The sequence below is a fragment of the Prunus avium genome, chromosome 7 (assembly GCF_965620075.1).
Source record: "Prunus avium chromosome 7, drPruAviu1.hap1.1, whole genome shotgun sequence".
NCBI lineage: Eukaryota > Viridiplantae > Streptophyta > Magnoliopsida > Rosales > Rosaceae > Prunus > Prunus avium.
The window spans coordinates 25,402,054-25,542,863 of record NC_142290.1 but is presented as its reverse complement, the minus strand read 5'-3'; the positions used below and the strand labels follow the sequence as shown (position 1 = coordinate 25,542,863).

General features: G+C 37.5%; 14 protein-coding genes across 18 annotated transcripts; 10 read left to right on the top strand and 4 right to left on the bottom strand.

Moving 5' to 3' along the window:
- Positions 1–11,884: 11,884 nt before the first annotated feature.
- On the top strand, positions 11,885–20,134 carry LOC110771475 (polyadenylate-binding protein-interacting protein 3). The gene is made up of 16 exons (XM_021975777.2): positions 11,885–12,343; positions 12,417–12,524; positions 14,032–14,190; positions 14,264–14,413; positions 14,841–14,977; positions 15,328–15,518; positions 16,386–16,563; positions 16,648–16,884; positions 17,490–17,617; positions 17,744–17,792; positions 17,911–17,944; positions 18,196–18,518; positions 18,752–18,898; positions 19,248–19,337; positions 19,448–19,510; positions 19,748–20,134. Exons 3-16 carry the CDS (start codon positions 14,052–14,054, stop codon positions 19,775–19,777), a joined length of 1,896 nt encoding a protein of 631 aa, XP_021831469.2. The 5' UTR covers positions 11,885–12,343; positions 12,417–12,524; positions 14,032–14,051; the 3' UTR covers positions 19,778–20,134.
- A 2,758-nt stretch (positions 20,135–22,892) lies between these two features.
- On the top strand, positions 22,893–24,162 carry LOC110771471 (olee1-like protein). Its single transcript, XM_088256008.1, has 2 exons — positions 22,893–23,082; positions 23,480–24,162. The coding sequence occupies exons 1-2, from the start codon at positions 22,917–22,919 to the stop codon at positions 23,932–23,934; spliced, it is 621 nt and encodes a 206-aa protein (XP_088112134.1). The 5' UTR covers positions 22,893–22,916; the 3' UTR covers positions 23,935–24,162.
- A 221-nt stretch (positions 24,163–24,383) lies between these two features.
- LOC110771507 (uncharacterized) lies at positions 24,384–25,937 on the top strand. Its single transcript, XM_021975815.2, has 4 exons — positions 24,384–24,789; positions 24,892–24,947; positions 25,060–25,121; positions 25,230–25,937. The coding sequence occupies exons 1-4, from the start codon at positions 24,645–24,647 to the stop codon at positions 25,672–25,674; spliced, it is 708 nt and encodes a 235-aa protein (XP_021831507.1). The 5' UTR covers positions 24,384–24,644; the 3' UTR covers positions 25,675–25,937.
- Positions 25,938–28,929: 2,992 nt separating this feature from the next.
- Positions 28,930–36,850, top strand: LOC110771496 (exostosin family protein). 2 transcript variants are annotated; one of them, XM_021975805.2, is made up of 16 exons: positions 28,930–29,083; positions 29,191–29,232; positions 29,689–30,145; positions 30,482–30,575; positions 31,466–31,652; positions 31,744–32,002; positions 33,102–33,317; positions 33,402–33,488; positions 33,566–33,700; positions 33,820–33,933; positions 34,057–34,304; positions 34,441–34,521; positions 34,795–35,026; positions 35,224–35,322; positions 35,434–35,619; positions 36,172–36,850. In XM_021975805.2, exons 3-16 carry the CDS (start codon positions 29,786–29,788, stop codon positions 36,268–36,270), a joined length of 2,397 nt encoding a protein of 798 aa, XP_021831497.1. In that variant the 5' UTR covers positions 28,930–29,083; positions 29,191–29,232; positions 29,689–29,785; the 3' UTR covers positions 36,271–36,850. The 2 variants fall into 2 exon arrangements, with proteins under 2 accessions (XP_021831497.1, XP_021831498.1); XM_021975806.2 differs by having other exon boundaries at positions 29,191–29,311.
- Positions 36,851–43,962: 7,112 nt separating this feature from the next.
- Positions 43,963–46,412, top strand: LOC110771494 (peroxisomal acyl-coenzyme A oxidase 1). The gene has a single exon (XM_021975801.2). The coding sequence runs from the start codon at positions 44,222–44,224 to the stop codon at positions 46,268–46,270; it is 2,049 nt and encodes a 682-aa protein (XP_021831493.1). The 5' UTR covers positions 43,963–44,221; the 3' UTR covers positions 46,271–46,412.
- A 1,921-nt stretch (positions 46,413–48,333) lies between these two features.
- On the top strand, positions 48,334–53,153 carry LOC110771481 (chaperone protein dnaJ 10). The gene is made up of 10 exons (XM_021975786.2): positions 48,334–48,601; positions 48,849–48,908; positions 49,126–49,208; positions 49,372–49,531; positions 49,818–49,947; positions 50,601–50,759; positions 51,072–51,250; positions 51,341–51,421; positions 51,526–51,684; positions 52,539–53,153. Exons 1-10 carry the CDS (start codon positions 48,515–48,517, stop codon positions 52,656–52,658), a joined length of 1,218 nt encoding a protein of 405 aa, XP_021831478.1. The 5' UTR covers positions 48,334–48,514; the 3' UTR covers positions 52,659–53,153.
- A 3,059-nt stretch (positions 53,154–56,212) lies between these two features.
- On the top strand, positions 56,213–63,309 carry LOC110771490 (DNA-binding protein). The gene is made up of 15 exons (XM_021975798.2): positions 56,213–56,484; positions 56,600–56,704; positions 57,249–57,317; positions 57,529–57,618; positions 57,728–57,811; positions 58,004–58,168; positions 58,991–59,178; positions 59,400–59,472; positions 60,456–60,509; positions 60,840–61,097; positions 61,253–61,459; positions 61,584–61,687; positions 62,348–62,492; positions 62,680–62,814; positions 62,935–63,309. Exons 1-15 carry the CDS (start codon positions 56,413–56,415, stop codon positions 63,109–63,111), a joined length of 1,926 nt encoding a protein of 641 aa, XP_021831490.2. The 5' UTR covers positions 56,213–56,412; the 3' UTR covers positions 63,112–63,309.
- A 162-nt stretch (positions 63,310–63,471) lies between these two features.
- Positions 63,472–64,689, bottom strand: LOC110771491 (Integrase-type DNA-binding superfamily protein). The gene has a single exon (XM_021975799.2). It carries the CDS (start codon positions 64,630–64,632, stop codon positions 63,775–63,777), a length of 858 nt encoding a protein of 285 aa, XP_021831491.1. The 5' UTR covers positions 64,633–64,689; the 3' UTR covers positions 63,472–63,774.
- Positions 64,690–70,998: 6,309 nt separating this feature from the next.
- Positions 70,999–73,737, top strand: LOC148293221 (uncharacterized). The gene is made up of 4 exons (XM_088244629.1): positions 70,999–71,236; positions 71,549–72,261; positions 72,343–72,675; positions 73,069–73,737. The coding sequence occupies exons 1-4, from the start codon at positions 70,999–71,001 to the stop codon at positions 73,735–73,737; spliced, it is 1,953 nt and encodes a 650-aa protein (XP_088100755.1).
- An 8,483-nt stretch (positions 73,738–82,220) lies between these two features.
- Positions 82,221–84,946, bottom strand: LOC110771467 (uncharacterized). Of its 3 annotated transcripts, XM_088255862.1 has the most exons (4): positions 84,042–84,943; positions 83,418–83,574; positions 82,369–82,535; positions 82,221–82,337 (listed from the first exon to the last, which is right to left on the bottom strand). In XM_088255862.1, coding segments are annotated over exons 2-4 (321 nt in total). In that variant the 5' UTR covers positions 83,570–83,574; positions 84,042–84,943; the 3' UTR covers positions 82,221–82,335. The 3 variants fall into 3 exon arrangements, with proteins under 3 accessions (XP_088111988.1, XP_088111989.1, XP_088111987.1); XM_088255863.1 differs by having other exon boundaries at positions 82,221–82,535; positions 83,418–83,571; positions 84,042–84,946; XM_088255861.1 differs by having other exon boundaries at positions 82,221–82,535; positions 84,042–84,942.
- Positions 84,947–87,417: 2,471 nt separating this feature from the next.
- On the bottom strand, positions 87,418–93,586 carry LOC110771508 (uncharacterized). 2 transcript variants are annotated; one of them, XM_021975817.2, is made up of 8 exons: positions 93,392–93,586; positions 93,077–93,273; positions 92,788–92,895; positions 91,238–92,690; positions 90,220–91,132; positions 89,889–89,961; positions 89,539–89,698; positions 87,418–87,761 (listed from the first exon to the last, which is right to left on the bottom strand). In XM_021975817.2, the coding sequence occupies exons 1-7, from the start codon at positions 93,486–93,488 to the stop codon at positions 89,543–89,545; spliced, it is 2,997 nt and encodes a 998-aa protein (XP_021831509.1). In that variant the 5' UTR covers positions 93,489–93,586; the 3' UTR covers positions 87,418–87,761; positions 89,539–89,542. The 2 variants fall into 2 exon arrangements, with proteins under 2 accessions (XP_021831509.1, XP_021831508.1); XM_021975816.2 differs by having other exon boundaries at positions 90,220–92,690.
- Positions 93,587–110,595: 17,009 nt separating this feature from the next.
- On the top strand, positions 110,596–113,015 carry MEF1 (mitochondrial RNAediting factor 1). The gene has a single exon (XM_021975781.2). The coding sequence runs from the start codon at positions 110,861–110,863 to the stop codon at positions 112,688–112,690; it is 1,830 nt and encodes a 609-aa protein (XP_021831473.2). The 5' UTR covers positions 110,596–110,860; the 3' UTR covers positions 112,691–113,015.
- Positions 113,016–113,732: 717 nt separating this feature from the next.
- On the top strand, positions 113,733–120,742 carry LOC110771479 (protein DETOXIFICATION 42-like). Its single transcript, XM_021975784.2, has 13 exons — positions 113,733–114,194; positions 114,435–114,556; positions 115,129–115,344; positions 115,506–115,666; positions 116,586–116,721; positions 117,688–117,784; positions 117,954–118,054; positions 118,968–119,131; positions 119,467–119,538; positions 119,616–119,732; positions 119,849–119,944; positions 120,080–120,198; positions 120,439–120,742. Exons 1-13 carry the CDS (start codon positions 114,154–114,156, stop codon positions 120,479–120,481), a joined length of 1,485 nt encoding a protein of 494 aa, XP_021831476.1. The 5' UTR covers positions 113,733–114,153; the 3' UTR covers positions 120,482–120,742.
- Positions 120,743–120,948: 206 nt separating this feature from the next.
- LOC110771478 (melianol synthase CYP71BQ5-like) lies at positions 120,949–124,896 on the bottom strand. Its single transcript, XM_021975782.2, has 2 exons — positions 123,804–124,896; positions 120,949–122,268 (listed from the first exon to the last, which is right to left on the bottom strand). The coding sequence occupies exons 1-2, from the start codon at positions 124,782–124,784 to the stop codon at positions 121,558–121,560; spliced, it is 1,692 nt and encodes a 563-aa protein (XP_021831474.2). The 5' UTR covers positions 124,785–124,896; the 3' UTR covers positions 120,949–121,557.
- Between the last annotated feature and the right edge of the window lie 15,914 nt (positions 124,897–140,810).

Below are 140,810 nucleotides of genomic sequence, written 5' to 3'. Positions count from 1 at the left end.
CTTTCCGAACACATATGATGAGATTGTGATAAATGTTTGGATGACTTGAATGAAATTGGATTTTAAAAAAAAATCACTTAATGACATCGTTCTAACATGATATGCTTCAAACCTTCTATGCACTTGCCATGTGTTTCATAATTCTCCACTTGAAGGATTTGCATGATCCAAAGAATTGTATCAAGCATAAATTAAACTTGTATAACCATATAATATGAGCTTTTGAGCCTTGTGCTTCATTTCATGAGTGTTATACACATATTCTTATTTTCTTGTCATCAAAGTTGTTGTTTGATCTCATTATTCAATAACACAATTGAGTGGTCAAACGATATCGAATTCAAGTAATTTTTTATAGAGATGATCTTTGAATGATTATCTAAAACATAGATGGTTGGATTAGTGAAATACAATGCAGAGTGAGTCCTACAAAGGTGTTTCTCAAATAAGCTAATTTGAGGAATCCCTCAATGGAAGCTCTTTATATATATATATATATATATATATATATATATATATATATTCTAAATTTGCTACTCATATCGCCCAAGTGGCTGATTTAAGTCTTCTGAGTTAGCAAGGTTCCCAAATTTCTTCAAAGTTAGTAAGCCTCCCAAGTTTCTTCAAAGTCTTCTCCTAGTTATCTAGTTCCTTAGGTTCATCTCTCTCAAAAGTCCGTAAGGTGAGACCTTTTTACCAAACAGTAAGTCCCAAGTAGAGGCATGAGCGGTTAGGCACGAGAAGGTGAGAGAGAGAGAAAACCCATAGGTTCTTAGGTACCTTAGAGTCAGTCTTAGGAGTTACCCAAGAGTCTTTCTAATCTAGAAGTCATGTAAGAATCTTTCTAATTAAGTTGATTTAAATTAAACACGTAAGCAAAATGAGTCATTTATTTAGAACCAATTCAATTAATTCTTCTAGTTCAAGTACCAGTCTAAGCCAAGTACCATATATAATTAATGAAGAACAATTAGAATTTGAGTCTTCTAGTTCAGAATTACATTGTAATGATTGGAATATACCCAAAGTCTCTAGTAAAGAAATTTATAAGCAAAAATGGTCAATCAATGCATTCAAGACTACTACGCATGTTAAAACAATAGAACAAGTCTATGCCTTAGGAAAAGAACATGAAACATGTCAGTTACTTAATTTAGATGCAATTAAAAATCATAGAAAAGAAGGTAATAATTTTTTACATATAGGTCTAGTTCAAGATGCAGTTAAGCCCTTAACTAAATTAGGTTTAAAAGCCGCAATTTTATTAAGTTTAAGAGATGCCAGATTTAATGATTACCAGGAAGGAGTCTTAGGAATTATTGAGTCAAGTCTATGCCATGGTCCAGTTTATTTTGATTGTTATCCAGATTTTACAGTAAGCCTTAGTGATCCTCATATTTTAAAAGTTAGCCTTAGTGATCCTCATATTTTAAAAGTTTTAACTTTAAATATTAAAACTCATGGTTATAATGTTTTACCAGGTACCCAGCCTTTAGCTTTAATTTATAGAATTTATTATAAAGTCACAGGTACTAATATGAATTTCCAAGCCTTAAGCAAAAGCCCGAAGAACCAAACGCTTTTAATTCAGAGTCATACATCTTGTGCAAATATCAAAGTTCCTCAAATGATTAGATGGTCAGATGTTAGTTTACCTAAAGATTGGTTTTTAACCACGGAATGCCCCCCTAAGCCAATTCAACGAAGCCTTAATGATTTAGATTACATTCAACCATATTTAGACGGTACGGTTAAAATTAGTTTTGATAGGCCAGTCAAGACCACAGTCCAATTAGAACAGTTACCTACGCCTAGTCAATCTTTTAAGCCTCCAGCAAGACATTCGTCTGCATAGTCATCTTCAATTACAGAAAGAGATTTAGAAGCCGATAAAGCCCTAATTGATTTTGAAATTAATGAATTAAGAAAACAAAAGCAAATAGTTCAACCAAGATACGGAAAAGCCCCTACTGCCCCTCCTGAGCCAATTCAACCAGAGTCACCTACTCGCACAGATTTTGAAGGTTCCACCTTAGATGTTTGTGATGCCCAGTTAAGAGTTCTTAGTAAACCATTTAAAATCCATTGGTCAAAATTAGAGGCCCATTATTGTGCTCCTGAAAATAAGTCAAGGAAAGAAAATTATCATGTAACTTTCCCCAAAGACCAAAGAAAAATAATTTTTAATGGTTGGAAAGATTTCATGAAATCCACTAAGTCAGAAACCTATTACCTAGACTATATAGAAAGTCATCATACAAGTCAAAAAATAAAGACTTTAACCCAAGAAAAATGGGAAAAAGAAGACAACACCAAAGTCATCTCCACACATCCTCCCGTAGAAACAATAGTCATTAATCACAAGAATGCTAAAGTCATTGCTAGTCCTTACAAAATCCCAGATTCAAAAGATGCCAATAAAATGGTAATAGAACAAAATAATTACACCAACACAAGGCTAATAGTCATAGGAAAACAATTAGATAAAATAGAAACCAAAGTCGATAAGTTCATTCCCCAGGAAATTACTCTAAAGCCTAAGAAAGAAAAACCTTTAGTTAAATTTCAAGAGTTAAAACCAGAGTCTTCCCTTAAAGTTAACCCAACAATGAGAAAAATTGAAGAAATGTTCAAAGAATTAACCCCGGTTAAGCCAAAGCCAAATAAAGATAAAGATAAAGGAAAAGAAGAAGAAACCTCAGTTAGAGTTTTACAATTTGAAATCAATTCTGATAGTGAGTCAACTATGTCTTTAGAATCAGTTTCTAGTCAAGAGTCAGAAACTAGTAATATCTCTAAAATTGAACAATCCTTTAGTAATCTCCAAGTTAACCAGGATTCTCAAAGTCTTAAAGTTAGCAGGTTAACAGGAAAAGTCAACCCCACAAGCCTTACCAAAAATTGGTACCCTAAGCCTACACCCCCAGATGTCCAGTTTGAAGAAAGAACCCAGAGCCAGTTCTCAGTGTCTTCTGATAAGCTATATGAATGGAATATCGATGGCTTGTCCGAACAGGAGATACTTAATAAATTACAGCATATGTCTATGATAGCCAATACTTATGCCACTAATCACCAGTTAAGATAGTCAGAAATAGTTTCCCTTCTAGAAACAGGTTTTACAGGAACACTTCGTTTCTGGTGGGATAAGCATCTCACAGAAGACGCTAAGCTTAGAATAATCCATGCCTTCAAAACAAATGAAGATGGTTATCCAATTTTAGATGAAAGAATAGGAACAAGTATAGACGATGGAGTCAATGTCCTTTTATATACAATTATTGAACATTTCATAGGTACACCCAGTAGCACAACAGCCAGAATTCATGATCAGTTAAGTAATTTACGATGCCCTAAGCTAAGTGATTTTAGATGGTATAAAGATATTTTCATTTCCAGAGTCATGTTAAGAGATGATAGTAATCAAGCCTTTTGGAAAGAAAAGTTCATAAATGGTCTCCCTAATTTATTTGCCCATAAGATTAGAACAGTCTTAAGCAATGAGTCAGGTCAAATTAATTACGATGAGTTAACCTATGGTAATATAATTAGTACCATTAACCAAGTTGGTATGAAAATGTGTGTAGATTTAAAAATAGGAAAATCAATCCAAGCGAATAGAAAAAATGCTAAGTATGAGTTAGGTAATTTCTGTGAACAGTATGGTCTAGCACCAGTCCCGCCATCCAGACAAGTCAAAAGAAGCCATGATAAACGCTTTAGTAAAAGTTGCCATTATTCCCGTAGGAGAGATTCCTTCAAAGATGATAATGAATTCTATAGTAGAAGAAAATTCACCCCTAGGAAAAACAAACGGTCAAAAGGTTATTCAAAAGGTTTTAAGAAAAGCCCCCGACAAGGTAAAAAGAGTTACTTTAAGAAAAGCACATATAAGAGCAAAGTCAGGTGTTACAAATGCAAAAAGCAAGGTCATTATGCTAATGAATGCAAAGTTAAAGATACAGTTAAACAGTTAAAGTTAGCATCAGAGGATGAAGCCAAATTAATTAAAATTCTTGAGTTAGCCAATACTGAGTCAGAACCTATGCCCTCAGATAGTTCAGCCAACTATAGTTCAGACAATTCCCAGTCTAGTTCACCAAAAATCCAGTTTGGTTGTAGAGATAAATGTTGCAAAGTCCTGAATAATGCAATTTGCGTTCTTACTAAGCAAGAAGAACAAGAAGAGTTACTAATTGAGTTAATAAGTAAAGTCCAGGATCCCGAGTTAAAAGCCGAATACCTTAGAAAGCTTAGAAAAGTCATAAGCCAAGAAGAATCCAGTTCTAGTAGTCAGCCTAAGATAAGCCTTAATACTACCCTAGAAAGGTTTAATAAAAAGAAAGAAGTCACACTTCAGGATCTCCAGTTAGAAGTTAAAACAGTTAAGAAAGAAATTTTAGAATTAAAACAAATAAGCCAAAAGTTACAAACTGAGAATTATGGAATTAAGCAGGATCTAGTTAAATTACTAGAGTCTAGAGCAGAGTCTAGTAATCCCTTTGGAAGGTCTAGTTCTGAGTCGGAACCTGAGTCATCCGATAAAGAAGACAAAGTAATCAAATTAATTAAGCAAATTAATTTTAGAAAATGGTACTCTAAAGTTAGCATTTTTATTGGTGAATTTGAGTTAAACACAGTTGCCTTATTTGATTCAGGAGCAGATTTAAATTGTATTCAAGAAGGTCTAGTTCCAACCCAATTTTACAAAAAGTCAAAAGAAGTCTTGGGTACAGCGTCCGGTAAAGCCCTGAAGTTAAAATACGAGTTACCTAACGCCCATGTATGCCAAAATAAAATATGCTTTAAAACGTCTTTTGTGTTAATCCAGGATATTACTGATGAAGTAATTTTAGGTTTACCCTTTATCTCATTACTTTACCCCTTTCAGGTAGAATACGACGGAGTTACCTCAAGCCAATTAGGAGAAAAGGTTAAATTTGAGTTTTTAACTAAGCCAGAGTTACATAGTCTTAAGTTACTACAAAAGTCAGCAGTTTCTAAGTCAGTCAAGTTAATCCAGAGTAAAACAAAACAAGTTAATTTTCTTAAAAAATAAATTAAGTTTAAAAGAGTAGAACAACAGTTAGCCGACAGGTCACTACAGTTACAAATTAGTAAATTTGAAGAAAAGTTAAAAAATGAAGTTTGTTCTGATTTACCCAATGCCTTTTGGCACCGAAAGCAACATGTAGTTACTTTACCTTATGTCAAGTCATTTAGTGAAAAGAATATTCCAACCAAAGCCCGTCCAATTCAAATGAGCCAAGAATTAATGGAATTATGCAAAGCCGAAGTCACGGATCTAGTCAACAAAGGAATAGTTAGAAAAAGTAAGTCACCCTGGTCTTGTCCAGCTTTTTATGTCCAGAAAAATGCTGAGCTAGAAAGAGGAGCCCCACGCTTAGTTATCAATTATAAGCCCCTTAATTCAGTTTTAGAATGGATTAGATACCCAATTCCTACCAAAAGAGATTTAGTTAATAGGTTAGAAAAGGCAGTAATCTTTAGTAAATTTTATATGAAAAGTGGTTTTTGGCAAATCCAAATTAAAGAATCAGATAGATACAAGACTGCATTCGTAACCCCTTTCGGTCATTACGAATGGAATGTTATGCCTTTTGGTTTAAAAAATGCGCCTAGTGATTACAGTCATTTTTCCACAGTTTATATAGATGATGTGCTAATCTTCTCTGAGTCAATTGAGCAACACTGGAAGCATTTACATAAGTTTTTACAGATAGTTAAAACTAATGGTTTAGTTATTTCAGCTAAGAAGATCAAGTTATTCCAGATCAATGTCAGGCTTTTAGGTTTCAACATAAGTCAAAGTCAAATAAGCCCAATCAATCGAGTTATCCAATTTGCAGATAAGTTTCCTGATCAAATTCTAGAGAAAAGCCAGCTTCAAAGATTTTTAGGATCTTTGAATTATGTTTCTGATTTCTATCAAAATCTGAGAAAATTATGCAAGCCCCTGTTTGATCGCCTCCAGAGCAATCCTCCTGCCTGGACTCCGAGTCATACAGAAATAGTTAAACAAATCAAAGTACATGTCAAGTCACTTCCATGCCTAGGTATTCCTTCAGCTAATGCTTTTAAAATTGTTGGAACAGATGCCTCTGAAACAGGTTATGGTTGTATTCTAAAGCAGAAAATTAAGCCCGATTCCCCTGAGCAAATTGTTCGTTTTCATTCCGGAGTTTGGAGCCAATCTCAAATTAATTATAGTACTATTAAAAAAGAAATTTTATCTATTGTATTATGCATAAGCAAATTTCAAGATGATTTATTAAATCAAAAGTTTTTAGTTAGAGTTGATTGCAAGTCAGCAAAACATGTTTTAGAAAAAGATGTTAAAAATATAGCTAGTAAACAGATTTTTGCACGTTGGCAGGCCATTCTGAGTGTTTTTGATTTTGAGATAGAATATTTGAGAGGTAGTGAAAACAGTATTCCTGATTTTCTTACAAGAGAGTTCCTGCAGGACAAACAAGCAGAGCCATGTCAAGCAAAGAAAAAGATAAAGATAAGCAAAAAATGCAGTATGCTCATCCAAGCCAACCAAGTCCAAGTCAAGCCAGAGTCCTCCCAGCTACCTTGATGCCTATGCCAATTAAGCAAGAGTCATCTTCCCAACTTGTGCCCTTCCCAGGTTATTCTCCAATTCCAGTTAATACTAGGTTTAATCCCTTAAGCCAGTCTTTTTTACGCCCTAATTATCAGTCAATTTTAGTTTCTCAGTATGATCCTTTCACAGTTAACCCCTCTGTTTCAGCTCCTTCCCAGAATCCAAGCCCAATTAAAAGGACAAATTATGCCGCCAGAAGCCATAGTCATCTTTTTGTTGTAGAGTCTTACCTTGAAGAATTAGTTGACCCAGTTAGAATTGCCAGAAAGTTCTTTCCTCCAAATCTTCATTATTTTCCAAGCCATCCTTCAAAGTCAATTAAGTTTTACCGAGATATCCTCTATGAAACCCAGTCAATAGAAATTAGGCCAATCAAGGATAAGGAAACAGATGCCACTATTTATCATTCTCTCTACATACGCAATATTCTTACGCCTGAGCAGTGGAGCAAAAACCCTTATGACCAGTTACCCCTTCAGACAGATCCCCAATTAGGCCTTACTTACAATTATGGTGATTATATTGATGCCTGGTATACTATTTTTTATCATCAGCACCCAGATTTAAGTCATTCATGGTTCCTCAATTTTGATGCCAAATTTAAGCCTCAGTTCCCTTACTGGTTTCTCCAATGGTGGAATATTCATGGCCCTATTTGGGAAATCTTCTCAGTTGAGCTCCAACAGTCATTCAATTATTTTAGTCAAAAGTACAAATTAACAAAGTCAGAAAAGTTCTTCCCTATGCTCCTTCATTTTGTTGCCAAGTACAAAGTTCCTTGGATCATGAGGTGGAATTACCAAGTTAATTGGGAAACAAGAGTTCTAAGCCGCCATTTTGCAGTTAAATGGTGGGGAAAAGTCAGGACTGATAACATAATATGCCAAGTTAATGCACAGTTCCCTCCTCTCCATGTGCCAACTAAGCCAGTCAATGATGCCTCCCCAAGCAGTTCTAATGCCTCTCTCAAAGGAAAGTCTAAAAAAGAGTTAACAGAGTTAGCAGAGCAGCTCCTTGCCCAAGTTTCTCAAATGCAGGATGAAGATGATGAAGATGCCAGTCCAAAGTCTGAGTCTTCTTCAAGCCAGATTCCTAGTCAACCCTTCAGTCAAAAGCCGAAGCCTAGATGGACAGACTATGTGCCTGACAGCCAAGACCCTTATGATCTGAACGAAGACTAAGCCTTTTAGTCAAAATAGCCGAAAGCAAAGTTGCAGAGTCAAAAAGCAAAAGTTAAAGCAATTCCATCAGAGTTAAAGTAGCCGAAAGCAAGATTTAAAGCAAAAGTTGCTTCAAGAGTCAAAAGATGCCCCGACATCTGAAAGCTAAAGTCTCTTCACCCAAAGACAAAACAAGTTTCACCTAAGTTAAAGTAGAAGTTAATTCAAAAGTCATTTTGTCCTCTTTTGTATGCCAAGTCTTTAAATAGAAGCCCCGAGTCATTTGTATCTTCAAGCTTTGTTCAATAAGCATTGTATTTTCTTTCAGTTTTCAAAGTTCTCTCAGAGTTAGTAGACCTGAGGCAACAGCAATAGTTGTGAGTGAGAGTGGAGTGTGAGTGTCCTGCGTGGCATTGCTTGCCTTCACTGAACTAAGATTTCTGTAAGTTCATACTTTGTTTTCAAAGCTTCCACAGTCAATAATATTTCCAATTAATATTATTTTCTGTGTTCATTTCATAGTCCTTCAAATTCTAATTTATGTTAGTCCAATTATTTTCATTAATCTATATTCTTTATTTAATTAAACTTAGTGCCCTCATAGTTTTTTATTTATACAATTTATTCTCATACGTCCATTTTCTTTTAAACTTATGATTAATCTTTTAATTTCAATTTATGTTTATTCAATAATTTATTTTATTCATTATTTCTCTATTTTTTACTTTTTAGTTGCTCAAGTCATCTTCCAAGTCTTCAAGTCATACTCTTTATCCTCTTTTGTAGTTAACTAGTCCCTTTCCTCTTCCAAGTCTTCAAGCCATTAAATACATAAGCCAACAAAAGTCAAGTTTTCCACTTATTTCCACCTATAACTAGTTAAAAATCCTTTTTAATCTAGTTCTTCTAGATTATAGGTCCTAGTATATATGTTTGTGCTAGTAGTGGGGATCTACTCGTTGGAACCGACTAAATTGGCTTATCTAAATTATAATGGTTAGTTTGATTTGGTTTGGTTCTAACAAAAAAAGAATTGAATTGATTCAGGATGGTTTAGAAAATAAAATTGTTGCAATTTGGCTTTAAAAAGTTGAAAAATACAAAAGAAATGGAATTGGGTTTAGGCCCAAATCGGATGGCCAAATTGAACAAGCATAAATTAGTTTGGTTTTATTTCATATGCAATTTTTGTCAAAATCAAACCGAAATAATTGTTTTATTATAATTGGTTTGGTGAAAAAATTATAACACACAATTAGAACCAATTAACATGACATTTAATACAAAACTCCTTACATAGTATATTTGAACTAGTCATTTGTCATTTTCTAATTAGTTTTTAGTGTGTTACAATTTTTTCACTTAAAAGTATATGGAATTTTTCTAAAATATTTTACTTGACGGGCTTTTTAATAAAATGTCATATTAGAATGGACCTATTTATGAATGCCATATTTTTCCTCTTAAAATTTTGAAAGAGTGTGTCTATTTCTACCTATTATCCTATTTCCCCCCACCTTATGTTCAAAATTTTAAAGACAAATTTACCGCTTTGTAAAAATGACTTATAAAGGGTATTTTAGGAATAAAAGTTGGTGAAAAGATAAGATTGTATTTTTTTCAAATTTACATGGTAAGTGGAGAAATAGAACATGTGTGGAAATAACAACACCCTTTGGAAAATTGGTCAGTGAACCGGACACAACCGGCCAAGCCCAATTTCCAGTCAGATTCACATCTCAGAATCCATCGGTTTAGCAAACCAAAAAATTAACACTTGGTGTCGGGAGCAGGTACCACAATGGTGGCCTCCCCCTTACTCTGAGAAAAACTTCCTTGTCACAGTGATTCCACCATCATCATCCACATCAGTATCCCAAATCAATCTGTTGAGGCCCAAAAAATTCAAGGTTGGGCCCGAATAAATTCTCGGTCCAGTATGATACCTTATTAAGAAAAGACTTGATTTGGAGTAAGCGAAAGTTCGTCATACACGCTCGCATGGGCCACAGTCCACGTGCCATGCCAAATAAATAATCTGTTATGGTAAGAATTGAGATGAGCCTGGCTCTACGAGCCCATGCTAATTATCCCATCAAGCATCATATCCCTTTCCAAATGCGATAAAATTTGAGCACGCCAATCGACATGCAATACCAAGCAGAAAACCTTTATTCTGCAACCTAGCCACGCTACAAGCTTAAGTGGGCACAAGCCACGCAAATGCCCAGGGCTTGCTGAGTGGGTTGTGGTATGGATGGTTACGACCATTCACGAGGCCCATTGATGAGCCGGGAAATGGAAGTTTCGGGCTGTTTGGGAGCCCCAAACTCGAGCCCATTTCTTGAGCCCAAATATGTGGGTAAGCATAAAGGAGAGAAAATGTTAGCCCACTACTTTATAAAATTGGCCCATCATCTTAATAAAAATAGCTCATCACTTTAGGAAGTTGGCCCATTCCCTTAGTAGGCTTATCTATCACCTTAGGAAGGCCCAAGCAACCAAGAAAAATATCTACAAGTCTCCAGCACATGGCTAGAGACAAAAACAACGACAAAAGCCAAAGTTGCCCATATATGTGGACTGTTGGGAGACTCCAGCACGTGCGCAAAGCAAACCTTAAGGTAGATCGTTCAAAAAACCAGAGGATATTAGAGCGCGCAGGAGAAGAGGTATCCTTCAGACCAACGCTGCTATCTATTTCCTTCCTTTACCAGCTCTTGCCATGAAATAATGGAGGAAGGAAGGAGAAGTGATAACCAGAGATGGGAAATTACTGCTGGAATGGGTACGGGAAGACTTTGAGCTCCAAAAATACCTTGTTTCTGTATATTTAGACAGAGGAGGTTTTCACAAAATAGGATGAATCAAAGGGAGAGAAGAAAAATGAAAGGGAAGACTTGGCAAAATTGGAGAGAACCCATTAGGGTTTCTTGGAAAGAAGGAGCTTCAAGCGGCTATAAAAAGGGGGGTATCCTTCACCCATTAGATCAACCCACATCCAGAGAGCAAGCATTATCTCTCATCCATGAAGCCCAGCAATTTCGTTCTCTATTCCTCCATCTCCTCCCATTTTCTCTTCTGGCAAGCTATTCCAGAGTTTGACACAGCTTTCGTCAGGCTACTGGAAAATCACTCAACACACCCATTGTCCTTCCCCTCTCTCTCTCCCCTCAACTAATTCTCTTAAAATTCCTTCTCCCCTTACTTTAACCCCTATTTCTCATAGGAAATCACATCCCTCTCTCTCTCTTTAATGCTAAACTCATAATTGCTTTGCTTTCATGCCACAAGCCCTTCATGCCAAGCTAAGTATTTATCTGTAAGCAACTGTTAATTTTTGTCGGTGAAGGTAACCAAGGTGCTTTCTAAGGCTCAGCTACCCTTTCGAAGCATTCTTGGGGTCTGATTCTTGAACTCAGACCCAGAGGCAATTTTACACATTTGGCTCTTTACAGCAGCCCAAACTCATCAATAGCGGTCGGAACGAAAAAGCCCATACACAATCCAATTCTGACAGCTGGCCACAGACTTGAAAATATTTTATGCCTATTTTCTTCCTCCTCTTGTCGGCATCTCTCTCTCTCCCTCCCTCCATTCCCAGTTCTCTCTCCATTCACTCCTCCTCTCCATCATCATCAACCACACACCCCTGATTTGTCTTTCCCAGTTCTCTCTCCAAATGGACTTGAGAAAGATTGGGTTGGCCTCAAATCTATGGAAGAACTTAATACAGTTTGGAGGAGAAAAAATTTATCCGGCGTCATCGTCTCTCCTCCAATCTGAGGAATCTTTTTTTTTTTTTTTTCCTTCAAATTTATTATCTATTGGGGAGTTTTGGAAAATTAGACATGGTGGAGTTGAGAGAGACTGTGTCGTTTCGATTTTGGCAGGAAACATTGAAGGTGCAGTTTGGGGAAAAGCTTTTCGGCATGGCTCTCTCCCCTTCATATATGAGGAATCATCTCCTTATTCAGCTTTTTTTAATGAACTGGGGGGCAAATCCCTAAGAACCAGCCATTTCATTATCACTAACCATTATCCTTTTTCATCTCAGTTTAAATATATTAGAGATAAAATGGGGAAATTAATACATGATGTGTGGGTGATGGAGTGACTGAAGAGGGAGAAGAATAAGAAGAACAAAGTTGCAAATTTTTACGGACAGAAAGCGGAAAAGAGGAGGAGAGAGAGAGCGATGCCGACGAGAGGAGGAAGGAAATAGGCATAAAATATTTTTAAGTCTGTGGCCAGCTGTCAGAATTGGATTGGTTTGGGATACTGATGTGGATGCTTGAGGGTTCCTCCCAGTGTAACCAAAAAAAAATTAAAAATTAACACGTGGCAGCTTAGTAGTTGGGGTCGTTCTAAGCTACCGTGTTCCCACCTCATGTAACCACACGAACCCACTCGATGTAATTACCATTGTTGCGCGCCGCCTCACTCTTTCATCTCTGGCTCTCTTTTTTCTCTTCTCAGTCGAACCCACGCGGCCAATCTACAAGCCTACCGGTGAATCTTCGCACGCCGCTGCCGCCGACCGCGTTCTCCGGTAAACTCGTCGACCCATTTTTGGCCTTCGGTTTGTTTGGATCTCTATCTGACTTTTGCTTGGGCGATTTCAGAGATCTGCAGGCGACGCTTATCGGTGGTGGTTGCGAGTTGGATCGTCGTCGTGTGATCACGATTCTGTTAGCCGTCGTGCGTGGGTCAGAGTCCGGCGACGTCTGGTGGTGAGTGTATATGTGCTTCTGTTTTCGTTTTATTTATTTATTTTCCTTATTTTTAATTGTTTTCTGTTTCCTGCCATTTTTGTTTCATAGATCATAGATCTGCATAGGTTATCTGGGTTCTTTGGGGTTTCGGGGTTTCTTGATTGAAGGGGTTTGTTGGATTTCTGGATTTTTGTAATCTGCATACAATCTCGGTGGTCGTAATTTAATAGGGAACTGTGCATGCTTTCTGGAATTGTGTAACCTGCATGCTTGGAAACTCTGTTTCTGTTAAGTTTTGAGGATTCTAATTTGGTGAGAAGCTGATATATGCGTAGATCCCTAATTTGAGTCTGATGCTATGGGTACAATATGCTATAGTGTTCTCATGCCCTAACTCTCACACCTAAGCATTTTACAGCAGTCTCAGTTTTTCTATTTCATCATACACCGAGACCACCGCACTCTCTTTCCCACTCCCTCCTGCTACCTCCCTCTCTCTCTCTCTCTTTCCTGCTTTGGGCTCACATATCATCTTTGGCGTTTTGAAACATGAAAGGAACCCAAGCCCTAACTGGTTAGTTAAAGCAAATTGTGGGTTTTTTCTTTTGAATGATATTGCCTACCATATTATTCTCAATGCTCAGACATATATAAGCTAATGAATCAAGATTATTGATATGAAGCGTCAAAATCACTTTCTTTTGTTGTGCCAAAACTTGAAAACCATAAAAGACTGCTAGTTCTATTTGTGTTCTTTCCAATGTCATTGCCCCTCTTTCCCTTATTACCCTCTCCAAACCATACTTAATAAATCTAATTTGCATCACTTTTATACTTTCAAGCCTTCAAGTAAAACTCAATTGTAAAAAAGGCTTCATTTTGTCAATATTTTCAGTTACTTTTTTCTTGTTTGCTTTATAAGTTTATCATGTTTAGTGTTACTCTAATGTTGGGGTTGGTTGAAGATGGTTTTGCCTGTGAATTAAGAGATTGTTTAAGTAGTTTGGGGATAGAGATTTTTATTAGAATAGCATGCTGAAGTTGATAATGTTCACCCTTGGCTTGCATCAGTTTAAAGAAAATTTCTGTGTACATTGGTTTATTTGGTTGTTGATGATTGAGTTGATTTTATATCATGCTCGTGATTCTTTGTACAGTGCACATGCACGTATCTCTGTAATTGTATTTTTGTCTTCATGTGCCTTGCATAATTACATGGATTTTGTTTTTCTTTTGCCAGGAAAATCAATGCACATGTTTTTTTTTTCTTTTTCTAATGCTGCATTTTGATAGAATTTCCCTGAAGTTTGTGTTGTCTTCACCATCATGTTATTTGAAGCCATGTAGATCTTTATTTTTGTGGCATTAGAACTTATAGAATCCTGATTCCTGGCTCAAACTTCCTATGTTTCAATATTTATTTTCCTTCTTGTATCACCATCTTTACTTGTTGAGATATACCACTCATCTGATTTGCTTTACTATAATAGTATCAATTAAACAGCTTTCGAGTTCTTTTTAATAGGTCAGAGGTTGCTACTGAGGATGATTACGCAACCAACTGTCAATCCTAAATCTTCTGCTAACGGTTTTGGCCGTCGAAGAGGTGAAAGAGAAGGGGGAGCTAGGGTGGAGAATAAGTCACAGTCTGGAAAAGCAAACCACAGCAGATCAACAAATACTGGTGAACTTCATAGATATAAATTTTTCTGTATATAACATTAACCTGACCTCTAACTATATACCCGTTCAAACAGGCACCAAATCTGGCAACTATGAGAGTCCTTCACGTGATCGATTAGTATATTTAACCACGTGTCTTATTGGGCATCATGTGGAAGTCCAGGTGAAAAATGGATCCATATATTCTGGAATTTTTCATGCAACAAACGCTGAAAAAGACTTTGGTATGTTCTGTTGATTTGTGCTTTTTGTATTTTTTTGTTTGGTTCTCTTTTGTGTTTTTTAATTATGGTGTTACATTAGCATATGTTTCGAATTTTTTAGAGATCAGGAACTTGTCACTAGTGTTGTAAATTGCTATTTTTTATATGCAATTAAGTGCATTCATGAACATGCACTTGTTGTAACTTTCAGGAATTATCTTTAAAATGGCTTTTTTGTTTGTGTCGATTTTGGTGCGCTTAAAGAGAATACGTTTAACACTAGCACATATTTTGGTTTGGTGAGAGTCATGGATTCATTCATTAGTGTTGTATTTATATTTTTTTTTAAGAGCACTTTTTTGCAAATTGATTTGTTTTTTCCTCACATTATTGCTCCATGCAGTTTTTTTTATGTGCTTATCAACATTCTCTTGGTTGTCACTTTCAGGAATCATCTTGAAAATGGCACGCATGATAAAGGATGGTTCCTTACGTGGACAGAAGTCTGTGGTGGAGTCAGTTAGCAAGCCACCTTCAAAGACTTTTATAATACCTGCCAAAGACCTTGTGCAAGTTATCGCAAAGGTATGCTCCATTTCCTATGCAATTCAATTTTCTGACCCAAGTAAAATTATCATTAGTAGTATTCACATTAGCGCCATTCTGTTCTGCTGAGTGAAATCAAGCGATTGTCCCTTTTTTTTAGGGTGAAGGGGTGGGGGGGTGGGGGGGTGGGGGGGTGGGGAGAGGTGGTTCTCTTTTTCTTGTTGTTTTGATATCCTCCCTCCGCTAAGTAGCCTATTAAAATTAATAACTACAAAAATGTGGATGAGGCAGTTATAAAGAGTTTGATGTTTTAGACTAAGCAGCAATTTCTATACTTTGTTTCTCTTGTCACTTGTGATCTAATGGCATTTTTAATTGAATGATGACAGGATGTCTCAATAAGTAGGGATGGATTGTTAAATGAGGTTCAGCCTGAAAAACATCAGGAAATTATGATAGATTCCTTCATATCACAATCCCGCCGTGGTGAGATGGAGAGAGAGCTGGAACCATGGGTCCCTGATGAAGATGATCCACGATGTCCTGAACTGGAAAATACATTTGATGGACATTGGAATAGGTTGTTATAGTAACTTTCTTTCCCCAAATCTCTTGGTAATTGTTCTACTGTTCAAATAACTGCTCTACATGAATAGGTGCCTTCAGGACACTATTGTTTCTACTGGTAACCTGACTTTTATCTCTTTAAGCATGATTATTACATATTTCCCATTAAACTGGTTTATTTGGCTTTAACTTTTTAAAGCTGTTATTAAATATTCCTATCTGGCTTATTCTTGTTTAGTTTGAGTCATAGCATGGTCTATGAATTGTCATTTTTTTGGAGTTATTACTAGTGAGTGAACCCTAAAATGTTAGTAACTTAATCTGAAGGGAGGCGCAATTGTTGAGTGATTAAAAGTGCTGTGGTGGACCATTCTCAATTTGTGATGCCTAGCATTATTTGCAGTCTAGGCGTTTCATTATACGTATCTGAAGATAATTATGTTTTTGTCTGCCCGCATGGTGCTGCAATTTCTTGGTAGTGTGGGTCCTTAAAAGGGGAATGCCCTGTGTTTTGTATGTAACCAGAATTCGTCGTATGATTCAGTTTACTGAGAAAAGTGGATGATGTAGACACAGAAAGGTGAACAAAGTAGATATTCTAATCAATTCACTAGTTAGAGTAAGTGATATGGTTTTAGTAGACGGATTAACGGTATCGAAATATTGCCTCAGCTGATGCAAGTTAGACATGAATGTAGGGAATTTAATGGTGTTAAGAGTTAGATGGCACTAGAGGATTTTAAAGCCAATTTCCAATGGTTGCATATTGTATCTTGAATTTAATTGACATCTGCTTAACTTTTAGAGAATTTCTACATATTTTTTTGGTATATAAATATTCCGATTTCTCAATATTTTCCATATATTATTTTCTTTTCAGGAACTGGGATCAATTTGAAACAAATGAAACCTTATTTGGGGTAAAGAGCACATTTGATGAGGATCTTTATACAACGAAACTTGAGAAAGGTCCGCAAATGAGAGAGTTGGAAAGGGAGGCTTTAAGAATAGCAAGAGAAATTGAGGGTGAGGAGACACATGATCTACATTCAGCAGAGGTGAGGCTTGGTTGATATATTTTATGTTTTTTGTACTTTGTTCTCCATGTCCCTTATATTTTGCATGTTGATTTGTTTTTACAGGAAAGAGGCATTCACCTCCATGAAAATTTTGATATTGATGAGGAGACAAGATTCTCCTCTGTTTACCGGGGTGAGGTTGATGATAGCGGATATGATGAGGATGAGGATATTTTGTTGGATGCACGTAATACTGATACCTTTGGAGATTCTTCTGGTTCTTCAAGGAAGGGTTCCCTTGAATGGACTGGTGTAAAAATCAACAATGGAGCTCAAGTGCCATCAAGCTCTTCATCTGTGGTATTTCCTTTGTTAATATACCTTATGTATACTTTAGTTGGTCTAGTTAGCCGAGTATGGTGGGACCAGTTTTTAATCTATTTAGTGATTATTTTTGTGAGTTGGTTTGTTTTGTCTAGTAGGAATTGTAGGTATATGCTATTAATAAAGTGGTTTGTTACTGAAGTGGGGGATCTACTCGTCCGGGGATCTACTCGTCCTAGTGTTTCATGACTTATGTGATGAGTGTGTAGGTATATGTCACCCTTTACCGCTCATAAATGGATATTTTTCCAGAGAGGTTATTGAGTTCTTTGGTTATCCTATATTCTGGTTGAATAAAGTCATTTGTTGAAACACTTCTCCGTGATTGTTCCATTTGCGAGTAATTTAAGTACTGAGAATCTAATACGACAAACGTGGGAAAGCTCTTCCTGGTTATAATGCCATCATCATTGCTTTGATGGTGTTGAAGTCATTGGTATGGTCCAAAGTCTAATATATAATATGGGGGTTTGTCAACCAATTCTCTGTTTTGTGCTTCTATGTGACTTTTATGACGTCCTTTGACAAGTCCTGATTAAATACTAATGGTATAAGTATATCTCTCTTATATTGCTTTGCAGGATTACACACAGTGTACTGAGTTGAATGTTGCCCCAGATTTATGTCGCTCTGGAACTTATGACCATGCTAGACAGCTGGCATCAGAACCACCGTTCAAAAGTTTCCCCAGTACAGCTGATGAAAGCAGGTTTCTGATTTTTTTTTTTTCTTTTCCAACTCTAAATAATTTCTTGTATCCTTGCAAGTAAGATAAGTTTTCATGTCATTACACAAACATTTTTTTGCTGATTAAACAGTGTGCTATATTATTCAGTGAACATGGAGAGAGAGATGGTGCTATTGAGTCTGTAGAAAAGCGGATGGTGAGTGATGGTTCTGTATCTATGATTTGTAAAAATTTTGTGGTGCCTTGTATGATTTTTTCTGTGGTTCACTGGCCTCTGAAATTAGTTTTTCTGTTTTATGTTCTTGTCAATGCAGCTAGCTGAGGACAATCAGAAGTCAAAACCTGATGGTGAGTGCCATTTCATTTTTTCTTCCTGCTATTTTTCTCCTGGAGTTTGAATCTCTTTCTTCCGCAGACACTTAAGTAGGTGGTTAAGTTTAGATGCAGTTTTCTGAAGCTCGACTTTGTTCTATCTTGTGGTTTTTTCCTCTCTTCACCCAAAGCATGGGAAGCTTGCTTCAGTGCCATTTTTAGCATTGTCTTCTAATATTTTTTTATTACTCTGGTAATGAAGTTAATTTGTTGTTTATGGGATGTAGATTCTCAGCCACTGCTGAATGAGAAGAAAGATGCGTTTGATAAAGGGGTATTATCCCCAAATGCCACCTCTTATGCTCCAGCTCCGGCTTCATCAAAAGGTCATGAGAAGATGAGTTCTAGTGAGATGTTAGAGGGTCCAGTGACTGGAAAAGCACATGTTCAAACACACACTGTAAATTCTCATGGACGGCCTGGTAGTTCTGCATCTTCCAATTCAGAACGTGCAGCTGCTGCACCTACTTCTGGTGGCCCTGGTTTGTCACCAAGCTCATCATTGGGTTCATTGTCTTCTGAAAAGTCAACATTGAATCCCCATGCTAAGGTATGATTGATAGACCTTTATGTTTTTCACGACCACAAAGTCAGACATAAATGTAATCTTTTCTAATCATATGCCTGAAGTACCAACAGCTATCATTATCACTATTATTATTAGTATTATACACATGCTCTCTTGCTATGTACCCAGTTCTATTTTATCTCTGTATTCATATGCTAGCAACTAGCTGATGCAACAATTTTTTTTTTCCTTTTTAATTTAAATATTATTATCAGGAATTCAAACTCAATCCAAATGCAAAGAGTTTTGTTCCATCTCAAGCGCCTGTTAGGCCTCCATCCCCAGTGTCTGATGGTTCCTTCTATTATCCATCAAACGCGCCTGCTGTACCACATATGCCGGGCATGCCTGTTGGCGTTGGAGTAAGTACCTAATCATATTCATTTATCCTTTTCTCCGCGTCCTTTTGTTTGTCAGTCTCTTTTACGTATTAGATGCTGTTCTGTATGGAGTTTTATGCTAAACAATCCAAAATTCACTTCAAGGCCTCTCACCTAGACGTAGTTCCATAAGAGTCAACTGCCAATTCCACTGTTCATTTTTTAATTTTGAAGAAAGAGAAATCTTTTCCTTCTGCATCACTACCCCTCCCCCCCTCCACCCCGCCCCACCCACCCAAAAACAATTTTTTAGCATGCATTCTTAAAGTCTTAAGTTTTGGTATACGTTATGGATTGTGATACTTTGAATTGCCTTCCATTTTCTTTGCAGGTTGGACCCTCTTTTACACACCAGCCTGTTATGTTTAGTCAACAGCAAATGCAAGCACCCCAAGCGTATTTTCATCCAAATGGGCCTCAGGTGCGATTCATTTTTTACTTTGCTTTCGAGGTTGTGAAATTTTTTGTACATTATCTAAATAGCACAATTTGAATGCCTGACATTAATTACATTTCTTCATTTAATTGCAGTATGGGCAACAGATGCTTCTTGGCCACCCTAGGCAAGTCCTATACATGCCAAGCTATCAACCTGTAAGCAATTTTTATGTTCTGATGTAATGTAGTTTAATTCATCTAGAATTTTTCTTTTGTAATGTTTATATTAAAAAAATTATTTAGTTATGTGCTTGAAGGCTATTCCTATAACTCATCTTTATGTCCATTGGAGGCATATTCTGTGATAAGATTACTGTTACTTTTCTGGGTCAAAACTCATGTAGAATGGTTTTTTAGTTGTTCATGTATTCTGTATTCGATTTGTCTTTACAGGAGATGCCATACAAAGGACGAGACTATTAACTGACAGTTGGACGAATGCGCTTTGGTTGATCCGGCTGCTGCACCTAAAGAATAACTCCTTGGAGTCTTCTGGGAACAATTTTTCGAGGAGCAGAGCCCTCCTCTCCAAAAAGATCCCTACATTGTTCTTGAATCTTTTGTGTGCCAAGGAAAGCTTACTTCTTCCCGGATATACCTCCATGACCGACCTATGCTTTAACCCGTATGATTGACTCTGGATTTCTCAATTTCATACTGTACATTATTACCCTTGTCTCTTCTTAAAAAAATATAATTTATCCAAACATCTATATTTTATGGAGTTTTTTTTTTTCGTTTGGGATATACTGATTAATTCACAGTTAACAATTTGTCAAATTTATGTTGTCCTGCATGCATGCCATATGCATTCATGTTGGAGTGGGTTGGGTATGTTATTTGATTGATCAAGGGTTTGGTGCCTCTAACGTTTGATGAACACAAGGATTCGGAATAATTGCCATGGATGATAAAGATTTTATTCTGAATAATATTTGCAAATGATTAAGATGTAACTCCAGATTAACGAGTTATAACGTTGGTATGTGATAATTAACTTGGTAAATAAGGAGCGCTGGTTAATTCATTTCTCCAAGTCATCTTTAGTCAAGTACCTTTCTTTTCTTCGGTGAAATGTTTAGATACTTATTTTTGGTCTTTAATGAGATATAAACGGGTTAATTCAATTCTTGAACTGGTCCCTTCTTTACAATGAATCTCGTCATTCCAAGTATTAGCATTCTATATTGGTTGAAATTAAAATGTTTTTATCAAGATGCCTGCAGACTCTCTTTGAAAGCGTATGAGAGAATCATAAATATCATGTATGCAAATGGTGGTTTTTGACAATAATTTTAATTTTAATTTTTTAATGATTTGCTACCTACCCATAGTGGGAAGGGTTCTAGGGTGCCCTTCTAAGCTTCAAGGGACTTGATTTAGAGCATCTATAATCATGCTCTCTATTTTGTAGTTAAAATTTAGCTAAAAACATACAAAAGCTATTTTAGGAGCTCCCTATAAAATTTTAACTCCAATCATACTGTCTAGTTTAGGAACTCATAAATGCTCTAACTCTTTTTTAATTTGTCAATCTCTATAAAACAAAATAATATAAAAAATAGTTAGCATTAATTAAATATTTAAAAATACTCATAAAACAAAGCAGCATTAAATTATAGGGAACCACTATTCTCTCTCCTCATATTTGGGAGCTCCTAGAGGTCTCCTTATTTTATGAGGTAGATAGGGAGCATGGTTGGAGTTCTATTGTTTCAAATCCTCCCTAGAATTTGTCTAAAGGGGTGGTTTAGGAAGCCCATTGTTGATGCTCTTAATCAATCATTTTAATACCTTACTTACAAGCAATTATTTTGATGTCTTCTATCCTTAAAAGCTTATGACTTGACTTAAGCTAGGTGAAAACACCTAGCAAACTCAACTAAGTTTATGAAATTATGAGAGAAAAAACAGAAATCTCAAAGAGTTTCTGGACTTATTGACTAAAAATCTAAAACAAGGCCAACAAAAGGAAGAACAGTCGTTGCTAATCTTCATGCATGACATGACATAGAGAGTGCCACCTAGTCACTCTATGGCCCCAACGCGCCAATCAATAGTAGATCTACCATGACCAAGTAGAACACCTCAAAGAGCAACCCCGCAAAATGTGGCACATCCAAAGCCAACCCAGATTCGTGGTAGAACCAATAGATTTGCCAAAGGATGACCATATCTGCATAGATGCGTCAAAAATCATAGAACATCGAGGATCCGTGAAGCTTTCTCTTTCTCTTAGTCGGCTATTGTAAAGAAACTTAGGGAGAATTTGGGATTGTTGTGCTATGAAAATAATTACTTTCAGATTTGTTGTAAGAGAAATCATATGTCAATGAAACTAGTTTGGCGTTTGGTAAACTTTATATTAAAAGTGATTTTGATACAAAAATCAATTTAAGAGTGTTTGGTAAATATTTGTGTAAAACAACTGTGAGCTGTGTATAATGACTAAAAAGGATATGATGTTGAAATAATTTTTATATAAATGTTTGGTATTATATATATATAAAAAAAAGTCTCACTTCTTTTTTTTGGCCAAAACATTGTCACTGTCAAGTATGCAAATTTTTTATTAAATATTTATGTTGAGAGACACCCTGAAAAAAAAAAAAAAAAAGTACAATACTTCCCTCCTTACCTTCTACTATGGCTCAACCATAAAGTGACATGTGTCATCTTTTTTTTTTTTTAATGTAAAAAAAAAAACTTCTTTTTCACTTTTATTGAACCCCTAGCTTTTTACCAAAAAAAGAAAAAAAAATCCCCATTAATTTTTTTTTTTCACTTTGATTTTTCTCAACCATTTAAAAAATAATAATTTTCCTTCCTCAGTCAAAATTTTAAGTATTTGTGGCCCTTTCCAGCTCTAACTTTAATAATCCCTCTACAAAGCTTTAATTTAATAATCCCTCTACAACCAAAGTTGCCATTGACAACATTTGTAGACATAGTTTCTTCATGGAGGTTCTTTCAATACGTCATCATGTTACCAAGTGGGAAAATAAAAACAATGGGAATTTTTTTTATTTTTTTTATTTTATGTTTTGGTAAAAAGCTGGTGTTCCTCAAACGGGTACTTAAGATGTCTCAGTTCTTCCCCAAACCAGAAGCATTCATCAGCTCCTCCGTGAATCCTAACTAACATGTCATTTGGGCAGTCCTAAATGGCAGACATTATTATTGGCCAAATCTAATCTAATTAGAAACCATGTTGAATATTTGAAGATAGAAAAACAAAATGAATTCACAAAATTTAGGTTTTCCATGATTTCTCGGCAAAAACAAACGCAACCAAAGCATTTGCGTTGCAAAAGGCATAATTTGGATGGCCAGAGCTATCTATTGGTGAAAATCAACCTAGTATTCACCAAATACCAATAGTTTTATTTTGCAAATACAAGACACTATATAGAGGACCAGAAGAGCGGGTCAAAATAATTGTATTAACCACAAGAACCCCATAATGTAGGTCCTCTAATATTCCCTTATAAAAGAGTGCCCTCTCTCCTCTGAATTGATCTCCAGCAAAGAAAGAACTCAATAACCAGGAAATTAATCAACAATGGAAAAGTATTCTAGTACCATTGCCCTTGCCTCTGCCCTTTGCTTCTCGGCCCTCCTCGGTTTTGCTTGCTGTGAAAACCCAGATTCAATCTATGTGCTTGGCCTGGTTTACTGTGACAACTGCCATGTCGGTTTTCCTACCACGTCTAGTAAGGTGATCGAAGGTAAGGATAATGCATGCATATGCGTGCATGTTAATTTATTAACATTTTGTTAGTAAATCACTTATTAGAACCCCGAAGAGAATGTGCATCAGATTGCATTCTCATGTTTCGTAAGCGTAAGCATTACATATGTATTATATCCAAATAGGAGACATGTATAGAGTGTTTTTCCTTAAGCAAGGGCAGATTCATATATTTTTAAGGGGCAGGCTAGGCAATATATATATTTTTCTTCATTTAAGGAGTTGCTGGGGTGCAGTGGACTATGTTTTTTTTCTCTTCATTCTCATCCTTTTGAAACGAGCATGAGACTTGCATACTCATTCCGCAAATCAAACGGGCTTTGGGACGATAAATCTCATGCACGTACGTACGTACACACACATATGCATTTCAGGCGCAGAGGTACACCTGGAATGCAGCGACAAGAAAGGTGGAGCACCAACATACAGGGCATGGAAGAAGACTAATTCTGAAGGAATGTACGAATTCGAAGTGAGCAAGAAAGTAAATGTGAACAGCTACTGTGAAATCATTGCTTTCGAGAGCAACCTTGATGACTGCAGAAACATTGTCCACGACGACTCTAGCCAGGAGCTGAAGCTAAAATTCACCAAGCCTAGCCCGAATGATAAACGGGTCGTCGCCTTCAGGAACAAGCGCTTTGCCGCCCCGATTTCCTTTCAACCCGATCAGCCTCTTCAAAACTGCGCTGAGCACCACAACGAAGAAGAACATGACAAGGAGGAGGAGGGTGCTCCGCAGCACAAACATGAAGAAGAACATAATGAGGAGGGGGATGCTCCTCAGCACCAACATGAAGATGAACATGAACATGAGGAGGCCCATTAATATTATCAATTCACATAAATTGGAACCCTTTTTTCTTTTGTTTCATTTATGGGTTTTGTATTTTGTTTTTGTTTTTTTTGAATTATTTTACCGACAAGAAGATTAGAATATAGGCGCTCATATTTTAAAATTCTATTTGGCTATGAGGATTTTAGTGGAGATTTTGGTGTGTTACCTAATATTTCATCGGTGTCTAATGTTGTGGATTTTATGTTCCTACTTAGGATTCAGATCATGTGCTGATCTTTTTGTGTATCTTTTACCTATGTCTAAAAACTACGTCGTTTCAACTGCCTCACGACTGATTTCAATGGGCCAGGCCAACCCATCCCACAATTGAGAAGGCTGATTGTGGATCAATTGAAGCAAAGGTCCGTGAGGAAATAATAAATTAATAATTAAAGGAAAAAAAGAAAGGCCAGAAGTCGTAGCTCCCAACGGTCGAAATTTTAAAATTCCTACCCACTGTTTTCAGGCGTTACAATTCCCTGTAGCTCCTTCTTAAACCCCACCGCTGCAAAACCAACCTCTGTCTCATTCTGTCAAATTTTCAATATTCCATTCACAATCTCCGCCGAATTTCTCAGAATCCGAGCAAATCTGCCTCAGTTTTCTCTTTCATTCTCCTCACAAACCCAATTCAATTCTTGCTTTGCATAATCCAATTTCTAACTCTGTTTATTTATTCATAAATTTTTCGCAGGTTCCTTATGGACCCAGAAAACATTGATTGGGGCAGCATAGAATCTGTGTTCGTCGAAGATGAGACGTACGAGAACTTCGAAGCGCCTAAATGGGTCGACCTCTCCAGCCCAGATGCGCTCATTGGCGATGAAGCCTGGTTCTGCAGTCCTGGTAGGACCCACTTTTTCATAACTCCATTTTATCTGTTTACAGAATATTCATTTTTTTGGGGTCAAAACTCTGCTTTGTTTATATTCACTTTGTGACTTGCAGATTGCAACCATCCGAAGGCGGCTGAGGATTTCCTCAAATCAGCACGTAATCGGAAGGTGGTAATTGTTTTTCTGATATCACAACAGATAAAGTTTTTTAATTGTTTTTATTATAATAATCAACTTCTGCAAAGTTTGCTGAATGATCCTTTTTTTTTTCTTGTTCCAGGTGAAGCTTCTAAGATCTTTATCCATTTCTGAAATCCTTCCTTTTAGGGAAAGGAATCGGAGGTACAATTACGAAATCCTTTATATGTCTGTTTGGTTTCAAAGAAAGTTTTGGAAAATAAATGAGCTTGATGAGCAAATTCTTGTAAATATCTGTATCTTTCTTATCAGAGATGTGAAGGTAAAAGGGGTAGAAATCAAACCACCTTTAGCTGCAGCAGAGTTTCCCAAGACGAAGACCGAAAATTCGAATTCTTTATGCAATGTGTATGAAGAGAGTGAGAACAAGAATCCCAACTTCCCACCTCCGCTTCCACTTTCGAAAACCAAAACAACGAAGGCTCCAATGAATCCAAGCAATGTGAAGAAGAAAGCAGTGGATGAATCATCTCATGGTTCATCAAATTTTGGTAGGAAACCGCAGCTAAAGAGTACTTTCTCCGCCAGTAATTTACTTGGCGGGCGAGCAATGTTGAATCAAATCACGGAATTTTGTGCGGAATTGAAGAAATTGGCGAGACGGGGTTCGAGAAAAGGTGGATCATCAGAGAGAGTTGGTTTGAAGGAGAGGGTTAGAGAGAGGATCCCTCTGATTGTTAGAGAAGGGAAGGTCTAAGAAATGGAACAGAGTAAACAGAAGGGAAGCCTAAGCAATGGAACAGGGGAAAATAGAGGAAGCTAGAGAAGGCCAAGTCTAACAAATTATTACACTATAGTTATCATCTAATTCAAGATGTAAATTGAAATTGCATTTGGAGTGCAGACATATGATTTTTTTTAATTTTTATTATCGCTATGATAACAGGATATGAAGGTTACAGAATTATTTTTTCCAGCCAAGAAAAAAAAAAAGAGTTTATGAGGTGCTTGTTTATCGTATCCCCCTTTTTCAATATCGTTTGTATAGTCAACGGGATCTAATCTAATAGAAACGGGTATTGACTTGCAGACTAGTGGTCTCAAGTTCAAACTCCAATGGCACCGTGTTGTGTGTGTGTGTGTGAGAATCTCATGGGAAAAGTCTTGAATGGGTTTAGTGCAGTGTGATAGTGTATTAGGGTGTAACAGGGGTATTTTTGGTAGTTAAAAATGGTATATTTAGTTAATTTTATATTTTGAATTAAATATTATAGTGTACTGATATTTTAGGGTGTACTCTGTTAATTTTAAGATTTGTAACAATTTTTTGTAGTTAAATAGGGTATACTTAGTTAATTTTACATTTTGAATTAAATATTATGGTAACTGAGATTTTAGGGTGTACTCAGTTAATTTTAGGATTTGTTTAACAACACCCTTTAGACTATTGCTTGTACTAAAAAAATATCGCTTATATAAAACCCAAAATATATACTGCAAAAAACAGTGTACGTTATTATGACTTGTGAGGCATTGGATACGAACACAATGGGCACAAGTGACAGTGTAAAGAACCAAAACAATGTACACAAGTGACTGGTCTCCAGCCACGGAACAAGGAAATTCTCGTGATAAAAGTGTAAGCATGGCAAAAAACATAACTTGCACACATGGATGGTCCGAGCCAGGTCGAGTTCCAATATGCTTAAGCTTGGCTCGAACAATGATTTGGTGCATGCTTAAGGGTTTAGGTGCAAAGGATCCAACCCAAGTCAAAAATCATGGATCCACAGTGGCGGAGTCCATTGTGATAAGATGTTGTGCCCCCATTCTCATAAATTCATTTGAAGTTTTTATTTAAAACTTGAAAAAATATCGTTTTCAGCTATTGGTCCCAATATATAGACACTAGCTCTGCCACAAGGCTTGTACTCTCAAGAATAATAATGAACGGAAACTTTGGAGGTAGTCATTGATTTGCAATAAAGAATGTAGCGGAATATGTCAAAAGATGTGATCGAAATGTATATATCTTTTTTAGCCAAATTCATAAATAAAATAGATCAGAAATTGCGAAATTGCATTGATGGTTGCTTTTTTTTATTTTGGTCAACATGATGGCTGGTTTGCATGTTGTTGCAGATGAACATGGACTTCGTCACCCAAAAAATAAAGTATGTACTTCTTCTGCTTCAGATCTCATTGGCTCAATAGTCAACAGAGACAAAACCATGAAAATTTATTATTTGTTATATTCCCAGTTTGGAGGCAATGACCTACACCTAAAGAGTTTGAAGTGACATGTGAACTAGAATATCAAGGAGATATTTAGTCATGTCCCCATTCTTAGCATTAAAACTATAAATAAACTCTACACAATTTAATTTCTATAAACAAGCCCAAAAAATACCCAAAAAATGATAGCTGGCCATATTGAATTTAATTTTGATTATTAAATTACTTTGATGCCCTATTTAGTGTTTTGGGCTTTTTAATGAGGTTTGTGGGTTGGATTAGTTTTAAGAAATCAATGGTAGTTTTGTAATTTAAAAGAAGTTAAAAGCTTTTTGTTATGTTGTAAATAAGCTTTGGATGTGTTTCTAAAGTTCATTTTATATAGGGTGTTTTTTTTATAATATGAGCTCCTATATTGGGTATAATAGTGAATCTCCTAATATCAAATCCAAACACCCACTGATTTTGATGTCCTAATTGTTTTTTTTGTGTGTGTAAATTTCAACAGTTTATTTCATGAAAAAAAAAAAGAGGTAATCTATACTTATAAGTAATGGGAATAAGAAAAATATAATAATTTCCATTCTTGACTTTGGTGTGTTTACTTACACATAAAGAATCATTCAATGCACTAATCCCATCTTAAAATCCTCAATTAAATATTCGAAAAATCAAGAATTAGAACAATTAGGAAGGGTTAATTCTTAATTGATCTGATTCCTATTCTTGGTTTATTTTGTTCTCATTCCTCTTGTTCCTATTACTTTGAAGTTAACATGCCAGAGTGGTGGTCATCAAACTCCAAGGACTCATCTAGGTTATGGCTTCAAACTTTGTTGGTTTGGAAATTATTGATATACATTGAAGTCTCATCAACTATCAATTACCTTGATATGAGTTTTGGTTGCATGCGTATGTAAGGATATAAATGCCCTTTCCATGAAATGCCAATCCCTATCTATGCTATGAAGATTTTAAAAGGGTGTCACTAGAGCAAATAGCCATTGCCAAACTTGAAAAGTTTAAAGAGAGGGTTTTAAATAAGATTTGTTAAGAAGTTGACCTAATTTAGACTAATAAATTCATAACACGATCACATTAAATTTTGGGGCCAAATTTCTTGGTGCCACCGCCACCAAAGAATACACTCATTGCCAATAGGGTCTAATCGAGTGAAAAGGGCCTTGACCTGTATATTAGAGGTCTCAAATTCGAATTCGCATAACATCTGATTGTGTGAGTGTGAGAAACTCCCTTCCTTTGTGGGTCCTTTGTGGCTCATGGATGTTGTTTATGACGATTGGCCTAAGTCCAATGTTCTTATTTAAGTTTTAGTTGTAATTTGGCGTGTGTAGTACTCTTTTTCCTTCCATGAAGTTTTATCCCATTGAGTTTTCTTAAGGGAAATTTTAATGAGGTCACTCTTCTCCATGCCGGACCTATTATTCTTGATGATTGATTAATGAATTCCCTTTTTATCTCAAAAAAATAAAAAAAATAAAATTCCAGCGACACCCTTGCCCGTTTTGGCCTTTTCCCTTTTATAAAGTTTTTTATTTTGGTCGGTGCCCTTTTCTAAAGCTTGTAAGTTGTTACTGAACAAAAGATAAAAGACAGACAGAAACGAGTACATTGACAGAAATGTCCATTTTGAACCCAACGGTTTCACTTACGACATGAAAATGAAAAGGGCAATTACAGTCAATTTAACTGAATTGTGCCAAATCGTTCTGTTGCGTTGGGTTCAACCTTTGCAGGCAGAACCTTGGCGGCTTTTGTATTGTCCAAATCAGACCGAGCCCCCCTTATTTCTCTCTCTCTCTACATTATATATATAATTATGTCCGAATCACAAAAATTATTGCTTCAATTTTTATATTCTGGGTTTCGCTGGAATCTCAGAAGAGAAGAACAAGTTGTTGGTCAATTGGGTCTGTTCTCTCTCTCTTTTAAATCTCAACCTTCCATCGAATTATTCTTCTGAGTTCTATCTTTTTGTTTTGCCTTTTAATCCTCTGTTTCATGCTCCATGGTTCAGGTTCTGTTTCTGTAACATTTGCCATTCTGGATCTGAGAAGAGGTCAGTCAATGCTCTATGATTGCTACAACTCACTCGTATTCACTTGCACCCACTTTTATAGCTTCTTGTATTAACTGAGGTATATTATTTTGTGGAAACAGAAAAAGGTTGGTTAATTTAATTTTGAGCTAATATGATTTTGGTCCTTGCATTTTTTGGGGCTGATATTGAGATTTACAACAGCCCATTTGAACCTCAAAATTTTCTCTGAATCATTTGTTTACAAACTTTTGGTGGGTTTGTTATTTATGTGGAGGAGTTTGGAATGGTTTATTGCTGCTTTCTTTGAAGTTCCTTGTTCAATGCCATCTGCCTAGAATTTCTTGTTAAAATTTGGGTTGACGCCATTGATTTAAAAGGTTCAGTTGTCAAGATTTTTTTGGCCAAATAGTGATGATAGAATTTGAAAGAATGGTGTTTGATAATGTTTCTTTTGTGTATCTGTGTTTGTCATAGGGATGAGTTTCAGTTAGTTCATTTAAGGTGCTTGTGAAGGGGTTGGGGGTCAAGAAGATGGAGACATAGTTGTGGGTTTGTCTCAGTAGAGTCTTCTATGATAATGCTTTCTATTCAGAAGTGGAAATGTTCATGGTCTCAGATAGCAACGATTGCTTCTATTGTGGCATTGGCCTCTATAATATTGGGTTCGATAGTTCATCTGTTCTGGTTTCCGTTGGTTCCTTCTTTCAATTACTTCAGTCAAGCTCAGAACTCTTGTGTCCCAATTAATGGATCAGCTGAAGCAGTTATTGATAATGTTAAGGGAAATTTTAAACCACCTATTGACCTAGATCGACAGTTTCCATCTGACTTGCACAAGGCAGTTGTTTTCCGTGGTGCACCATGGAAGGCTGAGATTGGCCGGTGGCTTTCTGGTTGTGATCCAATTTCTGATGAAGTCAACATCAATGAGGTAATAAGAACAATGCTATACATGCATAACATTTCCTTTTCATTCTACATGAGTGAAGATTTCAGTGAGAAATGCCAAGGGAGTTGAATCATGTTCACAAGAACTAAAAATAACTAGAAACATAGGGATCAACACCAGCATAATATACATGTTTGTAAATGGAGAGGGGAAAGAGGGGGGTTGGGGTGTGTTGCACAAGTCATTAAATTGATCAGCAAGCAAATGGATTTTCCTTTGTTAATTAGTCCCCTCAGAAATTAAAGGCTTGTGCCTTGATGTTAGTATCAACTTTATTGGAAGAGTATTTATCTGTATATAACTAATTGTTATTGGCAGGTAATAGGTGGCAGTGGCTGCAAAAATGACTGCAGTGGTGAAGGCGTCTGTAATCGTGAATTGGGACAATGTCGGTGCTTTCATGGATACAGTGGTCAGTATAATTTCTATTTTCTCTCATTTAATTTAATCTAATAGAAAATTGTGAATAAGTAGTTGAAAAGAGAAGTCGGCTTGATGTTCAATTTCATCATCTCTTGAATAAGAATTATGATTCCGTTGACAGTAAGCTTTTTATTCCATGATATGATGTTTATACTGATTGAAGAATATATGAGAAGATTATTGCTCTAGAATTCTGTTATGAACTTTTGTGAATAGCAGACTAATTTTTCGCTACTTGTCAATGTTTCAATCCTCTTATTATTCAAATATAAGAACCACACAACCAGACTAAGATGTAATCATATGGCATTATCTCTTTAATTAAATCTTTATGCTGAGACTGAGAGTTTATGAAGAACAGATCTAGATTAAAGAAATACTAGATCTTAAAGACAAATATTTGGTTAAATATTGCTTAGTGAAATGGCATAGTTTTAATTTTTGACATTCATCGTTCTTTGATATGAAAACACTCATTAAACTAGGTAGGAAAATAAAAAAAAACTTTTAAAATGAGGCATGTGTGGCATGCAGAGGTCAATCTTTTAAAGAAATCCTATGAAGAATACTCACACAGATCTCCTCTAGAGCCAAATTTGGGCGTATTTCAGTCATGTTTTAATCTATTATCATTGTTGGTCAATGGTTGTGTGGTCACTGTTTCTTTTGTTTGGCTCTAATTGTTGTCCCTTACTGCATCACTACTAATGGAAACTTTGTCATTTCATCACTTCCATAGAGTTCTTACATTCTTGTAGCTCCCTAATCTCTCCCATTGTTTCTAAATGAACACTCTGTTCCGATATTGCGGAAAAACCAGAAAGTTTGCTATTGTATATGAGTCATATTCTATAAATATAATATGTTCTAATTGTGCAGGGGAAGGATGCTCTGAGAGACTGCAGCTGGAATGCAACTACCCAGGATCACCAGACCAACCATATGGGAGATGGGTTGTCTCCATTTGCTCTGCGCATTGTGACACAACAAGAGCAATGTGCTTCTGTGGGGAAGGCACAAAATACCCAAATCGACCTGTGGCAGAGGCATGTGGCTTTCAAGTGCAGTAAGTTTATCAGATCCTAACTAGGCTTCCATCAGTATAAATAAGTCAGGAAATATTTTACATGCCACAAATCCCTGCACATTTGTTTCAGGTTACCCTCTGAACCTGGTGCACCTAAACTGACTGATTGGGCGAAAGCTGACCTGGATAATGTTTTCACAACAAATGGTAGCAAACCAGGATGGTGTAATGTGGATCCTGCTGAAGTGTATGCTCACAAGGTGCAATTCAAAGAGGAATGTGATTGCAAATATGATTGTTTCTGGGGGCGGTTCTGTGAAGTGCCTGTGCTATGCACTTGTATTAATCAATGCTCGGGGCATGGGAATTGCCGTGGTGGATTTTGTCAGGTAACAATTGGTTGCTTTTGCCTGGATGCTCAATGTTGTTTGTTTGAACAAATGAGAAGTTAATCATGCTAATAAATCAAACTCAGCAAGTTTTTTCCAGGAACGATGTTGAACATATTAAAAGTTAATTAATCTTTGGAGACACTTAGGACTGATGTGAATGAGTATATAAAAGTGTACTAGGAACAACACAGGCTAACATTTCCGCTTCGGGTATATCAAATTTAATTGGAGATTAAGAATAAAAGGGTTTGGCTGATAATTTCACACAATCTCAAGGTTAAAAATTGTGCACAGAGCTATTCCCTTTAACACATTCATTCATTCTTTAGTGTAGAACTCTTTAAGCTAGATCATAAGTATCAGTCATTATCAACTTCATAAGTCATGTGCTTTTATGGTCTTATGCTAGTTTTCTAGTCACACGCCTCAAATAAGAGGATACTATATTTCAGTAAGCCTGTCCTACTATGAAAGATTGACTTGGTAGAAAAATACTGTTTTATTTGTCAAACATCCTCCTCCGAGTATCCTTGGAGAGTTATTTTTTCTTCGAGCAGGAATTTTTTGCTCACAACATGTTGAAAGTTGTATGAACATCTACCCTAGTCTCTATAGTTTGCTTATCAACTTTTCTTTGGCAACTCTTTGGATATTTTGTTCCTTTGTTTTTGGTGAATCATTAAAAGTTTGGATATGCATAAATAAATACAAGTAAGCATTAACATGCACCCTTAACATGCATTTTTTTCCTGATCAATTAGGACAGAACTAAAAGATAATCCTAGGTGTCAAATGCTCCATAAGAGGAGAAATACTCAAAATTTAACTTTTGCATGCAAATCCACAATTAACCATGTTCGGTGATAAATTTTGTTCTAAGTTGTGTGATGTAAGTTACTCAGGCACTAAAACTAGAAACCAGTTGGAAGTATTTTGGTGACAATAATTTCCCAATCTTGCTCTGTTTCCTTGCGAGTTCCTTATAGTTCATCAATAGATATGTACTATCATACTATGTCATAAGAATACCCTGTGGTTTTTTTTTCTGTTTCCTCTTTTGTCAATATCTCCTGCCTTAACTGAGTGCACTTTCCAGTGTGACAATGGCTGGTATGGAATAGATTGCAGCATTCCCTCTGTTGCATCATCAGTTAGAGAGTGGCCTCAATGGCTTCGGCCTGCTCAGGTTGATGTTCCTGATAGTTCACATCTCCCAGGGAAAGTTGTCAACCTCAATGCTGTTGTGAAAAAGAAAAGGCCCCTTATATATGTTTATGATTTGCCTCCAGATTTCAACAGCCTACTTCTTGAGGTCAGGATTAGCTTGACTTACGATTACTTAATTTATGCCAAAAGCAAGTTTCTTATTTTTTTTCTTCTCAATTTCTTGTTGTAGGGGCGTCACTTTAGGTTAGAGTGTGTAAACCGAATCTATGATGGCAAAAATTCAACACTGTGGACAGATCAACTGTATGGTGCCCAGGTATTGTACTTAAACCGAAACTGGAGTAAAATCGAAGATTCTTAGGAATATTCATCTGTCTTGTTGCTTGTTTGCAGGTTGCACTTTATGAAAGTATCTTGGCTAGTCCGTATCGTACATTAAATGGTGAAGAAGCAGATTTCTTCTTCGTTCCTGTTCTTGATTCATGCATTATAACTCGTGCCGATGATGCCCCTCATTTGAGTATGCAGGTATGCTTTATGTAATTGTTAAAATGCGTATGAAATTGCAATTTCACATCTGGGTTTGCCAAGTCAATGTTCTCTGGTTTGGCTTTTGCTTACTGATGTGCTTATTATTAAACTTTTAGGAGCACAAGGGCTTGAGGAGCTCTCTCACTCTGGAATATTATAGGAAGGCTTATGATCACATTGTTGAACAGTATCCCTTCTGGAACCGCTCATCTGGAAGAGACCATATTTGGGTATGATGTAAATGGGAAAATTACATAAGGCCAGTGTGGAGTGAAAGTGTGTTTGTCTTTTCCTAGTTAGAGCATTTTATTAAGTGTGCATGCTAATGTTGTCACCTCTGTATCTGAAGGCAGTTTTTTTCATGGGATGAAGGTGCTTGCTATGCTCCCAAGGAGATATGGAATAGCATGATGTTGGTTCACTGGGGAAACACAAACTCAAAACATATGCATTCAACAACAGCCTATTGGGCTGACAACTGGGATACCATTCCTTCTGATAAAAGGGGTAACCATCCCTGCTTTGACCCTGATAAAGATCTTGTACTTCCTTCCTGGAAAAGTCCTGATGTCAACTCCTTAAGCTCAAAACTTTGGGCTAGGTACACATCTGATGGAAATCATACTCTCGTTTCCTTGGTTTCTTTCTTCTTCTTTTTCGTCTCCTTTTCTATGCTTTTGTTGCTCTAGTCAACCATGACCATTAATCCATGGAAAGATTCAATACTTTATTTTCAGATCCCATGACACACGGAAAACGCTCTTCTACTTCAATGGAAATCTGGGACCAGCTTACCCAAAAGGAAGACCAGAAGCTTCGTAAGTTAAACAAGAGCTTTTTAGAAATATTGTCTTAGGGTGGGTCGATTCAAATTCTTTTGTGGACAACCCCTAAAGACTGAACCTTACCAACGGTTATTTCCATTCCTTCCCATTTCTATGTGCGACATTTGGAGAACATTTATGAGGTTTGGGTTGTCTGGAAAGTAGTTGTCTATGGAGTTTGGAAATGTTCAATTTCCTGCGTCACTACTGATAGTATATTGCACAACTTACTGATGATCTGATAAAAAAATTGGGGTATTTATGTAGCTATAGCATGGGCATCAGACAGAAGCTGGCAGAAGAATTTGGTTCAAGCCCTAACAAGGAAGGGAAACTTGGAAAACAACATGCAGAAGATGTGATTGTTACCCCGCTACGGTCTGAAAACTATCATGGGGATTTAGCCAGTTCTATCTTCTGCGGGGTATTTCCTGGTGATGGTTGGAGTGGTCGTATGGAAGACAGTATTTTACAAGGGTGCATTCCTGTTGTCATTCAGGTAGTTAGTTGTCTACATTTGTTTATTGCTGTTTGCTGTTTTTATTAGAGCCTTGGAAAATTTGGTTAGCTTATCACTTACTTCAAGATGCTTGTAAGTTAGTGACTGTTTGCATCGTGTCATACTATGAGATTGCATGCTTCCAAACCGTGATAACCTATATTAATCTTTCTTCTATTTTGTTCCCTCATATTTAGGATGGAATTTTCCTGCCATATGAAAATGTGCTCAACTATGATAGTTTTGCTGTTCGGATACGTGAAGACGAAATTCCAGATTTGATAAATATTCTTCGGGTAAATCTTTTTTACTTTTTATGTTTTAAGTTTTGATTGATACAATGAAGCTTCTGATTGCAAGTTTGGCAGCATTAAGCTGACTGATTATTGGATTTTTAAATCCTGTAGGCATTTAATGAGACAGAAATAAAGTTCAGGCTAGCAAATGTGCAGAAAATTTGGCAGAGGTTTTTGTATCGTGATTCTATTATGCTCGAAGCTGAGAGGCAAAAAACTGATTTTGGCCATATGGAAGATTGGGCAGCTCAGTTCTCACAATTGATTGAAGATGATGTTGTTGCAACATTTGTACAGGTGAGTATCTTCCTACTCTATGTTGAAAGATGTTAGTTGATTTGACCATTTGAATTTCATTAAACTGGAGCTTTGCTCTAAACTGTAACTATAATACCAGCTAATCTCAAAAGTTAAATGTATAGGTCAACCATGAAGTGGTAATCGTTTGTTTGGTTGAAAAATACATTTACATTATGAGAGACCAAAAAAAAAAAAAAAAACAAGTTGTAATTAATCTTAGGGCATGTAGGAGGTTAATGGGATTAGGTTTTGATTGCCTGTGTAAACCTAGGGAATGAATAAACAAGAAATAAAATATTTTGGCAAAAATATTTTCAAGGAAAATTGAAGCTTTAGGTACATATGCCATACATACACATGCAGTAGAGGATATCTGATTTTTTCTTTAGTCATTTATTAAAATTTACACAACTACTTAAGTTATGAAATCAATACTTAAACTTTTCAAGATTGGAGTCAAGCACCAGTCTAAATCTGCTCCTGTACATATGGTTATGTGTGTCTCCTTAGAATATGAACTCGCTGACCACGTCCACTCACCTTAATCAGGTTTTGCATTACAAGTTGCATAACGACCCTTGGAGGCAACATGTTCATGTTAAAAAGGAGTTCGGGTTACCTCGAGAATGTTTGTTTAAAGGCAACTGAGGAAATGTGCTTACTGCTAAACTAATTTTAACACCTTAAGGGCTCACTAGGTTACAGGAAGCAAGCATGGCAAGTTGGCATTCAAACGAGAACCTCACCACATGGCAGCATCCAGTTAGATAGGACTTGAAAGCCAGCCAGCCAGGTCTTCTCACTTCTACTCCTCTTCTAGCCAATTTTGGACCCAAATCTGTGAAATTTGGGTATACGTCTTTTGTCCAAATGGAATTACCTTAATTTATCTTTTTTATATTTTGTTTACTGTGAATGGTAACTTGTAACTGAAGTATTAGGCAGATGCTAGTCTGTGATGCATGTGGGCCCTACTGTGGGGCCCATATTCATCTCGGTTGGAAGTCATCTGTGCAAGCACGAAGGACTGTCATAAACGTCTGGTCCAATTACGCGGAGACGAAGATAGATATTCTTTCTGTTTTCTTAGTTATCTTACATGCTAAGATTTACATGTGAGATTCATATTTGCCTTTTGTTTAAGGCCATAGTGGAGGACTTGGTTCAAACTTGTTGTAACTTTTGTTCAATTTGCTTATAAATTATAATAAAGCTCCATTAACAACCATCGGATACCGACGGTAGTGGAATTATGTGAATGATTGTAGTTATGAATTTGTGGGTAGTGGAATTATGTGAATGATTATAGTTATGAATTTGTGATGTGATGAAAGGTATCAAAGAAGCCTGTCATCGTTTTGTCTCATATTTCCCACCCTTTTTCCCTTTTCCCCTTTTCTTTGAGATTGCAAATTTGCTATCAAAGCACCATTACAATACCTATTACATAGGCCAAGAGATTATGTTCAGAATGGGTAGAACTTGCTCCCTAAAAACCAGCTTGTAAAGGAAAGGTGCCCATGAGCTCTTAAACCACTATATGATATGCTATTTTTTCCAATGTGGGATCTTGAGTCCTAACATTCTACTACGAAGAGATCGTGTTAAAGTGTGAAATAACTCAAACTAGCCAGCACAAACATGAGGAAAAAGTGTTTGATTTTGGGTACCAATTTACAATAGGTTTTTGTAGAAATGTCACATGAACTTATACCTTAGTTTCAATTTGTCACCTTAAAGAAAAATTTAAGAGAAATGTCACCTTAATTTTTAAAAATCCATGATTTGTCATATGACTTTAACACATCCATTTAAAGGGTATTTTAGTCTTTCCATTTTCAAGGGTATTTTAAAAATGGAAAAATTATTATAATTTTTTTTTTTAATTTCTTTTAAACAATTAAAATTGAAAAAAAAATCTCACCTTCCCCCATCCCCTTATGCACCACCGGCGTCTCCAACCAACCCCATCCACCTTGAAATCCATTCCCCCTTCAATCTTCACAACCTCTTCCTCCTCTATCTACCATGAAACACCTACCCTCCACACACAAATTCACTCAGCTCACCCAAACCAAGTCCACCTTTTTCTTCTTCTTTTTTCTTTTTGGTATTTTTCCATTTGCATATTGAAATTTTTTCCATTTCCATGCTCAATGAACACCATAAAAAAATTTATACATGCTCACAGAGAGAGAGAGAGAGAGAGAGAGAGAGAGAGAGAGAATAGGGGGAGGGGGGGTCCTGTGCGATGTGTGTTTGGGGGTGGGGGAGAAAAGGAGAGAGGTCTCTTTTTTCTCCTTTTTTTATAAATGGAAAGTCAAAATACCCTTAAAATAGATGGAAAATTGGATGATGTTAAAATCAGATCACAAATCATGGATTTAAAAAAATTAAAATGACATTTCTCTTAAATTTTTCTTTAAGGTGATAAATTGAAACTGAGGTATAAGTTCAGGTGACATTTGTTTGAGCAAAATTCTCATGAGAGAATATTCATAAGAGATCCTTCACCCTTCTAGCTTACTTCTCTCTCTTCTTCCTCGATCCCTGCAAAATAGACTAAGTAAATAGACCACACCTGATGCCTAAGTCAGTTAGATGTTCTTGAGAAAGATACGAAAATAATAGAGAAGGTCAGAGTTTTCTCTATGGTACAAGAGAACCGAGTGGCTGGAGCCGTGTGAGTTCTCTCTCCCTCACGCCACTCTTGGCTTTCTCTCCTTCCATATGGGAAGTATTCTCTCCCTTCAATAGAGAGATTAGATCAATTAAAGATTTAATGAAAACCAAATCCCTAATTTATGGTATTATTTCTATTTTAAGTCTAAATAATTGGCCAATTAAATGGAGCACAATTGTTGACCTAAGGAATATTCCTATCAAGGGTGGGCGCGATCTGGTCCGGTCTAGTTTTCACCTCACACCATAATCGAAATTGGTACTATTTAACCGGTGTGGTTTGGTCCAATTTTGGTGAAAAAAATTTATGAAACCGATCGGTCCGATTTAAATCGGTCCTAGTGCGGTTTCTGGTTTTTTCAATTTCAGACTGGATATTATTTTATTTATTTTTTTTACAAATTCTGACTAAAATTTTATTTTTTGGGGTTAAAAATTCACAAATGATCCAATTTCATGCAAAGAGAGATGATTGGGCCTAGAAAAGAAAGGTGTTTTGAAGTCGGGTTTGGGAAAATATTAGTTATAAGATTAGAAATTTAGCATTGGACTTAAATATTTTTAAAAAAATAATAAAAATACACAGTTGGTCCGGTCCAATTTGATCCGATCTGATTTTGTAAGGTGTGAAACTGCACTGGAACTAGTTTGAACCAATTCGGTCCGATTTGTTAACTTTTTAGTCAATACAATTTTTTCCATCTGGTGCAGCTTGGTGTTCCGATTTTCCAGTTTTGATGCCCACCCCTAATTCCTATTGTCCATGTTGTTTGTGCAAATTTCTGCACGAGGAATATTCGAGTGTAGATTCTTTGCCCTTCAAGCTTCCTTCTCTCCCTTCCTTGATTCTTGTGAAATAAACATGAGTAAATAGACCACACCCGGGGGATGTTGGCCAAATGCCCTTCGATGGCAAAGTTAGTTCGATTGAATTTTGATAAAGATATGACAATAGCTAAAGTGGATGAAGGTCTTCTCTCACGAGGAAAGCCGTGTGTGAGGGTGGCTAGAGCTGTGAAGGAGAGAGAGCCAAGAGTGGCATGAGAGAAAGAGAGCTTTGGCTAGGGTTTTAGAATTACCTTGAATGCTTGGTTTAGTCATGTATTTTTAGGCTCCTTATGTGCTAGGGTTTTGCAAAGAATATTTTTCTATCTGGAAGGAAAATATTCTTTTCCTTAAATGGAGAGATTGAGTCAATTATGGATTTCAATTAGGATCAAATCCCTAATTGATAATAATTATCCCAATTTTAACCTAAATAATTCTCAAATAAATGAGCTAGATTATTGACCTAGGAGATATTTGCTCCCACACACGTAGCACCTCATGATTGGTTGCCGACAAATTTGTACAAACATTCCTTTTAACCTATTACCTTGTGCGTGTCAATAATTTATGCTAAACTATGTTGATTTTTATTTTTTGGACGGGTCCGTTGATATTTTGTAATATGGACAGTGTACCAATCCAATCACTTCTAGCTTTATCTCTCTTTCATGTGCTGCCTCTTTTTCTAGGAATAGTACATATTAACTTCAAGGCTTGGAATGTTTACAGATATGTGCACCTAACTTAATTAATATCAACCAACTCTAATTGATTTTTTTTATTTTCTATTTAGTACAAGTGACAGTTTAAATTACCAGAAAAATTTATTTGTAGTTTAGATTATCGCTTGTATTTAAAAATAAAATAAAAAAACTCTTTATGAGTTACGTTTGGTTTTCGATGAATTACATTTTGCATAATTACTACTGGTTTACGTGTCTATTTGAACATCTTGTACAATCGTTAAAATGACATTCAGAAATCTTGATTTGAGTTCTTTTCCAACCTTGTGGAATTCTCACGCTGATATGAAAGATAAAAGTAGACAATGATACGAGGTGGACATATCATTTGACAATTAAAGTTGTGGTGGTCATAGGCATCTATGATATTTCCTTATCCTAGTACTAGGATGTCATTTACCTTGAGCACATGTGTGGTGGGTAGTGCGCACCTATGATGTTATGATACCTAGGTAAAGATACTAAAGAAAGAGTGGACGTTAACCTCACCGTCTAAGATCTTTATGCATTACCCACATGTTTAATTTGAGGATCTTTGCTCGCTATAAAAAAAATTGGCAACAGTCACCATTATTTGGTGATATTTGGTGACTGTTGTGGGGGTGACTAAAGGCTCTAGTCACAAAAAAACAAAAACAAAAAGCAAAAAATGTGACTAAAAGCCTTTTTAGTCACCAAAAAGTCAAAAAATATGACTAATGCCTTTTGTCATAGCCACAAATGTCACCAAATAATGGTGACTGATCGGTTCATAATTGTATATCATTTTGTACCCTTCTAGCTTATGATTTGGTTATGTTTTTGAGTTAAACTTGTGCTTTTAATCCTTTTTGTGTTTATCTTTCAGTTCATTGAGCTTTAGGTAATAATGATGGCTTTAGAGAGCATAATTCATGCAATTCAAGCATGTTAAGGCCTAATTTGGATGAATGGATGAAGAGCTTAAAGACAAACTCATTTTGGCTACAGCCCCTTGCCAGTCCAGTTCCGTAGGTCATATTGCAAGCTTTGTTTCAACAACCTACATAGCTCGAATGAGGCCACATTCTTCATGACAGTTGTTCCAATTGGTGTGTACTATAACATATCCAAAATTCAGCCCCATTGGATAAATCTGGAGTCCGTTACCTAGCAAACACAGAACCATGCTCAGGATGGATCTTATCAGCGCGGAAAATGAGTTAGCAATTTGTTTTGGCCTTAACTTCCTCCTCCGACCTTGGATTGGCCCAAATGATATATGGCTGGAAAGAAGACATTCTGAACTTCAAGTTTGAGTGCTTAAAGTCCTAATTTGATTAAGAGAAGCCCAAGTTGTAAGCCCTTGAAGTTGCTGGTCATGCTGACCTCAGCATGTGCTGGTTGGATGCTTGGTCATGGTGAGCTAGGTATGAGCTATCATTTCTGGTTGGAAGCTTGGTCATGGTGACATGAAGATGAGCTAGGGCTGCTGGTGGGATCTATTGGTGAAGTGCATCAACCAATTCAAGATTTTCTAATACAAGTGCATCAACCAATTTAGATTTTCTAATACAAGTGCATCAACCATTTCAGATTTTATAAAACAAGTGTTGTATGCATTAGCCATATTGAATTCAGATTTTCACTTCCCCTAGGCCTATAAATAGGGAGGTTCTCTAAGCTTGTAAACACACCCCAAGGGGGGGGAGCTCTCAAACACTTCTCTAGAGCTCCCTTCCCTTCTCTCCCTCAAATTCTCTTAGTTTCTCTTTCTAGTTTTCAATTGTTATAATGAGATCTTTGTGCTGAAATTCTCCTTAAGTCTTTCCAAGTTCTACTTTAATTTTCATTGTTATGTAAATTCTTTTCTTTAGTTTCAAGTTTGATTAGTTTCCAAGTTTCAATTATGGTTTTTGTTCCTATTCATTATGCTTATAAGTTAATATGCTAGTTTGAATGATTGATCACCATTTAGGCTTGCATGTTAGCTATCTTGGTTTGAATTAAGAGTATACACCATGCTTTAATTCGAATTGAACTATGAATAGGAAGAGTATGTATGGACATTCGACAACAGGGATTAGATACATGCTTGGTTGTTTAAATTGTTCTTCTATGCTTAATGGGTTCCTAATGCTTAATTTTAGGTTAGACAACAAATGATCAAATTAGGGAATTAGGAACACAAGGTTATGACCACACACCATGGCTTAATCATACTTTAGCTAGAATCAATCCATTAATCTAATTGAACTTGGGAACTTATCTGCTTGAGTTAGTTATTTCTTTCTTCCTTGTTTTATTTATTTCCTTTCTTTTTCATTTCTGTTTTGTGTAGGGAAACTGAATTGGATCATTCAATCACCAATCCTCGTGGGATCGACCTCGCACTTACATACGCTATACTACCGAACGGCTCGTGCACTTGCGAGTATCACAAGTTGAGGATGCAACTGAATCCATTTTGGTGCAGCTGTATCTACGCAACAGTGACTGTTGCCATTTTTTTACTAGTGCTCTTCAGAATTTGTTCTTGTGTGGTAGTCCGTCGTCTTTTACAATTAATTGCTTGGAGAATCAGAAATTATGGAGACTAAATTAACAACCCAATATATATTTTATGATTTCTCTCAAGATCGAGAAATTATGGGAGTTAATAAAATACCCAATGGATTAATTGAACGAAAACCCCCATGGCCATGGCTTCTCTGAGAGCCAAAGAAAAAAAAACTCGCAGAATGTTGGGCGGTGAGTAGGAACAGAGCTGCAGTGTTCGGTGCAATCTTGACCATACGTAAGGCCCCGTTTGGTTCACGGAACGGATTTGATGGGAAATCATTTCTTATGTCATTTCCCAAGGGATGATAAATGGTGAGAGCTGTTTGACGCATTATGTTAATGCCAATATTAACCAATGTTAGTTCCACCCTTCCCTTAGTAGTTGTTGTCCAGGTGTCATAATATCATAGGTGTGTACTACCATATGGTAGTCAATATCAACTTTTTGAAAACTCAGGCCCTGTTTGATATTCTACTAAAAAATTATGATTCTTTTTAGAAATATGAGTTTTCAAATAGTGATGTTAAGATCTAAAAACTTGTTTGGTATTGAACTCCAAACTATTTGTAAGATCTAAAAAAAATAGGAATTAAAATCAGAAATCCTAGATTCCCAAATTGAAATTAACAAAAGAAAAGGAAAATCTATGAGCTTTCAATAAAAATCCTAGAAACCTACATGAAAAAAGATTGATCAATATTGGGTTGGGTAGTGGACGAAGGAGACCTTGATGGCCTTGACGGAGCTACAAAAGACAACCTTGACGGAGTTGCGAACCACGGCGTGGACCCAGAACTACCAACCAAAGAGAGAGAGGGAGAGAGAGACTATAAAATCTCACTTTTTTTGTTTTCAAAGGGTGTTTTTGAGTTTGTTTCGGGTTTGGATTTTTAAAAATAGACCTATCAAATATCATGCAATTTTCCCAAAAATAGTATTGCATATAAGAGAAACATTAGGCACCGTGTGGATGGTCTAGCATATATATGAACTATTGTCAAATATATATGATCATAAATTATTAGTGCTTCACCATCGTAAGATATAACAACAACATTCAATTACTTAACAATTATCAATCAAGATGGACATAGTAAATTGATATAATGAAGTTGGTGGAAACAATACCAATGCTCATAATGATATTCACCTTCTTCAAATTATCCAGCTCATAAACACATATACGCTAATATTCAAAGTCTGAATGGAATAAATATTATTCAAACTACTGGTCATAAGTTCCGTATACATTTTTATTATTATTATTATTTTTGTATATGAATTAAATTTGGCAAAACTATCTTTGAATACATGCGTAATGCATATGTAATTAATTAATAACTACACTGAAGACCAAAATACATAATTGCTGACACATATCTACCAAACGGGGCCCTCATCTTTTTGAAAAGACTTATAGGGCCTTAGGCACCACAAGCTGCATGTTCTTGAGTTAACATGTGTAGCATGCTTGTACTTCAAATTTTTGAACCTTATATCAGAAAACTTGAGCAGCATTGTCACAATTATTGAGAAGAAAGGGGGAGTTGTTGGGGTCCCTGGTCCCCCAAGTGATTTTTGTTTTTGTTTTTGGTGTGTCCTTTCTAGAAAAGAAAGTCCAAGCTCATTATCAAAAGCCCCCACTAGGTACGTTTCCCATTAGTGTTTGTTCTCCAACACTGATTACCCTGGCTACTTCCTCCCCTCCAAGTTCATGTGAATGAATGCACTGCTCTCTGTTCCAATTTGAATCCATTTGATAAGAGAGAGAGAGTAGAGTTTCCCATAGTGTTTGCTCTCTTCATTTGCAAGGTTTTGTGTGAAAATGGATGGTTCGGATCATTTGGTGCATGAGAGGAGCAAGGCACAGTTTGATGTGGAGAAGATGAAGATCGTCTGGGCGGGTTCTCACTACGCCTTTCAAGTCTCCAATCGAATTGCTCGCCTTGTGGCTGGTGATCCGGCCTTTAGAAAGGAGAATAGAGCTGTTCTAAGTAGGAAGGACTTGTTTAAGAACACTCTGAGAAAAGCAGCTCATGCCTGGAAAAGGATCACTGAGCTTGGACTCTCTGAAGAAGAGGCCTCATGGTTAAGGTTTTATGTTGATGAACTATCTTATGCTTACGTTCACTGGGGAATGTTTGTGCCTGCTATTAAAGGCTCAGGTACTGAGGAGCAGCAAAACAAGTGGTTGCCTTTGGCAACTAATATGCAAATTATTGGTACATATGCGCAGACTGAACTTGGGCATGGCTCGAATGTTCGAGGGCTTGAGACCACCGCAAATTTTGATCCTAAGACTGATGAGTTCATCATCCACAGTCCTACGCTGACCTCAAGCAAATGGTGGCCTGGTGGACTGGGAAAGATTGCAACACATGCTGTTGTCTATGCCAGGCTTATTACTGATGGGCAAGACCATGGTGTGCATGGTTTCATTGTCCAACTACGGAGCTTGGATGATCACTTGCCTCTTCCAGGCATAACAGTTGGTGATATCGGGATGAAATTTGGAAGTGGAGCTTTCAATTCCATGGACAATGGTTTTGTAAGATTTGATCATGTCCACATACCAAGGAGTCAAATGCTGATGAGGGTGTCACAGGTTACAAGAGAAGGTAAATATGTACACTCCAATGTTCCCAGGCAGCTAGTTTATGGAGCTATGGTTTATGTGAGACAAATAATTGTAGTTGATGCTTCCATTGCCTTATCAAGAGCAGTATGTATAGCTGCTAGATATAGCGCTGTTCGTCGACAATTTGGTTCACAGAATCATGAGATCAGTGCAACTGGTGTTGAGACACATGAGATCAGTGGAACTGGTGTTGAGACACAGGTGATTGATTACAAGACTCAGCAAAGTAGACTTTTTCCTTTGTTGGCTTCTGCCTATGCTTTCAGATTTATTGGTGAGTGGTTGAAATGGCTATATACTGATTTGACACAAAAACTGGAAGCAAATGATTTCTCCACATTGCCTGAGGCTCATGCCTGCACTGCTGGCTTGAAGTCCTTGACCACTTCTGCAGCTGCTGATGGCATCGAAGAATGCCGAAAACTATGCGGTGGGCATGGCTACCTATCAAGCAGTGGCCTTCCCGAGTTATACGCTGTTTTTGCCCCTGCATGTACATATGAAGGAGACAACATTGTTCTGCTTTTACAGGTTGCAAGGTTCCTCATGAAGACTATTTCCAAACTGCCCTCTGGTCGAAATTACAAGCTTTCTGGAACAACAGCTTACATGGGTCATATGGAACATTATTTGATCAAATATAGCTGCAATGTTCAAAAAGCTGAGGATTGGTTAAAACCCAATACAATACTTGAGGCATTTGAAGCAAGGGCTATTAGAATGTGTTTTTCTTGTGCTCAAAACCTCACCAAGTTTGCAGATCAATCAGAGGGATTTTCGGAACTCTCAACTGATTTAGTTGAGGCTGCAATTGGTCATTGCCAACTAATTGTTGTTTCCAAGTTCATTGAGAAATTGCAGCAGAACATTGAAGGAAATGGAGTGAAACAACAGCTGGAGACCCTCTGCTACATATATGCTTTGCATCTGATTCATAAAAATTCAGGCGATTTTCTCTCCACGGGTAGCTTAAACCCCAAGCAAGCTTCACTTGCCAATGATCAGCTTAGATCTCTGTATGCCAAGGTGCGTCCAAATGTAATTGCCCTTGTTGATGCATTTAATTACAGTGACCACTTCCTTGGCTCAGTTCTTGGGTGCTATGATGGGAATGTTTATCCAAAGCTCTATGAAGAGGCATGTAAGGACCCTCTCAATGACTCAGTTGTGGCTGATGGCTATAGTGAATACATCCAGCCTCTGCTGAACCAGCAACTCCTAAATGCAAGGCTGTGAATTAAGATGGACAATGGAGACAAACCCCACTAGCCTTCTGTTTTTCCTTTCCTTTTTCTCCTCTCATCTCAAGTGTGTGTTTTTTTTATTATTATTTATTTTAATAGCTTTTGGCAATAATTAACTTGTTTTTTCATCTCCACAGCAACTTGCTTTTTGTTATAAGGTGGAGTCTAAGATAAGATACATAACAGAAAGACTAGATGGGATTGCAGATCAATCTCAAGTATTCTAGGAGGTTTTCGTTTATCTTCATGGTAATATCCTAGATGGGATTTGCACACTCTTTTAGGGGTTGCATGTGAAGTCTTGAATAGCACAGGGGATGATGACCACAAAAAAAAAAAAAAAAGAAACATCAGGGGCTCTTCATTGCTATTGCATCAAGATACTAACTAATGTGGCAAATAATTTGAAACTTTATTTTGATAGGAATAAAACCCCAAATTGACAATAGGCGATCCATGGTTTGCAACCCATGCCCCATATAACACACACAAAATCTTCATAGAAAACAGTTTTTTTTTTTTCTCCTCCCCAAGTTAGGATGGGGGAAGGAGGTTTTCTTACACACGGCCAAAAGTGTAATGAGAGTTTGAGCGTAAGACCACTGATTTACAAATCAATACCTTTTTTCACTGGATTAGACCCGTTGGCCGCATAAAATTTCTTTTATTATATGCAACAGTCTTTTATGGTGATGTGATGACGATCTTTTCCCAATATATCTTTATGCACAATCTCCAACATACTTCCATGTCTAATACCAATATTGACCACATAAACCAAACCTTAATTACTTGATAATAATTGTCTAAAATCAAAACTAAACACAACATGCATAAATGAAAACATGTGAGAAAACACAACGAGCCTTAGGAAGCAACCGGAGTAGCCCAAAAAAGAAGAAGAAAAGAAAAGGCCCTTGTAGAATAGTGGATATATAAATATTGAATTGACCATTCCCAAAAGGGGGACTTGAGACGGATAGATCATATAGTAAAGGAAAGGAGCGGATGGCTTTTATTGTTAACCACTCTTCCTGGTATGACTCATTCATGAGTCATGGGTTATGAAATGAGATGAATTGGGCTCACCAAATGGGATTAATAAGACTTAAATTGAAACTGAATTATTAATAAACTTGTATGGTTGTTGGGATTGGACAATGACTAGACTTAGCCTAGTCCAATTTTATAAAGTCTAACCCTTGTAGAAGGGACTTATTCATCACAATATTTGAACGGTTGTCCAATTTAATAAAGATTATTCATTAATTTTTAAACAAACAATCAACGAAAAACTGAAACCTCAAAGGGTGTTCGTGTAATTTTTGAGATCTGAGGGGGTTTTGTGAAAATACAAGAAACCTCAGGGGGTGTTAGTGTAAATAACTCTACAAATTTTTCATTGACTTCATCATCTCGATATTATCGATATTTTAGCAATATTTTAGCCAAAAATTGCTGAAGTGTGAGAGAAATTATCGACGTCGATATTTTCCGATATTATCGATATTTATACGATATGTGTATGAATACGTTCCAAAATATTCTTGACCCTAAAAAACGATAATATCCTCAATATTTCGTCGATATTATCGATATTTTAGACTATGATTCCAACATTTCTAAGTTCATCAAGCATAAAACAGGACACTGAGTCCATTTTAATTGATTAGTCATGCTCTATCTCAGGCTCTTAGTTATGAAAAATTATTAAATGCGACCGTCATACTATTATATAGTGTTGTTAATTCATGAATTATGGAATATGTGAATGTTGAAATTGATGTCTTAGATATAAAAAATGAGTGAATTAATAACACTGATATGAAAGTAACATCAAAGAATTTTCGCCGGCCAACATCAAAAGCGAGTAGGTCTCCATTGGACAGGACTTTCCAATCCAATAAAACGAGTAAATCATGACCCTAACTTGGTAACTTAACTAATAAGCAGGTCAATGTCAACGCTGCCCAAGGTCTTTGTATAAATCAATTTAATTCATTTTTATTTTTATTTTTTGGTACAAAAAGAGGGAGAATTAGAAACAACGCGTCCCGACCCGAGCCCGAGTGGTCCGTAGGGGAATCTTTTTTATTATTTTGAATATTTTCTCTTATCTTCTTTTTCCTGTTTATTTTTTGTATTTTATTTTTATTATTTTGGTTCCTCCCTCCCTCCCCCGTTGCCTCTGCGAACTGCGAAGCAAAGATTTGACCGATCGGAAGAAGAAAAAAAAATGGTGAAGGAGACGGAGTATTACGATGTTCTTGGAGTGAGCCCAACGGCTACCGAGGCCGAGATCAAAAAAGCTTATTACATCAAGGTAATCTTCACTTGCCTCTTCGTCTTTCTAGTTTGATTGTTCACAGAAGCTGAGAGAGAATTGTTAGCCCTAAATTTGATTAGGGATGATTAGAATTTTGATGCTTATTTCATTTGCTTGTTCCTCAATTGATTCTACAATAATCATAGTAGATCCATCCATTTATGAATCATTTTGCATATGAACACTTACTGCAATAACAAATATGCAAATTTTAATTTAATTAAAACTTTTGTGTGGCTTGCAGGCAAGGCAGGTTCATCCAGATAAAAACCCAAATGATCCTCTTGCAGCACAGAATTTTCAGGTAAAACTATTTACTGGTCATCAAATTATCAATTATGTCAACTACAATGTATTTCTAACATCAAGACTAGGTATGTGCTGCCATTAACTTGCACATTAGAACCTAGAAGTTCTTGATGTTACTTAATTTGCTGGGTTCGCTAACACTTTTTCGTGAAGATAGTTTCTTTTATTGTTCTGGTAGAGGCTTACCAACTGTGTTGATTAATTGGATTCAGGTTTTGGGAGAAGCTTACCAAGTCTTAAGTGACCCAGGCCAACGCCAAGCATATGATGCTTTTGGAAAATCAGGGATCTCAACGTTAGTTTCTTGCTCTTAATCTGTGAATTTCTGAATTCTAAGATTGAAAGGTGTCTGACACGCACCTCATAGGTTGCCTGCATTTGTCACAGTGTATGTGTGTGTTAGCTTAACATATAGTTGCATGTTTCTGACATTTTTTTAATGGTTCCCTTTCTTTCAGCGACTCAATTATTGATCCTGCAGCAATCTTCGCTATGCTTTTTGGTAGTGAGCTTTTTGAGGAATATATTGGCCAGCTAGCCATGGCATCAATGGCTTCACTAGATATTTTCTCAGAAGGGGAGCAGTTCGATCCCAAAAAGCTGCAAGAGAAAATGCGGGTACTGTTTTGTTTATTTATCCTCACTAACCCAGTTACCTATAATTTTCTGTGATGCAATGAGACCAACTTGGTTAGGAATTAAATTTGGGAGCAATGCATTTAATATATTGGTACGATAAAGTTCGTCATATCGTTTGTTTTCTGAAATGCATATTTGTTTGGGCTTTTCAGTCCCACGTTCACCAAAAAAAGACCTGCATTTTTGTAGTTCTGCCAAGTCTTTGTCTTTCAAGAATGGTTATATATCACAGTGGTTTCTGTGTGAAAATATCCATCTATTACAGGTTGTTCAAAGGGAAAGAGAGGAAAAACTTGCAGAAACACTGAAAAATCGACTCAACCAATACGTGCAAGGAAACAAAGAGGACTTTGTTAGTCATGCTGAAGCTGAAGTTGCGAGGCTTTCCAATGCAGGTAATTGATCCCTGCATGTGGTACTTTTGGGTGAGAGAACAGAAAAATTGTTACCTCTTTCAACTGCTTTTAGGTCTGCCCTTGTTTAAAAGTTGATTAGATTTGGCTGATATCTATTCTCTTGGATTAAAGAATAACTGAAGAATAAGCTAGGTACTTGTAATATTGTTTGGGACCATACAAGATGAGATCCTGAAAACACTCATAATGATGAATTGGCATGTAGGGCCTACATTGATGTGTTCTTTCTCTGAACATTTTAATATTTAGTTCAGACTTCTACTGAGCCAGTAGGTAACTTACAAGTCAATAAAATTATAATTGTAAATTTTGTTTGCTTGTAATTTAGCTACTCATTTTATGATTTCATCATGGATGGCATTCCTGTAAAGTCAAATAAATACTATTACTGCATCCAATTTCAATAGAATATTATGCTGTGACACGTTTAATAGGGACTATCATCCAAACTATGCCCAACAGTTCATTCCCTTTTGAAGTTTAAAAAATTGCTGAGCAGTAGTTCATTGCTCAAGGTGTAGGAACTGATTTTACGATATGCTTAATGTGATTAATATCTGATGGAGCTGTTTCTATGATTATTTCCTAAGCTTTTGTATATAATTTTCAGTGATATGGTCTGTTTTCTACAGCTTACGGTGTTGATATGTTGAATACAATTGGCTACATATATGCCAGACAATCAGCAAAAGAGCTAGGGAAGAAAGCATTATATTTGGGAGTCCCATTTATTGCAGAGTGGTTTAGAAATAAAGGGCATTTCATTAAATCCCAAGTAACAGCAGCAACAGGTTAGTGGATCTTTCTGGATTCAATATCGCCAGTCATGTCCTAAGGCTATGTTCTCATGGTGACTGTAATTGTTGGCTCCAATGATTAATTGACCTATGGGCCTAACCAGGGGTATGGGGGCTGATCCGACCCACAGTATAGGGTCCAATCGAGTTCATCCTTATTTGTTCAGATATTGACAGGATAAGGAATATTTGTGTTTTTTTTCTGTCTGTTTTTGGCATATGTAAGGTATAAATTCTCACAAATGCACACAAGTTTGCTGACTAAGCTAATGTGCGTATTGGTTAACGAACTATTATTTATTTCAGGTGCAATTGCTTTGATCCAGCTGCAGGAAGACATGAAAAAGCAGCTAAGTGCAGAAGGAAATTACACTGAGGAAGAGCTTGAAGAATACATGTCATCTAACAAGAAGTTGATGATTGATTCCCTGTGGAAGCTTAATGTGGCCGATATTGAGGCCACTCTTTCTCGTGTTTGTCAGATGGTTGTTTTTCTGCCCCACCATTTTATTTGGTAGTTGTCTGAAACATGAATGGAAATCTTGTTTAGATTGTAAGTTTTCATTTGATCTTAGGTTCTTCAAGACAACAATGCCAAGAAAGAGGAACTCCGTGCACGAGCAAAGGGCTTGAAAACTCTTGGAAAAATCTTCCAGGTATTGTGTTCTTAACCTAACTATTTTCTGATTTTATGTAGCTATATTAATAAAGATTCTCCATAGATTGCCTAATACATTTGGAAGCTATGGCATTTATATAGAGAACTAAGTCAACCAGTGGGAATGAGGGTGAAAGTGCCCAAAATAGTGGAGTTCATATACTGAATGGAAGTGAATCGCGCTATGATGCTTGTTCTCCTATAACAACACCTAAGGCCTCAAATCCTGAAGAGCCATCTTATACTGTATTTGCATCACAGGTATCTTTTCTTTTAATAAACTCATTTTATTTGTAGATCCCTTGTTTTTTGGTGGACTGAATGTATAGATCCTTTCTAGGATTTCATAAAACGGCATTCCACTACCGCGCAGAATGCATAAGTTTTTAACATTTGGTGTTTTCTAGTTTTTGGGACATGACTGGTCTATAAGCATTTTTTAAAGATAGAGATTACCCATTTGCCTTCGTTTGTATTAAAATGCATTATGACTTACTCTTTTAATATAAATAGATTCCTAACAAGGTGTTACTTGCCCGGTAAAAAGAAAACATTTAGAAGAGTATTGACTCATTTGATGCCATTGAACAGATGGGCAAATAGGGACAAAAAAAACTATTTGACTAACGTCAAGATTATAACCAGTGTCAATGCTCCCAAAAAGTAAAAGCTACTCTAAATTCTGGTAAATTCAGCTCTTTTTTATTTTATTGTATTTTTTTATGATAACAAAAGTGAAATGACCTTTAAATACCTTGGTTAAGCTAATGGATTTATTAATTGTCAACTTTTTGTTTTTTATTTTTATTTTTACAAGAAACAAAATTCTATTACTACCACAACAAATTAACAATCCAGACTACTTTGAAAACAAAGACAATTCCAAAACACGGCCAGCAAGAAGCCAAACCAAACCTCCCAAGTAGCTTTCCAACCTGGCCATACAAAGGAAAATCACTGTAACAAAGAGCAAAACATTTCTTTGCGGTCTTCCCTATTCTTGTTGGCAACGGAGGGAGTTGAGGAGTCTGGGCAGGAAGTAGAAACCCTCACACATTTGTTTTGTTGAATGCATTTTTTTTTCTTTTAAAGTAACTTTTTTGAAAAAATATTAGGTGTCACAGAGCCCCTATGTGGAAGCCCCCCAAATTGCAGGTGCGCAGTTTGATTATCACTTCCCAAGGCCAACTGCACCACCTGGTGCCCAGAGACATTCATCCATTGGCAGGGATTAAGGATGGAGATTTCGTTTTCCCCTTGTTTTCCGTCTTGTAGTATAGACTTGTGAAATATCTTTTGTATCAATGTTGTGGCTGGTTTTGTGGGAAGAATCTGGGGTTTTGTTTGCTGGATGTGCTTGCTTGAAACGAGGTCTGATTGTGGTTGAAGGACGTCTCACCTCCAGCTGAATAGGCCTCGTGTATTCTTTTGGGGAAGACAGATTTATATACATAGGGAGGAAGATAGATTGTTGTAGAAGATGGTATGCCGTTGTCGCCAAATGGCTGTTATAGTTTGCCTAGTTGTTTATTCTGTATTTTTTCTGGAGTGACGGATTCATGTTTTAGTTTCGAAGGTTCAAATTTAGGCTCAACCCTATGTTTTTGTCGATGTGGAGATTCATGTTGATTGCTCATATAAACAAACAAATCAAATATCAAGATTGTAATGTACATTGCCCATGGGTCCATATTATGTGATGATAGAGCTCTCTATCATTCTGTTGGTCATGTTTCTTGCGTTAAAATTTAAGGTCCAATGAAACTTGTGCACAATTGATTGGCAGGGCAAAAATATTACATGTTGTATACTTTGAGAATAACAAAGGAGTTAAGAATACTTTTCGCCATTGCTGAATTGAATTAGCTTCATGGGGACGGAAAGCCTCCTTAAGACCCTTGCCTCAATTGAGGGTCTAAGGGGGCGACACTACCGTGAAACTAGAGCCTAGAGGGATGAGAAGAGAAGTACTAGATTTTTCTTTTTAACCAATGAAAGAGGAGGGAATTTGAATTTTGGGACATCCTTCCAATACAAGGAAAAGAAATACCACTCTATCAAAAGCTATTTGGTCCAATACAAACTTTGTTAAAACTTGTTTTTCGATAGGAAAAAGTTGTTCTTATTTAAACTTAATGGTGCTCTATGTCATTTTAACGATAGAAGAATCCACATCATCTTACTTAAGGCGCTTGGATGTGAGGAGATGTGAAGTTGTAGAAATATTTGTACAAATTCTTGTTCAAGCATCCTAAATCATTTATATATGAACAATGTCCTCTTGTCAGATTGTAAATTTGGAGTATTGCTCAAGATTAATTTTATCACAATATATGGTGCCGGTCCGTGAGCAAAAATTTTCATATCACAATATATGGTGCCGTTGCGTAGTATAGACATGCGGCTATACTCTTTTTATTTAAAAAAAAAAACCCCGCGTATAGCCGCGCGGCTATACTATTTATAATTTAAAAAAGGACCACCCGCCTAGCGCCCGCTTCACCACGTGTCAAAAACAGTATAGCAGTGCGACTATACTATTGTTATTATAAAAAAATCCGAGTATAGCCGCGCGGCTATACGTAGTGTTTTGTTTTTCTAAAAAGTGTATAGCTGTGCGGCTATACTATTTTTGTGGGCGTTAAGCACCATGAGGGTCTTTTTTAAAAAAATTTTAAAAAATTATTTTTCCCCAATTTTTGTTTATCGATAATGGTAGTTTAGAGCATTATCCATTACTATTAGGCCATTATTCGAGTCTCTATTGTTCCCTTTTGAGTTTTTACATTTCCATAGCTATTACCCATATAAAGAATTTAGCATATTATTAAAAAAGTAATTTATATATTTAAAAAATTGAAAAAATAATATTAAAATATTATATAGTGGCCGAAGTTATCAGTTGTAATTTGCCAAAATATTGCTGAATAAAACACATACTTATTTTATTCATATTTTCCCATTCCGTACTTTACTAACTGAAAGAATGCGAGAGGCTAAGATTATTTCTTACTTGTTGTAACAAAAATGAAAGATGGTGATTTTGCAAACTCTTTGCCAATCAGAACAACAATTTCAAACAAAGATTTATAGGTATAGTAGTAAGCGAGGTGGTAGTATTCTTCATGTAAAGTGTTGTTTGAAATGTGAAGCAATTACCAAGAACACTCCAACTCATCATGCAATTCTCTACAACAAATAATGTGTGCAGTAACATAATTTAGTAGCACTCAAGAGAACGATGAAGACCAAAGGCAAATATTCCCACAAAAAAAGAAGAAGAAAAAATTGAACTCTCAAATTGATTTACTGTGAAATTTCTCTCTTCAGTATTTGCTTTGGAGATGTCAAAACTAGCAAATTAATATCTATAAAGTATAAACTAATGCAACTAGAAGAGTCATTTTCTTTTATTTCATTTTTTTTTAATAAATAGTATAGCCGGGCGTTTATACTCTTACTGAATATAATATACTTAAAGAGTATAACTGTGCAACAATACTACGTTTATTATTATAAATAAAAAAATAGTAACGATGCACGACTATATTGTTTTTGACACATGGCGGAGCGGGCGCTAGGCGCCAGGCGAGTCTTTTTTTTATATATAAATATATATTTATAAATATAAATATAAATATATATTTATAAATATAAATATAAATATATATTTATATTTATATTTATAAATAAATAGTATTGCCGAGCGGCTATATTCGGTTTTTTTTAATAATAAAAATAGCCTCGCGGCTATACTTTTTACACGTGGCGAAGGGGGCGCTAGGCGGGTCCTCTTTTTTTTTAAAAAAAAAAATTGTACAGCCGCACGGCTGTACTCGGTGTTTTGTTTTTATAAAAGCGTATAGCCGCTCGGCTATACTATTGTTTTTTATTATATAAAAAATAGTATAGCCGGGTAGGTATACTATTTTTGACACGTGACGAAATGGGCGCTAGGAGCCAGGCAGGTCCTCTTTTTTTATATAAAAAAAAAATTATTTTCCCCAATTTTTGTTTATCGATAAGGGTAATTTTGAGCATTATCCATTTACTATTAGTTCATTATCCAAGTCTCTATTGTCCCCTTTTGAGTTTTTACTTTTTCAGAGCTATTACCTGTATAAAGAATTTAGCATTTTCACGTTTAATACTCTTATTGTATGCGTATTTTTCATGTTTAATATGCTTATTTTTTACAAAATTTTCAGTTATACACACAAAATTTAGGTTTTATACACACAATTTCTCATATTATTTAATAAAAATAATATATATTTAAAAAATGGAAAAAATCATATTAAAATATTATATAGTGGCCGAACTTATCAATTGTAATTTGCCAAAATATTGCCGAATAAAACACGTACGTATTTTATTCATATTTTTCCCATTCCGTATTTTACTAACTGAAAGAATGTGAGAGACTAAGATTATTTCTTACTTGTTGTAACAAAAATGAAAGATGGTGATTTTACAAACTCTTTGTCAACCGGAGTGCTTTTAGTTGAGGAATTACTCAAATATCTTATTTAAGGAGCACCTTTGTAGGGCCTGCCTTACAGTGTATTTCAATGATCCAAAACGTTTAGTTTTTAGTTATTCCTTCCAAGATATTTTTGCACAAAATTAGACAAATAAGAAACCGAATATTTAACACACATTTGGTGTGTATATTTTTATATTGTGAGAACAAGAAGGAAGTTATATTTTTGTCAACAAATTTATTAAATAGGAATTTCGTCAATAAAATCAGCTAACAGCCATAACTGCATTACATTAGAGGGAAAAAAAAAATGATAAAGTGATCAAATTTGGAAAACAGAAAAGGAAAAAATAAAACCTGTACCAAAACGCAGCGTCAGAGCCACTCACCACCACGAACAACGTCAATATCCCTGTCTCAGCCTTTCTAATTATCAAATCACAGAAGCAGACCAGCAGCAAAAACAGCAGCAATAGCAGTGAACAAGAACAAGAGCAAGAGTAGCAATGGAGGGAGGGAAGAGTATCAACCTCCAACAGTTCATCTCTATCACGGCCCCTCTTATTGACTTGGAAAAGGTTTTCTCTCTCCCTATAATGCTCTTTTCCTGCTTTGTATCTTTGCACTCAATTTGACTGTAAAAATGCCGGAGAGAAATGAAGTTTTATAGAACTATCATATTTTGGCAATCAGGAAGCTGAGATATCTGCCTCCATCACTACTGGGTCGTCCAGAAACTTAGATACTGCGCAAAGGAAGGGCTCTACTATTCTCAATTTGAAGTGTGTTGATGCTCAGGTACTTGTATTTCATATGATTTCCACTTTCCTATGGCTTCCCAGTTACTGCTTTCAATCCCCATTCCACTTCTAGGACAATTCGACACAACCCGAAAAGAGAGAGGAAGAAAAGCTTACCCTCAGTTTGCTTCGATAGAAAAAGTTTGTAGGAAAATAATTTCTAGAGCATGTTTTTCTTGATTGTCTTTTGCTTTTGGCTTCAACACAACCTGAGGGTTGGAAAAGATTTTTCTTTAACTGTCAGAAAGTTTCTGCAACTTTCTTCTGTCGAAACAAACAGGGTTTTACTTTTCTACGAGAAATGTTTTCTTTAAGAGAAGATATGAAAACTTCTCTAGTAGTGACTATGTAAGTTGAAGCATTCATTAAAACATAATTATAAAATATCTAGAAAGCATTTTCCTAAAATGATGGAAATGTTCCAATGAATAACGTTTTCACAAATGAATGCATTTTGTCAAAATAAACAATTTGTTCTTGGGTGGAGCATAGGATAATAGTAATGTACTTATAACTTATTCTGCCTTTGGTTTTGAGAATAGACAGGACTTATGGGGAAGACTCTTCTTGAGTTTCAATCTACCAAAGCAGACGTCCTTCCTCCTCATAAGGTAAAGAATCCATAATTCCCTCTGGCTACTTGCTCAGTTTGAATTTTTGCAATGTTTGTTCTTCTTACTGTAGACTACAGTTTGAATCACTTCAAGGTTAATATGGTTGTTTTAACTTTTAACAAGCATTTGAAGGGGTCCCAGCTCCAAACTATACCCTACTATCTTAAGTTTGTCCTAATATTTTTTCTTCTCTTCTTTTAATTTTCAGTTTAGCTCCCATGATGTGGTTGTTCTAAAACCAAATAAGGCTGACTTGGGGTCCCCTGCTCTTGGACAAGGTGTAGTTTACCGGTTAAAGGTAATTCTATGTTGGGAGGCTTGCATTTTTTGTCATGATAATTTTAATTGTTGAGGATCATACTCTTGAGCTTACTTGTGCTGGTGGTTTGCTGGTGTTTCTTGAACAGGACTCATCAATTACTGTTGCTTTTGATGATGTTCCTGAAGATGGTCTAAATAGTCCTCTACGCCTAGAGAAACTGGCAAATGAGGTTTGAAATTCAAACTCAAATCTTTGAATGTCATTTTTTCTTCATTTTTTTGAAGGTTATAGTTAGTCTGGTTAAGAAGTTCTTAATAGTTGATCATGTATGCAGGGATTACTCAATCATCTATTTCCTATGCCCTCCTAGATTAATATTCATTGGAAAAAATTGCTGCAAATATTAACTGCATTTTTTCAGGTTACGTATCGTAGGATGAAGGATGCCTTGATACAAATGAGCAAAGGTGTGCAGAAGGGTCCTGCATCTGATTTAATTCCTGTCTTATTTGGAGAGAGGACACCAACAGTGTCCAAGAAGGATGTCACATTCACCCCATTTAACAAAAACCTTGATCACTCTCAGGTCCTTAAGCCTAACTGTTTTCCCCTTTAATTCTCTTCTGAGTTGTGAATGGTGTCACTCGCCATGTGTAATCTTGAGTTAACATAGACACATTATATTGATGAAATTTCTCTAATTCAGCGGCTTGAAAGAATGAAAACACATAAGCACACATTCAACAGACACAAACACAATATGTACATGCATGTATTTGCCAATCTCTGAGTATGTGTGTGGACATAATGCCACCTTTGAATAAGAACAATCATCACCTGCAGGTTCTCTGAAATTAATCATTTTATTAGTCTGAAATTAATCATTTTATTAGTGAAACTAAAGAAAAAGCCAAACAAATTGAAATGTAGATAATTAATCAACAAGACAAATTCATTATTATCACATATAATCTGCTTCATCTGAGGTCTTGAGGACCACATCCTCCTCTTTTTTATATCAGTTTCACTTGTAATATTATCAATTAATGTTTTCAAATACATAAACTTCTTAAGGATAAAGCTCTGATGTTATTTGTTTAAATAATTGCACCTTAGATATGGTCGGTGAGACTAAGCAAATTTTAACTGATAAGTTGTGTCATCCTTGAGGTTACTACTGAATATTAGTTGATTGACATAGTACCATGCCTATTGTTTTTGTTTTCTGTTTCTGTGCACCCATTATTTTGGTGAAAATCCAAGTCCAAGTTCACTTTTTATGCATATAGTATTTCCAAGTTTAATCCATGTTCCATTTCTTAGTAACTAAAGTACCTACTGCATATGTTTTCTTATTTTATTTATTTTTTGTTCCTTCTCTTTTCCTTTTTTTTTTTTGGCTCTATAGAAAGATGCTATTTCAAAGGCCCTATCATCAAAAAATGTATTTTTGCTGCACGGGCCTCCTGGAACAGGCAAAACTACGACTGTGGTGGAAATTATCTTGCAAGAAGTTAAACGTGGATCAAAGATTCTTGCATGTGCTGCTTCAAATATTGCTGTTGACAACATTGTTGAGCGACTTGCACGCCACAGGTATTGCACTGCTTTTGTTTTTGAGAACTTCATCTTTTAATTGAAATTTTAATGTTAACTCTAGCAAAGGAATATTGAGATCCTAAATATAAGTTTTTTGTAATCCTTTCGCTGGTCCCTCATTTCTTCTTTTATTTGTTTACTCCTTTTTTTCATTATTTCTGTTGTCATGCTGTTGTTAAGGAACACCACTCATTACTTATTACTGTGTCGTTTATTAGAGTAAAGTTAGTGAGATTGGGGCATCCTGCACGTTTGCTACCTCAAGTACTGGACAGTGCATTGGATGCACAGGTATGTGAATTCTTCAACTTTGTAAGAAGAGAAAGAATTAAATTCTTGTTTTTCTGATAGCAGATTTTACTTCTTATTTAAAAATTATTATTTCATCGGATTAGCATGATTTTTGGTCTATATCTCTGCATTCTGCAACATTAGTTTTCTTTCTCCTATGTATATGAAGATTGACAGTCTGCCTTTGCGTCCTGTATGAATATGTAATATGTATTATGTATACATGTGTATGAACAAACATATATGTAGACACACGTACAGATATGTATATAATCCTTCTAAAGAATATATATGTGTGCTTGAACTGATGCCTGACAAGTTATCAGGGATTTAGTTATCTTTGTGTGTCTAATTGGATTAGTAAATACACCTCAACTGTCATTCTTATTTCAGATCCCATTCTTTTCTGTCTTCTATTATTGCTGATGGTGTTAGCATGGATGTGCACTTTTGTCATTCTCTGGAATTTTAGCTTCAAAGTAGATGCATTGCCTTTTATATATTATGATGTATGTCATATTGGGAAAAACTTCTAAATAGGATTCTTCTTTTTGATAAAAAAAAAGTGATCACATGGGTGATCACCCAGAAATGTGGTCAAATTATCCAAACCGTTCTTTTTGAAGTACTAATAAAGGATCATCCTTTTAAAAATCAACTAAATAAGAAACCATTAGTCATCTAATTGTCATCAAATAAATAGACAAACTCAGTGTTTCGATGACGATTAAACATTTGTGATGATAATAAGCAAATAGCTAAGTGATTTTCGATTTGGTTGATTTTTTACATGGATACACCTTGGGGACTCTAAAACTGAGCTGTTCAGATTATTGGATCACATTGAGTGGTGGATGCCATCAAAGTAGTCCTTTCTTTTCTCAAAATGAGGACATTCCCTTTAGAATCTCCCTCTATCATATTATAACTTGCCTGTTTTTGTTTAACTATTTTTCTTACCATACATTGTTCTATGCTGTCAGGTCTTGCGAGGGGATAATAGTGCTTTGGCAAATGACATTCGGAAGGAAATGAAGGTAGTTATGTAGAGTAAAATTCAAGCCTGAACTTGTAAAATCTATACATGTATGAGTTTCAAATAAAAGTTACAATTGAATTTTTGTTGACAAGGATGCTTTCCCACACTAACATGTTAGCATTTATTTATTTAGTAGGATTTTTCTTTTGGTTACATTGGAAGGGATTGAACCCTTGACCTATCATAATCCTAATCATTTTCCCACCCCCTCTCAACACTTGGATTTATTTAATAGGACTTAATTATAGAGGTTAATGTGCTGAAGACTGAAGTCTCACTGACCATTGCATGGCTTAACCTTAGGAGCTTGCACATTGCATTTTTCCAGGCATTAAATGGGAAGCTGTTAAGAACCAAAGATAAGAACACAAGGAGGGAAATCCAGAAGGAGCTTAGGACTCTATCAAAGGAAGAGCGTAAAAGGCAGCAGCTAGCTGTGACAGATGTAATAAAAAATGCAGATGTGGTGTTGACAACTTTGACTGGGGCATCTTCTCGCAAGCTGGACAATACTTCATTTGATTTGGTGATTATTGATGAAGCTGCTCAGGCACTTGAAATAGCATGCTGGATGGCTCTGCTAAAGGTAACGGTCAATACAGAGGCATATACATGAGCATGAACACCAAAACTTGCATATGCATTTCCATAAAGTACCTGTTCATGTCGTATGCATGCACATAGTAATGCATGTTGGTTTGTGTGAGTGGTCATCAAAAACATAACATTTCATTGTTTTAGGGTTCAAGATGTATACTTGCAGGCGACCATCTTCAGCTTCCTCCAACCATCCAGAGTGCTGAAGCTGAGAGGAAAGGTTTAGGAAGGACCCTCTTTGAACGTCTTGCAGACATATATGGAAATGAAGTCGTGTCTATGCTCACTGTCCAGTACCGCATGCATGAACGCATCATGGATTGGTCATCAAAGGAACTGTACAACAGTAAGGTGCTGAGAGCATGTGTTAGAACTTCCAATAACTGAGTGTTAGAATTTATATAATTTTTTAAAGAATAAAAAAATGTTTCGCTTTGATTGTGTGATATGATTATATGGTTTAATATCATTACAGATTAAAGCCCATTCAAGTGTTGCTGGACATATGCTTTTGGATCTTGAGGATGTAAAGAGGACCTCTTCAACAGAACCAACCCTTCTTCTAATAGATACAGCTGGGTATGCGGTGTATTGTTGTTGCCATCTACTCAAAGTTCTGTTTTTGTTTTTTCAGAATACTGTGGATCACTCTTGAAGGAGGTTTGGAACCATATAAAGTAAATCACCGCAATATCCTCTGAGATTTGGATTTGGATACCATTGTCCACTTCCGTGATATCTTAATGATGCGGAATACCAAACAGCTGATTTTAGAAAACTGTCAAGTAACACCTAGGCATGTCAATTTTTGCTTTGGTGGGTTAAAAAAAAATTAAAATGATACTGCACAAACAAACATGACATGACAAGATATCCTATAACCTATGACACAACACAACGAGTAATATGTTTACTTTACGTTGAGATAATTATTTTATCATTTATTTGGTTATTTCATGTTAAAATGCTTGACACAAACACCATAGGGCACAAACACAATCAATTATTTAAATTTCATGCCAATCCCTCGTGGTGTTGTTAGTTGTGACATTTTATTTTGTAGTTTCCAAAATTTCCATCCATATGAGGTCCCATGAAAAAGAGTCATTTTGAATGTTGTGAGAAACAAAAACAAGTAGATCATATGCCGCATCATCTTCTCAAAAGGGATTCCTAATTTGTAATAAAAGAAATGCCTTCATGTATAACTGTTGCCGCTTGTTCATGCTGATCTGTCAGGTGTGACATGGAAGAAAAGAAGGATGAAGAAGAAAGCACTTTGAATGAAGGTGAAGCTGATGTGGCTATTGCCCATGCTAAGAGACTTGTTCAAAGCGGTGTTCAGGCTTCTGATATTGGAATTATCACCCCTTATGCTGCACAGGTATTAACATGCCCTTTAAACGGCTGTAAGCATTAGCTTCTTGTTATGAGCTTCATTTCTCTATATACAGTGAAGGATTACAATAGCTTCTAGATAAATGAAAATCCAAGTGTTCACTTCCATGCAGCTACTTTAGTAGCATAGATGTCTTTTTTTTTCTTTTACTTATATCTGATCTGTATTGCAGGTTGTCTTACTGAGAATGTTGAGAAGCAATGAAGACAAGCTAAAGGATTTGGAAATCTCAACAGTTGATGGTTTCCAGGGCCGGGAAAAGGAAGCCATCATTATTTCAATGGTTCGGTCTAACTCAAAAAAAGAGGTACACTTGTACTCTGGTACTATTACTAATGCATATTTTCAGAGTTAGATAGTACGCATCTCAGTTAGCACCATATTCTAGAATATAAGGAATTTAATTTTAGAACTTTGAAATATTCAGGTGGGGTTTCTGAGTGACAACAGGCGAATGAACGTGGCTGTAACACGGGCAAGAAGGCAATGCTGTCTTGTCTGTGACACTGAGACGGTGAGTAGTAATGCATTCTTGAAGCGATTAATAGAGTATTTTGAGGAGCATGGTGAGTATCTAAGTGCCTCAGAGTATGGCAATGAATGAGCAAAAATACCTGGGCATAATTTGTTGCTCTGCCTGCAATCATATGCAAATTGGCTGCATTGTGGTGATACAATAGCATGGCTCTGCTTTTGCGACACAGGACAATTTATACCTATAGAAAATTTGAAAACAATTTTATTGTTGTTGAAGATTTGCCTATTGGAAATTTGTTTATTGTACTTTTTTCTTCTTCTCTAATTATCTTATGTTATGTTTTATATTGAGGGCCCACATCTAGAATACAACTGACCATGTGGACCTGTAAGATGTTTCCCTCAAACTTCCTTAATTCAAGTCAGAACCAAGCAAACATGAACAAGCAAAACAATACTTTCATACTAAAGGGAATCACACCTCCCATTCACATGGTAGAGTAAAACTGATTTCAACCAGCTCATTTGTGATCAGAAATGTGAAGCAACAGTAGCATTTGGGACATGTTCCTACTAGATAGTCTGGTACATTATGCCTTAATACGGTCAATCTGGACCATGAGGTGAACTCTAATTTGAATATGTGGTGATGCCAGATTGACAATATAACAACATAACGTGCTATTACCCGCTATAGCCTATTTTTAAACGACTACTAGGTGCTGATTTCTAACAAATTCCTTCTCTGGTAAAAGCAAGTCCTACTCTTCCATGTTTAAACAAGCTTCTCCTAGAAGTCCCAAATAGAAGTGGGGAAGGGCAGCTCTTCATTCACATCATAAACTTGAAAGCTACTAGCATCTGCTCCTTGGTCTGAAATACCATGCATCTCAGTCAATGCATCCCAATTGAAATTCTTATCAGTAAAGGGTCCAAATTCATCGTCAAGTTCTGTAACTGAAGATTCTGGGACTCCAAAATTTCCTGCGGTGCCAATTGCCTCTGATTGTCTCTCTTTTTCCAGTACCCCCAGTTGCTGAAGAAACTCATTGAGATCAATCTGCGGCTTCTCCCAGTTGTCTTCAATCATTTTTTCTGATGAAATTTCTACATCTTTCTCCTTCTCTGCAACACTTCCTATCTGGGTTTTGTCGCTTATGATGTGAACCTCAGGTTTAGAATCATTGGAAGAAGAACTAGAGGAAGGAGTAGTTTGACCAAGAACCCCATTTTGCTTAAGTTCTTGGAGCCTCTGATGAATGACATGAACACTTGGTTGGGCATTAATATTGAGCAAACCACAAGAAGGAAACATGGAAATGAAATTTTGGGAAGGGAACCATTTGAACTTTTGAGATTTGAGTGCAGGATTGAAGCTGGCTTGGAGGTGAGGAAGATTGAGAAAAGCATCCGGACCATAGAGTCTCCTGGCAGCATCATCATAAGCCATGGCAGCTTCTTCTGCGGTGGCAAAAGAGCCCAACCAGAGCCTGGTTCTCTTCTTTGGTTCTCTGATTTCGGCAACCCATTTGCCCCAAGTTCTTTGCCGAACGCCGCGGTATTCACATGACGCGTTCTGAGGGCCACCTTTGCCTCTTGTTGGGCCTTTCTTCCATGGCTTCAACGGAGATTTTCTGCAGTTTTCCATGGCCTTTTTTCTTGGAGGATTAGAAAAGCTCAGTTGAGAGTGAGAGTGAGAGAGTGAGAGTGGAGTTGAAGCTTGGGAGTGTGTATTAGATTGGTGGAAAGGCGCGGGATATGTAGTGAATGAGAGTGCAGTTTGGTTTAAATGTTGTCACGTTTGGCAAAGTTTTCAAGCTCATGCATGTGACCGTTGTTGCTCTGTACTCTATATACCTTATAGCGATTGGTGAGTGTGAATCTATTATTTCTTTTTCTTTTTCTCACCCTCTTTGTTTTGACCTTTGCAAGACAATTCCAAATATAAATGGCATCATGGCATGTGTGATGGGGGTATATATGCATGCATGTATGAATGGAAGATGGCTGAAATGTTAATATTGATTGGCTCATTGGATTTTTTTATCCACCTTTTCCTTTGTATAAATGTACAAGTATCTAGCAAGAGAACATTGGTAATGCCAGCATTTAGCAAGAGACATTTTTTGTGGTCCTATTATCCGAATCGTGCATTTGTTAGGCCATCATTAAAAAATAAAAATAAAAAGGATTAACCTAGTAGAAACTATGTAGTTTTCTAACTATGACCAAATGGAGAGACGAATATAATGTTTTCGATAAAAATTAAAAGGGTTAAAACCTTGTCAATGGGGTCTAGCTCAGTGGAAAAAGGCATTGACTTGCAAACAGTGATTTCAGGTTCGAAACCTCATGGCAACTTGGTTGTGTGTGTGAGAAATTGTAGTTTAGACTTCGTTTGTATTTTTTTTGAACTGAATTTTACATGAAATTTCAATTTAGGTGCTGAGAAAAAAAAAAAAGCCAAATTGGTCACTATATTAACCAAAGCTTCCAATTTATAGATGTGCCGCTGTTAAGTGGCTGAATTAAATACATTTTTGGTAACTAGATTTTACACAAAATTTCAATTTGGTCTAAAAATAATAATAAACAAGAACCATGTAAATACTATGCTCTTCCACATGCTGCCCTAGCAGCTGAGCAAAAAAATTTGGAAGTGGATTATTGTCCTAGCAGCTGTTTACCTTGAGAAAAAAGAAGGTTGACAAGATAGTTTTAATGTTGTCTAAAAGAGAAAATTGGGTGCTTTTAATGTTGTGGTGGTGACTGGAATTCTGGCTAAGCTAAAATGCTTTGACCTATAAAGTGATGGAAGGAAGTGAATTCTTTGAATGAAGACTGACACTCTCCCTAGGATTCTTTGTTCTAATGGTTTAAATACAGAGGGAGAGGTGCTCCAAGAAGACCAAGCATACCATACCCACCTCACAACATTTTAGATTGTCACGAGCTCTATTTCACATGTTTTCCTGCCATTCACAACCTGATACCCGGGACTCTCCTCACCTTTATCCCATGCTGATCGTCTCTCTCTCTCTCTCTCTCTCTCTCTCTCTCAAGCCACGGACAGGTGTGAAGTTTTTGACGATGTTATTGTATGTGATGATGTTGATAACAACAAGCTCCATAAGTGGCTACCATCCTTGTCTCTTTTCTTTACCCTTTTTTTCGTTGTTTTGTTTTGTTTTGTTTTATGGTGTTGGATGTCACTATGTTTTGTGTGATTGTACTATAATCATAAAATAGCTACATATTATTAGGCATGGCAATGGGTTGGGTCATATTGGGATAATAAACGTGTTAAGAATACTCAACTCAAACACAACCCATTTAATAAACGTGTCGTGTCAGGTTCGGGTCATCTTAAACAGGTTACCTGGTTAATAACCTGTTTACTCATTCCTAATTTCCAATTTAAAAAGGGGAAACATTAAAAACAGGAAACATGAGACTACATCAGGTTAATAAACAGGTTATTTCTTTTCTTTTCTTTTTTTTAAGATGAAACATGAGATTACATTAAATTAAAAAAATAACATCAGGGCGTGCTTCTTGATTCCACAATAGGAGCCTTTAGTTTGGCCCTATGGATCTCTTCTCTTGGTCACGCACAGCTTTTTGGGGCTCATCACTTGAGCACCCAAAGATCACACCCTTAGCTTGAGCATAACTTATGTTGTGATCTCGATGCTTGTGTTTACCCGGTCGATCCAGGGCCTCCAGCTGTTTTTGCATGTCTTGAGAGTAAAAATCTACCATCTTTGATAGTTTTTTATTCTCTTCCTGCAATATTTAAAGCTGATGTCGATTCGCCTCCGCTATATTTGCCCTCTCCTTCAAACTCCTTATCACACGTTGATAATCTTCAACCAAATTCCGCTCTACAACCAACTGAGTTTTTAGCACCTCTACCTCATGGGATTTCACAATGAGGCGATGCCCCACACTTGCAACAGATGTCGTACTTTGCACGCTTAGTGCCATGGCATCACTCACCACCCGCTTATCATCCCTCATTCCAAGTACACCCACATCCCTGGGAGTCACCAAACTTCTCGCAACTCCAACAGCAACATCGTTCTTGTGGGAACCGAATTAATTCGTAACCCTAGGTCAAATAATTCCTTCCATTTGGGGATTATTTGACCTAATTGGGAATTATTCAATTTAATTGGGGATTACCCAATTAAATAGAATGTTACCTAATTAGGTTGAGGATTGATTTGATTCCTACGAATATTCTCAATTAATGGAGGAGTTACCTAATTAAATTAGGTATTGATTTGATTGCTACCCTGATTAGGGATTTGATTTAAATCAAATAAATCAAATCCCTAATTAGTCAAATCTCGCCAAATTGGGGAGGAATAATTCCCTTCCATCTACGGAATTATTCCTCTGGAACCCTAGCCCCCGAGACCTCTATAAAAGGATGGCCACACACAAGGGTTGAGGTACGTCTAAACTCCTACTGAAACTTTGCAGAAATTATCTCTCAGAAACTCTAGCCGCCACTCTCTCTCCCTTTTACACAAGGCTCCGGCCACCACTCACGGCTCCGGCCACTCGGTTTCTACCACACATACATATTCCCGTACCCTATTTTAGCTATCGTTTCTCTTGAGATTGATTGAACTGACTTAGGCATCTGAGGGCCTTTGGCCAACACCCCCCGGGTGTGGTCCTCTTATTGCTATTCGTTTTGCAGGGAGAAACAGAGGTGGAGAAGACGAAGGAATCTTTCAACCGAATATTCCCGTGGGAGGAAATTTGCTCCCACAAATTGGTGCTTTCATTGAGAGCACGAGATATACTCAAAGCGTGCTCAAGGAATCCGTTCCTCCTATTTTCCAATCCACCGAAGCCTTCCAAACAACCATGGTTGGAAGCAAAATGACGAGAGGCAAAGCCGCCGCAATGGCTCAATCCGCGATGGCCCAAAGCCACTCCACCCATGATCCCGCGATCGACATGGTGGCGCCACCACCTCTCACCACCGTGCCGGTCACCGCAGTCGCCCAAGGCCCCGTGGTCGGATCTAGCCACCCTCGTGGCTCCACCGCCGAGCATGGTGGAACCTCCCATCAAGGTGGGCTCGTTACCACCGCCGACCTAGGCCCAATCTTGGAGCAACTTCAAGTGTTCCCTCCGTTGCCTCCACGCTCGACGCACGCTCCCGCGTACACCTCCCAGGAAACCCTAGCCCGTATGCAGTTGGGCTCCACACACTTCTCTCCTCCCGATCCACGAAGTCAAGGCAGGGCCCGCGACTCCACGTCCGCGATCGCCTAGGCCTGCAGAGGAATGCTCCTCAAGGGCTAGGCTCCCAGAGAGATCAGCCTGACGACCATCGCAACGAGGATCGTGAAGAAAGGCGCTCTGCTGTTCACTCGTCGAGGAACATTCTTCAAAGGCTAGGCTCCCAAGGAGGTCAACCTGGCAACCTTTACGGTGAGAACCGCGAGGAAAGGCGCTCCGCTGCTCACTCTCGAAGGACCGATTCCCGTCGACAAGCTGAGGAGAATCACTCGCAAGCGCAGTCCACCAACACGCCGCCTAGGCAACGCAGCCAAGAAGCTCGAACTTTGCTAATCAACGAGGAGGTCAATCAGTGTCGTCCAAATCGCGAGGGTCGTCGACATGTCCAACCAGCAATGTGTGCAGAGGACGTCAAGAAGCTTGTGAGTGACCAATTACGAGACTTGAAAGCTGGCGGGAACTTCGAAGATGCCCTACGTAAGGAGATGGACCAAGCTAACTCCACGCCTTTCACTGTCGAAATTGAGCAGGCGGCTCCCCCGAAGCGATTCTCGACGCCTTCGTTTACACTCTTCAAGGGGGACTCCGATCCCGAGAGCCACTTGAAACACTTCAAAAGTGTCATGATCCTCCACAAGGCCGATGACGCATTGATGTGCAAGGTGTTTGTGATGACCCTGCGGGGAGCAGCTCAGGACTGGTTTCACACCCTACCATCTGGGTCGATCAGCAGCTTCAAGGAGTTGGCATATGTCTTCGCGAAAGAATACACGTCTTACCGAACAATCAAGAAGAACCCCGACCACCTGTTCAACCTACGCAAGAAGTCCGACGAATCCCTTCGAGACTACATCAAGAGATTCAAAGCAGAAAAGGCCAACATCGTAGGATGCGACGACCGGATCGCATCCTCTGCTTTCAAGAAAGGCCTTCCATCTGAACACGACTTATACCGCGAGCTGACTATCGCTCCTAGCCAGACTCTGGCAGAGGTCTTCACAACCGCGGAACGCTATGCGCTCTGGGATGATGATTGAATCGCCGCAAAGAAGTCTACTAAGCAGGAAGATCAACCAACCAAGCAGGCAGGCCAAAAGAACGATGGGTTCAGCAACAGAAATAAGGACAAGCGCATGTCGCACCCAAAAGAGGACGCTACGGCAGAAGAGAATTACACCAAGTTCTCCATCCCCATACACCAAATCTTAGCCCAAGTGAAGGACAAACCTTGGGTAAGGAAGCCGTCAACCTTGAAAGGGGATCCAGACAAGAGGGATACTAGAAAATATTGTGCCTTCCACGGGACGCACGGGCACACAACAAACAACTGCTTTACTTGGAAAACGCACCTTGAGGAACTCATGAGAGAAGGTCACTGCACGGAGTTCATTGCGAAGCAAGCCATCCAGCGGATAGAGGATCGCGACACCACCAAGGAGCCACCTCTGAAGGTTATAAGGATTAACACAATCCTCGCCGCCTCCGAGGAGTCTGGGCTGACCAGGAAAGAAAAGAAGAGGAAGATCAAACAGGCCACGGTGGTCTCCCAAATCTCGACCGACCTTCCACCGGCGGAAGACGACCCAGTGATCGGCTTCCAGAAGAAAGATCTGATCGGCCTCGACATGCCACACAACGACGCCCTTGTCGTCAGCATTCAAATCGCTCAGGCCATGGTCGACCGAATCCATGTGGACGAAGGCAGCGCAGCCAATATCCTGCAGTTGACTGTCATCCAGCAGATGGGCTTGGAAGCAAAGATCAACAAATCAGCCAGGTCCCTGACCGGCTTCAATGGCGCAACGACAGTTACCGTGGGCACAATAGATCTCAACGTCTACTCCCCACCTGTAATCAGCTCACAAACATTCATGGTCATTAATGAAGTCTCACCCTACAATGGCATCCTGGGCAGACCATGGATTAGTAAGATCAACGCCATCACCTCCGCCACTCATCAGAAAATCCGCTACCCGATTCCTGGGGGCGGTGTCGGCCAGATCAACAGCGACCAGGCAATGGCGAGGAAATGCTCAGCTCAAGGGCTAAAGAAAAGCAAGCCAACACAGTTCCTCCCTGTGAATCAGGCAGATCTGGAGAGAGTAGAACAACCAGATCCCGTTCCTAGCAACCGAGCAAGCCAGAAGGGGAAGGGGATAGCTATCCCCTTATAGCAATCAAAGCATCAGGACCAAGTCGAGGAAATCCATCCGGAGGTCTCCCCTGAAGAAGGATGGAAACCCGAAGAGGACGTCGAGCTAATACCCTTGGATCTTGACCAGCCAGACAAAAAAGCGCGGATCGGCTCGCGCTTAAGCCCAGACGAGAAGGTGGAGCTAACCACCTTCCTCCAGAACAACAAGGACATGTTCGCATGGTCACCGTCAGACATGCCAGGCATCGACCGAACATCATCTGTCATCGACTCCACGTCAACCCTGCCAGCAAGCCAGTGGCGCAGAAGAGACGCAACTTCGCTCCAGAGCGGGTCGCAATCATTGAAGCCGAGATCGACAAACTTCTAGCAGCCGGCTTCATTGAAGAGGTCTCCTACTCGGAGTGGTTGGCCAACGTTGTTCTGGTGGCGAAACAAGAGAAGGGCAAATGGAGAGTTTGCGTCGACTACACTGACCTCAACAAGGCATGTCCTAAAGACAACTTCCCATTGCCGAGAATCGATCAACTCGTGGATTCCACCTCCGACAATCAGCTGCTCAGCTTCATGGACGCCTACTCCGGCTACAATCAAATCATGATGCATGAGGATGACAAGGCGAAAACTTCTTTCATCATTGAGAGAGGGACCTACTACTACAAGGTCATGCCCTTTGGGCTAAAGAACGCCGGAGCAACATACCAAAGGCTCGTGAATAAAATCTTCGAGGAGCAGATCGGCGAGACTATGGAAGTCTACGTAGACGACATGCTGGTCAAAGCCCCAAAACGTGCAGATCACATGCTACGCCAGTATCGCATGAAGTTGAACCCAAGTAAATGCACGTTTGGTGTATCGTCCGGCCGATTCTTGGGATACCTAGTCACGCAACGAGGTATCGAGGCACACCCACGACAAATCAAGGCCATTCTCGAGATAAAGTCACCTTCCACAATGAAGGAAATACAAAGTCTGACGTGCAGAGCAGCGGCCCTCAACCGATTCCTCTCGAGATCTACCGACAAGTGCAGACCATTTTTCAAAGCTTTGAAAAAAGGGCAAAGAGACAAGTGGGATGAGGAGTGCGAAGTAGCTTTTCAGAATCTGAAGACTTACCTCACTTCACCTCCCCTGCTCTCAAAACCAGTTCCAGGCGAGGACTTGTTCGTGTACCTGGCAATATCCAACTCGGCCGTTAGCTCAGCTCTCATTCGAGAAGAACTAGGGGCCCAACATCCAGTATTCTACACGTCAAAAGCTCTCCTCGATGCAGAGACTCGCTACCCGAAATTGGAAAAGCTTATTTTGGCACTTGTAGTTTCCGCGAGAAAGTTACGACCCTACTACCAAGCTCACCGAGTCATCGTCATGACCGACTTTCCTTTGAGATCAATACTTCATAGCCCTGACGCTTCCCAGCGACTCATGAAATGGGCTATAGAACTAAGCCAGCACGACCTCCTCTACCGGCCAAAGACTGCAATAAAAGCCCAAGCCCTAGCAGACTTTGTGGCAGAATTCACCTCATCAACCGAAGAAGAGAAGCTGGTCAACCATAAAAAGGAAAGTTCAAAAATAGATGGCACATCCGCCGAACCTGGCCAACCCACAGGCATGTGGCAATTGCGCGTAGACGAAGCGTCGAACCAAAAAGGAGCGGGAGCAGGCGTCGTCATCATCACCCCAGATGGGACCCTATTGGAGCAGGCCATCAGGCTTGGTTTCCCAGCCTCAAACAACGAGGTAGAATACGAGGCATTGCTCGCTGGCCTGCGCTTGGCAAAGGAGCTAGCGATCAAGAAGCTAGCCATCTACTCAGATTCCCAGTTGATCATGAGTCAAGCCTCAGGTGAATACATGGCAAAGCACCCAAGGATGATCTTGTACCTTGACAAAGTCCAAGAGCTATTGAAGGCGTTTCCTACCTTCACCATCCAACAGGTGCCTCGAGCAGAGAACGCACATGCAGATGCCCTGGCAAGCCTAGGGTCCGCGCTGGATACCCAATTCAGACGCTCCATCCCGGTCGAACACCTAGACCGACCAAGCATTGAAGAAATAGAGCCAATCGATGCAATGCAGATTGTCGAGGACCCCAGCTGGCAAGACCCCATCATCGACTACCTAATGAATGGAAATCTACCAACGGACAAGTCCGAAGCTAGAAAAGTCCAGCAAAAAGCTGCGAGATACTACATGCACGGCGACAAGCTCATCCGCAGATCATACTCCGGCCCTCATCTTACCTGCATAAAATACCCTCAAACACTCAAGGTCCTTTGCAAAATTCACGACGGCGAGTGTGGCAACCACTCTGGGGGCAGATCACTCGCCCAGAAGGCTCTAAACATAGGCTACTTATGGCCTACCATGCGCCACGACTCCACTGAATATGTTAAGAAATGTGATCGCTGCCAGCGATACAAGCCAATTCCTAACCTGTCTGCCGAAGTCTACTATCCGCAAAACAGTCCATGGCCCTTCATGCAATGGGTCATTGACTTAGTGGGTCCTCTGCTGTCGGCACCCGCCAAAAAGGATATGATGATCGTTGCCACCGACTACTTTACTAAATGGATCGAGGCCGAAGCTCTATCCTCTACTAAAGAAGCCGATGTGGAGCGATTCATTTGGAGAAACATCATCTTCCGGTTTGGCTGCCCACAGTCACTGGTGATCGACAATGGCTCACAATTCATCGGCAAGCACATCACCGCCTTCTTCGCAAAATACAAAATCAAACAACACCTGTCCACTCCGAGATATCCGCAAGGAAATGGACAGGCCGAGGCATCCAACAAAGTCATATTAGACTGCTTGAAGAAAAGGCTAGAAGGCGCCGAAGGGAAATGGGTGGATGAACTCCCCGGAGTACTGTGGGCTTATCGCACCACCAAACAGAGATCGACTGGCGAAACCCCATTTTCCCTCGCCTATGGGACGGAAGCGATCATCCCTCCTCACATCACTGTCCCCTCCATAGACCTTGAGGTGGGCAGTGTTGATCAGAACTCCGAGCAAATGAAGCTCAACCTCGACTTGCTTGAGGGCGAACGAGAAAAGTCTATTCTCCGAGTCGCCTCCTATCAACAGCAGTTGAAGTCTTACTACGACAAAAAAGCCACAGTCAGACAGTTTCAACCAGGCGATCTCGTACTAAGGAAGGCTTTCATCACTGCACCAAGGCAAGGGTCAAAAAAGATGAATCCTCACTGGGAGGGACCTTATGTAGTCAGCCGGTCCGGGGGCAGGGAGAGCTACACACTAGACACCATGGAAGGGAAGGAAATTCCACGACAGTGGAACGCTTACCATCTCCAAAAGTATTATCCATGACGCTTCCTCCTCAGTCCCAGGCAGATGACTGAGCCCTACACATCTCTGAAGAAGAGAAACAATTGCTAGAAGCTTCTGATTTTCTTGTATCCAGGTATTTACATTCTCGAATAAAGCACTGTAACCTTATAAACATCAATATAAGTTCAGTTTCTCATTCCAGAATGTCTTATCTGCCTACTCATACCAGAATATCTCCATATGAGTTGCCCATAAGCAGCGTCCTTCAGGAGACGCAGGGCGACGACCAAAGCGTCCTTCGGGAGACGCAGCCCATAAGAAGCGTCCTAAGGGAGATGCAGGGTGCGCCAGGAATTTCCTAAGGGAGGTATCCAGGTTCCTACCCGTTTCCTAAGGGTGGCAGGATAGTCACACAGTTGCCCATAAGCAGCGTTCTTTGGGAAACGCAGGGCGACGACCAAAGCGTCCTTCGGGAGACGCAGCCCATAAGAAGCGTCCTAAGGGAGACACAGGGTGCGCCAGGAATTTCCTAAGGGAGGTATCCAGGTTCTTATCCATTTCCTAAGGGAGGCAGGATAGTCACACAGTTGCCCATAAGCAGCGTCCTTCGGGAGATGCAGGGCGGCGACCAAAGCGTCCTTCGGGAGACGCAGCCCATAAGAAGAGTCCTAAGGGAGACGTCCTAAGGGAGACGCATGGTGCGCCAGGAATTTCCTAAGGGAGGTATCCAGGTTCCTATCCGTTTCCTAAGGGAGGCAGGATAGTCACATAGCTGCCCATAAAGAGCGTCCTTCGGGAGACGCAGGGCAGCGACCAAACGGGCCACTCTCATCGACATGTCTTTGGACATAGGCAGAACACGCCCGGAGTCCCTTAAGGGAGACCCTGGCCCTCGCCAATTTCCTAAGAGAAAACATCTTACGGATGCGCAGAACACGCCCGGAGTCCCTTAAGGGGGACCCTGGCCCTCACCAATTTCCTAAGGGAAAACATCCTACGAGATACGCAGAACACACCCGGAGTCCCTCAAGAGGGACCCTGGCCCTCGCCAATTTCTTAAGGGAAGAACATCCTACGGGATATGCAGAACACGCCCGGAGTCCCTCAAGGGGGACTCTAGCCCTCGCCTATTTCCTAAGGGAAAACATCCTACAGGATATGCAGAATATGCCCGGAGTCCCTCAAGGGGGACCCTGGCACTTACCAAGTTCAACAAAAAGAAGATGGTCAGACAAGACCAATTATTCTAAACAAAAAAGCAGACTACAAGGTGAAAAGAAATAAAGGAGTCTTAATTTACTCTGAGACGCCAGCATGAGATCCTTGATCTACAGCCTCTTCGGCGTCCGCCTGATGTTGTGTAGATACAGCTGCACCAAAATGGATTCAGTTGCATCCTCAACTTGTGATACTCGCAAGTGCACGAGCCGTTCGGTAGTATAGCGTATGTAAGTGCGAGGTCGATCCCACGAGGATTGGTGATTAAATGATCCCATTCATTTTCCCTACACAAAACAGAAATGAAAAAGAAAGGAAATAAATACAACAAGAAAAAAAGGAAATAACTAACTCAAGCAGATAAGTTCCCAAGTTCAATTAGATTAACGGATTGATTCTAGCTAAAGTATGATTAAGCCATGGTGTGTGGTCATAACCTTGTGTTCCTAATTCCCTAATTTGATCATTTGTTGTCTAACCTAAAATTAAGCATTAGGAACCCATTAAGCATAGAAGAACATTTTAAACAACCAAGCATGTATCTAATCCCTGTTGTCGAATGTCCATACATACTCTTCCTATTCATAGTTCAATTCGAATTAAAGCATGGTGTATACTCTTAATTCAAACCAAGATAGCTAACATGCAAGCCTAAATGGTGATCAATCATTCAAACTAGCATATTAACTTATAAGTATAATGAATAAGAACATGAACCATAATTGAAACTTGGAAACTAATCAAACTTGAAACTAAAGAAAAGAATTTACATAATGAAAAGTAAAGTGGAACTAAGAAAAACTTAAGGAAAATTTCAGCATAAATATTTCATTACTACAATTGAAAACTAGAAAATGAAACTAAGAGAACTTGAGGGAGAGAAGGGAAGGGAGCTCTAGAGAAGTGTTTGAGAGCTCCCCCCCTTGGGGTGTGTTTACAAGCTTAGAGAACCTCCCTATTTATAGGCCTAAGGAAGTGAAAAATCTGAATTCAATATGGCTAATGCATACAACACTTGAATTATAAAATCTGAAATGGTTGATGCACTTGTATTAGAAAATCTGAAATGGTTGATGCACTTCACCAATTAATCCCACCAGAAGCCCTAGCTCATCTTCATGTCACCATGACCAAGCTTCCAACCAGCTACAATAGCTCATGCCTAGCTCACCATGACCAAGCTTCCAACCATCTACAATAGCTCATCCTGAGGTCAGCATGACCAGCAACGTCAAGGGCTTACGAATTGGGCTTCCCTTAAGCAAATTAAGACTTTAAGCGCTCAAACATGAAGTTCATAATGTCTTCTTTCCAGCCATATATCATTTGGGCCAATCCAAGGTCGGAGGAGGAAGTTAAGGCCAAAACAAATTGCTAACTCATTTTGCGCGCTGATAAAATCCATCCTGAGCATGGCTCTGTGTTTGCTAGGTAACAGACTCCATATTTATCCAATGGGGCTGCATTTTGGATATGTTATAGTACACACCCATTGGAACAACTTTCATGAAGAATGCGGCCTCATCCGAGCTGTGTAGGTTGCTGAAACAAATCTTTCAATGTGACCTACGAAACTGGGCTGGCAGGGGACTGTAGCCAAAATTGGTTTATCTTTAAGCTCTTCTTCCATCCAACCAAATCAGGCCCTAACACGCATGGATTGCATCATTTACTATCCAAAGCCATCATTATTACCTAAAGGTCAATGAACTGAAAGATAAACACAAAAAGGATTAAAAGCACAAGTTTAACTCAAAAACATAACCAAATCATAAGCTAGAAGGGTACAAAATGATATACAATTATGAACCGATCACCTGATCAGCCACGTTCTCAGCAACTCCACCTGCTTGGTCCGCGACGTCTGCCACTACCTCATATGCTGCATCCTCCTCTGCTTCATGTTAAGCTCATAATTTCATACATATACATGCCCAATTTACTTACTTCTTTTGCTTAGTTCCTATAATTCTAAGTTATTTCCCTCCCTTTGTGTGTTTTGTAGGCCAATAGAGCAAGAGAGCATAATTCATGCAATTCAAGCATGTTAAGGCCTAATTTGGATGAATGGAAGAAGAGCTTAAAAGACAAACTCATTTTGGCTACAGCCCCCTGCCAGTCCAGTTCCGTAGGTCATATTGCAAGCTTTGTTTCAGCAACCTACACAGCTCGGATGAGGCAGCATTCTTCATGAAAGTTGTTCCAATGGGTGTGTACTATAACATATCCCAAATTCAGCCCCATTGGATAAATATGGAGTCTGTTACCTAGCAAACACAGAGCCATGCTCAGGATGGATTTTATCAGCGCGCAAAATGCGTTAGAAATTTGTTTTGGCCTTAACTTCCTCCTCCGACCTTGGATTGGCCCAAATGATATATGGCTGGAAAGAAGACATTCTGAACTTCAATTTCGAGGGCTTAAAGTCCTAATTTGATTAAGAGAAGCCCAAGTTGTAAGCCCTTGAAGTTGCTGGTTATGCTGACCTCAACATGTGCTGGTTGGATGCTTGGTCATGGTGAGCTAGGTATGAGCTATCATTTCTGGTTGGAAGCTTGGTCATGGTGACATGAAGATGAGCTAGGGCTGCTGGTGGGATCTATTGGTGAAGTGCATCAACCAATTCAGATTTTATAATGCAAGTGTTGTATGCATTAGTGAAGTGCATCAACCAATTCATCTTTTATAATGCAAGTGTTGTATGCATTAGCCATATTGAATTCAGATTTGTCACTCCCCTCTCCCTATAAATACCACATCCATTCCACATTCAAGACACAACAAATCCTGAGATTCACAACCCCCACAATTCACTCCAACCATCCTCAAACACTCTCAAAATCCCAAACACTCCAACAATCACCAAAACAACTCCAGCAAACCTCTCTTCCATTTCCCTACGAATTTCATCTTCCTTAGCCATCACCACTCACTCAAACTCATCCCAAATCACCTCCATATCCTCCATACATCTTTCTAGAAGTGGGGAAGCTCTTGGAGAAGCATTAGAAGTGGAGAAGCACTTGGAGAAGCCTTGGACACCACAAGAACTTCAGAAAAAGGGTTTTTCTACTCTTATTGTATTCATTATGTTTTCTCATTTCTGTTCAAGTCTCTTTTCCATTATGAGTAGCTAAATCCATAACTAGGGCTTCGATGTAACCTAACATGAATATTCTGGGTTTATAAGTTTGGAGTTTCAAGTTTGATTCATGATTCATGTTCTTATTCATTATGCTTATAAGTTAACATGCTTGTTTGAATGATTGATCACCATTAGAACTTGTTTGTTAACTATCTTGGTTTGAATTAAGAGTATACACCATGCTTTAATTCGAATTGAACTATGAATAGGAAGAGTATGTATGGACATTCGACAACAGGGATTAGATACATACTTGGTTGTTTAAAATGTTCTTCTATGCTTAATGGGTTCCTAATGCTTAATTTTAGGTTAGACAACAAATGATCAAATTAGGGAATTAGGAACACAAGGTTAGGACCAAACACCATGGCCTAATCATACTTTAGCTAGAATCAATCTTTGAATCTGAATTAGACTTGTTACTTGAATCTTTATAACCCAGAATTGAATTGTTATGGTGATTCGAATGCCCTAGTCTCAAAATCTGTTTTCCAACTCTTAAAACCACTCTTTGTTACATTTGTTTACTTGTTTTTGTTTGCAATTTCATTTTGCTTCTTTTGTTCAACAATCACAACCACTCTTGTTTTAAATTCTGTTTTAGACATAACCTCCTACTTTCTTGAATTTGGTAATCTAAGTACATAACTAGTTTTAACTTCTCAGTCTTCGTGGGTACGACCTCGTACTTGTCTTGCTATACTACTAATTGCCCCGTACAATTGCGAGTTAACATAATATTAACAACACTTCACCTGCTCTTCAACTACCGCTTCTTCGGCCGCCTACTCTTCAACTCCTTCCATGTTCACAGCATTAACCTGCTCACTTTGCACATGGAGCAAGTCAGAACAGAGCATCTCGATATCCCCATCTCCAATGGCATAGAAGGGATCATTTCCATTTCAACAGTCTAAGTAGCCCAACTTGTACGCATTCATGGTAGCTTAGAACCTGGACTTCTCAGCATACTTATGATATGCGCCAAATCTAGCCAAAAGCTTGTCATGACTAAAGGAGACGTCAGCATTCTTGTGCTCAAGACGGAAGTAGGCATCTTTTCGACTAACCAAGTCAGCAGCAGAAGAGGGGGCAACAACAGACGAGTTTCGGATAGTTTCAGCAACAAGAACTACTCCTTTTTGAAGCAGATGAAATGTTGCTTCATTTTGTTTTTCCAAGGAAAGACTCGAGAATGTGCCAAGATCGCCGGCCTGACGGATGTGATCGACCAACTCAGCATAGGAGGCCGAGTTTGATAGGAAGTTCGTCTTGAGCAAATTAGACATGCATGCATCCCCTGCAGGGCTAGACTTGTTCGCCTTGGGATCAACCGCCGACACTGAAGAAGAACCCTTCGCCTAGGCAGATAACTCTCTCATCTTCTTAGCCACCGCCAACCTCACCTCCAAAAGAGTCAATGATACTGAATCAACTCCACGCTTGACTGCCTGTGACTCAACAGCTAGATCATGAGCAGACCTCCCGCTCCGATCTCCATCTTTTGACAGATGCAGACGACTCGAACTTCGAGGAGGAATGTCTGCATCTATTTGACGCTCGGCAGAACTAGATTGGGCACGAGCTGCTTCATGAAGCAGATCATGGTTTTCAAGCTTGTCAGCAGGAGGCTCGGGCAGAACACCCCGAACACCGCACATGCCACCAACCTTCGTGCTATATGCGTCCATGAGATGTTTGGCCCTGGCAAATGATGACGGAGCAGATCCCATTGGAGTCTTCTCAGCGTAAGGGAACCTTGGCTTCTTCCTCAATGGAGACACATTCTTTGCCTGCGAATGAGTAGCTTCATCTCTTGAAGACTTGGCAGCAGCCTTTCTCTTTGGGGGAGATTCAGCAGAACACTTCTCCTGCCCAGTTGGCAGACCATCAGAGTCTGGACCATTTAGCTTCCATCTCTCAACATCCTGGGTAGGGGCAGACCACCGACTTTCTCCCAATACTTGCCCAACTGATGACGCCCGCAACGCATAGGCAGTGGCTGGTCCACATGTGCACCTGCTCCACCACAGCTGCTGCCCACTGCCAGCCGTCACCTGTCACGACGACATCTAGTCGGGCTTCCCCTAGCTGATCCTCGAAGCAAAAAGAAGAAAAAGAAATACACGTGCTCGACTTACCTTGGGATGCACGGCGACTCCTCTCTTTGACAAGCAGTACAAATTCTCCAAGATCTCTCTCAAGCTAGAAAGTAGAGAAGTTAAGTTTGCGATGTGAAGAAGAGTGAAGAGAAGCCCTGCATTTACACATATTCGGCATCCTAGGTCAAGAAAGAATCGCAAGCCCATTCCTACTGGGAACCGAACTCCAAGTGCAAGTCATATACTTCCTCCACTCAGGAGCCCAAATCCAAGAAGGAAGCCCAATTACAGCTGAACAGCCCAACAGATGATTTACATCTCCTACATGCCACCACGCGCCATGCAGAAGCTGGGGGGCATTTGTGGGAACCGAATTAATTCGTAACCCTAGGTCAAATAATTCCTTCCATTTGGGGATTATTTGACCTAATTGGGAATTATTCAATTTAATTGGGGATTACCCAATTAAATAGAATGTTACCTAATTAGGTTGAGGATTGATTTGATTCCTACGAATATTCTCAATTAATGGAGGAGTTACCTAATTAAATTAGGTATTGATTTGATTGCTACCCTGATTAGGGATTTGATTTAAATCAAATAAATCAAATCCCTAATTAGTCAAATCTCGCCAAATTGGGGAGGAATAATTCCCTTTCATCTACGGAATTATTCCTCTGGAACCCTAGCCCCCGAGACCTCTATAAAAGGATGGCCACACACAAGGGTTGAGGTACGTCTAAACTCCTACTGAAACTCTGCAGAAATTATCTCTCAGAAACCCTAGCCGCCACTCTCTCTCTCCCTTTTACACAAGGCTCCGGCCACCCGGTTTCTACCACACATACATATTCCCGTACCCTATTTTAGCTATCGTTTCTCTTGATATTGATTGAACTGACTTAGGCATCTGAGGGCCTTTGGCCAACACCCCCCGGGTGTGGTCCTCTTATTGCTATTCGTTTTGCAGGGAGAAACAGAGGCGGAGAAGACGAAGGAATCTTTCAACCGAATATTCCCGTGGGAGGAAATTTGCTCTCACAGTTCGTTTACGATAACTGGTACTCATGAGAAAGTAAAGTAAAGCATCCACACTGGTGCAACCCTTTGCCCCCATGCCTATGTTGGCGAAGCTAGGTTTAGATTGAGAGAAAATGGGAATGAAGATGTCATTTTTTATCTGAGTTTGAGGAGATGGGTTTAGATTTTTCTAAGTTTGAGGAAATAGGTTTTCTGAGTTTGAGTTTGATTTTTTTCTCCCACTGTATCCTTTTATAGAAGTAACTTGCGGGGCTGCTCAATAATAATAATATATATTTTTTAAAGTAATTTGCAGGGCTACTCTGTAATTCCAACTCCTTGTTTCCCGCTCCTCATTTCCCATACTCTATTTTTCGTTTCGAGCTCCACGTCTTTGTGATTAGAATATATATATAAATTTTTAATTTAATTAAGTGTATAATTTTTAATTTAATTTAATTAGAAAGAAAAAAGATATGTGAAATTCTATTGTTTTTTATAAACAGCTTGTGGAAACATTATAAATATCAAATTGTGTAGTTTATAGTCACAAGGTTGTGTGTAGCATGATGGATAAGTTGTTGGAGATGAATGGAAGTGGAGTGGGTTCAAAACTCACTCTGTGTGTGTTGGATCCTTAATTTCCCTTCATTTTTTTTAGGAAAATGATTTTCTCACTTCCCTTTTATCCACCTACACTTCTTTTTGTTTAAAAACATGAAGTGTAAGTGAATAAAAAGAGAGTGGGAAAATCAGTAACTTTTTTTCAAACCAGTTAAATAGGTATTTTAACGGGTTGGCAGGTTGACCCGAAATCCATCTGTTTAATAAACGGATAATAACAGATTGACTCAAAAATTACCCAATTATTAATCGTGCGGATTCTGGTCGTGTTTTTTCTATGCAGGTTTCGAGTTGTATAACGGATCGAGCCATCTCATTTCCTGAATTATATATGTGGAGCAGGTAAGGTCGCTACGATCAGAATCTCTAGCACAGATAAGTCTAAACACACACACACACTAGAAAGCGAGGGAGAGATGGAAGTATTATATATAGTAGCAGATTAAAAGCTAAAATCCAAGAGAAAAAGAGGAGCTTATAACATTTTGAATATATCTGGCAGCACAACCAAAGAAAGGAACCTAAAAACTGAGATAAGGTCCCATTTCAAATTTCAAAGCTACTTGGCCTTGTTGAACAGCAGGGAGGCCAGGCCCACCCTCCATCCAAGTATCGTAGAGGGTATAGAGGGCATCGAGGGTTCATGCTTTTTGGGTATCAGAGAGGCCAGACCTGCTTGCACGCTGTGACCAGAGCTGTTCTCCAGCTTGGCACTCGTCTCTGCGTACCTGAGAAGGATTCAAACATTCAACTAGAAAATTGCCAATTTCACTCCATTGCCACATCACATTTCTATAGGAAGTTCATGTGTAATAGAGATTCGCATGTGAGATATCTACATACAGATATGCAGCAGTTTGTGAACATACAGATTCACATGTTAGGTTACTACTAACATGTTCTGAAGTTTTTAAAATCTTTACACATGACTAAATTCATGCTATATGCCAGACACAACTAATGAAAAACTGAAAAGCTACTTCCATATCAGCAAAAAGTATGATTATAGACACACATGCATGAAAAACACCACATGGAGCAGGTAAGCTAGATACAACAGTGTAAAAAAATGGCAACCACCATCTCAGAAGTTAGAATTAGACGACACAGTAACCTAAATCCTTGACTCCATAAATTGTTGTTTCTCTGCTGCCAAATTGATGACTAAAAGCATTGTAGCCGCTATGAGTTTTGTTCTATGGAGATATTGCCAAGTCCTAATCTCCTAGATAACATTTATTATACAAAAGGAGGCTCCAGGCCACCTTATGCAGGCCTGCCAAATGAAGGTCCACATATAGTAAGAAAAGTGCCTTTTGTGTGCTTAACCTGCGTGCCTATGATAAGAAGTATCCAAGAATCACTTAGTAAAACCACCCAACAAACTATGTACAACAAATTTACAAGAGGCAAGGGATCTCCAGGTGTTAGGGAAGATTTGGAGTGAATTCGTCTAACACGTTTTGTTCTGTCTTAGATTACGGGGTGCTTAACATGGTAGATTCTGAATGGGATGTTTCCTTTTAAGATTAACGCAATCAGAAGAATTTGCCAAAGTAAACATATAAAAGTTTAAAAAAAGAGAAATGAAAGCATGAAAGGAAACGTACACGGAAGACACCGTGCCTTCGTATGCAAATGTTGACATGCCCTGTCTTTGCTTATGCTTGGGATTGGCTGTGCAAAGCACATAAACACGCCCGCGACGTTTAACCGTCTTACAAAACTCACACATCTTCTTCACAGAGGAACGCACCTTCATGGCTACTGAATTCATATATTTTAAAAAACAAAAAAACAAAAACAAAAAAATTTAAGAAACCATCAAATTCAGCACCAACCCAAGTCATGCTTGAGATGACTAATGAGAAACAAAAAACAGTTGCAAATTGAACAAGAAGCTGGCAAAGTAATCAGTTAAATTTTCAATTTTTGTAAATGAAGGGACCTAATTATAATATGTCATCACCATCAGTAGGTTCAGATTATCAAATCCATGAGAGATTCACAATCCACAGTATATGCATAAAATCCATATTAAACAAAAAACAAATGCCGACGGTTGGATCAAAATCCGACTTTTATTATCTTAAAAAAACAGGTAAAACATGCATAAATAAAACCAATTACAGAAACCCTGGAAGCATGTAGAAATTACTAGCACCCAATAGCAAATGTTCAGCAGAGGACAATTCTATACATATTTTCGTACATCAATGGAGCACAACAAGTACCTGATGGCTGACGACGACGGCGTCTGGTTTGGTTGATAAAGAAATGACCCCGCCTTTCTCTGTAGTGTGGGTGTGTGCTGCTTCAATATAGACTTCCGATTCCGATTCTGAAAAAATTCTTTAATTTCGTAACTTTCCGATTCCAAATTTCCGAATTCTTCCTCAACTGACAAAAATAAATGGTTAAAACTAGGGGTTTCATAAGAAGCCCAACTTTAAGGGTTCAATAGGAAGCCCAACTATTTAGAGATTAAAACCCAACTAGGGGTTTCACAAGTAATTCAACTAGACCTTTAAAAGTTGGAGTCGATGTGGGACTGCTGCAACCACCCACAACCCGGTCTCTTCTCTGGCCTAATGAGTCCCGGTTCTTTGGTAATTTCATTGGAGACCTATTCACCCTTTGATGGACCTCTTCATCGTCGTCTCTGGTCATGGTGGTAGTGGACATGCTCTGACTCAGGCTGCAAATCTCCGATTCCTGTTAGATGTCTCCATTGTTATTGTTAATGGGTAATCTTTTCTGGGTCTTCTTGCTTGATTCTCTTCTCAAAGACCAGTGCTTTTGAGGACCTAAAGCTGAGGACTTTTCAGGGGTAGTGGTTCTCATACCGCAACCCATTTGGTTGTTTTCAAAAGTTTCAAACTTTCTATCAAGATTTGCTAACCAGAAGCTACTAGCTAGTAGCAGCTAGTGGACTGTGAGTGAGTAGAGTGTTGTTGCTGCTGCAATAGGCTTTAATAAAATTGGAAAAAGCATTGTGGGGTTTGCGCTCAAAGATTGGTCGTTATTGCCAGAATTGAGGTCACAGACCATGCTCTACGATGGACCATGGTGGGTGGTTGGACTAATTTGGTTGGGACAGGTCAGAGACTCAGAGGTTCTTGATGAAAATATTGACAGCTTGGGAGCGTTTGGGGCCAATGAAATGTATTTATTATATTGCATTGCAGTGTAGGACAAAAAGTAAAAGGAAATACTTGGCAAAGGAAATCTAGTTTATTGAGTCTAGTCTAAATTTTGGTATATTATGTTAAGGATCTTGTTGGGTGAGGAGAGGGGAGATAAAATTTTAAAAAATATAAAAAGTTGGAAGTCTTTTGATATTTTCAATGCGTATTAATTATTTTTAAAAATTAATAATCTATTTTAAATGTAATCTTAACCGAAAACTTCCTATATATATACACAACAATCTATACTATTTGTTCATTCTTAATTAAAGTAGCTTGTGCTTACATGTTATATGTGTAAAGAGTATTAAACTTGCATTCAATATGTCAGTTTTGCTCTAGACAATTGGAATACTGTGATTGTCAAGCTCCAATGAATATACTTATCTTATATGTGGTGTTTCATGTATAAAATAATTTTATAATTGAAAGTTTAAAATTTTAAAAAAATACATACATATATAGAATACAAAACGAAATAGTATGATATTCTTTACATTTACCACATATGTAGTACGTTTGCATATAACAAACACACATATGTATTTTTGTTATATTCAAACAAGCACATTTGCCAAAAATATATAGTCTTAAAGTTTTATACTACTATGTTTAGTATATATTTTTTGGCCGAGCCTATGTTAGTATATATGAATATTTGAAAGTTGGGTACTAAAATATAACAAATAAGAAATCAAACATATAATACCTGTACACTAAAAATAATGCAATATATAACTAGAAACTCGGAATTTTTCGGAAAAAAAAATTTGGAATAATCGGATCAAAATGGGTTCGGAGAACTTCGGAATTTTGGAATTTTCGACATTTATTGAAAATATCAGATTCGGCATTTTCGGATATCGAATTTATCTAAGTCATATTTTTTTGGAAATATTCGGACCAGAATCAATCGAAATTGGATTTTCCAATCCAATTTACACCCCTAGGAGAAGAGTTTCTTTTAGCTTTTATATGTTTTGTTCTTCTAATAACTTAAATCTTACTTTTAAATTAAATTTGAAATTTTTTATGAATATTGTATTGTACTTGAGGAAAAAGAAGGCTTTTTATCACAAAACGTCCCTGACGTTTGCGAAACTATCAGATTGCATCCTTAAAGTTTTTTTGTATCACTCATGGTCCCTAACGTTAATATGGGTGCTCTTAAATAGTCCCTCTGTCAAAAAAACTGTTAAATTCAGGGATATAATCGTCAAATCAATTCAAAATTAATATATATATATATTGAAATTCAAGAAGTGATTGGGAGAGGTAGCTATGGTGTTGTTGCACCTGCAGTTGATACACTGGTGAGAAAGCAGCTATTAAGAAGATCAATGATGTCTTTGAGCATGTCTCCGATGCCACAAGAATTTTAAGATAAATTAAGCTCCTTTGGCTGCTACATCACCCTGATATTGTAGAAATAAAGCATATAATGCTACCTCCTTGCAGACGAGAATTTAAGGATATATACGTTGTATTTGAGTTGATGGAATCTGACCTTCCTCATGTTATAAAGGAATCTGACCAACATTGCAGCCTTGGTTGCCATTGCCGCTGGTACAGTCCAGAAGTTGTCGCTCGGACAGTGGGATCAGTTTCCCAGTTTTGATTTGGATAATCCCTTCCACTGCTGCCACTGCAGAAAATGCCCAGCAACAGCCTACATATATAATACAAAAACAAAAACATCAATACTTAGTAAAGAATATGGATGAGTTAAGAAGGTAATTAATATAAGGAAGGTGGATCTCTTAATTACCACAGCTTCCTTGATTCTTTATGGGGGTGACAGCTGCTGTTTTGCCCAGAAATTTGAAGCTTTTTTGTCACCAAAAGGTTTTAGCGACAGATGTTCATCAGATTTTTCGTCACTAAAAATCAAATTTCCAGATCAACTTCAGACTTATATATGCCTTGGGCTCTGGCCAATTGCGACGGATGTTCCAAATTTCCTGATTTTTTGCATTTCCACATGTTTCTAGACTTATATATAAGTATATTTATTTATTTATTTATAATTTTAGATTGATTTGACGATTATATCCTTGGATTTAACAGTTTTTTTGACAGAATGACTATTTAAGAGCACTCATATTAACGTTAGGAACCATGAGTGATACAAAAAAACTTTAAGTATGCAATTTGATAATTTCGTAAACGTCAGGGACGTTTTGTGATAAAAAGCCGAAAAAGAAAGATCCATGCATGTGCCATATCATCATTTAATGGATATTCTGATGAACAGCTTAATAGCATAACCACATTGTGATAATTTCAGAAGGTGCGGATGCTTAAATGTAAAAATTGAAAACATGGGTCTTAACATGCCTTACAGGGTAAAAGTTACAGGTACTAAACTGAAATTAACACTTGAAGAAAAGAAAAAAAAACAGAATATAAATGTTGCCAAATGGACTCTTAAGCTTTTTTTTAATATATATATATAATGATTAAGGCAACAAGACACTCTTGTGACTTGTTAATTGTTGATAAATATTTACATGCAGTTCTATTAACAGATTGGTAATAAACCACTGCGACACGATGAGGAAATGACTGCAAGTGTCAAAAAGCCCAAAATAACATATCAGCACAGCAGAAATGACCAACTCAAACTTACTACTCTGGCCATATTCCCCTTGGTATAACAAAAACCATCTCCATAGTCCCCACCCAACTTGGAGTAAACATTAAGTACCAAAAACAGTGCCTGATCTCAAAAAATGTGCCTCTCCTTCATCTTTCACTGCCACAAAACTGTGGAGACAATTATCAATTTGAGCTCACAAGTAAATCAGAAAAAACAATTAAAATCTGCAAAAAGAAGGAAAATAACCCATCAGATGTTCCTGTGAATAAACCAAGGGAAAAATCTTTACAAGGATTCTCAATTTTGTGACAATGTGAAGTAATGCCGCAAGATAATCTTGCTACAGACTGACTTCAAGTTCCCTGGTCAAAATGGTCCAAAGACAATGTTCCAGCTCATTCAAACCAAGATGGACTTTTAGCAACCAGTAACTTCACTAAGATCCTGGATACTGATTCACTGAGCCAGACATTAATGACCTAGGTGGCAAAACATAATAGGCACTGGTTTTGGCAAATTTTGAAAATTAGCCACGGTTCAAGGATTTCGAGCACTACTCGATGGGGGAGGAGGGATATCTAAATTCTAAAGAAATGGTTAAAAGTCTTCAATGGGTGCAAAAAGCGGCTAGTGTTCAGAACTTGCCCGCTATTTAGGTTTCAGGCCATGGACCAAGTTTGAGATCATAATCTTGATAAGTGTTCCTTCACTAAGTTCCATGAATGTCAAAATTGTTCCTTCACTAAAGATGAACTCAAGAAATCAATCCAACTATTGAAGGCAATTCAATGTTTTTCTTTTTTCGCGTTCAAAAGCCCAATTCATGTTTGAAGATGAAAAGAACACAATAAATTATTTCAGTTTTCTAAAACATGGTTGCAGTCAATATTATTTGTGCAAATGTTCAATACATGTTAGCAACACGAGCACGGTCAACATTGATATCTCATCTTCTTCTTTTTTTCTTTTTGGTGAGGGGGGAGGGCAATAATGTTACATTTTCTGATATCATTTGTTAAAGGTACTATTTATGTTCTACTTAATAAAACGGATTAGAGCATTTACAAACTAACCAGCTGTGTCAATCATGTCATCCACCACAACTACTACTTTTCTCTTCACTTATCAAATTCATCACCTTTAAAATAGATGGCATTTGAGAGAGAGAGAGAGAGAGAGAGAGAGAGATGGGATGAAAAAAGGAAATAATGCCATTGTGAACAATCAATAGAGATTTTTGAGGAAATGCAAAAGAGTTTGAATGAACAAATATAGAAACAATATGGGCACATTCATCATCATTTTTCAGAATCTGGACACGTGTTGTGCTGAGAAATATTATAGTAAATCGGAAAGGGGATGGGGGATTTCAACGGCTGGGCAAAGATGGCAGACATGCCATCAAGTAATCACATTTTCAGTAGAGACCATGGCTACGTCAGGGATATAGAGCAAAACTGGGGTTAGAACAAAAACAAGGTGGTCTGAAATTATCCCAACGGATAATATGAGACAATATAGGATGGCATAGTTTTCAGGGTTAATTTCAAAAAGCGTACAACCATTGATTGGGAATTTTTAGATCATTCATGTGTTGGAAAGGAAAGATCCCGGAAGAGGCAACATGGATCAACGGATGTTTGAAATCACTTAATGTTTCAGTCATAATTAAAAGCTTTTAAGATTGAGTTAGAAATGAGTTCACTGATGCATCCCTGATATTAATATCAAGAGGAAATTTAGCATCACACCATTGGAAATTATTTTAGGGAAATAAATAAATTCAAGTTTGCACTTTAAACTGCTACAAGCTAAGTAATTTCATGGTTCAAACGTTTAGTTCATTATTTATGGTTAGCGTTTACCATTCATATGAAATTGGTACCGTGATGAATTTTAGAGGTGGACCAAAATAAGAGAGCATATTCTTATATGTAAACTGACCATTTCATTTCAACTTCGACCTTCGCCTGCATATGTTCCTCCACTTATCCTTAAGGTCAATTGGGGTACGACTATGCAGAAACACAGAACCACCAAATTCCAGTATTTGCTTCCATGGAATATTTCCTTCATCAGTTCTTGAAATTGTTTCCACTCCCTTCTGCAGCAATATAAAAGATGTTACAACATATCTAAAAAGTCTAATAAATAAAAAAATAGAAACAACACATATGCAATTATAATGACAATTAGGTATTTAGTGTAAAATGCAAGTAGAGATATATAGTGTAAACTGGAACTAGAACATAATCTTGAGTCAATAAAGGAACATTAGAAAGGAAACCACGAACCTTGAGCATTTCTTCCTCCTCAACTGTCCATGGAACTTTAATCCGCCTTAACTGAGGAGCTGCCGGGTATGAGCTACAAGACACAAAATATGTTTATTCCCTATTAATAACTATTACAATCAAATCGTCAACTCACTGCTTTATAACCAATAGGTAAGTGTATGGGTTGGTTGGGGAGAATACAGGACTGCAATTAAAGCTCTGGGCAACATAAACACTGACTGTTTTAGACATTCTTTGAGCACATAGACAAAGTATTTTACATTTCAAGGCATGAAGTGAGATATTGTAACAATAGAAATTGAAAACACTTTGAAAGGCAATAACTTACTAAAGGTTTTTGCTCCTTCGGGGTCTTATAGAATATTTGGAAGTGCTAGACTTCTGATTATCAACTTGCTCGGAATCAATATTAACTTCATATCCTTGGTCAATAAGAAGGTTTTCTGTGTTTTTACTGGACAAAGGAACACCTACAGGTATGCACTCCCGGGCCACCTTTTCTTCCTCTTCCTTTTCACCAGTTGATACATCAAGTTTTCTACAAACTGCAGTAGCACTTTCGTCTCCACACTCTGAATTGACATGAACACATGATGCAAAAGGTGCTACATGTTTCTCATTACCTGTAATATTCTGAAATTGAAAGTCATTGAATTCATTTGCATGTTCTTCACATTGCTTTCCTAGATTTTCTTCTCTCTCTCCCAAATGCCCATTCTGGTGACTTTTTTCATTAAAATCTTCATCAAAATTCCTCGTGCAGAAATTCTCTTTGTTGTGTGGTCTTCCAAGACATTCCTTTGGCTGATGTTCCAGAGTATGAATAAACGCATCTAGGTCTTTCTTTAAAAGGGAAGTTTCTTTCTTAGCTTCAAGGTATTCAGTAAGATCAAGAGAATATATACAGAAGGGGCAGTAAAAGTTACCCTTCTCATAATGAATGGCTGAAGAATGCAGCCAATTTTCATGCACCACAACAGGGCAATCACTGGTTTTACAAATCAACAACTGACTGCTTTCATTACTCTTCTCACCAAGATTTCTCTCTGTACAGTCAGCTGTCACTGAGGAACGATGACTAGATGTGCATTGAAAACTCAAGAAAGCATGCTTCTTCATGGCGACATCAATCTTCTCATCATGAAATCCATCATTATCAGTTAATGCCTCTGACTCATAATGGCGTAACCAATCCAAGAGCTCTTTCGCTTCATCCGGAATGCTCTTCTGCTGGGACCCATCTGCAGATGCAGGACATACTATTTCAATGCAAGAATCATGCTCACTGTTAGAATCAGATTCTTTAGCAGAATCCTTATGTTGGGTTTCACCTAGAGGAGCAGTACCTGATATTCTTGTTTCAGGACATTGTTCCCTATCATCTTTGTCTTCATAAGCAACGCTCTTCTGTCGGGGTTCATCTGCAGATGCGGGATGTGGTACTTCAATATGAAAATCCTGCTCACTGTTACAATTGAATACTTTAGCAGAAACCTTATGCTGGGTTTCATCTGGAACAGCAACACAGGATGCTCTTAGTTCAGGATGAAGTCCACCATCATCTTTGGCTTCATCAACATACGTATATTGAGGGGCTCCATCCTGAAATGTGCCTTGAGTCATTGAAGCTTCATCACAAGGATTTTCTGACTGACTCTTATGGACTGCATTGTCAGTGCTCTGTCCACACCTCTTTGAGGCAGTATGATAATCATGATCATCCTCTATGACCTTGCCTCCGTCCATCATTCCTATCTGATTTTCTGCCAAGTCACACCTTTCTCTCCCAGAAAGTGGAACATCTCTTTCAGATGAATCTTCCAACAGTTCTCTTCCATGTAAAGGAATTTGGTTCTGCTCTATAGACTGTAAAACATATGAGGCATCCCATTTCATCCTTTTGGCCATTACATAGCAATCATCAGAATGAATTACTCTATTACGTTTTTCATCCGCCGGGTTTTCCCTAGCCAAGCCCTTGCCATCTTCAGCAATGCTCTTCTCTTGGGATCCATCTGCGGATGCAGGATACGGTGCTTTAATATGAAAATCATGCTCGCTATTACAATTGAATACTTTAGCAGAAACATTAAGTTGGGTTCCATCTGGAGGAGCAACACCTGATGTACTTGGTTCAGGATGAAGCCCACCATCATCTTCGGCTTGACCAACACATGAATCTTGATGGGCTTCATCCCACAATGTTTCTTCAGGCATTGAAGTGGCATTAAGATGATTTTTTGACTGACTCTTATGGATTGCATCGCTACTGCTCTGTCCACTTCTCTTTGAGGCGGTATCATCATGACCATCCTCTAAGACCGTGCCTTCCTCCATCATTCCCATATGATTTCCTGCCAAGTTGCACCTTTCCCTCTCAGACGAATCTTCCAACAGTTCTTTTCCATGTAAAGGAAGTTGGTTCTGTTCTGTAGACCGTAAAACATAAGAGCCATCTTGTTTCATCTTCTTGGATTTTATATGCCAATCATCAGAATCATTTATGCTACTACGGTTTTCATCTTCCATGTTTTCAGCATCTGAGGCAATCCTATCCCCTTTGGAAGGCAATAGATTTGCATTATCTGGATCTTCTTCCGATGGTTTATTCTCATTCTGATGAATCAAAGGATTGGAGTTCCCTTTGACTCCCATGTTTTGAGCACTGGAGCAGCTCTCATTGAGCCTAGTATTACTACCACCCACAGGAACTCTATCACCATAACTTCGTGTTAAACCACTCTTTACTCTCAAGAAATCAGCATGTGGATGGGTGCCATCAATAATCGAATCTTTCAGCTGCTCATAAAGAAAATCCACAAAACCAATTCTAGGCAATAAAGAGCAATTGATTGAACCAAGAAAAAATACAAAGAAAATCCAAAGAGGTAGATACCTGTTTCAATGCACATTTAGGCAAAGAAGCTCTTTTGTGAATAATGAAGGGGCGAATATCCCATTTCAACAGCCCTGGTCCACCCACTCTCAGATCAGATTCTGGTGTCTGACAAAAGAAAAATTTGACCTTTTACAGTTGAACTTATTTCCCACCTCCAAGAATCCTAAAGGGTATACATAATGGAGCTATAAATACAATAAGAATATGGATGGCTTCAAAAGTCACCTCCTTTCAGATATTCATCCAAATTACTTGCATATTAAAGCCAAAAAGAGCAGGACTTTACCTCATCTACAATGCGTTTAAGAACATTTTCACAGCTTTCGGATAAATCAAAGCTGCATTTTGAATGCTGGGCAGAAGGAACATCACTGCTCATCACATCACAAGGACCAAGCAAACCCTCCAAACATCTCAAAGCGACCCTTTCCTTTGCATTCTTTCCCATATCATCAGGTAATGCTGGAGCCATCTCAATCAAGTCTGAAAAGGCGAGCAAAAAGTAACAAACACCATGAATAACCCTAACCTTCTTCAGTCACAAAGATTGATAATAAAAAATAAATAAACATTTGAAGTGAATGTATGAATTCATGGATACCATGTAAAAGCGATACATCAACTTCTCTAAAGCTTGCCAGGGCTTCAATGGCCCATAGCCAAGCAATGGCTCTCTCCTGTTCATTCATCCCGTCCATGGGAAGCCCTATGCTGAAGTAGAAGGTTCAGAAACCAAGACTAGAGCTTTACTTGAAAAGGAAGATGTTTTTCCTTTCTTTTATTTGTTTGAAGCGGATTTTATGGTTCAATCTGAACTTATATTGCAACGTGAAGAGGAATTGAGTTTTTTTTATTTAAACCTCACGCTTCTCAATGTTCACCCTATATTCTAAGTTCACCTCAATTTCTAATTCAAATTTTCACAATTTCTAAGAAAATCTCGCTATCTTTCCAAACTACTCCTAAATACACACCAAGTAAAAAAAAAAAAATATATATATATATATATATATATATATATAACTCATCAACCTCACACCCCACACCCCACACAGTCCCTCACCACTCCAAGTTCATTTCAACCTTACATTATTTAAAGAAATAAAAATATTATTGTCAAATATGTAACAAAATTATTTTATTTTATTTTTATTATTATTATTATTATTATTATTATTATTTGAGAATGAAATAAGAGGTTTTGATATAGAAATGTTGACAATTAAATTGATATGTAAGTTACCATCATCAAACAAACTGGCATACTAAAAGAAAATTTAGGATACTTCATGTTCTTTTTCTAAAACTTAATATGAAGAGTGATAGGGTTTGTGGGGTATGTGTATAGATGTATTAGAGTTAAGCATTAAGTTGGATGACCTTTTTTGTCTTTTTTACACAATAATAAAACTTAAGACCTTAATGATTTAAGTATTTGGGGGGAAACAAATAAAAGTGTGGGATTTAAATAGAAAAACTCGACGAATTTCAGTTCCACCCCAACTACTTAAGGTTAGTCCCCACAAGTTTCATTTATTCCATTTACACCCTCTAATTCATGTTATTGGTTAGTAGCTCTTAAAAAAATCTAGGATTTTTTTTCTCCTATACAAGCCTTTTTTTCTTTTTTTTTGTCAATGTTGCTGGAAAATTTTATTAATAACGAATAGTAGGGGTGGGCATCTAAAACCGAAATACCGAAACCGTACCCTAACTGAACCGTACCATACCGATTTCATACCGTTTCATTCGGTACCGATCAATATTCGGTACCGTACCGTACCGTACCAATAGAGTATGGTTTGGTAGCGGTATCAAGTATTTGGTACCGATCAATACCGTACCGTACCGAATACTATTCAGATATATAATTTTCTATTGAATATGTTGATGGATATTGCATATGTTGATTAGGATTTGGTTGATTTGGATATTGAATATGTTGATGGATATTGAATATGTTATATTCAATGGATATTGAATATGTTGATTAGGATTTGGTTGATTTGGATATTGAATATGTTGATGGATATTGAATATGTTGATTAGGATTTGGATATTGATAATTGAATATGTTGAATCTTTGAATTTGTAACTTAGGCATCACTTATTTTGGTAAATGAATATGTTGAATATTGAATTGGTTCATTTTTTAGTTGTGTCATTTTTGTACCGAAATGGTACTGATACCGTACCGATACCGACACGGTACGGTATGGTACGGTACCAATTTTGACAAACGATAATCCCATATCGTACCATACCGATTTAAATTTCCGGTATCGGTAGCGGTACGGGCTCAATACTGTACCATACCGTACCGTGCCCACCCCTAACGAATAGTAAGGTTTACATATACGGCAAGAATATTAACAAGCCAGTCAGTTCCAATATGATCCCAAACATAATTACCCCCATGTCTAGAAACAAAATGAGCTACAATGTGGGCAACACAGTTGCAACGCCAGAGTGCAAACACAAAAGACACTCGAGTGAGATGAGCCATCAACTGCTGGATATCAAAGACAACCCCATCAAGATCGGCATCCACTGTAGTCTATCCGTTGAGTATTGAGATTCCTCGCTGAGCATCAGACTCCACCATTACATCAGTGAGGTGAAATTGGACACACGCACTTAGAGCATGTCGAGATAGAGGAAATCGAACTTGAGCTACAAATTTCTTGCAATTAACTAGGATACAAAGATAAATTATTTTAACCACTTGAGCTACAAACCCCTTACAATTAACTAAGATTAATGAAATGTTAATTCTACACCTCCATTAATTTTAAATTTACTTACTAGGAATGGGGTAAGTCATGAATTTATGAACCTAGGAATAGAGGAATTAAGGAACATGGCACGTTTACTTACAAGTAATGGGAATGAGAATAAAGGAAATGATTTTCATTCCTCGCTTCTCATGAAATCATTAAATACGCAAGTCCCACCTAAAAATTCTTAATCAAATACCCCAAGGACGTTGATTGATTCTCATTCCTTATTTATTATATTCCATTTCTTCCCATACCCATTGTTTGTAAGTTGTTGGGGTCTTTTTCGTCGGAAGGCTCGTATAAGCTTGTTGATTCTCGGACCGTCATAGAGTGGTGGATCAAGCCTTCGTTGCCCCTTTTTCTGAGTTAGCGAGGACTAGGCCCAAAGTATCCCGAGGGAGAAGCAAGTCCCAGGGGAGTACTTTGTTTTTCTTCCAGTGGCTGTGTGTTTTGCGCTGACGTTTCTGGCAGCTTGACGAAGAGTTGAACTGAGATTATGTGAGCTTGGCATGAGAGCTTGGAGTGTGGGAGCTAAAGATCCACGAGTTTAGCAAATGAGAATGCATGTGCTTGGCTTGGTGTTGGATATGCTTGAGTTTGGCCGTTGATAATTTATTGTTTGGGGCTATGGTGTTTATAGCTTGGAAGGAAGGGAAAGCTTGGAGTTATGCTTGGTGAGGCTTTATGGATTTAAGAGTTTCAAGAGAAGGATAATGGGAGGAAAAGCTTGAGGTTTGAAGGCTATGGTGTTTATAGCTTAGAAAGAAGGAACATGGTTTGATGGTTGCTGGGGTGCTTGAGCAACCAAGAGGTGTTGGTCGATGGCTGCTGGGATGCTTGCAGCAGCCAAAGGATGAAGGTTGATGGCTGGGATGGCCGCTGGAACGCTTGCAGCAGCTGAAATGAGGAAGGAAGATGAGTTCTCATGGTTGCTGAGAAGCTTGCAGCCACCAAGAGAAAACTAATTTTGCCCAGCAAATGCCTCTTAATTTATAGAGGGTGGGGGTTTTCCTTTATTTCCAATAGGCAAAGAGAGGCACTGGAACCAGCCTATTTCCAATGGGTAAAAGGGAGCACTGGGGCATGCTATTTTCCAGCATGCGAAGCTAGGTACCATAAACTGATTATTTCCTATGGGTAAAAGGAAGCGCTAGAAATGGCTTGTTTCCAGCGGGTAATAGGGAGTGCTGGAAAAGGCTTGTTTCTAATGGGTAATAGGGAGTGCTGGAAAAGGCTTGTTTCCAATGGGTAAAGCTAGGTATTTGGAAAATGACTATTTCCTATGGATAAAAGGAAATGCTTGGAAAATATCTCATTTGCTTACCCACATTGGAGAACTCTAAGTAATGGGCTTGGACTTTGGTGCTCCCAAGTAGCTAGCCCAAAGTCTCCATTATCCAAGGGCTTCCGTGGGCCTTGTGAACCTCCGTAACCTTCCACACCCCAATCCCTCATGCAAGCCCCGTAAAATACATGACTTGGGTTCATGTGAGCTTGATAAGTGATTGATATATGAAAAATGTATTATTGGCTTCGCATGGCATGGACACTATTATTTATTTAATGAATTAATTCCCAAAATATAGCTTGGATTAATGCATGACCAACATTATATTTTATATTGGGCCTTAAATGTCTTTGGGCTTCTCGTGACTTTTTTGGGCCTCAACATAAGTAAACATGCCTTAATTGGAGGATCCCAAGTCTCTGCATTTACCCGCATTTAACTTCATCTCGGCCATTACAATGATCCAACGAATTAAAATATGACAAGTAATTACAGCATAAAGTTTAATTATTTTTATAATAAAAAAATATAAACTTGATGTTAGTGTTGTCGTTTCCTCAAAGGATCTGGATCCTCTGCTATGATTTCCTCTATCATGATATGCTTGACTTTCGTCCTCATGCCACTTCATTAAAATTTAATCCAAAGAATTAAAACTGCACACATCATTCTTAAAATAAAACCCAATTTACTCCTAATTAAAAATGAAAAAAAAACCCATAAACTAACTCTAACTTTTCAAGCTCTCAGCAAACTTCCTTCTCCCAAACCCCTGTAAACATGCTATTCTTCTTTTTTGGGATCCTGCCACATGCTCTTAATTTTTTTTGGTTCCAACAACATGATCTTCTTCTTTTCTTTCCTTCCTTCTTGTGCAAAAATCTTACTCATGCCCCTTTTAATTCAAAAATTCTCTATGTCTCACTAAAACTAATTGGTGGTGGTTACTATGACATTGTTTTGATTAATATTGCTGAGTTGTATGTTCTTGAACTTTTTCCTTTTGATATCCCTTGTAAATTGAATTTTGGAACCACCCTCACCATCTGCAATGGATATATGGGAAGATACGTGTTTTTTTTTCTTTTGATAGGGGAAATCGGGGAAAGAAAAGATGGATAAGGCCTTAGATTTTAGAGGGGATATGTGCAAAGAAGAAAGAAGATGGAAAAGTTTTTGTTAGAACGTTAAGTTACAGATGGTCAAGTTAGGGCTTTTTTTTCATTTTTAAGTACGAGTAAATTGGGTTTTTATTTTAAGGATGATGTGTCCAGTTTAAATCCCTTATATTAAATTTTAATGAGATGCCATGTGAAGAACGAAAGTTAAGCAAATCATGGCAGAGAAAATCATAATAGAGGATCTGGATTCCTAAAGGCCACTCTCCCCTCCTTGCTCTCTTGCCTCTCTAGTCTCTCTTAATTCTTGCTTCCCAGGAATCTCTACTGCTCAACATCCTAAATTGAATTTCCTATTTTTCATACAATTTCAATCGATTCCCAATAATTATTTTGAAACAAGATGTCCTAGAACGAATCCCGAGTCTATATTTAGCATTCGTGCATTTACCCGCATTTCGCAACATCTAAACCATCATAATAATCTAACCATTTAAATATGACACATCAACAAACCTTGAAAAATCTAGTAACATTTTAAAAAAACTTTATTTCAATATAAATTTTTTTAAAAAGACTAAAAATTTACAAAATCCAAAATTAAACAAAACCAAAAAGCCAACTCCCCTCCCAACCCTTATCCCTGCCACGCCTACCCACCCCCACGCCACCCCAACCGCCATACGCCATTGCCAATTGGTTAGAAAACCTTGCACGAGTTTATAAGGTGTTGGGTTACTGCCCTCATTGCCAATTCGTTTTGGGGTGGAACAAAGAACGAAACTAGGAATTTTTCAGTGGGTGGGCTAGTTAAAAATTTTAGCTTAAAATCTAATGATTTTTTTTTTATATAAAAAAATCTTATCTTTGCAATGTGAATCCCTAAAAATTTCTTACCATCAACCGAATAAGCTTCACAAATCCAAAGTACAAAAATATAAATAATCAAGTTTTATTTATATATTAGTTGTAAACATAAGAATAATAGAATTGGGTTAACATATTGTTCCGTTCTTGAAAGAGAATACAAATAAAATTGAGAAAATAATATTTCCCTAATGTGTTGTAGTTGATGGTGAGCCATATAGGCTTTTTTGTTCTTATTCAAAAACGTTTTGTCAAAAACAGCATATAATTTCACCCAAAAAAAAAAAGGCTGCATAAAAAAAAAGACACCAGACGTTGCAAAAAAATAATAATAAAACGCAACATATTTTGCAATTAAAAAACCAAAAGGCAACATACTTCTTGTAGTGGGCCATATAGATATAGGTTTATTATTGTGTTTTTTTTTTCTTCAAAACTTCCCTAGGCTACAGCCCACCACAGCCTTGGCTGGCTGTGGTTATGCCCCTGGGTGGAATCTCAACTTCCTTGATGGTCTCTAAGCAAGGCTTCACTTGTTGGGCCCAACGGCCACACTTGCTCCCACGTCACCCAATATATATTGTCCACGTGTTAGGCTTGAAAGTTCACCACACGTGCGAGGGCGTATTGATAGTGTTTGTCACACATTGAAAAGTTAAGAGACCTAGCCTGGGTTTATAAGGAGTTGGGGAGGAAAAACAAGGAAGGGGAGGAGAGAAGATAGGGGAGGAGAAGGAAGGAGAGGGGAGGAAAGGCAGTGACCTTCCCCCTTCCCTAGGATAGGAGCGACGGCTAGGGTTTAAGAGGGAGAAAAGTGGAGAGCGTTTGAGAGAATTTTTTTTTCCGCTTATTTATATTTTTTAATTAGGTTTTCTTTTTTAAATGGCTTTTACCATTCACCTTGTTAAATTTCAGAGAGATGGGCCAGCAGCCCACTACTAGCAACACCAATATTGTCCATAACTTGACCATATACCAAGGCCAGTAACTGTGGGGTTTTATCACGAAAGGCCTGGATGATATTATGAGTAGAACCACTTATTATAAGTTGTATTTTATTTAGTCAATCATCCGATGTGGGACTTATATTCTTCAATATGCTCCCTCACGTGTGACCACCACATATTGGGCCAGACGTGGAGCCAAGCCCACATCGGTATAGGTGGTGTCTCTGTATTGATGGGTCATCGTATTGCTGGATCTCATGTATTGCTTGAGCCACCACCTAAACAACCCGCTCTCATCCATATGGGCGGTGTTTTCGTATTGCTAGATCCACCACTTGAGCCCCATGCTCTGATACCATGAAGAAAGTTAACGTTCCACCCCAAAATCAATTGGAAATAGGGGGAGTAGCCCAACTCCTTATAAACGCAAGCTAAGTCCCTTAACTTTTCAATGTGCGACAAACTCTCTGAACACGCCCTCGCACGTGTGGCGAACTTTCAGGCTTAACACGTGAACAACATATATTGGGTGACATGGGAGCACATGTGCTTATTGAGCCCACCACATGAAGTCTTGCTTTGATACCATATTAAATTTCAGAAAGACCAGCGGCCCACTATTTGCAACATCGATATTGTCTCCAACTTAACCATCTACCAACCCCAGTAGGTGAAGTCAAACACCCCACTCCCACAGAACCCCAGCCCCCATACCCAGTTGATTTGCTCATATTCATGAACTCTGCTACGAATGGTTTGTTAATATACTATAGCCGTCACCTTTCTGAGTTCTATATTGATGGTGGTGCTTTGCTTGAAATTCTTCTCAGTAGAGATTTTGCATTCATTTTACAGTGCTGAAGAAACCATTAAAATTTTGTTTTGTTTTATACCCAGAACTGAAACTGAGGCATGTTCCTGGTTAGGTAAGTAGAACGGGTCTCTAAGACGTTGTGCCTCTATTTTGCAATGGTTGAATGTGCTTATGAAAAATTTGCAGAAGACTTGTTTTTATGTCCTAAAAATTTTGCCGTCTCAAGGCTCAACAAAGTGGATTATAATTTCATGAGAGAGAGAGAGAGAGAGAGAGAGAGAGAGAGAGAGAGAGAGAGCACACCCATATCTGTGCTGGGATATCAGAAAGCTTCTTTGCCAATGTTAAGGATGATCTCAAGATCTCTTTGGCACAAAGAGCCAGTGCCAAAGTCCCAAGGATTGTCAAATATTGGGAAACAAGCTGAAGGTTCCCCAAATGAGTATGCGTCAATTGCAAACCTTTGACGAGTTGATTTCTGCACCAAACCCAGATATTAGGGGAGAGAGAGAGAGTTCAATTTTTTAAAGTTTTAAATTTTATATTTGTATTTTAATTTTTTTAAATTATTATTATTATTTTTTTATCCATGCTGGAGGTGGGCTCCACTTTGCCACATTACCCACCCAAATTTGTGAAAAAAAAATCTTGGTGTACAAAATTACTAAAACACCCCTGCCATGTCATCAAACTTAATAGACATTTGGATGGAATTGACGGTATAGGGCACTGTGGAACATCAAACCTTGGTCAAGGGGGCAAAGTAGGTCGCTTTAACTTTAGGGGGGTAAAGTGAGAATTGACCAATGTTTCAAGGTGCACTATAGCAATTAAGCCTACTTTTTAATCAATTTTGTTTTTTTTGTTCTTTCTCTTTCATATTCTAACCTTAGCCTACATTAAGGTTTTCTGTTTCTTTATGGCCACCCTGGCCATCTTTGTATTTTATTGTCTTTTGCATTAAATTTGTTTCCATATATATATATATATATATAAAGGGAGATTCACTAATATACCCAATATATGAGCCCAAATTATAAAAATATCCTATATGAAATGGACTTTAGAAACACACCCAAAACCCATTTATAACATAACAAAAAGACTTTTAACTTCTTTTAAATTACAAAACTGCCATTGATTTCTCAAAACAAACCCAACCCCAAAACATATAAACAAGCCCAAAATACTCAATAGGACATCAAAGTAATTTAATAATAAAAATTAAATTCAATATGGCCAATTGTCATTTTTTGGGTTTTTTTTGGGTTTGTTTATAGAAATTAAATGGTGTAGGGTTTATTTATAGTTTTAGTGCTAAGAATGGGTATTTGACTAAATATCTCTATATAAAACTATGGCTGCAAGGTTTATTCCTAGGGCGAGAGTTTTTGCAAGGTGGACCATATAATTTTGCCCAGACAAATATACAATGTTAATTATTTCTTACTCGATGAAAGGAAAAAAAATACTAAAAATGGAGTGCAAGTTGGAAGAATTGAAATTAATGTAGGGTAATGGTAGAATAGGAAAGAGAAAGAACAACAAAGAAAAAAACTGATTAAAAAACAAAATGGAGTATAAGTGAACAAACGAGACGTGGAAAAATCAGCTCCCAAAAATTAAATCCTAAGGTCCTTATACATGTTTTCAGCCAAAAAAGAAAAAGAAAAATAGATTAAAAGAGGACTACTAGTCTTACTTTGATGAACCCATGCCGCTACACAATGCAGCAGCATGGCTTCATTCATGAACTCTGCTACGAATGGTTTGTTAATATACTATAGCTGTCACCTTTCTGAGTTCTATATTGATGGTGGTGCTTTGCTTGAAATTCTTCTCAGTGGAGATTTTGCATTCATTTTACAGTGCTGAAGAAACCATTAAAATTTTGTTTTGTTTTATACCCAGAACTGAAACTGAGGCATGTTCCTGGTTAGGTAAGTAGAACGGGTCTCCAAGACATTGTGCCTCTATTTTGCAATGGTTAAATGTGCTTATGAAAAATTTGCAGAAGACTTGTTTTTATGTCCTAAAAATTTTGCCGTCTCAAGGCTCAACAAAGTGGATTATAATTTCATGAGAGAGAGAGAGAGAGAGAGAGAGAGAGAGAGAGAGCACACCCATATCTGTGCTGGGATATCAGAAAGCTTCTTTGCCAATGTTAAGGATGATCTCAAGATCTCTTTGGCACAAAGAGCCAGTGCCAAAGTCCCAAGGATTGTCAAATATTGGGAAACAAGCTGAAGGTTCCCCAAATGAGTATGCGTCAATTGCAAACCTTTGGCGAGTTGATTTCTACACCAAACCCATATATTAGGGGGAGAGAGAGAGAGAGAGAGAGACTTCAATTTTTTAAAGTTTTAAAATTTTAATTTGTATTTTAATTTTTTAAAATTATTTTTTTTTTTTTTATCCATGCTGGAGGTGGGCTCCACTTTGCCACATTACTCACCCAAATTTGTGAAAAAAAATCTTGGTGTACAAAATTATTAAAACATCCCTGCCATGTCATCAAACTTAATAGACTTTTGGATGGAATTGACGGTATAGGGCACTGTGGAACATCAAACCTTGGTCAAGGGGGCAAAGGGGGTCGCTTTAACTTTAAGGGGGTAAAGTGAGAATTGACCAATGTTTCAAGGTGCACTGTAGCAATTAAGCCTACTTTTTAATCAATTTTGTTCTTTTTTGTTCTTTCTCCTTCATATTCTAACCTTAGCCTACATTAAGGTTTTCTGTTTCTTTATGGCCACCTTGGCCATCTTTGTATTTTATTGTCTTTTGCATTAAATTTGTTTCCATATATATATAACTATGGCTGCAAGGTTTATTCCTATGGGGAGAGTTTTTGCAAGGTGGACCATATAATTTTGCCTAGACAAATATACAATGTTAATTATTTCTTACTCGATGAAAGGAAAAAAAATACTAAAAATGGAGTGCAAGTTGGAAGAATTGAAATTAATGTAGGGTAATGGTAGAATAGGAAAGAGAAAGAACAACAAAGAAAAAAACTGATTAAAAAACAAAAGGGAGTATAAGTGAACAAACGAGACGTGGAAAAATCAGCTCCCAAAAATTAAATCCTAAGGTCCTTATACATGTTTTCAGCCAAAAAAAATAGAAAAATAGATTAAAAGAGGACTACTAGTCTTACTTTGATGAACCCATGCCGCTACACAATGCAGCAGCATGGCTTCATTCTTTCAAATCAAAGCTATACTGCTATTTGGCCACACACAAAAAATAAAAATAAAAAATAAAAAATCCCACGGCTGAGGTAGAGCCAAGTGTGCTGAAATCTTTGGTTGGCCTATGACCTCTATTTGTCTTGAATTCTTCTTCTTTTGCGCATGTAAAATGTACCAATCCTGTTTTGGTGCGCACCTCTGTTTTCTTTTGACCCTCCTCACCTCAACCAAGTTTCCTTCAACTTTGCTAAAAGTGGCTTTGTAATGAGTTGGAAATTGGGTTGCTGGTTTCACTTGAAACGTGCGAGAAATGTGCTTTATATATCAACATTCAGTGCTTAAAAATAATTATTAATTCTAGAGTTGTGGTTGTGCAACCGCATCTTGCAACTCATTGTGAATGAAGCTGAAGCTAATTAAGCTGCTTAAAGATAGGCTAAGCATGTTCTTTTATTTTTTTTATTTTGTTTCTAAAGGAATTTAAGGGTTAAGAACAATTTATTTATTTTTTGGTCAAACGATGAGAGAATATTATTAAAGACGAATAGTAAGGTTTACATCACTAGTAAGAATATCAAAAATCCACTCAGGCCATAAATCACCCCAGGTAAGGATTCCGCCAACTCTGGACACAAAGGCCGCAATTTTATGCGGAAAATCTATTTTGGTCATTGTACTTTACAACGTTTGCAAACATTACAATGTCTAAAATGATTTTAGGTATGAAGAGAGTGACAAAACAAGTATTTAACCTGAAATTTTGTACCCAAACTTGGATAAAAGAAAACCCATTAATCAATTTTTTACAGGGAATTTTTTATTTTTTATTTTGTTCAAAAAGGGAAAATGATGAATTAGAGATAATTTGTGGATCGTGATACCCATATACTCCAAGTCCATGAAAATAAATTATAATTCAACAACCACAAAAACCCAAGAGAACCAACACCAATAAATTATTAATCATGGGTTAATTTTGCAAATAATACACAAACCAAATCATTTGGAAGACTAAATCCCATAAAAAAGAAAAAGAAAAAAAAACTAAAAATTCAATCTCCCAACCCAATCATATAATTTCATGAACAACAACCCCTTCAACAAAATTAAAACATCACAAACAACTCACAATTTACAAACCCATCCCTCCTAAAAACTAAAAGAAAATTATACATTAAAAAAAATTAAAAATTAAAAATTAACTCGGGTAGTTCGGGTCGGGTCGGGTGAGCTGAGCAATGTAATGGGTTGAAGAAGAATTGAGGAAATCGAGCATGAGTTCGGGGTCTACCTGGAGAAGTGGAAGGAGTTGAGGAAACGAGAGAAGGCGAGGCGGAGGCGAGGGTAAAGTCTGATGCTGTAAGCGGCGGTTTGGCGGATAAAGTCTTCGATTGTCTCCACGAACAGGTTGATGCTTCGGATCGGCGGCACGTAGAGGGTCAAAGGCACCGCCGAGAAAGCCACCGCGAATAGCAGCTGCAGCATTTCAAACTCCAACCAAACAAATCAAAATCAAAGGATTCAATTTCACACCAAACCAACCCCAACCCAATAACATACAAAGATTGCAAGACTCTGCAGCTCTAGATTCTGATAATATATAGGATCTTGCTTTTGGGTTTTTTGGTCTAGTGATTTTTGTTGGGCAGAGAGAGAAAGTGAGTGACTTTTCAAAGAGAGACAGAGAAATGAAGCTTTCTTCTTTGTCTCTCTCCCTTTGCTCTTTTTTATTTTTGGGGCTCCTTTGTTATTATAAGGTTTTAGATTTTGATTGGGTGGTGGGGTGGTTAGGGCAGGGCGTGCATTTATTGGAGGATATTGTAAATTCTAACCTCTCTCATGTATATGAAATGTTGTATGATTTATTATTATTATTATTTTTTAATATAAAAATACCATTTTGCTCTGGCATTTAATAAAAAAGTTAACAAAATTGCCGGCATGACTATTTGTTCTAACGAAATTGAAATTGAATGACCATGAAAACGATTTTGGAAATTAAGAGACTCAAATGCAAATTGGGTCTAAATTCAAAGACTAATAAAATAATTAACGCAAATCCATTTATATCATGAATTTATGGATGTTGTCTTATGTTAAATGTTCTATGCCGAAAACTAAATAAATAAATAAATAATTCATTTAATGGATAATACAAAATGCAACCTCTTATCTATATTGTGGGCCTCACTCGCAAGATCTATTATTTATAACACACGTATGGTTTTGTTTTAAAGATGCAATCAAATTGATATAATTTAATCAGTTTTGATGAATTTGGTGGGTTGGATTGATCTTTTAGACTCAAAATTACACATGATTGTGTCGGATGGTGAATTCAAAAATTCAATCATATTTATGTTTTTTAGAGGAAGCTTCAAACTTAAGAATAGTTAGTTGGTTTTATATGTTTTTTGTCAATGTTGAAAGATGTTTCAAATTTGAAACTTCTTCCCTGTTTTGTAGAAGAAAAAAATTTCATTTCACGTCTAATTCTATTAAGGTTTGAGATTGAGTTTGATTTAATGATAATTCCTTTTTTACCATTGGAGTTCGAACTTGAGACTACTAATTTATTTGCAAATGCTCTTACCACTGAATTATGGACCCGTTGACGAGTTTTTTGTTTTGTTTTTGTAACTTATAAAATTGAAGAATTTGATTCGATTGGATTCTAATGTGAAATCTGCAAGGGAGTTGTTTTTGCATTTCTAGGGAATTAGAAGATTCATCTTAGAATTAGAAGATATGTTGAAAACTATAAATAATACAAGGGAAAATGTTGGTAAAGAGGATAAATTTTTGTTTGTGACTATAATAATGTCACAATTTTATTACTAATTCACGTATTATAATATAAATAAACAATAAGTTTATATTATACGATGTCCTATTAACAAATATTCACGGGTTATAACATAGGACTTGTTAACACCACACACCGACAATCGAAAATTAATTGAAAAGAATGTTCATGACTTCTTTAGAAAAGTACAGGACAAGTGGTATCAAAGCTTCTAGAGTTCTCAAGACAAATATATAAGCCCATAGGAAGGTTTGGTTTGTACGTGGTTTGGGAGTGAGAGTGACTGGTGGATTGAGAAATGTACCAGACCTTGGAATGCTTTCGATAGCAGAATAAGATAGGCATGTATTGTGTGTGTGAGAGAGAGAGAGAGAGAGAGTGATAAAATGGTAAAATGCATGTCACCGCCATTCAAGTAATGTTTTTTGCATGAAGAATATTCCTTCCAATTGAAATTCTTTTGGAAAGTCATTTTGAGGAGATGGCATGTACGTGTTCTTTTTAGTTTGCTTTTGGTCAAACTTTCTATTATAGTTGGGCAGTTTATATTTGACTAGTCCTTGCATACCATACTGGAAAGAAATGCGTTTGTGGCCATGGAATATGGTAGGTAGCCTTTCGAATAGAATAATAGCCATATTTTTTTTTAAATATATTTTTGTCAAAATTTGTTACTTGAAGGGAACTCAACTCAAGCATTGTTCAAAGAGGGGCTCACATGTCACACTCCTTAAATTTCACATCGCTTATTCGATGAGGTTTTTTTTTTTTTTTTTTGAATTACAACAATTGGGGACGGGGTCACTTTCCCTGTGATTCAAATGGGTGACCAAGGGGAAAGGGGGAGGGACCTCACCACTGAGGTACACCCTTCGGTCTTGGTTGTTAGAGCATCTCCACCCACAAGGGCTAAGTCTAGGGCAAGGGCAAGCAAGGGCTGACACTATTCACGTGAATAGTGTCAGCCTTGCCATTTGTGGTTCCACCCCTGAGGGCTAAGTCTAGGGCAAGTCTAAGGCAATTACTATTCACTTAAATTTATTTTTTATTTTTTATACTTAAACCATTGATTTTGATAAGCTTTTTGGATAAGATTTTCAATTCCCAAGTGTTAATATTTATCGTAAAATCCTCACTTAAAAATCAAGATAACATTTTCAGATAAAATTTTGAAATTTTTAGTTAATAAAATTTTGAAAAGTGAATAATATTGGTAGGTATGTATAGAAAAAATTTCAAGAATTTTTTGATATTTTTTTCAAATTTTTTTAGCGAAAAATTGGACAACCGTTGGATTGTGCAAGATTTTTTGATCGGAGGCTCCAGGAGAAGCCACATGGCTTGTAACCATTGGGCAATGTGGGCTGGTGGGTCCAACAGTTAAAAAAAATTGAAATCAGCTGCTGACGTCAGCAGCCCGAGGGCAACAGCCCAGTCAAGATCTGCCCTTGGGCTTGCCAGGGCTGGTGGGACCCAGGGCTTGCCCGGGCTGCAGGTGCTACGCTGGAGTGCGAAACTGGGCTTCGGGGGGCCTTTTGCCCTGGTTAATGCCTAGCGCTGGAAGTGCTCTTAGAGAGTTGGAAGTATCAGATTTTGGCTAAACTGGTAAGCTTTTTAAAAATATGGTGTTCTTTAACTTTGCGTAACTTATTCTTTTATAAATAATTTCACTTTCACCTTGCAACTTTTTGATCGGGACATTGTTATTTTGTTTTGATTGCTCATCACGCATCTGTCCTGTTGTGACAAGCGCACATGATATTATGAGGTGACACACGGTGAAGGACAATATATCAACTATAAGACGGTCTTTGTTCCGATTCAGAATTTATCTTAAGCACCATTTAATCCATACCTACATAAATATTCTTAACTTTTCTCACGATTAATCATAGATACACTCTTTAGTTACCAATCAATGTTCATAAACCCATAACTTCGAAATTAATACTAATACGCATTAGGAGATTATAACTCTAGAGTTTAAAAGTATGTATTCATGCACTGCGAAAATGTATTGACGGCGGGTCCCTGTGTAGGCACACACTGGCGAAATTTGGCATAAAGACGACGGGGAAAGAAGAAGATGTAAACACGGAAAGAGACTGAATTGATTTTGATGTTAATTAGTTGGCTGGACCTTCACGTCTACCATTAAGATCAGCAGTTCAGCACATTGCAGCACACCTGATTAATTGGCAATGGCATGGAGCAAAATGGGTTCTCAACTCAACTACTAGTCTCCTATCGACCAACGAATTATACACCTATCTACCAGTCTTCAAATATATATTATGTAATTTTAAAATGGGCTCCTCGTGAAATTAATATTTATCATTAATGCTAATCTGTGTGAGATGCACATCCTTAGACAAAGAATTATTAGACGGCTGTCTTGGGTATTTTTTGAGAAGTCATATAATTAATTGGTGGGTGTAATTCCCTAAGAGGTGGTTGTCTGCTTGCTGTATTACTTAAGAGGCTATCCTACGGATTTTATGTAGAGAGAGAAGAAGACATAGTATGTGAGTGGTGTTTTTCCTCTGTCTTTACTCGAAGAAATTTCGGAGTTTGTCCCGTAGTTTTTCCCTTCACATTGAAGGGTTTTCCACGTTACATCTTGTGTTTCTAAGAGCACTTCCAACGGTGTCCCCTAGCCCGAGCAACAGGGGCCCAAGCCTTAGTTTGATGTTCCAATGGGCTTCTATAGTCCAGGCAACGCATGAGTCCCAGCAAACCGGGCCAGCCCAAACGCAAGAATAGCTCGGGCTATTGCTTGGGTCTACTAACGTCAGCAAAGGAAAAAAAATCTAAAAAAATACTAAAAATTTCAAAATTTTTTTAAATAAATACTTAGTCATATTCTTCATTTCCCACATCAAAACTTTATACAAATTCCTCTCCTCATTATCTCATGTGAATAGTAGTTGTCCTTGGATTGCCATGACAATGGGTGAAAACATCACAAACCTTTTGCAAGGGTTGCCACTATTCACATGAATAGTAACAACTCTTGCCCTTTGCCATGGCAAATGGGTGGAAGTGCTCTAAGCTTTCTATTTTTCTTATTGTATTTACATTTGTTTCCGTTGCACTTGGCTCAACATCCTTGAAATCATAATTGTGTTTTTTTTCTTTTGCTTTGAAAGGATAGTGTTTTTTTGGTCACCCTCTTCCCCGACCCCAAAACCCTAGCCCACCCCATAGCCTTAGAGCGATTCCACCGATGCGCCTAAGGGGAGGGCTGGGGGGGGGGGGTGTTTAGGCCAAAATCTTGTATCCAGCGGCAAGGGCTAGCCCTGGCAGGAGATGGGGCCCACGAACCCAGGCTAGCCCTGAGGCAAGATCTACCTTAGTTCCAACCCCAGTTTGCTAACGTCATTGATGACGTCAGCAACAAAAAAAATTGAAAAAAATCTACAAAAAATTTCAGATTTAAAAATAAATAAATACTTAGTTGTAGTTTTCACTTCCCACACCAAAACTCTATACAAATTTCTCTCCTCATATCTCATGTGAATAGTTGTTGCCATGGCAATTGGTGAAAACACCACAACCTTTTGCAAGGGCAGCAACTATTCACGTGAATAGTGGCTGCCCTAGCCCCGGCCCCCCCCTTCCCCCCCCCCTTGCCATGGCAAAGGGCAAATGGGTGGAGTTGCTCTTAGGGGAAGGGGGTGGCTGCTTAGGGCTGATGTGGTTTTCTTTTATTTTATGTTTATAAATCTTTTTCTTATTTTTAATATTTTATTAATATTTTAAGCAATTTAAAAAGGTGAGTCCTACATATGACACATTAGCAACTAACGAAATTGCAAAAGATTAACAAACACATGATACCTCATTGTTAAAATTGAAAATGCGAGTACAAACATGCCGTAAGAGGACAACTACATGATACCAAACTAAAATTAAACAAAAAACTAAATTAGTATTCAATTGAGAGGTAGAAGCAAACTACAATTATCCACAAGGCACACCCCTTTCACCTTTGCTGGTTGCTTTATCCACCCGTCCATGGCACCATCCACACACCCCATATAGCATCATTAAGGAGAGAAATGGGTATGGGATCAACTCCTCCCCCCAATCTATCTAATTCCTATATTTTTAGGTATTAGATTACGAATTGTGATTTGAAATCCACATAAATAGAAGTCATAAATCAGAATAATTATAATATCCATATATTAGTAAATGCAAGAGAAGTTCAGAATTGAAATCATTCCAAACCAAAGAAGAACCCCAACCTCTAAATGCTTCACCCACTTCCCAAAACACCCCACCATCAACTGATCCCCAACTTCACACTCCCAAAACCCCCACAAAACCCTCTAAACCAACTCAGCTTTGAACAAAACTACAGGCACATCTGCAACCTCCTCCTCTCCCTAACCCAATCAAGAGCCCTCCCAAAGGGTCTCCAACTCCATGCCCATGTCCTCAAATCAGGCTTCCAAACCATCCCTCTCATATCTCACCACCTCATCAACTTCTACTCCAAGAACCAGCTGCCCCTTCATTCCCGCCAAATTTTTGAAGAGGCCCCAGAAAAGTCATCCACCACTTGGAGCTCAGTCATCTCCTCCTTTGCCCAAAATGAGCTTCCAGTTTTCGCCATTGAGTACTTTCGTCGAATGCTTGGCACGCCATTACGCCCTGATGACCATATATACCCGAGCGTGACCAAGTCCTGCGCGATTTTGAATAGGCGGGATGTTGGGCAGTCTGTGCATGGCTTTGCGGTGAAGACTGGGTTTGAGTTTGATGTGTTTGTGGGGAGTTCAGTGGTTGATATGTATGCTAAATGTGGGGAGATAAGAGATGCTCGGACGATGTTTGATGATATTCCTCACAAGAATGTGGTTTCTTGGAGTGGGATGATATATGGGTATGCTCAAGTGGGCGAGGATGAGGAGGCTTTGAGACTGTTTAAACAGGCCTTGGTTCAAAATTTGGACGTCAATGATTTCACATTTTCGAGTGTTATACGGGTTTGTGGTAACTCCACGCTTCTTGAATTGGGGAGGCAAATACATGGCTTGTGCTTCAAAACGAATTTTAATTTGTCGAGTTTTGTTGGTAGTTCTTTGGTTTCCTTGTATTCTAAGTGTGGAGTGATCGAAGGAGCTTACCGAGTTTTTGATGAGATACCTGTTAAGAATCTTGGAATGTGGAATGCAATGCTTATTGCATGCGCACAGCATGTGCACACGGATAAGGCTCTTGATCTGTTTAAACAGATGGGAAGTGCTGGGATGAAGCCGAATTTCATTACGTTTCTGTGTGCGCTATATGCTTGTAGCCATGCTGGGCTTGTTGAAAAGGGGCAACATTATTTTGCTCTTATGAAAGAGTATGGGATTGAGCCAGGGGAACAGCATTATGCTTCCCTGGTAGATTTGCTTGGCCGTGCTGGAAAATTGGCGGAGGCAGTTAAAATTATTGAGGAAATGCCTATAGAACCAACAGAATCTATATGGGGAGCTTTATTAACGGGTTGTCGAATCCATGGTGACACTGAATTGGCAGCCTCTGTGGCTGACAGAGTCTTTGAGTTGGGTCCTGTGAGCTCTGGCTTGCATGTGCTTATGTCTAATGCTTATGCTGCTGCTGGAAGATTTGAGGAAGCAGCAAAAGCCAGGAAGATGCTAAGAGACCGAGGCATGAAAAAGGAAACTGGTTTGAGCTGGGTTGAGGAGGGAAACAAGATTCACACATTCGCGGCCGGGGACAGGAGGCACATGAGAACTAAAGAGATTTATCTGAAGTTGGAGGAGTTAGGGGAGGAAATGGAGAAAGCTGGTTATGTTGCAGACACAAGTTTTGTGCTAAGGGAAGTAAATCGAGAAGAGAAAGATCAGACTATTAGGTATCACAGTGAAAGACTAGCCGTAGCATTCGGTCTTATTACTTTTCCACCTGATAGGCCAATTAGGATTATGAAGAACTTGCGTATTTGCGGCGATTGTCATACCGCAATCAAGTTTATGTCCAAGTGCTCAGGAAGAGTTATCATAGTGAGGGATAACAATAGGTTTCATAGGTTTGAGGATGGAAAATGTACGTGTGGAGATTATTGGTAATTAAGATGTAACAAATTCATAAACCATTAACCAAAAGATGGTCTGAGACTCTGAATAGTCTAAAATTCCCCCAACAACAAAATTCTTAAAGCTCCCCTTCATGCTCTGGCTGCTGGTTGATCATAAAGCGTGCATCAGCAGACCTCCAGTCGATCTTTCCGTTGATTGTTAGGGACTATAGAGCCTATCTCTTTCATTGGATACAGCAGGAGCTAGTGAGCCATTTTTTCCTGTACCATTTTTTTTTCTCCTTTTTCTATCCTGAGCACTTGTACATCCATAGATTCAATTAACAGATCATCTATCACATGTTACGGATTCACGATATGCAGGTTTCGAGTTCTTTTTTTATGTTGTCGCCAAAATATGTCTAGATTTTTTTATAATCTATGTTGTTATGCATGTTGGATGAAGAAGAGATAAGCCACAGCCAAGTCAACATGCCAGATAGCACACAGCCAAATTATTAAATGAAACATTAACACCATGGAACAAAATGCAACTCAAACTGCATGTCAACGGCAAAGTTTCGAGTACAATACTAATACAAAAGGCTTATGAGGAGATGGAATGAGCAAACAAGGCTTCTGGTGTAGCCGATTATCGGCACCACCAAGCCCCTTCCCCACAATGGAGGCTAAACTCCCATATTATCTGTGTATATATAAATATATATTTTCCATGTGGCTAAAATTATCAAATAAGTGCCAAGTAAGTAAAAAAAATGTTTGAACTAAAGGAAAGCCTCAACAGAAGGCAGCATTGCTGTGCTTTCAAAACGTTGGACTGGACATTGGCATTGCTATTGGACAATGGACTTTTACACAGTGAGTCAAATCATATGGGCTTTTGAATCCTACAATTATGCTACGACCCTTTATTTTTCTTTGTTTTTTAGTTGTTTACGTTATATTATGTAGTAGATTGTATCATTGTCCGAGATTAAATTATCATAATATATTGATGGGTTGGGTTCTGTCTGAATTTTATGAACTGAGGGAGGTTCATTCGGTGTCTGCTTACATGGTGTCAGAAGGTTAGTTTAGCACTCCAAATCACCTCTTCCGAAGGACAAAATTTATTTTATTTTTGCCCTTAAGCATACTCTTTTCGTTTGATGATTTGGGTCCTCATTGTTACAGTTTTTTTTATTGATTCTTAGAGTATTAAAAAGCAAAAAAAATATACAATCTCTAGATAGCTGTTGTCAATTCTTAAGGGCTGTTCCTGTTTTGTTTTTTATGGTTTTCGTTTCAAATTGTTCTTTGACTTTTTCTTGAAGTTGGGTTTCCTTATTTCTTGAATTTTTATCCATTTGAAGCATTTCTTGTTTCTGGAATGGTGATGATCAGAATTAGCTTCGGATATTGAGATTTTCTCTTTCATAGCACTGTTTATTGTTTGTTGCCTTCCTGTATTTGCTCCATGGGAAAGGCCTTGCTCTCTTGAATTTGTGAAAGAGTATGGGCAGTATGCCCCTCTTTGTTTTCTTCAAGGACATAAGGTAACTATTTGTTTCCCTAAGTGGGCGCCTCTTTTAGCTTATTTCTATTGTCATCATTATCGTTGTTGTATTAAATTCAATAGCTTTGTATTCTACTATCTGGACGCATAGTTAATCTGATTAAAGGTTCAAACGTCTAATTAAATCTGGTTTCTTTTTTCTTTTTGTTGGTTCTATTTGTTAGGATTTTAGTGGCAAATTTATGATTTCTAATTGCAGTTTTTTGCGTGTTATTGCCAGAAATGTTTTCAAAGCAGATGAGCTAGGCCTGGAAATAGTGCATATTTCCCTTCCCACACTGTTGGCGTTATTGGCAGACCCTGTTGCTTCTCTAGTTGACACAGCATTCGTTGGCCATATAGGTTTGTCATATAACAAAGATAATCTTCACTCGACGAAGCTGTGACTTCTTGAATTGTTTGTTTGGGGTTCACAACTGCATTTCCAATCTTTCTTTACATCTTGACCATTTTAGCGGAATCTTTTCTGGGAGATTAAAATGTTAATTTTTTCTCTAAAATCAAAATTTTAAAATGGAAGCTTTTTGTTCATGTTGCAGCTTTTTCCTTTCTAAAGCGGAAAAATCTGCACAGAGCCTTTTTTCCAGGTTGTTTATAGGACAGTTACAAAGTTAATGTTATGAAGGGTCATGATAGGAACAAAGTTAATTACTTGCAAAATCGTGGAAATAGTTATCTACTGGGTTGATTATAGAATTGCAATATTTCATTGCTGGCCATTGAAACTTGCTTTGCAATGAACTACATGGATTAGTTCATCCATTTTATGTATCTATGTACGTATGCTTAACTTCTGCTGCCATGTCCAGGTAGATGTGCCATTTAAATGCTGTTACATTTTCCTTTATTATAGAATTAATACTAGTTATCAACTTATCAATAATTAAGCTCTTGTTACCCAATAATCCATATAGGTCCAGTGGAGCTCGCGGCTGTTGGAATTTCTATTGCTGTTTTCAATCAAGTATCAAAGATAGCAATTTTTCCACTTGTCAGCATTACAACCTCTTTTGTTGCTGAAGAAGATACTACTGAAGAATTGAGGGCAAATGTACAAGTTCATGAAAACGTTGAAAATGGTACTCCCATTAGCAAGGAAATGGAGATGGAAGAACTCGTACCACTAGTTGGTATATTTCCTCCTTTACTTCCTTCTTAATGTGGGACTACGCTGAATATATGGATAAAGTTGCATATGTTCATAGGAGCTCCTCTATAATTTAATTCAACTATTTAGAATTATATTCACTTATTATATGTTTTTGCTTCAATTTTGAACTACACTCCACAGGCAAGTCATCATCTACGGAAATGGTCAAACTTGAGCGTGTCCGAAGGCATATCCCATCTGCGTCATCAGCATTGGTGGTTGGCAGCATACTTGGGGTTATTCAAGCTGTATTCCTAATTTTTGCTGCAAACCCTGTCCTGAATTACATGGGTGTTGATTCTGTAAGTACTCTTTTGAAATGCTGGAGTCTTTAGATATTTTGTTTTAACCTTTTTTTCTTAAATTCGTGTGATGGAGTACCTAGAACATTAGTCAAGTTGATCTCATATCTTTGTCATTAGCAACTTCAGTTTATTTGTGAGGGTTTCCTTATCGAACCCTTTTTGTTTCCTTATCCAAGTATATTGTCTTTTCTGCCTACAAAAAGAAAAGAAAAGGAGGGGGGAAGTTCTTACATACCTATAGTTTTTATGAAAATCAGGTAGGGATTAAGTTAGGTAGTACTAGTAGAGATGGAACAAACTTACGGAGCAATGTTGCATGATGGAAATTAAGATTGTTCTCTCTGCCTCATATCTTCACAAGAGAGAGAGAGAGAGAGAGAGAGAGAGAGAGAGAGAGAGAGAGAGAGAGAGAGAGCTGTGCCTGTGAGGTGTGGAAGATCTCATATCTGAGACCTACAATTTTTTTGCTGGGTATGTTTTGTGGGAACTTCCAGTGGTACTACTGAATCATTGTTTCTGCACTTTTTATTAGATTCAAATGCTTACAAGGATAGATTAGATGTGTTGAAGTCAATCATTTTCTATGTGTTTAATGAGTACTAAATTCTTGAGTTATCTGTATTCAGAATTTGAAGTAAAGCACATTCGGATTCCTTATGTTTGCAATGTTGTTCAGATGTACATAATTTACTTGTTGAAGTTGTTCCGGTACTTCACATATATAAGTCCTGAATTTTCTACAATTCTTATGTTGATGTTATATTTCTCACATAAGTTTGTTTTTCTATTAGAGAATGCGCTTCGAGTTCATCTCTATTTGCCTTTTGGTTCTATATAAAATTACTGAAGTTTAAGATATATCTTGGCATGTATAGCGAATTCAATAATGACAGTTTCTTTTCTTTTCTTAATGCAGAATTCTCCTATGCTAAAACCAGCAAGACAATACTTGACATTGAGGTCACTTGGTGCTCCGGCTGTTCTTCTCTCTTTGGCTGTGCAAGGGGTTTTTCGTGGTTTTAAAGATACAAAAACTCCTTTATATGCTACAAGTAATCTAAGACTTCTCTCTTTCTTTTTAATTTATTTTTCTTTTTTGACTATTTTAATGGACAGTAATACTTTGTCAATGCAATACGAGCATGACCCAAAAAAATGCAGTGACTTCATTAGCTTTTGAAACAAGTATAATCTTCTCCCAGAATTTGAACTGAATAGTTTCATTCTGCAATGGAAGATCATTATGAAGATCCATGTCATTATGGCATTCATAATTTCTATACCAATATATCAGATCCAGGGGGATGACTATCAAATTGAATTGGATTGGGTCTGGGACATCATTTGTGTCCTCCATTATTCTTTCTTCATCCTGTCATTATATCATTCTGATCCTATTCTCAGTTTCAAGCATAAAATCTAAAAACTAGCAATCCTCCATTCTTGTCTTGTCTTCACCTCCAGGGAAGTGATACTGGCGTAAGTTTTCAAGTTTCTTTTACTCATGATCAAACGATGGCATTAGTCTCAGTTTCGTATGTAAAAATGTAAATACCAACCATTTATCCTGGATTTGTCTTGTTTTCCATTGTTAGGGGTTAGGAATCTGTTTCATTTAATTCACTGTTTGTGTTATATTTTATGCATCCATCTTATGAAAAGATTGCATTTGATAGTTGATCCAAGTTGTAGAATGCTTGAATCCCATATATATCTGTTCATTGACTTGCACATTTAGTCTTCCAGTTATTTTTTGTTTAACAATTGCTTATACTGCTAAATAATCAAGGAAGAAAGTATCAATGATCTAAAACTTTGCAAACACTAGAATATGTATTGTTACTAAGTATGTGTATATGCACATATTTTGTCTACATTAACAATTTCATTACTTGTTGGGGGTAAATTCTAAACTTAGTTCTATTGAGCAGATTCTGCTCTGAAGGATATGAACTCGTCATCTTTGTTGGGTTAATTTGACTGAAATCCTTCTACATGTTTTGTTTCTTTAAATGTAGTTGTGGGAGATGTAGCAAACATCATTTTGGACCCAATATTAATGTTCGTATTCCATATGGGTGTTAGAGGTGCGGCCATTGCCCATGTTATTTCTCAGTAAGCTTATCTTTGGCTGATGGTAATTGATAAGTTCAGACCATTTGCCAAGACTTCATTTCTTCTTCTTTTATTTTTTATTTTTTATTTTATTTTAATTTTTTTGTTAGCATAAATGACACTCTTTGGCATCTTTGCTGCTGTTTCACTTTATTTGTGATCATTGTAGGTACTTAATATCCCTGATATTGTTGTGGAAATTAAACAAGCAAGTTGATCTCCTAACTTCAGGTGTCAAAGATCTACGATTTGGCCAGTTTCTGAAAAATGGTAGAGGCTTCTATTTCTTTTTTTATTTGTAAGTAAATAATTTGCAAGTAGAATTTCACCAGTCCTTAGATAATGAATCCATGTCTTTGGTATTATTGAAACTCAAGGCCCCAAATATGTCTTAATATATATGTACAAAAACACTGATAGCCTCATTTACATTAGAATTCTGATGTAGTACAGCCCGTAGGTGTTAGATTAAGCACTTAAACAATAGAACAGAGAAGAATATAAGAGACCGAGGAGAAGAAATAGAGATCGAAAAGACGAGATAAAGGACAGAAACAGCAGAACAAAGAAGAATATCTGAGATCGAGGAGAAGAAATATAGATCGAAGGGACGAAATCAGAGAGTTCTAGGAAAAGGTTTACTCAACATTCAAATCTCAATTTTAAAGAACTACATGGGGGTATTTATAGCAAACTAAAACCTAGACATAATAGGATAAAAATCCCTTGCTTAAACAGAAATCCTAACCCAAATAAAATAGGAAACTTAAAACTAGAAATCTGGAAATCTGGAAAAGTAGAAATCCTACTAGAATTGGGAAAACTAGAGAATCTAGGAAACTAACAAATACATTAGGAAACTAATAAATTTAGGTCATATGCGTCTTGCATCAAATTCACTGGCCTATAGTCGAGTTCCCATATCTTCTCGAGCAGGTTTTCATGAAGTTGAAAGGTTTGTTATTATCTTAAAGGCATTATGATCATTATTTTCGACATTCAAGCTATTTTACAAGAATGTCTTGTGTTGGCCTTTCTCCCATTATAATCTAAATTCTCAACAAACAAACAAAATTCCTTCACTAGTTCCTCATTTTCTGGTATATGGTTTTTCTATTAGACACTCATAGAAAATAGTTTCTTGTTGATTGTTCCATAACTTTATTTTTTGGTCTTGGATCAGGGTTTTTGTTATTGGTGAGGGTGATAGCTGCAACATTCTGTGTTACTCTGGCAGCAGCATTAGCTGCAAGGCAGGGACCAACGACAATGGCTGCATTCCAAGTTTGCTTGCAGATCTGGTTGGCAGCCTCTTTGCTTGCTGACGGGTTGGCTGTGGCTGGACAAGTAAGTAATGGATTTTGAAAAGAGAATGGATTGATAGGATGGTAATTTACATTCCTGACATCCCACAATTTTGTGGACTTATCATGTTCAAATAAGAATTGCACTTCACTTAAGAATGTATAGAAATTGTAACAAGCATAGTAAAAATCTACAACCTATGAGCATGGTGTTTGGCCATATATAGACTATCTTCTGTATATATCGTTTCAGAAATTATGTTTTGCTCGTGTTAAGAATCACATTTTGCTCTGTTTTAAGGCAGTCTTAGCCTTGTTTTATTTGCTGTAATTCTGTTGTTTCTTATCATCTATAACACCGTCTTACTTAACTTTCAGGCAATCCTTGCAAGTGCCTTTGCAAGGAAAGATCACAGCAAGGCCGTCGCCACAGCTTCACGTGTATTGCAGGTAGCCTAACTTTTGAACATATCAATTTACTCTTTTCTCTTGTCATATTTTGCATTGCTTATGGTTCTATTATGCAGTTGGCTTTGGTTCTAGGGCTAATGCTCTCGATCATCCTCACAGTTGTATTACAGTTTGGATCCAGAATATTTACAAAAGACGTCAACGTTTTGCAGCTTATAAGTTTAGGCATCCCGGTATCTCTCTCCCCTTCTGCCCAAGCAAAGAAACAAATAACTTTTTTTTTCTTGTTCCATTAGTTCCAGGGTAATTTTAGAGCTGAGACTTCTTTTTTTGTTTTTGTTTTGGCTAGTTTGTTGCAGTGACTCAACCTATTAACGCTTTAGCATTTGTTTTTGATGGAGTCAATTACGGAGCGTCAGATTTTGCATATTCTGCATACTCAATGGCAAGTCTAACGCTTGTTGCACTCTTAATCAATTATTTTTTATTTTGCTTCTTGTTTACCAGTGGTAGAATAGATGTCTGTACAGAAAAATCTCTCTCTCTCTCTCTCTCTCTGATTATTCTCTTTTAATTCCAGGTTTTGGTGGCTTTAGTGAGCATATTGTGCCTATTTCTATTATCAAGCCATGGCTTTGTTGGAATCTGGGTTGCTTTATCTGTCTTTATGAGTTTGCGCGCACTGGTTGGATTTTGGAGGTAAACCCAGTTGACAATCTCTACTTTTTTTATATTTATATTTATATCAACTAATTTAAGTATAAAGGAAAAGTGTGCTTTCTGTAGTTGTTGATCCTTTCGTATGATAGAAAAATGACTACCACAATTAATCTTTAAAAGACCATGTAGCAACTAAATTGTTTAACAAAGATTGTTGTCATAACATATTTGGTGATCTGTAAATTCAAAGTTGCTTCAACAGCATGAAACCTTTTGCAGGATAGGAACAGGGACAGGACCGTGGAGCTTTCTTAGGGAGTAAATTCTGAACAATATGTTTCTGCATATATTCCTTCTCTTCCAAACATTATTGTCGCGCATATCTTACAAGCTCAACAGAAGGGCAAAGAGGAAACTCTTACGAGGGGATGATATTACTGATCTGCCATCACCATTTCTTGTTTGGGGATGATTGAGATAACCACACATATGTAACGAAAAACAAGCGAGCACCATTCTTTTACTGCTGTCTCAAGTTAGGTTGAATGAATCGTAATTGGTGATCTATACTGTTGTTTATGTTCACGCGTGAATTATGATAAGCATTGGGTGACTGTCAGCTGTTGATGCATGTAGACTATTGTCAGCCGTATTCACATGCATCAACAGTTAACATTCATCTACAAGTGCATGGGCGATTGTTCTTAGCACCCCACGGATTCACGTCCTTTAGCATCCCCAGTTAACTAGATGGCAAACTAAATCCCTCAAAAGATCTTATTTACCATGTTTGTTTGTTTGTTTTAGAAAGAGAATTTATTTATAAAACCAAAGGCATACAAAGAGCGACACAGTACAGTGGCCTCGTTAAAACCTTCATAGGACATCCTCATGGGACAAACCCTATGGGAGGAAAGAGTACCACACATGTTATGAACAAATAAGAGAGTCCGATTTAGATACAATAAAGAACAAATCAAAAACGAAAACTAATAGAAAGACCTTTGACGAGAACCGCAACAGTAGACCCACATGAGAGGACCGCAGAACATCCCAACTGTTAAAGGAAGCCGTTGATGAGCAAACTAGTAGTCCTTTGACACCCACACAAACTGCAAGTCATACCAATAGCAGAAGCCAGAAGAGAACACGGAGGAGGAAACACAAAACAATATTGAAAAGGACCCCTGAGAAGCACTCCACTTCAACTCATAACTTGTTTATGACATGTCATAAACAATAGATCTTATTTACCATGTTGATGACACTAACTTATGTGGCAGATGAGATGACAACTCACGCATATCTACCACATGATATGGCACAAAATAAAAAGAAAACCACTTATAAACACCAACAGCAGCAGCGACAACAACGTTGTATGTAGTGTAGTGATCATCAGGGAATGAAAGGAATGGCGATAACATACAAGTCATTCTTCTTGACAGCAGCCAACGTGATAGATTCCGTCATGTCAAGCTGAAGCTGTTGCTGTTGCTCTTGTTCTTCTTCTTCTTCAGTGGCATTAATGGCATTTTTTAACACAACAGGAGGGGAATGTGGAGGGAGTTTCCAGTTAAAGTGGTAGAGCAGTTGAGCAAGTGCAAGCTCGACGGATGTAGTTCCAAATAATATGCCTGGACACATTCTCTTACCTCCCCCAAATGGAATAAATTTGAAGTCGTTCCCTCTAAAATCAACCCGACTACCTTGGAATCTCTCAGGCATAAAGCAATCAGGATTTTCCCAGTATTGAGGGTCTCTCCCTATCCCCCAAGCATTGATTAACACTCTCGATTTACTTGGTATATCGTACCCGTCAATTTTATGGAATAATAAGCCGCTTTGATCATCATCATCTGCTTCAGCTAATTGCCTTGGGATTAAGGGAAGAGGAGGGTGTAATCGTAGAGTTTCTTTTATCACCAGCTTCAAGTAGTCTAGCTTCTTCATGTCTTCATCTTCAAGTTTTTTCTCATTTCCCAGTCCTGCAACAACGTGGCGTACCTCCGCCTGTGCTTTCTCCATTGCTCTAGGATTTCTCACAAGTTCTGACATTGCCCATTCTGTGGTAGCCGCTACAGTCTCACTTCCAGCAAAATACAAGTCCTATAAAAATAATAAAGATATTTAGTTATAACCCATTCTTAGCACTAATGATATAGATAAATCCTATATTATTTAATTTCTATAAACAAATCCAAAAAAAAGCTTAAAAAATGACAGCTGACTCTATTGAATTTAATTCTGATTATTAAATTACTTTGATGTCCTATTAAGTATTTTGGGTTTTTTTTATGTGGTTTTGGGATTGGACTTGTTTTAAGAAATCAATGACAATTTTGTAATTTATAAGAAGTTAAAAGCTTCTTTGTTATGTTGTAAATGAGCTTTTGGTATGTTTCTAAAGTCCATTTAATATAGGGTGTTTTTATAATTTGGGCCCTTATATTAGGTATAATAGTGAATCTCCATAATAACATATATTATTATTATTATTATTATTATATACCCATATATTTTATATTATAATATATGTAATATGCATAATATATGTTTATATATGTGTATATATATATGTATACTATAATAATATATACACATATACTATAATATACATATATATATATACACGTATATACACATATATTATACATACTAGCCCCTTGCGCATGTGCCAATTGGTTTTCTTTTTTATTTATTTATTTTATTTTTAGAATTAAGAAAAGATAATATGGGTAGTTATGTTCCATAAAAGTAGGACCTATTATCTGATTTTGTTTTTAATTTTAATTTTTTTAATATGAAAAAATATGTGAATTTACCATATTATTCTCATTTAATTAATAATTTTAATTCTTTATGTTTGAATTAACCATGGGCATTTTCTAGTATTTTGAATGTTTCACCATTCTCTGCCTTTTACTTTGTATATATATTATAAAATATATCACATATACTAGCCTCTCCGCACGCGCTTCCGCGCCTGCGAGAGGCTTTTTTTAAAAAAATTAAAATTTATTTTAGAATTAAAAAATATAATGGGTAGTTATGTTCCATAAAAATAGGCCATTATCTGATTTTTCTTTTAATTTTAATTTTTTTAAATATGAAAAAGTGTGAATTTACCATATTATCCTCATTTAATTAATAATTTAAATTCTTAATGTTTGCATTAACCAAGGGAATTTTCTGGTATTTTGAATGTTTCACCATTCTCTACCTTTTGCTTTATATATATAGATAATATACATATGTATATACACATGTATTATTATAATATACCCATATGTATTATATATTATAATATACATATATAAATGTTGTATGCACATATATTATTATTATTATTATTATTATTATTATTATTATTATTATTATTGTAATATACCCATATATATATGATCGGGACTGATATATATTATATTATAATATACATATATACACATATACTATAATATATACATATAGACACGTATATACAAATATATTACATATATTATACATATGTATATACACGTATATTATTATTATAATATACCAGTATATACTAGCCTCTTCACACGCGCAGATAAGTGTTATCCAATTTAGACCAATCCAAGATAGTCCCTAAGCATAGTCCCTAACGTTATGTACATACGTACCAGCGTGACAGCTTTGATTATGGTGTTTGTGAGATCAATTTGGAGTTCACCAGACTCCTGGAGTTGTAGAAGCACATCAACTAGATCTTCTTCTTCTTCTTCTTCCTGATGGCATGATTCTTTGTTATTTTTGTTGCTTAATGATGCAAAGGCGGCCTTTCTTTTCTCTCTATGGTCATTGATGACTTCCTCTAGAATCCTGTCCATCTTTCGGTGTATTTTCTCCCAGGCAGGCTTCAAACCAGTGACATAACGGAGGAACTTAAGCGAAGGGAAGAGATCAGGCAGATCAAAGCCCGCCACGAATGTTCTCATTTCCTCCACCAATGATATAAATTCTTGTTGATGTTTGCATTTTTTCCCCAAGGCTGCACGGGCAGGAATGCAATTCTGCATGTTGAAGATCAAGTCGCTAAGATTGACAGGCTGACCCTCAGATAAGGAGATTGACTGAACTAGACTCGATGCCTCTTCGTTTCTTATTGATGCAAAAGACCGCACCCGTTTCGCGCTCAGGAGCTCAAGCATGCAAACCTTTCTCATTTCTCTCCAGTGATCATTATCAGGAACAAAGATGAGACCTGCACAATTGTAGGAAAAGATTGCAGCAGCGATAAGCGCTGGCCGTTCGGAGAAAGCGGCCTTGTTTATCTTCAACACCTCTTCAGCTAACTCTGGTGATGAAATGACTATGGTTGATACTTGTCCCAGTTTGAGGTGCATGATAGGCCCATACTTCTTGGCCAAGTCTGTCAGGCAATGATGTGGTAAAGAGCCAGCCAACTGGTGCAAGTTTCCAACCAGAGGTAGCTTCCATGGCCCTGGAGGCAACCTAAGATCAATTGGACAAGTATGGCTTCTAAATCTCTTCCAGTATATAGCAAGGACAACAAGGAGCACCAGAGAAGTGAAGAGAGGAAGGGAAGGACTTTGGATAATTTGGAGCATAATCTGTGACACCAATGAAGAAGCTCTTGTCATTATAATCAAAAGCAAAGGACCTGCAAAACCTAGTTCTTGAAGTTGAAACCAAGGGGATGCTTGCTTGATATTTATACTTGTTTTAGGAATCAAAAATAAATTATAATAACAATTCATACCAACGATCGTTGCCAGATATGGATTTAATTCAAGTATGTGTTTAACTACAAGTCAATGCAATTTTCATGATCGGTTAGGTAGATGTGTGGAAAATAGTAGGGTTTTTTTGTGTGTGCATAAATACATGTTAAACACATCAGCTACCCCAAGGCTTCCTTTAATAACCATAATTATCATGAACAGCCAAATAAAAAACTTCCAAGCAATCATTACAATCATAATTCGAACTCAAGACATACCAAAACATAAATAATAAAAAATTCGAACTCAAGACATACCAAAACATCACAAATAAAATTGTCTAGTCATTACAATCATAATTTTGACAACAACAAAAAATCATTACAATTCATAATTGTCCTTGACAAGTTTTCATATTTTGAAATCGTTACATAACAACCATGTCATCTATACTATTAAAAATATTTTTCTCAAAATATGCAACCATGCAATCATTCATCTATAATTAACTTAATTTTAAAACTTGATATTATAATATTGAGTTTGAGAGAAAAACTCCCAAACAATGAGAAAGTTTGCTCCCACCAAGAGAATAGAAAAATGGATTAAAATCTCTTCTTTTTAGCAATTTGTGTACAAATGTAATATTTGTGTTAAAATGTAATATAATAATAATAGTTTTGTTAAAACTTTTGGGAATGTAGGTTTGACTGGTAGGGCCCCATATGGTAAATAAATATGTTAATTGATATAGGTTATCCAATAACAATATACTACTATTTTTATTTATAATAAAAACTTGGGGGCCTGAGACTGCACTGGTCCCAACGTGGCTCCGCCTTTGCTTCCATGCTGCAAATGTTGCTATGCAACGATCGTACATCATAGCGCATTACATAATTTTAAGTTTGACTTGTACGGTTATAAGTGTGAGAATGTGAAGGTAAAACGTCCCACATTGGAAAATTGAGAAATCTAGCAAGGACTTATGAGGAAGTTGAGGTTTCACCCCAAAACCAATTGGCAATGAAGGGAGTAGCCCAACTCCTTATAAGCCCTTGCTAGGTTTCTCAACTTTCCAATGTGAGACTTTTTACCTTCACATTCTCACATATGTACACCTAAAAGCAATTTTTTGACAGTCGCCTTTAGATACATGATTTGATTTTAACTTGCATTGCCATCATGAAGGATATAATCTGATATCCACAAGCATGTTTGCCATGGGTATCTGTTGTATTAATAATTGACACAAATTAATGTGCTAATCATTCAATTAAAAATACCCGCAAGTGCACGAATCTATTGAGGTATAGATTTAGTAAGTACGGGGTCGATCCCACGAGGAATTGTCGGCTTACAAGTTCTAATTTGAGTACGTAAAGAACACTTATTGAACACAACACAAATGAAAAACACAAATTGGAAGCTAAGAATGAGTAAAGAAATGTAAAAGAAAAGAAACAAAACAAGAAACACAAACAACAATTTCTATCACACTTTTATCACCACTGTATCCCCTGTTTATCACCATTTAGGCAGAATCGTTTCTCTGTTTTTCAGCTTCGACCTCTGTTCAGTTTTTTACCTATAACTTTCCAACCGTTTGTCCAAAATTCACGTTCTTTATATGGTTGGATTCATCACAGAAAAACAAAGAACTCACTGCGGACCAACTGTCAAAAACAGTTATGAAAGTGAGCAGAATACAGTGAAGACAACACACAACGTTTCAATCACACATGAGTTTTGGGGGGGGGTTGTTTGATTTGATTCAAGTGGCCTAATTATAATGCTTGAATGTAATCGAACTCTAATTTTAACAAGAATGACAGAGATGAAAGTCAAAGTGTGAAAATAAAATGTAACAAACACTAGAGTTTCAGAATCCACCCTAAACAACCCTACCCATGTTCATGGACACTCAAGTGATGAACTCTAAATGTGTTGATGAAGATGTTAGCAATCAAGACCGGGTCTAGTGGCTCAAGACGCATTGATTCTCTCTAATATAAGTAGAGTGCAGGGCTAGTGCTACAATACTTTTGCCTTCCCTATAATCAATCTAGGTGTGCTTAGTACTTCAATTTGATTACAAGAAAAACCCATCAAGTTCAAAGATAATATGAACATCACAAGAACCCTAATAGTATGATGTTTACATTAGGCATTCAAGAAACCAATTCACATGGATGATTCTTACTTTATCCATTTGTTGCTTAGGAAGACATGAAGGTACATATAATTCCAACAACCTCAAGAAACATACTTTCAAAGGTGATCAATCAAAGAAAAACATACATCAAGGATAGATTGTTTTAGTGAATGGGAATTCATCAACAATATCTAGAAATTCATACACTCAAGCATTAAAACAATAGAGTATTCATGTTTAGGGCTTCAACCTAAGCCTAGCTATGGAGTTTAGTTCCGCATACTTATTTCAAACACAAATTCAAAATAAAACTAGAAAGAGTTTACAGATTTTGTGAAAGTGATGAAAGCTCAAGGTCTTCAATGGTGGAAATCTTCTTCCATTTCTTGCTTGGCTGCACCTTCTTCCTTCTCTAGCTCTCTAAAACCTGCTCTCATCTCTGCAAAATTTAATTCTTCCGTTGAATGAATGGCAGATGCCTTCTCTATGCTCCCCTCTCTCCTCCTTTCCAACTCACCCACCAATAACATATTCATTCTATTTTTTATGTCATGATATGATTTTTGGTTTTTGTCTTCACAAAGATGCTCTTTGTCTCAGAAAATTGCACTCCATCAAAGTAAATTCTTGTTACCAAATGGTATGGTAACAAGAAGAATCAAGATGACATCATGGAGGTAAAAACTTGCCCAAATTCGGATAGGTTATACTTGTTCAATGGAGCTCAAATTCGGATATGTTGTAGTCAACATCCATTGGAACAAGTTCTATGAAGATCTTCACCTCATCCGAGCATCGAAGCATACTGATCCAAGGCCAAGAAGTTGACCTACGAAAATGAAAAAACAAAATTTATAACCAATAATGCATTTTTGGCTCATTTTCATTCTAATCAAGGTAAAATCTATGAAAACACAAAAAGGAAGTAAAAAAACTATAAAATATCAAGAACTAACTCAAAATATTGGGTGAATAACATGATAAATCATGTGTAAAAATGAACCCAATAGTATCAGATACTCATTTGTTGATTGTTTTTTTGGATAGTTGATCGGTTCATAATTGTATATCATTTTGTACCCTTCTAGCTTATGATTTGGTATGTTTTTGAGTTAAACTTGTGCTTTTAATCCTTTTTGTGTTTATCTTTCAGTTCATTGAGCTTTAGGTAATAATGAGGGCTTTGGATAGTAAATGATGCAATCCATGCATGTTAGGGCCTAATTTGGATGAATGGATGAAGAGCTTAAAGACAAACTCAATTTTGGCTACAGTCCCCTGCCAGCCCAGTTTCGTAGGTCATATTGCAAGCTTTGTTTCAGCAACCTACATAGCTCGGATGAGGCCACATTATTCATGAAAGTTGTTCCAATGGGTGTATACTATAACATATCCGAAATTCAGCCCCATTGGATAATTGTGGAGTCTGTTACCTAGCAAACACAGAGCCATGCTCAGGATGGATCTTATCAGCGCGGAAAATGAGTTAGCAATTTGTTTTGGCCTTAACTTCCTCCTCCGACCTTGGATTGGCCCAAATAACATATGGCTGGAAAGAAGACATTCTGAACTTCAATTTTGAGTGCTTAAAGTCTTAATTTGCTTAAGGGAAGCCCAATTCGTAAGCCCTTGAAGTTTCTGGTCATGCTGACCTCAGGATGAGCTATTATTTCTGGTTGGAAGCTTGGTCATGGTGACATGAAGATGAGCTAGGGCTGCTGGTGGGATTTATTAGTGAAGTGCATCAACCATTTCAGATTTTATAATGGAAGTGTTGTATGCATTAGTGAAGTGCATCAACCATTTCAGATTTTATAAAACAAGTGTTGTATGCATTAGCCATACTTAATTCAGATTTTCAGCTTCCTTAGGCCTATATATAGTGAGGTTTCCCAAGCTTGTAAACACACCCCAAGGGGGGGAGCTCTCAAACACTTCTCTAGAGCTCCCTTCCCTTCTCTCCCTCAAATTCTCTTAGTTTCTCTTTCTAGTTTTCAATTGTTATAATGAGATCTTTGTGCTAAAATTCTCCTTAAGTTTTTCCAAGTTCTACTTAATTTTCATTGTTATGTAAATTCTTTTCTTTAGTTTCAAGTTTGATTAGTTTCCAAGTTTCAATTATGGTTTTTGTTCTTATTCATTATGCTTATAAGTTAATATGCTAGTTTGAATGATTGATCACCATTTAGGCTTGCATGTTAGCTATCTTGGTTTGAATTAAGAGTAGACACCATGCTTTAATTCGAATTGAACTATGAATAGGAAGAGTATGTATGGACATTCGACAACAGGGATTAGATACATACTTGGTTGTTTAAAATGTTCTTTTATGCTTAATGGGTTCCTAATGCTTAATTTTAGGTTAGACAACAAATGATCAAATTAGGGAATTAGGAACACAAGGTTATGACCACACACCATGGCTTAATCATACTTTAGCTAGAATCAATCCATTAATCTAATTGAACTTGGGAACTTATCTGCTTGAGTTAGTTATTTCTTTCTTCCTTGTTTTATTTATTTCCTTTCTTTTTCATTTCTGTTTTGTGTAGGAAAAATGAATTGGATCTTTCAATCACCAATCCTCGTGGGATCGACCTCGCACTTACATATGCTATACTACCAAACGGCTCGTGCACTTGCGAGTATCACAAGTTGAGGATGCAACTGAATCCATTTTGGTGCAGCTGTATCTACGCAACAAGTTTTTGGCGCCGTTGCCGGGGATCGGTAACATTGTTTGATTCTATTTGGCTTTCCTACTTTATTTTTTTTTCTTAACTAGACAATTTCAAGTTTTAAAGTTAATGACGTTAATGGACAAGTTGTGTTTGTAGTCCAACAGAAAAGGACAATTGCCCAACAAGCAAGAGAACTGGGTTTAAGTCCCAGCTTACACAAACCATTGGTGCTTGTTGCTTTGAAGCATGGAATTGGATGTGTGTTAATTTTCCTTTTCATTTTAGTTTTTATTTCCTAATCCTTTTAATTCCATTTCAAGTTTGTGTGTTTGTTTTAGCAATTTATGATAGCTTAATAAAAATGGAGAGAGATGGCAACCTCAATCATAAGAATGGGAAGTGTGGAGCAATGGGAGAAGTCGCGACCTCCAAGTGCATCACGCTCGACCTAATCGCTTCAAGGGGGAGCATTTCAATCCTTTCTCTTCTTTGAATTCTGTTTATTTCCGTAGTTGTTTTTGCCTTTTGGTCCGCGTTGAGTTCTTTGTTTTTCTATGCTGAATCCAACCATATAAAGAACGTAAAATTTGGACTTACGGTTGGAAAGTTATAGCCTAAAAACTGAACATAGGTCGAAGCTGAAAAACATAGAAACGAATCTGTCCAAATGGTGATAAAAGGGTGATAGAAAGTACTGTTTGTTTTTCTTTTTTTCTTCTTTGGTTTCTTGGTTTGTTTCTTTTAGTACAACAATTTATGTTGTTTGTTTGAATTTGTTTACAGTACTTAGTTCATTTTTTATGGTTTGTTGTTTCATTTTATCTTAATTTGTTTTTATTTCTTATCTTAAAAATTTTAAAATTTTTTAAAAAAGATTTTTCATATGAGCTGACTTATGGTAACCCCAGTGAGCACTTCCGTCAATACAGTGTCTAGGAGTTCTATAGGCGACACCTTCGGTGTCTAAGAAGTTTGGGTTTTAAGCGGGACCATTGTGACCCCTCCAACCTTCCCGGATCCCCTGGCTGTGTTTTCTGAGGCCCTTAACTGGTCATCCATGAGTTGCTTGTATATTCGTGTGTTTTTAAATTAAGTTTTTTTTTTGTTTTTTTTTTTTTTTTTGTTTTTTTTTTATTTTCTTTGTTTTCTTTTCTGTTAAGTCTTTGTTTTTGTTTTGTTAAGTTAGTTTATGTATTTATTTACGTGGTATGGTTAGTTAGTTAGTTTTTTTTCTCTGAGTGTTAAAAACAAACTTTATTTCAATTCAAACATTGCATAAAAACAAAAAAAACAAAAAAAACAAAAACAAAATAACAAAATAACAAAATAACAACATCATCATCATCTTCATCATCATCTTCTTCATCTTCTTCATCTCCATCATCATCATGGCTTGCCTCTATTTTCTCTCACTTGTAGAATCTGCAGCAACTCCACATGGTCCTCATTTTTTCTCTGCAGTGCTTCCACGTGCTGATTGGCACAGTAGAGCCGCTTCTGCAAGTCCGCCACCATAGCCTTCAAGGAAGCTATTTCCTCGCTCATCGCGGCACACTCCCTTGTCCTCGCTAGTAGGCGCATGCCCAAATTGGTAGCGGAGACCGCGTGGAGCACAGTTAAATTGTGGGACTCCTCTACCGCTGCCTTGTCAGACCTCTGTGCCACATGCAGATGATCTGTCGGAGTGAGCTTGCTGCTAATCATGCCTCCTAGCAGCACTGCTCTGTTCGACAGTGCCTCAGAAAAGTTCGGTATTGCCTCAGCAAAGTTTGAGGCCGTGCCGTGATGATATGTGGAGTTTGGGAAGACAGGAGTTGGAGGAGCCCTTGTCTGGGCATTCGGTGGTGCAAGTGAGAGCTCAAGGTTGAGATCATCAAGGTGAGTGCATGAGGATGCCATTTGTTTTGCTTCTGAATTTTTTGATGTTTTTCCTTGAGTTTGCAGGAAGAAATGCTGGGTATCATCCGCTTGCAGAAGTGTGGTTTAAATAGACATATGCTGATGAGAGAGAGCCAACACCATTTCGGATTTCCCGGGCATGCTCGACCTAATCGCTTCAAGGGGGAGCACCTTTACTTTACTTTTTTTCCTCCGTGTTTTCTGGTGTTTAATATTTTTGCCCGTTACTTTCATTTTCTAGAGCTTTGTGTTTTTGCTTTTCCCTTTCAACTATCATCTTTAGTTTATTTTAGTTAGGGAAATGTGTTTTCTTTTCCGTTTGTCGTCTTTGTTTTATTTTAGTTGGGAAGTGTGTTTTCTTTTTCTTTTTCTTTCTGCAACCTTACTCTTTTATTTCCGAAACAAAATAACGAAAATACAAAAACAACAAAATAAAATAAAAACAACAATAAAGCAGTAGGAAATCATTTCTTCTCGGTGCTTGGTGTCTCGACCATTGGAGCTTTGAGTTTGGCCCTCTGGCTGTCCTCTTCCGGGGCTTCACGCACAGCTTCTTGGGGCTCATCACTTGAGCTCCCAAAGATCGCAATCTTAGCTTGAGCGTAACTACTCTCGCGATCTGCTTGTTTGCGTTTACCCGGTCTGTCTAGGTCTTCCAGCTGTTTTCGCATGTCGCGAGAGTACAACTCTACCATCTTTGATAGGTTTCTATTCTCGTCCCGCAATACTTCTAGCTGGTGTCGATTCACCTCCACTATCCTTGACCTCTCCCTTTTCAAGCTTTTTATAGCAGTCTGACACTCCTCAACCATACTTCGCTCCGCCGCCAACTGACCTTTCAGCACCTCTACCTCATGGGACTTCGCAAGTAGGCGATGACCCAAACTTGCGACTGTTGCTGTACTCTGCACGCTCAGTGCCAGGGCATCACTCACGATCCGGTTGTCATCCCTTGTCCCCAGCACACGTATATCTTTAGGAGTCACTAAATTTCTAGCCACTCCAATGGCAACATCGTTGTCCAGGAGTATTGAGTCAGTTACTGTCACAGGCCCCCGTGCGGAAGCAAAGTAGGGCATCCATACTGGTGCCGCTGCTTGGCCTCGTGTCTGAGTCGGTGGAGCTAGGTTGAGATCCAACGAAAATGGGTAGTTAGAGGCCATTTGATTTCTCACTCTCTTTTCTTCTTTCTTTCTTTTCTCTTTTGTGTGTTTCTGAGTTTGCGTTTTTTTTTCACCCTTTCTTATAGACTTAGTCTTTGACAAACCCTAGCCATTACAGCATCTGAGCATTTTCTGAATCTCCAGCATTCCTTGAGTCCCACAACCTTCTCGCCTTCCAACCATACCCAACTCATTTATCACGACGTGTCTTTTCTGAACGAACGCGTTCAGTAAAGTCTTCGCGCCTTTCCATGAGCCCGTAATTTTTGCTTGTGGAGTCTGCGGCGCCTCTATGCGTCGACACGTGTCTCGCCCTGTCTGTTGGTCCCTTACACTGAACCGAGACATCATGACCCATGTTAAAATCCCGCTCTTTGTGTTGCTGTCACGGTTCGATAGTTTGTTTTTACAAAACTAAATAATAATAAAAAGCCGGAAATGAAAACAAATTGTGGGTCGGGTTTCACTTTAGTTTGGGTTTCAAAGTGGGTTAAATTCACCGTGGTTTGTGTTTCGAAATTGTGGGCTTTGGGCTTCAAAAATTTTTTGGGTTTCAGAATTGTGTGATTAGGGTTTACTGTTTTTTTTTTTTGTTTTTTTGTTTGTGTTGTAATTTTTATTTTATAATTATTTTGTTTTTGTTTTCTTTTGTGATTTTGTGATTTTTTTTTATTTGCTTTAATACCTTTCATTTGTTGTTATGACATTGTTTGTGGCTAATTTTTAAACATTGAGGACAATGCTCATTTCTAGGTTTGGGGGTATTGGAGTTTAGCAAGTAAACTTGGTTTTTCTTAAAATTTTTAAATTTTTTTTTTTTTTTTCTTGTTTTAAATCTTGTTTAGTCACTTTCCGAACACATTTGATGAGATTGTGATAAATGTTGCATGACTTAAATAAAAAATTGAATTTTATTTATTATTTATTTTTTTTTCCTTGTAAATTTTTATTGTAAAAAATAATAATTAATTAATTAATTAATTTGGCATCGTTCTAGCATGACATGTTCGAAACCTTCTTTGCACTTGCCATTTGTTTCATAATTTTCCAATTAAAGGATTTGCATGACCCAAAGAATTGTATCAAGCATAAATTAGACTTATATAACCATATAATGTGAGCTTTTGAGCCTTGTGCTTCATTTCATGAGTGTTATACACATACTCTTATTTTCTTGTCATCAAAGTTGTTGTTTGATCTCATTATTCATTGATTTGGTTGAACACTTAAAAGTCATTCATTCTTATGCAATTTGATTTCATGACATTTAAAGAAATGATATTAAGGCCTTCTTTGGATCGTTTGTGCCTTTCAAGCTAACCTTATGCATGCTTAAGCATGATTTTCCATTGTTAACCATTTTGAGCCTACATGTAAACCTTTTCTTTCATTTTACCAATTATATTTGCTCGCCTTAGCCCGAAAAACAAATATTTACCTTTCTAAGGAACTCATGAGCTCTAATTCGGATGTGTTTTTCATGCTAAGTTTGGGAAGGGATATTACATAGAAGAAAAAAAGAAAAAAAAGAAAATCACACAATTGGTGAAAGAAAAGAAAAGAAAAAAAGTTATGATTAAATGGTAGTTGAATGAAATTTTGTTTTTGGGTTTCATTGGTGTTTGGAAAGGAGTTTAAATCATTGTAAATGAAGGTATAAGGAGTTTTGATCATGTAAAAGAAAAAAAATCTAATCGTGATGATTCCAAGTCTTGTAAACAATTTTTTTTATGCTCTTACATTGTGAGTTCCTTGGACTTTGTATTATCCATACCTTTCATTTCTCACTCACCTTACACCCTTGACCCCATTACAACCTATAATAAAGACCTAAATTGATCTTAAATGTCATGTGCTTGAATTGCATTCATTTTTCTACTTTTAAGTGTTTGGCCTCCTTCTTGAGATCATATTAATGCAAGTTCTTCATCTTCCTATTTTTGAGTTAAGTACCTTATGATTTAACTCTAATCCCATGTCTATAACTGAGTGTTGCATTGTAGCCCTCTTCTGAGTGATTCATTTGTGAGAGGACAACTTTGGTGAGATTTGAAGTTGCATTTGTGCTTGGTATGATTTTTGAAATTGTGTGGAAACTAAGATTGGGGAATTTGTTGCATTTGGCTATCACACTACTACACTTTGAGCATATTATGTTTTGAACTTTGCCGCTTTGTGAATAATGTCTAAAATTGAGCTTTTATTGTCAAAACGTTTAAGTCATGTGCATGAGTCATTTCTCTTCACAAAATGTTCGGAAAGATTGTTTTGAGTTTTTATTTTGATTTTGTTTTTTTTGTTTTTTGTGTTTTGTGTTTTATTTTTATTTTTATGTTTGTTTTTGGTTTTGGTTTTGCTTAAGAACTAACAAATCTAATAAGTTTTCTAACCATTTTGTTTTGTAGAGTTAGAAAAACGTTTGTGGGTATCGTAACTGTTAAACCCTCAGGAGACACAACTCCTCCTACTAGGGATGCCTAGAGGTTTAAAGGCTTGTTGCATTCGCTCAATGCAATCGAGTTACCTACGAAAGTGGTCTAGTTAACTTCTTGTTTTGTTTTTAACTTTGTTTTGTGTTGTTTTGCTTGAGGACTAGCAAAATCTAGGTTTGGGGGTATTTGATCGGTTCATAATTGTATATCATTTTGTACCCTTCTAGCTTATGATTTGGTATGTTTTTGAGTTAAACTTGTGCTTTTAATCCTTTTTGTGTTTATCTTTCAGTTCATTGAGCTTTAGGTAATAATGAGGGCTTTGGATAGTAAATGATGCAATCCATGCATGTTAGGGCCTAATTTGGATGAATGGATGAAGAGCTTAAAGACAAACTCAATTTTGGCTACAGTCCCCTGCCAGCCCAGTTTCGTAGGTCATATTGCAAGCTTTGTTTCAGCAACCTACATAGCTCGGATGAGGCCACATTATTCATGAAAGTTGTTCCAATGGGTGTATACTATAACATATCCGAAATTCAGCCCCATTGGATAATTGTGGAGTCTGTTACCTAGCAAACACAGAGCCATGCTCAGGATGGATCTTATCAGCGCGGAAAATGAGTTAGCAATTTGTTTTGGCCTTAACTTCCTCCTCCGACCTTGGATTGGCCCAAATAACATATGGCTGGAAAGAAGACATTCTGAACTTCAATTTTGAGTGCTTAAAGTCTTAATTTGCTTAAGGGAAGCCCAATTCGTAAGCCCTTGAAGTTTCTGGTCATGCTGACCTCAGGATGAGCTATTATTTCTGGTTGGAAGCTTGGTCATGGTGACATGAAGATGAGCTAGGGCTGCTGGTGGGATTTATTAGTGAAGTGCATCAACCATTTCAGATTTTATAATGGAAGTGTTGTATGCATTAGTGAAGTGCATCAACCATTTCAGATTTTATAAAACAAGTGTTGTATGCATTAGCCATACTTAATTCAGATTTTCAGCTTCCTTAGGCCTATATATAGTGAGGTTTCCCAAGCTTGTAAACACACCCCAAGGGGGGGAGCTCTCAAACACTTCTCTAGAGCTCCCTTCCCTTCTCTCCCTCAAATTCTCTTAGTTTCTCTTTCTAGTTTTCAATTGTTATAATGAGATCTTTGTGCTAAAATTCTCCTTAAGTTTTTCCAAGTTCTACTTAATTTTCATTGTTATGTAAATTCTTTTCTTTAGTTTCAAGTTTGATTAGTTTCCAAGTTTCAATTATGGTTTTTGTTCTTATTCATTATGCTTATAAGTTAATATGCTAGTTTGAATGATTGATCACCATTTAGGCTTGCATGTTAGCTATCTTGGTTTGAATTAAGAGTAGACACCATGCTTTAATTCGAATTGAACTATGAATAGGAAGAGTATGTATGGACATTCGACAACAGGGATTAGATACATACTTGGTTGTTTAAAATGTTCTTTTATGCTTAATGGGTTCCTAATGCTTAATTTTAGGTTAGACAACAAATGATCAAATTAGGGAATTAGGAACACAAGGTTATGACCACACACCATGGCTTAATCATACTTTAGCTAGAATCAATCCATTAATCTAATTGAACTTGGGAACTTATCTGCTTGAGTTAGTTATTTCTTTCTTCCTTGTTTTATTTATTTCCTTTCTTTTTCATTTCTGTTTTGTGTAGGAAAAATGAATTGGATCTTTCAATCACCAATCCTCGTGGGATCGACCTCGCACTTACATATGCTATACTACCAAACGGCTCGTGCACTTGCGAGTATCACAAGTTGAGGATGCAACTGAATCCATTTTGGTGCAGCTGTATCTACGCAACAATAGTATATCTAAATACCATACAATTAATGGTGGGATGAGAACATGAATTATGCCACTTACATTATTGTCTCCCTTTGAGATCGTTTTCTTTTGACATTTTATGCCGGGAATCCTACTTGATCACATGGTTAGCAAGAAATTCATTAAAAAAGGCATCTGCTTTGGTGAGATCAAAGGAATACACATTAATTGCAAATTGTTTGGCTGGAACAAAGTTGTAAGAAGAAAGGGTATGTTTTGATCCTTGGTGCTATGACCAGAGATTTGCAAGCCATTAGCACTTTGATGTTGCCAATTTCAGCTATTGCCACCTCTATATCTTCTAGCTTTGATTCGTCCTTATCTGAGCAAAATTCTCACGGGGAGAATGTTCGCAAGAGATTCCTCGAGCTTCCATCTCTCTCTTCTTCCTTGATCCCTGCGAAAAAGATTGGAGTAAATAGGCCACACCCTTGGAATGGGGGGGTGTTGGCCAAAGGCCCTCCGATGTCTAAGCCAGTTAAATGATCTTGAGAAAGATGCTAAGATAACAGAAAGGTCAGAGTTTTCTCTACGGTACAAGAGAACCGAGTTGTCGAAGCCTGTGTGGTGGTGGTTGGAGCCGTGTGGGAGAGAGAGAGAGACAGAGAGAGACAGAGAGTGAGAGTGAGAGAGGATTCGACTAAGGTTTTTGAATTACCTCATGTATGTGGTGTAGCCCTGTATTTATAGACTCCTTGCTGGGCTAGGCTTTGGAGAATGATCCTTATTTAATTAGGATTATTCTTACCCAAAAAGATGATATGAATTAATCAAAGAGATTTGCTGGAAATTGGTTCCTTGATTTAGGGAGATATTCCTATCCTAAATAAAAGATAATTCCCTAATTAAATATTTAATTAGGGTAATTATTTGACCTAAGGAATATCCCTTTTTTCACATGTCACCTTCTTATTGGTCGTTGAAATATGTGTTCCCACAAATGCACCCAACTTCTGCATGGTGCTTATAAGGCAAGGAGGAGATGAGAAATATTTATCAGGGTTTCCCACTGTATTTGGGCTTCCTTCTGTGAGTTGAGGTCCTTTTGCAAGTTGGGCTCCTAATAGGATTAGGCTTTTTTCTTCTTTGAGTTGGGCCCCCAGTTGGAATAGGTATGTGACTCCGTCTAGGTCAAGGATGCCAGCCCAACTACTATAAATACAAGGCTTCTCTTCATTCCCCTTCAAATTGCAAACTTGTTTTCCTCTATTTTCTAGCTTGAGAGAGAGATCTTGGAGGAGAGGAGTTGTCATGCACACCAAGGCAGGTCAAGCTTGGTTTTTGAATTTATTTTCTTTTCCCGATTTTTCTTCGCGGTGAGGACTGGCTGGCTAGTCCGGCGAGTTGTCGTCATGACGAGACAGCGATAGTGGATGCCAGTGGTTGTCATAAAAATATATTTTTCTTTTATTTTTTTGTTGTTCATTGCGAGGACCAGCTGGTAGCTTGTGGCTAGTGGTGGTTGTCATCGTGATCTTGTGGTAATGTCGGGTGCAACCTGTGGAAGCGACTGCGCCGACTGTTGGCAGTTGCTGCAGTTCCAAGGTGTTGAAGAAGAGATTAGTGGTGAAATTGTATCGTATCCACTGTAGGGGGTTTTAGGAAGGTATTTTGTGCCATGGAATGTGCCTGTTCACTCGTTTTGTTTGTGTTCCTGTGATGGCAGGGTAAAGTTCCCCATTAACCTGAAAACCATTTGTGGTCAACATGTCAACTTTCTTTGGTGTGCAAGCATGCCACTGTTAGCAGTATAAAAAAAAAACCCTAATAGACTTGTGAATAATGATAACTTGCGCCCCAAGTTACTGACTTTAATCAAATGATTGTGAATTTGGGTGAGGAATAGTCAAAACAAGAACTACAAACTAAACCGGAAACTACACTGCAGTTTCCATTTTCTTCAGTGCATAAAACAGATATATTTGATGCTCTTTCTCTTTCTTTGGTATTTTTTGGTTTTTAGATGTTTTGAAACCAAAACTAAACCCAAATCCTAAACTAAATTGGAGAATGAAGAATGAACAATAGGTAAAACCAATAGTAGTTTTGAATCCAAGACCTAAACCAAGAGTAGTTTTGAATCCCTCCAAAGGAAGCATACATAACGAACAATAGCTAAAATGTCTAAACTCCTTAATCCCTAAAATCTAAGGCAAATATGTGTTAGAGGTTGATTTTCTTATGTTTTTTTTTTTCCAAGAGAGTGAGAATCGCTTCGATCGTCGTCGCTGGTGGTCGTCTTTGGTGGTCGTCGTCGTTGGTGGTCGTCGTTGATCGTGGTTTATAGTGAACAATCGTTGCTGTGCAGTTTGAGTTTTTGGGAATAGTGTGAAAATGTGAAAGGCGGTTCCTCGAGGTGAAGAAGAATACTCGCACGAATGGGATACATAATGGCATATTTTGTAAATTTGAAACTAAATATTGAAATTTGAAAATAATGGCATATTTTGTAATTTTAAATTTTTTTAATTATATTTTGGCTTTTAGCTTTATCCTAATTAGCTGAAATTGAATTTCTATTTACCTAAATAGTAAACTATATTGTGTGTGAAAACTAAAGCTCCCAAAAGTTTTTAACCATCGAATTGGGATTGATAAATAGACGAGTTTTTTGTTCCCAACAAACAACATTCGGTGTATGTACTTCTTCCAAACACCAATCGGAATCAACTATTAAGACATAATTTCAATTGATTTTTGTATTAAATTAGTAATTGATGACATAATAAGAATAAACTACTCCATTTATGATATAATTACTGGGCAGAGGGTTCATCCTTTTTTGCATACGTGTGTGTTAAGTCAGTTGGTTAGCCAGGACAGTGAACACATCCCCTTGCACTCAAGTTTAAATTCTCCTCTCTCTAGATTAGATTAATTTAAAGTAACTTACACTATCACTTATATTGAAATAATAATAATCAAAGCTCACTTTTTGTTTGACTACATTGCATATACATAAAAAAAAAGTCCATAATGGCTTTACTTGACCCATGGCGCTTGGCTACTAAAAACTCGAAAAAAGACAGGAAATGTCCAATCAATCCACGCACCGAAAGTGGATGAAATATTTCTAACATTTTCCTCCGCAGTCTCTTTCAACTGTTTCTTTTTCTTGTTTTTTTAATTAGGGGTCGTTTGGTATCCTATTCAAATAGAGAACTCAAAAATTTTGATTTTTCTTAAAAACAAGGAGTTCTTAAATCTATTCTTAAGATTCAAAAACTTGTTTGGTATCCAACTTGAAAACTATTTTCAAATCTTAAAAATGTGAGAACTTGTGGGTTGTTAGAAAAAAAACTAAAAAAATAGATATTTTTTGTTTTTAATAAGGGCTTGTCTGATATAGGTCCCTACAATTTCTATTTCCTAGACATATACCCATCATTCTATAAATCTATGTGTAAAACCCAATTTCAAACTTAAGATATAATAGGTCATAGTATTCCTATGTTTTTACATCCTTGCCATCAGACTTCATATTTTATTTATAATTTATTCCAAGCATTTCATTAACTGCCATAATTGTAATTAAAACTCCCTATTAATAGCATAGCAATCACCCCATTTCTTTTGGTTTCCATTCCCCTAAAATTGCAACAAAAAAAAAATGTAAATTACATATCCAATAATGTACATATGAAAAATATAAATATAAATATATATGTATAAAAATATAGGTATATTATTTACCAAAAAAATTAACAAAAATAGGTCAGTTACTTTGTAATTGAAATTTCCGTACATTTTT

Excerpts from the sequence above, each read along its gene's own strand:
- LOC110771475 (XM_021975777.2), top strand. The coding sequence starts at position 14,052 with ATGATTACGCAACCAACTGTCAATCCTAAATCTTCTGCTAACGGTTTT. Across the intron at positions 16,885-17,489 it reads CATCAAGCTCTTCATCTGTG|GATTACACACAGTGTACTGA; the intron begins GTATTTCCTTTG and ends ATTGCTTTGCAG. Across the intron at positions 17,618-17,743 it reads AGTACAGCTGATGAAAGCAG|TGAACATGGAGAGAGAGATG; the intron begins GTTTCTGATTTT and ends TATATTATTCAG.
- LOC110771471 (XM_088256008.1), top strand. The coding sequence starts at position 22,917 with ATGGAAAAGTATTCTAGTACCATTGCCCTTGCCTCTGCCCTTTGCTTC. Across the intron at positions 23,083-23,479 it reads GTCTAGTAAGGTGATCGAAG|GCGCAGAGGTACACCTGGAA; the intron begins GTAAGGATAATG and ends TATGCATTTCAG.
- LOC110771507 (XM_021975815.2), top strand. The coding sequence starts at position 24,645 with ATGGACCCAGAAAACATTGATTGGGGCAGCATAGAATCTGTGTTCGTC. Across the intron at positions 24,790-24,891 it reads AGCCTGGTTCTGCAGTCCTG|ATTGCAACCATCCGAAGGCG; the intron begins GTAGGACCCACT and ends TGTGACTTGCAG. Across the intron at positions 24,948-25,059 it reads AATCAGCACGTAATCGGAAG|GTGAAGCTTCTAAGATCTTT; the intron begins GTGGTAATTGTT and ends TTCTTGTTCCAG.
- LOC110771496 (XM_021975805.2), top strand. The coding sequence starts at position 29,786 with ATGATAATGCTTTCTATTCAGAAGTGGAAATGTTCATGGTCTCAGATA. Across the intron at positions 33,489-33,565 it reads ATCAACTGTATGGTGCCCAG|GTTGCACTTTATGAAAGTAT; the intron begins GTATTGTACTTA and ends GCTTGTTTGCAG. Across the intron at positions 33,701-33,819 it reads CCCCTCATTTGAGTATGCAG|GAGCACAAGGGCTTGAGGAG; the intron begins GTATGCTTTATG and ends TTAAACTTTTAG.
- LOC110771494 (XM_021975801.2), top strand. The coding sequence starts at position 44,222 with ATGGATGGTTCGGATCATTTGGTGCATGAGAGGAGCAAGGCACAGTTT.
- LOC110771481 (XM_021975786.2), top strand. The coding sequence starts at position 48,515 with ATGGTGAAGGAGACGGAGTATTACGATGTTCTTGGAGTGAGCCCAACG. Across the intron at positions 49,532-49,817 it reads AGCTGCAAGAGAAAATGCGG|GTTGTTCAAAGGGAAAGAGA; the intron begins GTACTGTTTTGT and ends CATCTATTACAG. Across the intron at positions 51,251-51,340 it reads TTTCTCGTGTTTGTCAGATG|GTTCTTCAAGACAACAATGC; the intron begins GTTGTTTTTCTG and ends ATTTGATCTTAG.
- LOC110771490 (XM_021975798.2), top strand. The coding sequence starts at position 56,413 with ATGGAGGGAGGGAAGAGTATCAACCTCCAACAGTTCATCTCTATCACG. Across the intron at positions 57,812-58,003 it reads TAGAGAAACTGGCAAATGAG|GTTACGTATCGTAGGATGAA; the intron begins GTTTGAAATTCA and ends GCATTTTTTCAG. Across the intron at positions 59,179-59,399 it reads GAGCGACTTGCACGCCACAG|AGTAAAGTTAGTGAGATTGG; the intron begins GTATTGCACTGC and ends GTCGTTTATTAG.
- LOC110771491 (XM_021975799.2), bottom strand. The coding sequence starts at position 64,632 with ATGGAAAACTGCAGAAAATCTCCGTTGAAGCCATGGAAGAAAGGCCCA.
- LOC148293221 (XM_088244629.1), top strand. The coding sequence starts at position 70,999 with ATGATGCATGAGGATGACAAGGCGAAAACTTCTTTCATCATTGAGAGA. Across the intron at positions 72,262-72,342 it reads AAGCCTCAGGTGAATACATG|GTGCCTCGAGCAGAGAACGC; the intron begins GCAAAGCACCCA and ends ACCATCCAACAG. Across the intron at positions 72,676-73,068 it reads AATACCCTCAAACACTCAAG|TCACTGGTGATCGACAATGG; the intron begins GTCCTTTGCAAA and ends GGCTGCCCACAG.
- LOC110771467 (XM_088255863.1), bottom strand. The coding sequence starts at position 83,569 with ATGAAGGTGCGTTCCTCTGTGAAGAAGATGTGTGAGTTTTGTAAGACG. Across the intron at positions 82,536-83,417 it reads GAAGGCACGGTGTCTTCCGT|GTACGCAGAGACGAGTGCCA; the intron begins GTACGTTTCCTT and ends AATCCTTCTCAG.
- LOC110771508 (XM_021975816.2), bottom strand. The coding sequence starts at position 93,488 with ATGGACGGGATGAATGAACAGGAGAGAGCCATTGCTTGGCTATGGGCC. Across the intron at positions 92,691-92,787 it reads CTAAATGTGCATTGAAACAG|CTGAAAGATTCGATTATTGA; the intron begins GTATCTACCTCT and ends CTTTATGAGCAG. Across the intron at positions 89,962-90,219 it reads CGAAGGAGCAAAAACCTTTA|CTCATACCCGGCAGCTCCTC; the intron begins GTAAGTTATTGC and ends TGTGTCTTGTAG.
- MEF1 (XM_021975781.2), top strand. The coding sequence starts at position 110,861 with ATGCTTCACCCACTTCCCAAAACACCCCACCATCAACTGATCCCCAAC.
- LOC110771479 (XM_021975784.2), top strand. The coding sequence starts at position 114,154 with ATGGGCAGTATGCCCCTCTTTGTTTTCTTCAAGGACATAAG. Across the intron at positions 114,557-115,128 it reads AGCATTCGTTGGCCATATAG|GTCCAGTGGAGCTCGCGGCT; the intron begins GTTTGTCATATA and ends TAATCCATATAG. Across the intron at positions 115,667-116,585 it reads ATTACATGGGTGTTGATTCT|AATTCTCCTATGCTAAAACC; the intron begins GTAAGTACTCTT and ends TTCTTAATGCAG.
- LOC110771478 (XM_021975782.2), bottom strand. The coding sequence starts at position 124,784 with ATGACAAGAGCTTCTTCATTGGTGTCACAGATTATGCTCCAAATTATC. Across the intron at positions 122,269-123,803 it reads TAATCAAAGCTGTCACGCTG|GACTTGTATTTTGCTGGAAG; the intron begins GTACGTATGTAC and ends TTATTTTTATAG.